Raw genomic sequence first — 110,209 nt, 5'->3', positions numbered from 1 at the left:
ACGATGGACAGGAGGGTTTGGTAAAGTGGGGGGGCATTGAGGAGGTGGGGAACAAATGGAAAAGAAGTTAGTTCCTGCCTAAGGACACAAGTATTCAAGGCCCGTGGCTAAAAGTAAACTCCAAGATTGGAGCCCAGTCAGGATGAGGAGTCTGGATGGAAAACGCCACAGAACTCTGTCACAGCTGTGGGCGAGGCCCAAGGTGGCCTCTCAGGAATCCAAGTCCAGTGGATGAAGTCCTCATCCTTACCAAGGGGGCCATGGTCCTCCACCCCCATCCCCAAACCCACACCAGCCTGGCAAACAGTGAGGCTACCGTGTGCTTGGCTTCCCAGACATGTAGTGGGGCATAAAAGGGCCAAAGCAAAGTGCTTTCAGGATAGCAGGGCGACACACAAATTGGTGAAGGACCAGGGGAAGCGACTGGGTCCAGAACAGGACACATCCTCAAATCGTGGTCAAATCCTTGGTAATACAGCGGGTCCAAGATGGTGGAGCAAAGCGGTGGAGATGTCCCTGCCCAAGGACTCTCTCGAAGCGGGAAAAGGACCCAAGCTTTGCCATCCAAGGGGCCTGGGTTGGAATGCCGGCACTGCCACTTCTTCACTACATGGAACCTTGAACGACTCATAGTCCCTCTCTGGAGCTCATTATCTTCATTTGTAATATGGGGCTGTTCCCCCTGCCCCAACTTCATTCATCATATAGGACTAGATAACGATAGAACCTATTTCTTGGGGATGTCAAATAAACCATCTTGGGGATGTCAAATACATTTGTTCAACAAGTGACAGCTGCTACTATAAAGATCATTATTCCCTTTTCAGGAATGTCGTGGGCAGTTAAGGTAGCTCTAAGATTGAGGGAGTCAGACAGGATGAGGCGAGGAGGAGAGCAGACTGTGGATTAGGCCAGGCGTTGAAGGCAGGTGTCCCAAGGCCATGGTCCTGCTTTGGCCCCATCCCTGACTGAGCTCAGAAGCCGGCGGCTGGCGCAGGGCAGAGACCCCCAGGCAGGAAAGAGAGGAGCCAAGGGATAGGGACACCCAGGGAGCAGTCAAGCAGTGGTAAAGCTATCCCTGGGCTCCAGTAGGAGAGGCTGGATTGAGGTCCCAACGAGGGTGAGAAGCAGGACTAGGAGAGGGAGGGCAGGTGAAAGAGGGTGGTCAGGAGTGGAGGGGGGCATGTCGGAGCTGTGGGAAGCTTAGGCAGTGGGGCCCAGCAGCTCCGCCTGTTAGGATGGAAGGTTTCCAGGACTCCTAGGCCCGTTCAGCTCACAGAGAGGCCGTGTCCAGATCCATCCTTGATGATGTCCTCAGACTCAGGCCTGAAGGGTTCTGGGAAGCTTGTGATTAAAGCAGACTCCCTTCTCAGCTCTTTCTCGACAGCCAGTGGTCAAGGAAGTCTTAGGGAGACCAGAGGTAGGGTTTAAAGTGGATCTTGGGTCAAGAAAGAGCCAGAGAACACAGGAAAATGAAGAGAAGGAAGTATACAGTTCTGAGCAACTGAGAGGAGCCGAGAAAGGCTGAGTGAGGAAGAGGCAGAGGGCAGGAGGGCAGACACAGAAGACCCCCGGAAAGAAGAAGGTGCTGAGGGACCAGAGGGCATCTGGGCAGAGGAGTCTAGCAGCTCCCTAGTAGAAGGAGAAAATGCTGAGCTTCAGGAGAAGGTGTCTGACTCAAGAAGGTCTAGGGGATGTGGGGGGGGGGGGGGGGGGGTGGCCTGGCCTGGCCCAGGCAATGACTTCATAGGCATCTCCCCCCATCCCTTCCTGAGCCGCCAGCCCTGCTGACCCCCTGCCCGCATCTCAAGGGTCCGGGCCAAGCAGGCGCTGACAGGGGAGAGAGGGGGCCCTTCTGGGCCAGGCCCCCAGGCCTGGCATCATGCCTGCTGAGGAGGAGGGACCTGGAGGCCCGGCCCTTGTCAGCATCCCGGCCGGCACTTCGGAGGCAATTAGCAGCCCAGCTGAGCTAATCCCCCGCCTGGCGAGGCCAACACAAACAGGCCCAGGCCGGGTGCACACTCGCCTCCCTGTTTGCTGAGGGGCCCGGTGGTCCGCCAAGAACAACACCAATAACCCGGGGCCTTCTCTAGGTTAAGAGGAGGACCGGGGCTTGCTGAAGAGCTGACAGTGCCCGACAGAGCATAGTCTGGCCAGGTGCCCCAGCTGCCCCAGAAAGGCAGCCACTGTTCCCAAGCCTTGGGCCAGCCAGGAAGAGGAAGCTGGACAGAAGGAGCCATATACTCTGATTCGGCGCCCACCCCCACCCCCACCCCCGCCACCTGTGAGGGAGGAGGGCCAACTCTCCCAGCCCAACCGAGGCCAGGAGGGCCTGGGCCCTCTGGTTGGGATGCAAGGATTACAGGCTCCACGCTGGACGTGGGCACCCAGAGGCAATTCACACCTGGACCCTGCCCTCAGGGAACTCCCCGTCTAGCGAGAGAACAGACTGCATGTGACCTTGGAGCAGAGCCAGTCTCCAGTCCCGTCGGCCTCCCCCAGACCGGAAAGGCCATGGCCAAACCCCACAACTGAAAAGGCAAATGGGGACCCGGAAGAAACCATCTGAGGCCCAGAGACTGATAGATGGGGTGATGGTGCCAAGAGAGGCAGGAGGGATCCAGAACAAGCTTTGGCACAGACTAGCCCTGGTTCCAGCCAGCAGCCACTGGGCAAGCCCGGAGACAAGGCCCTACTCCTGCAGACCCGCTGCTGCTTTCCAGCCCAGTTCCACCCTCAGCAGCCTGCAGCCTGGGAGCATCTCCTTTCTGAGGGAAACCCTCTATCCTCAGTTTGGTTCTGCATCCCCCAGGCACCCATGGACTCTGTAGCATCAGGAAAGCATGGCCTCCTCGGCGCTTGGGGAAGTGACACAGCTTCCCGCCTGGCCAGGCCCCTTGGGACGTTCGGCGTTATGACCAATACCCAACACCATCGGCACTGACTGCAGGGTCAGGCCCCCACTAACACAGCCTACCAGCGCACTCGTGTGTCATGGTCACAAGCGAGCAACGCGGCAGGAATGCTTCCTGTCGGACAGACCAGCTGGGAGGCAAGTGCAGGATTTATCCCCACTTTACAGACAAGGACCCTGAGGCCCACACAAGGGAAGACTTGCCCACAGCCAGAGCCCAGACTCCAGGCTCCCGGGCAGGAGATGGTATGTCAGCAGGCTCCTCCTCCAGTTCCGCCCGCAAGCCTCTTCATTTCTTCTCAGCCCATCGCTGGCCTAGATCCCCCTTTAGCGCTTTCCGTGCCAAAGAGCCTCAGTCTTGGGCTGACCCCGCCCCACAAAACAGCACTATCTGTGTCTAGCTGGGCTCAGCTAACTCTGTCCCTCTGCTGGGAACCTACACTGTGCTCTGGAGACAGCTTTCTCTGGGGCAGAGAACAAGGCAGGCGTCACTCTTAGGACAGAATGGTGTCACTCTGCTAGGGCTGACAAAGCCACAGCTGGCAACAGCAGCCTGGCCTACTACCCCCTGCCCTGGCTAGCCTGGCAGAAGACTTTAGGCCTGGCTCCAAGCCTGCCAGAGAGGCTGTCAGCATCCTGCCCACCACAAACAGCGCTAAACTCTCTGGGCTGCGCCAACACCTGGCTCTAGAGCTTCTAGCCTGGACCAAGGTATAGATGAATAGATGAGTCCTTTTCCCTTCAGCTCAGCCAAAAAGGGAAGTATTTTTCAAGAAGATCTTTTACTAGGAAACGGAAGGAAAACAAACAAATTACAAGTGCACAGAAACAAGCAGATTCCTAAACAGGACTTTTAACCAGCACCAAACCAGAGTCCTATGGATGCTGCTTCTCCCTTCCGGTCTGGTGAGGCCTCCTTCTAGACCCTGGGACACGGGGCTCCCATTCCAGCTCCACGGCCAGCTGCCTGTGGCATCTGAAGCAAGTTAGCAACCTCTCCTCCTCACTTGCAGCAGAGAGCAGGACTGAACTCACGGCCAACTACAAAGCCTCCTTCTTGTGTAGCCTCCCGCCCCCTGCCCCCACCACCGTGGCTCTGGGGAAGCACTGAGTGGGGAAGCGCTCTGTGAACTGGGAAGGGCAGCAAAGGACGCTGAGAGTCTTCCTCGGCCAGCACCCTGGCTGTTTCTTCAGGAATGAGGGAGGGCATTCGCTGGGGTGCAGGGATGGCATTGTGGGTTCCCGGTGCGATCAGGTTCGGATGACACAAGAATCCTCTGGGTGTCTCTTCTCCTGGGAGTCCCCCCATCCCTCCTCCTCCCGCCGTTCAGCACCTCCTGCAGCCCGGGCCTCCTCCCCTTCCTTCCTGGGACCGTGGCGGGAGCCACCTGGGAAGCCTCAGGAATAGCTGATGGCTCTCACAGCCAGGACAGGGCGCGCGGCTGCTCCCCTGATTCATCACGGAACTGGACTGGGTCCAGAGAAGTGACCAGGAGGACGCAGGGCTGCTGCGATGAGCTGAGGCTGCTTCAGTCCAGGAGGCGGGGGCAGAGCACTCATTCGAATCAGAAGGGGGTAAGAAGGGTGACTTCAGAATCATGCTTCGAGAGAACAGGCACCGCGTGGTGGAAGGGGCCTGAGCTGATCGTCTTCGAGCCCTCTCACTAGCTGGGCGGCCTCAGAGACATTAGCCCCCGAGTCTCAGCTTCCCCATCAGTGCCATCTCAGAGCCTACTGTGGGAACTGGACCGTGATGGAGGTGGGGGTCCAGTGAATGAGCTCTCTGCCACTCTCCCTTCACTGTGACCTGGGACGCTTGTTCTCCCCTTCCCATCTGGCCAGGTACCAAAGCCACATGGTTGATGGTGGCACCCCCCCGACACACACATCCCCCGGCCCTCTCCTCTCAGCACCAAGGGAAGCTCAATATGGAACACGATTCCTGGGCTCCGGGCTGCTGAGGCACCCGTCTGCAAGCCTGCCAGGGTTCACTTGATAGCAGGACCCCCGCGTGGCGAGGGAAAGGCAGGTGACTCCCCTCCAACTTGACCTCAAGGGTAAGAGCTCCGTCCAGTTCACCCAGCAGAGGGCTCGGCTCATTAGCAAGAAAGGGGTTCCCAACCTTTAACCTGTGCCCCCTGCCTTTGAGCAACAAAACACCCTTGCTTTGTTAGTTCTATCTGACATTTCAAAATAAATCTTGTGACTTAGATAAGCACTTCACATTACATACACCACTTGTCCCCTGGCTATTCTAATACTTCCTCTCCGGGGAAGTCTGATGGTCCAAAGCTCTGGAGTCAAATAAATCCCAGCCCTACCATGCCCCAGCTGCGTCCCTTGCGTAAGTCGTCTCACCTGTTTCCTCAGGTATCTGAGCTACTGTGACGGTGAAGCACGTAAAGCACTCAGTATGTTGCTTGCCACACAACACAGCGGGTGCTCAGCCAGCAGCCGTCACGACCGCTGTCAATGGCAGAGAATGCCCTCCAGGCGGAGACCTGCTGGGCCGGGTGCATCAGGGTGCACCCTCCAGACTTCAGCTGGCAGGGGACATGCTGCAGGAGAGAACGGGTGGGTGCCCCTTTTGCAGACCCACTGTGCCACACACGCTGCCACTTCTAATGCTCACGTTCTCCCCCTCGGACTGTGAGCTCCTGATTCAGGCCGAGATCTGGATGTTCTATTTTACGTGGCATGGGGCGGGAGGGTTCAGAAAGCACTGAATAAATGTCAAGTGACCCGAGGCATGCATTCCAGAAGAAAATGCAATACAGACATCTGCCAAGCCCTAAACGGCCACACGGTGGGCTGCCAGCCTGATAAAGGGCAGCAGAGCAGTGGGTTCGAACCCTTGGAAGCTCTGAAGAGCTACAGATTTATGGCTGTTCCTCTTGGTTCCTTCTCCAGCACAAAGGAGTCAAGAGAGTAGATTAAAGCATCTCCATCCACCACTACCCAGGACTGCAGGAGCCCACTCCCCTTTCAGGGCCCCCGAGAAAAGCCCCGGCCTGGCCCCCCAAGCCCTGATTCTTGCACAAGGCCTCCCGAAGGGCCAGCCCATGTGGCTGTGTTATAAATGATGCCCCGACGGCCATCTGACCCACCGTCTCCTAGTCTCCTCATCTCCAAGTTCCCGAAGCCTCAGCCAAACACAACAGTGAGGACTCTTTCTTCAGGGCCCAGAGTGCAAGGCTCCCCAGCACCTGGGAGCAGCTGGAAGCTGGAACTCAAGGACTCATCACTGCTGGTCTCCCTAGCCCGTGCCAAATGCATCTGTAAACAAGCCTTCTCAGTGGCTCCCTACAGCTGCTCCCCAGGGGTCAAAAGGGAGAAAAGCGGGCTAGAAACAGGGCGGCCCCGAGCTTACAAGTGAGGACTGAGCCAGGCAGGGCCTGGCCTGAAAGACTGTCCCTGGGTACGGCCAGGCCTGCACTGCTGGCCCTGTGCCCGGAGCCTTAGATGGGTTCACCGTTGCCCAGGACTGCTGCCCTGTACCAGGCTGCTGGGACCCCAAGAGGCATGGGGCCTGTGTCACACTGCTGTAGGTCCCACTGTTTTACAAGCTGGCGGAGAGAAAGAACTTGCTGGGGCGGAGATGCCTGGATGCTGGGCTGTTGTGCGTGATCTTGTTTGCTATAAAACAGCCAGACATTCCGAGAACCTGGAATCGCGCCGAGGCCATGCAGCTAGCCTTCCTGGCCATATATCTCCAGGCGGGGGACAGGCCTGAGACATCTGAGATAATAAAGACATGATTGTCTCAGCCCTGGGGCTTGTCTCCCCTTTGTCCCGGGGCCCAGCAGCCAGCAAGAAGTTTAAAGACGTCCTCCCCCTTCTCCTGGGAAAGTACAAACGCATCAGATTCTATAGCCCCTGGGGTGAGCTTCCCAAGAACCAGGCCTGGGATTCCTGCTCCCAGTGCCACAGAGCAGAAGACAACCCAGGATCCATCCCGGGGCAGCATGCAGGCCGTTCCCCGCGCCCCATCTCCGATCCTCCCCACCCTCTAACAGGGGAACTGGTCAATTTTAAGGAAGAGGAAACTGAAGCTGAGAGGGACCTAATGGGCTTGTCCAAAGTCACAGGTTTCAACAGCAGATGGTTTGAAACCTAGATCTGTTTTACTCCAACGCCTCCAGCCTCCATGTTAATTTTAAAACCACCCTGCAACATTTTAATGCTCCTTCTTTCCTAACGTCCAGTTTCCCAGTCTCAAAGCAAGGCTGTTTACCCTTTAACATCTGAAGGGAAAAAACTCATGAAGGAAGCAAAACCCAGACTGCTGAATCTGGAAGCCAAAACAGCAGTTGCCAGCCTGGTTTCCCCTGAGTCATTTCTACCTCAATCTGACCAAGTGACAACCACCACCTATCCCAGGGGAGGGCGGCTTCATGAGGGAAAAGGGACATGAGAGGTGCTGAGGATGAGCCCCACCCACTGTGTGCACTAGTGGGACGCCAGCCCTAGCTTTCTTGACCGCAGGAGCCACTGAGTGGAGAGGGGGCATCATCTACACGGACGTGGGGGCTTGAGGAGAGGGAGCACCGGACTCAGAGCCAGAAGACTCTGACTTGGTCTGTCAATCTCACAGAAGCTCAACCCTACGCCAGTTTTCTCATTTTGTAAAGTAAATACCTGGTCTGCTTGCCTCACAGGCTTTTCTGAAAATGAACATGAAAGTGTTTTACCAACAGCTTTACAAATAGATGATATTATGACCCTGTATGTGTTTCTTCCCCTGTTGGCTTCTTTTGCATTCCTGGCTCCCCTTCCTCTCCCTGCCTTTTTTCTGTTCAAACATCTGAACTCACTATGTGCTTGACACCACGCTGGATACAAGGAGAGGCTCACACACAAGTTAAGAAAAGGTGACAAAGACATAAGGTCAGACACTGAGAGAGCCAACTGGCTTCCAGTGAACGGAAGGGCCAGGCCTGCTGAGAAATGGCCAGGATCTGGTTAAGCTTCAGGCCTGCCCAAGACCCTCTCGCCCTGGCTGTAGGGGCCCCAGAACCAGAAGCTCAGCTTCCCTCTAATTCAGACACTCATAGGCCCATACTCAAGGATATGGATATAACCTTTCAAGACTACTTCCAGCCCCAGGATCCCACCAACCTGCCAGTAACTCCTTGATTTTTCCATCCTCTACTCAAGTGTTGCCAAAATGAAGAGCCTCAACTCAACTAGATATAAACTTCCCTCCTTGGGAGGAAAAGGTCACTAGGAGAAAACAAGCGGTAGGAAATCTTTCTGAATGCCCCAGGGCAAAGTTGAAAACTCCCATTACCCACCCATTCCACCCATCTAGGCTCAGAACCCTACGAGGATGTGGTTATCTCATCTAACAGTCTCAGTGCACAGCCTTAAGGAGTTCTCTGCTTACACATATTCCAACCAACCCCCAAAGGCCTGAAATAAACCAGTTCCCTCCAGCTCCCATGCCCCACACAGACGTTTCACTCCTCTCTGGCAGACCAAATCTGATACTGCTGCATGTATGGACAGAGCATGTCTACACAGAACATATCTGTCTGGAAGGTCCCCAAAGACAGAGCCTGCATGAAGGCTTCGTTCATGATCCAATTTTAAGGAAGAATAAAAAGGGGGGGAGGGTGTGGAGAAGACTGATGCTTGGCTGAAGGTTCACTGAAAGATACTCAGTTATTCTGAGATATGAGAAGCAAGATCATTGGCTCTGGAGGGCAGTAAGGCGTCTTAGAACTGAAGCACAGGCTGCAGGTATGGGTGACAAGACACTGCGGGCAGTGGGCTCTGTCCTCAGCGGCTCGAGCCTTTGTACTCTCTTCCCACTCACGACACCTTGCCAAGTCTCAGCTGCATCACCAACCAGACGTCTCTCGCTGTTTCTCTGCCATCTAGTGGCTGCTCAGGAGCACTGCAGGTCCACCTTGAGGCCCTTTTCCTCAGCCCCTCCAGTCATCTTCCCAAATATACCACTTAAGACACCCAGGAATTATGCTGACACTTTTTTATCTATACTGCTGTTCTTAACATGGCAAGGTGGGAACTGACTCTACTTTTCAAATAGGAAAACGCAGGCTTACAGAAGTCAAGTCACTTGTCCAGAGTTACACTGAGAGTCCGTGGAAAGTCACTTTACAGGTCACCTGAAGGGAGGAACAGAAGGCCCTAAAACTAACACTAATCTCAGTTCTTCCATAAATCCCTATATGCTCCAAGTTCCTCACAGTTAATTACCATCCTAGTCAGGTGGATGGTACTGCAGCCTCCTCCAGCCACAGGACACACTGGGCGAGCACTGGGAACGGAGCCAATCGCCCCACTCAGCCGCTGTCCGAAAACTGAGGCCACACAAAACATCTACACAAACAAACACTCACAAACCCATTATGTATAATAGCCAAAAGGTGGAAACAAGAGTCCACCAAGTGATGGATGAACTAGACAAAATGTGGTCATACAACGGAGTATTAGCCATCAAAGGGAATGAATTTCTGATATATGCTAAAATATGCATGAACCTTGGAAACATTATGTTAAGTTGATGAAACCAATCAAATAAGAGCACACAAAACTGTACGATTCCATTTCCATAAAACATCCAGGACAGGCAAATCTATAGGCAGAGGAAGCGGTATCAGTGGTTGCTTAGAAATGGAGGCACTGGGGGCAGGACAAGGGCTTAGGCGGGGACAGCAGGGGTTCAGGGTTTCTTTCTGAGGTGAAGAACACGTCCTAGGGACCTGCCTGGCAGTCCAGCGGCTAAGATTCCGCATTTCCACTGAAGGGGGTGTGGGTTTGATTCCCGATAAGGGAACTAAGATCCCACGTGCCAGGTAGCACAACCAAATAAAAAGGTCATAGTCGTACCATTGAAATTCTCAGTTGTAAGTACTAGGGATGTAATGTACAACGTAACAAATAAAACTAACATCGTATGTTATATATGAACATTAACAGAGTACATCCTGAGTTCTCATCACAAAGGAGAAAATTTTTTTCTATCTGTATGTGATGATGTTCACTAAACTTTACTGTGATCATTTCACATTGCGTGTAAGTCAGTCAATACACTGCACACCTATTTACACAGTGCCGTATGTCAATTATATCTCAAAATAAGGGGGAAAAAAACCCACTGAATTGTACATCGTAAATAAACTGTATAGTATGTGGATTCTCTCTCAATTGTTGCATTTACACACACACACACACAAAATGAGAGGGCTGGTCTAAATAATCTCTGAAGGCCCTTCCAGTTGTCATTTAGGGGACAGGGTCATCTATCACTATCAGACCAGCACTGATCACCTGACCTGAACAGATGCAACCTGATATTAAGACTGGTCGCATCAAAAGCCACCTGAAGAATTTTGCTCCACCCTCTGGAGCAGCCTCTGCCTCCAAATGGTAGATGCACTCTCTTCCTACACTGAGGAACCCACACGGTGGACATCTACACACCCACTCACTCTAGGGGTAAAAAAACAGGGCAATGCAGCCCACCTCGGGCTCTGGAACTTTCTCTTTTTACAGAGGTCCTCCAAAGGTGTGGCTCCAATTTGAGCTCAACCCTTCTGAGAATGTTCATTCTCACTTGAAGCGGGCAAGCACGTCTTGTAGGAAACACACTGGCTTTTGGAATCAGACAGCTCTGGAGCTGAAACATGGTTTCATTATTTTGAAGCTTCAGAATCTTGGGCAACTGACTTAGCCACTCTGAGCCTAAATTTCTAGTCAGATGAATAAGCTCCCACTTCTGGAGAAGGCAATGGCAACCCACTCCAGTACTCTTGCCTGGAAAATCCCATGGACAGAGGATCCTGGTAGGCTACGGTCCCCGGGGTCGCAGAGAGTCGGACACGACTGAGCCACTTCAGTTTCAGTTCAGCTTTCTGGTAAGGGAGTAGCATGTGTATCATTTGAGGGTACCATTCCATAAGCCACACACATTGCACTTCAGAAACCCCTCCCCGGTGAGCCCTGGCTCAAAAACTCTATCCTCTTGAGTCCTACATGACAGCTCCACCTCACCTCTCTCTCACTTTCAGTCTTCTAAGCCCTTAGGAGAATCTGATGGCCCACAACCTCTGGGGGAAAACCCCATGTCCTCAGCCTTCTTGTTTCCCTGTAATTTATTAACTATGTTTTGTTACTTTTCATTAATGATATGCTGTGGCTTGTTAGTGAAGCTTATACCCTCCCCTGCTCCATGTGTAAAATGAGGGACTAAAGATAATTTCCTATTTCTTCTAGGTATACGAGACCCTCCCCCAAACCTGTGCTTGCACCGAACAAACAAACAGCACGTTTGAATGAGGCAGAAAAGATGTCTATAACCAGAATGTAGAAATACGCTACTGGGGACAGATGAGCCACCTGCTAAATTTCGAGTTGTTATCACTGGTGCTACACTACCAGACTCTCCCTCCAACCTGTGCTCTAACTTTTCTCTTTCTACAGGACTGGACAGGAATTTTGTCGACCTAGTTTAAAAAACAAAAACAAATCTCCTGAGGAGGTAGGCATTATTATCCCCACAAGAAAACATCAAGTAACTTGCCCCAGATTATACAGCAGTAAACAGCAGAGGTGAGCTTCAAACCCAGGCAGGCTGGCCCTACAGAGCCGCTCTCCTGCAAAATGAACAATGTATAAACAAGTGTCCCTGAAGTGAATAAATGCCTAAACAAGAATAAATTACACTAGGTGCCTTACCATTTGAACCCACGAATAATGTAAAATTGGATGCTCTTCTATGAGAATACTTCTGTAACAGACCAATCTTTGTCCTTCTGTCTGACAAAACATTCATTGGGGGATGAAGATATATTATTCCTAATCTTTATGACAATTCTGCTAAAAAGTCAGCAGGTGTCACTGGCTCAACTTACAAACGTGTAAATCAATATTGAAAAACTGAAGTATTAGTTTGCTCTAACACTACTAGTTACTGACACAGTCGAACTCACACTTAGGTTCCCTCTACTCCAAAGTATATGTATTTTTCTTTTTATTCCATACTGTTTCTCTTTAAAATTGCTTGCTTAAATCACAGCAGCTCTATTCCCCATGATAAATTTCCTGTCTCTATAACAGGGCTCTATGAAAGATTTTATTTGGAATAAGAGGCCTACTTCTAAAAAGATACAAACCAAAAAGGAATTGAACACCATTTTATCTACACATGGAGAAACTGAGGCTCAAAAAAGGTATAGCAACTTGTCCAAGGAAATTCTGATGCCCCAGCTAGAACCTGCACCTCCAACTCCCAATCCAGAGCTTTTTCCAGTACAGGTATTACCTACCATGGGAGAAAGGGGTAAGGTATCGAAGGGGTAAGATAAAACACCATAATGCAAGCTAGAAGCAAAACATCATGTTTATCAGGGTTCAAGAATCTTACAGGATAAGGAAAGACTGGTCTTTAAAGAAATGAGCATTTAAGACAGAGGAATTTTACGCAGCAGATGAGACACCTACCGATGGCATCCGAGGGTGAAGTCATTCTCACATGAGGCGAGTGAGCTCACAGGTGCCTGCCCACCCCTCACAAGCTGCCAAGGGGTGCACCAAACTCCCTGACACCAATACAGCTGTGAAATACTAAAGCAATAGAGAAAAGGTGGCAGTTCTTAAATGAATGAGATTCAGAATCAAGCCAAACATCCCTCCCCTATTAGACCAGTGCAGATCTTATAAAGCTTTTACAAAGGAGGTCCAGGAAGCTGGTACTAAGGCTCCACTGTGGGTTGGCACTGTGGACAAATAGCCAGCCCTATCCCAGAGTAGGTTAGATGTGAGATGGGAGGGATAATATGATATACATTCAAGCTCCCTGCAAGTATTTCCTATTCCTGGCAATGGGGCTGAAACCCCCTCATTCACAGCAGCCCAAGACCCAGAAGCCAAGAGGGTTCCCTGGCCCTGGTTCAAAGTGAGCCAATGGTGATGATAGCTTCAATTCATCCCATTTACTCCTGAGCATCTACTACTTGCCCAGGACCATGCTAAGTGCTCCACATAGAGCATTTTATTTAACCCTCACATCTCTCAGGTAACATAATACTTTTATTTCACAGAGGAGCATGCAAAGCTCAGAAGGCTTATGTCACTTGTCTAAGGCCAAATAGCAAGTCAGGGACAGAGCCGAAGTTGTCTAACTTCAGTCTTGCCATGTGGCAAGTGATGTCATCTGTCCTCCCTCCCTTAGGGGGTCCTATTAAAGACCAAGTGAAAGCAGTAATACAAACATAAATCCAAGTCTATGAGTTTACTAGGTAAACTCAAGACAGAGTGAGGAACCCTGACCTCTGGAGAGATGCAGCCCCAGAATTCCAATTGCTTTTCCTTTATTTGGGTCAAGCTCATGAGAATTTTGTTATCTAGTAACAGAGTTCCTTTCTCCTGATCAGGCCCATGCTAGATATATGGAAAACAATGGTGTGATTCTAAAGGTCATTCTGTGAGTTGCTTTTACAAAAAAAAAAAAGAGCATGGGCTTCCCAGGTGGCACTAATGGTAAGAATCTCCCTGTCAATGCAGTTGTAAGAGAAGTGGGTTTGATTCCTGGGTCAGGAAGATCCCCTGAAGGAGGGCTCGGCAACCCACTCCAGTATCCTTGCCTGGAGAGTCCCATGGACAGAGGAGCCTGGTGGGTTATAGTCCACATGTTTGCAAAGTCAAACAGACTGAAGTGACTTAGCACAGCACCAGGTTTCATGGTACTCCCATTATCTTGCTGGCCTTGGTTACTCTCTAAGGTCCAGCTTTCTCATCAACAGACCCTGCTCTGCCAACCCACAGGGCTGCTATGACGAAAAAGGAGTATCTCTACAGTTGAGCAGGGACTGTAGGCAGACTATCCAAAATCAAAGGCACCTCAAGATCCTCTAAATCTATGCAAAGGAAAAGGGAATCATTCTCTCAGGCCAGAACTGTCCCTAAAGTCACCTTCCCCAGAAGGTCCTACCCAGTAACCTGCCATTACAGATAAAGCCTTTTATACTGCCATGCTTGCCCTCCACATTATGCAATGCTTGAACTACAGTTCTTCAGCTTTGTAATTGTTCGCATACATTTTATTTTCACAATATATGTATGGTTAAGTACACAGGTTCCAGAATCAGATAGACCTGATTTCTAATTCTGGTTGGAGATGTTAAGCAATTATGAAGTCTCAGAGTCCTTATCTGTAAGACAAAGTTGCATGTGTGCTCAGCCATAGACGCTAGTCCATCAGGTTCTTCTGTCCATTAAGTCTTCCAGGCAAAAATACTAGAGCGGGTTGCCATTTGTTATTCCAGGGGCTCTTCCTGACTCAGGGATTGAACCTACATGCCCTGTGTCTCCTGCTTGGCAGGTGGATTCTTTACCACTGAGCCACCTGAGAAGCCCCATAAAGCAGTTACTTGCAGCATAAATCTCACAGGAATATTCTGAGTATTAAATATGATAATACTGTGGGTTCAACACAGTGCAAGCACACAGTTTGTAGTCAGTAAACATCGCTATTCTTTTACCAAAGAGTATATTGTTTTTTTTTATGAACCCCAATAATTAAGAGCAGAGCCCTCCTGGAGTGGTTAATGCTCCCTCTTTAACACTCAGATGTTTGTGGGGGCTCCTAGGAGCTACCTCTCTTCATGCTACACCCACCCCTAAACTGGGCTCCGGTCTACTCCAACATGCCAGGTGCCTCTCTTCTTTGTTTCCTCTCCTTCCACCCAGAAATCCATACTCATCCACCTGACCCCTCCAGCCCTGTGTATCTCTGCATGTCCAAATCAGACCCATCTTTCACCTTTTTCAAGAAGCCTCTCCTGATTTGCTCTTGCCCTCGACCTTCCCCCTCCCCAGCACACACCCGCACAGCTCAGCGTGCTTTCCCTTCTTCCTGGAGGGTTCAGTTCCCCTCCCTGACTCTCATCCTTGCTAGAACCATCCTCATCCACCCCGCTATCTAACGGAGGGCCTCTTAGTACTAAAGGAACATGTAAAACTGACATCACAGAAAACAAAAGCATGGGGGAGATTTGAGTTCTTAATAATGTTTTCTGAATAGTTCTTATCCCTTGATATTCACAAACTGGCTTGCACCAGGAGGATCTTCATGCTTAGCTTCATGGCTTTGGCCAACCTGGGACAACAGTCCTGGTAATTCTGGGGCACGGGGGAAACTGCATGGCTGATCTGATCTTCAGAGGGGTTTTTTTTGGTGTGTTTCTGCCCCCCGAGTGTCCGAGAAGGAAAGCAACTTCAGAGACGAAGCATCTCCAGCTGTTGGGATACATGCCCTATAAATGTGAAGTATTTCTATGAAATTGAGAAGCTTGGGTCTTAGATTCTTCTTAAAGAAAGCTCTAAACTACCTGGAGCTCTACCACCTTAGCTCCATAAAGAGTGAATCTGTACTCCTATAATTACTCAAACACAAACTCTCCAATATACACCCAGTAGCAATGTCAAAATGGTGTTAGTAAGTACTCCATCACATAAACCTAAATTCTCCCCACTGCAAAGCAAATCTGGTCGTTGTCAATATTTGCATTGCATTTATGTGTTTACAGAACACAGTCACATATATGGTATCATTTCTCACACTCACTACCTGAGATGTAGAATTTATCATTATTCCTATTTACAGATTCACTGACAAAATCACGCAGCTAGTACAGTCTTACAATTCGGGGCAATTATTTCCCTACAGCACACACCACTTTGGATTTTTATATTCTGACTGGCTACAAATTCTGACTCCTAACTTCTCCTAGATAATTCAAGAACTTCCCTAGTCCACCAGGGAACTGGCTCAGTCACTATTCCTTTCTGCCTCACCACCTTCTCCACCCACATACAAGGATGTTGTTAGGCAGAGTCCACCTGGAGTCATTGTCAGTTTTAACTTAAATTCACCACTAGGCGGAGTTAATCTCAACAATCCAAGAAATTCATGGGCTACAGAACAGAGGGTCCAGAGTTAAAAATAGCTCAACAAATTGTTTAAAAGAGAGAGACAGCTGGATACTGGCACAAGTTTTCCCACTTACATGAGGCTATACCCCAAACAGCCAATGGCCCATTATCAGGGAGTTAAGAAAGAATTTTCAGTTCAGACTTTATGGCTCAAAAGCAATGAACATCTGCAAACCCACCCAGGTACTACTCCGCTCCAGCCGCTGCCTCTGAGAGGACTGGTCACGTGGGCGTTACATCAACTTACACCTAAACCACAAACCAAGAAACTAAGACCCTATACAATCAAATATTAATGTAGCAGAATAAGGCTAATACAAAGGAAACCATTACCTATTTAACCACTCCAAAAAAAAAAAAAAAAAAATCAACCCAACTATACTGACAAAGCCAAGTGACACTGGGCAGGTCTGACAAATAACCAGGGTGGGTGTGGGGTGTGTGGTTGGGTGAGGGTGGGGTGGAGGTGCATCAGAGGAACCAAGTGACCATGAGTTAAGGAGACTTCATCTCCTAGAAGTCCAATGTACTCCGTTGGAATAACTTCAATTTATACTCATTTCTAGCACTACCTTATACTTTTGAATCTGGACCTGTGTACTCTCTGCAGGTCAATTAGAATATTCCTGGAAGAGTGAAAAAGATGTCCATCTTCAATGAAATCTGTACAGTACACTTGTCTTCAAGTTATCAGGGAAATACAGTCTTCCTCCACATTCTAGCTTTAACTTAGAAAACCTTAGCTGAACTCTAAGCTCAAATACCTGCCCTCTTCTCAAACTGCTGCCTAAGTAACCTAACCGCTGAGATGACTGCCTAAACCATCTCAGTGCCAGTCCACCAGTAAGACTATGACTATGAACTCTGTAAACCTTCTTTCCGACTAAGGCTTACAAAGAACTGAAGGCCAGTTTGGGACCACAATTATGGAGAACCTCTTCCTCAAAGGAGAAAGAAACTGTAAAGACTATAGTCCAGAATTACTCTCAAACTCACATCAGATATAAATGAAACCTTAGAGAGACCATCTAGTGCCACACTTCTGAAACCTGGGGCATATTAAAATAGCAAATGAGCTTTAAAGACGTGATGTTCCTACAAAGAATAATTTGAAAAAAAATTGTGATGCCCAGACCCTATTTCCAGGGATTGCCTAAAACTGCTGCAGGCATTATTTTCCTTTTTCAAAATAAGCTCCAAAGGTGCCATTGACACAGTCAGAGTTAAGAACCACTGAGGTGCACACTGGTCCCCAAACGTGATGAATCAAAGTTCTATCTTGGGAATACCTGAAAACTAGATTGATTCCCAGGTCCCACCCCACACCACACTTGAAACCTCAATGATAATTAAGTACAGAGTTATTTTATATACAAAGGGGCCAGAAGATGAAGCTGCCCGCACACGGAGTCAGAGCTGTCATTCTCCAATGGCTCCAGAGCCTAGTACAGAACAAGCACTCTGACAAATGAATGTGTGTCTTGGGCATGCACATGCAGAGCCAAGTTTTACTCTCTCACATGGTTATTCAAAAGAAAGGCAGGTATCAAAACTGTAAAGGAGAGAAAATTCCAAGCAGAAGTCAGGAACTCACATCTGTTTTATTCTCTGCTAATATCCTCAAGAGCCTTATTAAGAAGGAAAGAAAGAAAACCATAATTTTGAATTACTAAGTCTGAGGGAAATGAACGTCTGAGTGGCAGGCTTTGAGCGTGGCTATGTGGAACCCTCTGGACAATGGAATGTGAGGGATTTTCAACGTGCTTGCTCCTGTACTCTGGCTCACCACCTGATGTCCTCTCTGGAAGGCTCCAGAACAAGAAACATGAAGCCAGCCTGGGCCCAATCTGAAGCCTGGAGGCAAAATCCAACTGACCCACAATCTAGAAAAATAAATGCTGTTGGATAAAGCCAGCTCAGAGTTAGGGTGGTTTGTAATGCACCATTATTGTAGGAATAGCTAATGAAATGGGGTTTTTTAATGGGGATGGGGCTCTTCAGAAAAAAATAAAAGTAATGTATAAACAAAGTATTTTAACAGTCCTGGAAAGAAGAAAATATTAAGGTGAGGTCTTCTGTTGAGGTTTGTAAGTTAAATCACCATGCTCTGAAGTTGGGGCAAACTGGGTAAGTCTTACAGAAAACAGTGAGAGCTAAGTCAGGAATGTGATTTAAAGACACTCCCCTCACAAATTATTCAGATACCCTAACCATGAAGAGCTCAGCCTTTCCTGAAAAATAATGGGAGTTGCTACTTGTTGGTGAAAAACCATCCAAATTTTCAAAGTATGTTAGCTGTACCCAGAGGAGACTAAGTTTCAAACCTCAAGAAGCAGGGTCCCTATACACCAGTTCCTTAGCAATTCCTCCAATAACCACTAACAACATTAAAATGGGAGGAGGAAAACAAGAGAATAGTCCAAATCTAACAAGGAAGAAAAAGTAATATTTTACCCATTCTGTGAAGATATTGTGAAGATAATTAGAAGACACCAATGATCTAAGGACAGCTTTCCAGGAAAAAAGCACCACTACACTAAATGTATAACACAAAATTTTAAGAGGTATTCTGATTATATTCAATACTATGAAAATAAGCCCTGCCTCAAAAAAGGAAAAGTACCATTTTAGAATAAAGGAAATATTGCAATGATTCCACGATCAACCTTCTATTGTCATAAAGCCCAACTCAAAGGGAACTCTCTGGGGGTCCAGTGGTCACAACCAGGTGCTTTCACTGCCGGGGGCCTGGGTTTGATCCCTGGTCAGGAACTAAGATCCTGCGAGCCACGTGGTGCAGCCAAAAAGAAAATCCAGCTCAAAGGATGCCAACTTTAACAAACTACAGAACCTATTTCTAAGACCTTCAGTAAAACATCGGTATTATAGAAATATAGTGATGTATTTATTCGGTGTTGTATTAGACTAAATGTTGTAAAGTCTGCCATAAGCTAAGTTTGCTAAGGACTTTTTTAAATAGCCCTTTTCCAATCTCTATTATCACACACGCTGGGCAGTTATCACTAAGCCAAAGATAACAGACAAGTTTGTTAAGTCAAATAGAAAAACAGTATTTAAACAGAAAACAACGTCAGTTTCATCCATTTGCTTCTGTTACGTGGAAATCAAATTTGAAAATGCTTAACTAGAAATCAGTGTTAGCTTCAATCACCACTGTTCTTCTGATGTGTGGAAAATGCAACAATACCACCATGTAACCTGCTCTATTTCATTTATTCATTCTTGAAACCATGTACCCATCCAATGACTATATTCATTCTTGAAACCATGTACCCATCCAATGACTATTTTCAGAGCTATCTCTTACATGTCAAACATTGCTCTAGACCAGGGATCCAGTGAGAATCAGGATGGACCCGTATGCCACTATACCAAGAACGAGGGATACGGAGTTTCTGCTCCCCAGAGTCTCATAACATGATCCATGTGTCTCTCCCAGGTAGAGCCAACACGGAAGAAGTAAGACCCATTGGTTAAAACAGTAAAGCCTAGATTTGCTTCTTCCTAATCTCTTCCCAACCAGCCCAGCTAAGTTCTAGCACAGAACAGAATCAAGTCAAACATGACTCCACATAGAAAACTATGAAAATGAGGCTACACACTATCAGCCTTACTAACTGAATAACAATCCTTAGTTTCTAAGATTCTCATACAGATCAGTATCATGCTCTTAAAAATAAATGAATCATTCTTGGCACCTACAGAAAATGTGTCCTATATTCAGATACAAGGCACAGAATCTATAATTTGGTAGAAGCAGTTTGTGGTTAACACCTTAGGAGCAGTGGTTCTCAAACTTGGCTGTGTAATGGAAGTACCTGGAAAGCTTCTAAATAATCCCCTGCTCAAGCTGCACTCTACAAAGCAGCAAAGTTTGAAAACCACTGATACAGAAAACTTGGGAGAAAAAATGACTGCTTTCCCACTAATCCTTGGATTGGAAGTATGCTGTCATTTCAACAACATGAGCAGTGAGCTGTCAGAGCACTTCTCTATGGAACCCACTTGATACTAAAGAAAAGGAGTTTGTAGGCTACCTGTCAAACTTAGCGGAAAAGGCAGAAACCTGAATATGAGGAGAGGAAAAAATATCTCAAACTGAATTCCAGAAAACAAAGTACATTAAATCTTTATGCTCTATATTTTTATCCTGAAATCTGTTAGAAATTGATGTCAATGAGAGTTAAGTTCCCACTCCTAAATGTCTAAAGATTAAGAGGCGAGGGAAAATAACAACCCCCAGGCTGACTTGTGAAGGGTTTTTTTGTTTGTTTGTTTAATACATCTGAAAAGAATGCATATACAAAGAATTGAGACATGAGAAAGCATTGGTTCAACACTAATGAAATCTACAAGAATTAGGATTTAGGGAAGGTGGGGAAGATAACCTAACATTTTTAAAACTTGAAAACTGCAACCAAAATAAGCTGATAAAATCCCTATTAACACTTATGAAGAGTCTTCATAAGACTCTCCCTAGGATTTTTACTGAACTAGAGAGCCTCACCTGGCTGCTCTAGGGTTCCTCATGCAAAACAGAAATAAGGGGATTCCCCTGACTGGTCCCCATGTTGTTAAAGGTTCTCCCCACCCCACCCCACCCCCAGCTTCTTAATGAAGCAGGTCTCCATCCTCACGACTTGAAAGAGGATGCGAATCATCCCACAGGCATCTGTCTTCTAGCACCACCCCTTGGATTTCCTCTATACACCAGGTCTTCAGCTGTGTTCTAGGAACACCATATCATACACTATTAAGCTGCATGTCTATGCTAAGCATATTAAGACAATGACTGACAGGGGGAAAAAAATGTTTTTTAATTATGTACTCAATCCATTTGGTGTATTTCAAAAGGTGCAATACTTTTCTTCATTTATCAGTGAAAGAAGTTAGAAATTAACTTCAAAAAAAAAAAAAATCAGCAAATGGCAAACAAATTTCCTTGAGAGTCACAGTCACATATATAGTGCATCCTAGAAAAGAGGAGGGGCAAGACAGGTTCCACCCACTTTCATGAGTTTCATCAAATACTGGACCTACTCAAGGGTGGAGAGAAAAGGCAACTTTCAAAAAGGAGTATATTATTAAATGAGGCGTTTACTATACTCCTTCCTAAGAGCACCAGGTGGGGAACATGTTCTCTAAACTAGATCTAGGAAGTGGAATGTGGAATCAATCCGTCCTCCTCCCCTAAGGGCTGTCCAATGGTTAATGAATTTTTTTAAAAAAATGACTAAATATAAACAAATCCCACACACACTCCCCAGCCCAAACAAAAAAAAAGAAAGAAAAAAAAAAAACACTAGATATCCCAGATTACTCGCCAGAGTGGAACCCGGGAACAGCTTCAACAGCCCAAATTAGTCTGTTACAGAGTCATCACAAGCATGCCTTGCTTTTAAACAAACGAAAAATAATAATAATAATTTTTTTTGAAACGACAAAACAAAAACTAGTACTGATCACTTTTCTGACAATACACAATTACTCAAAATTAACTAGTATTGAGAGGGGGAAGGGGGCCATACCTATGGGCCTTGTCTCACACAAGTGCATGTGGGTGGGTGCAGGGCATTTGTCATTATTGCAAAAACGAATTTTAATTTTTAATCTTTAGTTTGATTTAAACATTGCTTTTAGTATGATGCCGACACCAGCTGTGCAGAAAGGGCTCTGGAGAGACGTTCATAGCAGCACACACCTGCGGCTCTTCTTCGGTTCTGGAGGCTCCAGGGCAGCCAATATTGCTTCATCAAATACATTCTTTAGGCCTTTCTGAAAAGGGGTAGAAAGAAAAAAATTTGCAGTCTGATATTCAGTATAATAAAATTGAAGGTCAAATTTAAAACATGCAAACCCCCAAGAGTTGGCAAAGAACGAGTCATTGAAAAACCCTGAATCTCAACACAATTATCTCACTTCACCAAGTTCTGTCCAGGCAGGGCACTGGAAGGATCCACCAATTCAGGAGCAGAGGAGGAGATATTCATGAGTGAGACAGTGGTTCTTTGAGAAAGCTTTTTGCAGACCAATGTATGTCACAAGAAGCAAACAAGCACACGTGTCATTTGCTCATTCAATATGAGTTTTGTACAATGTGCTGCTGGAACATTTTCCATAACAACAACTAAGCAGCTCTGCATTCAAATGAAACAGCTGAACATGGAACAGGAGTGAGAGGTCGGGCACTGGGCAGTGGCATCCTTATTACATGGAAGGCGCAGGCAAAGATGGAGAGAGCGATTACAGTGGCTGCATCAAAGGTATTCACTCTGAACTCCCTTTATCCCACCAATTAAGAGCCAGGGGGATTCAAGGAAGCAGAAACGTGGGTACCTTATATACATGTGAAACTAGAGCCAGTCAGTGCAACCGGAATAAAAAGCTTCATCAGGCATTTATACAAACAACTGTATATTTTTAATTTCAAAATTTGAAGGTAACCACAATTGTATGTTTCCCCTCACAACAATAAAATCAGAAGCAGGAAAATATAAAGGTGGCAGCTTTACATCTCAACATTAACAAACCTTCAGTCAACTGTTAAAATGGATGCTATTCTTAAAAGAGAGTATAACAAATGATCTCATAAAGCAGTAGCAGGTACATCAATATCTTTCCCACCCAGACTGACAAACACTCCACTACAGCACAGACAGCCAAAGCAATAGCAACACAAAGTTTCACTGCACAAAGGAAAACCAGAAAAGAATCCTCCCTTCCCCATTACACTCTACTAGCAGGTCACCCTTTTCCCATAAATTTTGTCATGCAATTACAATTAACAATGGATCACAAGAGTAAAACGATGTTTGTGTTATTTTCTCCATCAAGAACTAAGATCTAGAAGTGTTAAAAACTCTTAATTTTCTCCAAGAGGACATTCTTAATGCCAAACCAAGTTCCCTTTTGCAATAGTAATCCAAACCAAAAAGCTCTGAGCATCAGGCAACTCAAGCAGCAGAAAGTTAAACAAGTCCAACTTGACTACTGATCACAAAAAATATTCTATAAGATATTGCATTCTTGATCAAAAACTAATACAGAGGTTGCTCTAAGGTGGTGAGTAAAAAGACGCAGAGGCTTTCAAACAGGATGGTTTTATTCCTTTGTTTTTAAACGATCTTTCTACAGTAGTGGGACAGGAAGCAGCAGCAAAGAGGGGAAGGAGAAAACAGTTTAGAATATACAGCACTTCCTTTTGGGTTGAGTTTCCGGAGGCTCGAGGGCAGCTAGGATAGCCTCATCAAACACATTCTTCAGACCTCTCTACAAGACAGAGGGGAGGAGAGAGAATAGCAGCCAGGTTAGAGGATTAGAAAGACTAGCAGATACAACAGCAGTCCGGATTAAATGGGTTGAATTCACAGAAGCAATGCACCTTTAGAAAAGTAACTGCCAGAAAGCTAGATCTTAAGTCCATTATCAAGAGAGTAAACAACTGAACAAATGTCTTACCTCAAAAAAGATTAACTGAGCAAGAAAACAACTTTTGTGACAATGCCATATGTTGATTTCTAGAACAATCACACTTTGACATCTAACATTACAACATATTAATGAAATGAGTGCCAGAGGAATAAAATGGATATGTAAACGTGAGATACATGCATTAAATAATTAGGATTAGTACTTGTAGAACCCCCAAGTACTTCTAATGACAAGAATGGCACACACATTTTGGAACTAAACCTGTAACAATTTCAGGCTTCTGTGAATTCATCCCCTGAATAACTGAAGGACACAAATAGCAGACTAACAAGCATGCTACATGTTTCTAGATTCAATGACATATCTAGATGGTATTAATCAAAATTTCAGATTAAACAAGTTTCCCAGAACAACAGGTTCAGGCATTTAGAAAAAGTGTTAATTGCTCAGCAGTACCAACTGGGAGAAGTTTAAAGAAAAGACTCTAGAAACAGCATACACTTCAGTTATTCAGTAATGTTATTAGAGCAAGTAACCACCACCCAATAGGAAAACAAAGAATGGGGTCCTAGAATGAGTTTTAGCAAGCAGATCAATGCTTTTAATGTCCGCGTGGGGTATCAGAGCATAAAGCATGGAGTGAAAACAAAGAATATTCTCAGCTCTGTAAGGATTAAGATGCAGAAATACACTTACACCTCAGCCAGAACTCCAGCGTGACAGTATGACTCAGTAGTACTGGTACCAGGTCTATAGACTCAACCTAAACTCAACCTAAATCTGAAGCCACAGATTTACCACCCAAAGAAGTTTCACATGTCCTTTAGGTCAGTTGTATCCCAAGTAAACATGCCCCCCAAGGCCCCAGAGCACAGCTCTGGTAGCAAATGTGCGAGCCCCAGACGCCCCCACTGCCCCCACTTCGCTCACCGCCCCCACACAGTATCTTAGAGGATTGGCACCCACAGTCCATTAGATACAAAATAAATGAGAAATAACAACAAGCGCTTGAAAAGAAACAAAGGTTTAAAAAGTTCTCCTCCTTCTGTGCCTTTCACAAACCAGAAATGCTAAACAAGTCAAAGGTTCCTCTGAAATTCTTTCTACACATCTACGAGCAAATTCTGGTTGTCATACATAAAAGAAAGGAGGGAAGCTATGAAGGAGAAATAAATTTTATAAGGGGGAAAAAAGAGGAGGAGAACAATTAGAAACTAGGGCATCTCTTAATAAGCAAATATGTTCCTGCTTATTGACAAAGATCAACTAATCCCCTACAAGACAAACCTAATCTTTGCTTTAATCACACTATCTGATTATATAAAGAGTTCAGTTTTAGAGGAACCAACAAATTCTGGAGTCCTAAAAACTTCCGGCTTCCAAACTGTACCAGGGACCCCATTTTCTGTCTTCTCTTTTGATTTCTCCAAACTTCAAAATCTGATAAGAAAAACATATTTGCTAAGATTTTTTCAAATTTCTGTTCTCTGAAAAGGGACGTCCCTAAATAAACCTATTCATAATGTAGAACACCTTATATGGAAGCATCCTATTCTCTAAAATAAGCTTCACTAGTGACCTAAAATTGGGTCCACATGGCCTACTTGCCTCCATTTCCCCCAAAAGCAACCCATATTCAGAGAATGGGGATATGCAAGTTATCTGATTCAAATGTTCCACACACATCCTTCTTCAGTACACACACAACATTTTTCTGGGAATGCTAGCAAAACACAGAAGTATTAGGCATTTTTTAAAATCTCAGTCAGCTGTACAATTAGGCATTTTTTAAAATCTCAGCTATACATGTATGAAAATGTAAAATCATCTCAACTTTTAAATATCTGCAATATCAATACAACAGAACTGAACTGCCAAGAAAAACTGGGCTTGTAACAATAAAACTAGGCCTCGAAGCTATCCTGTGAAATATCCAGCTTCAAACAAAACTTTTGTCTTTACATATCCAGCCCAGGGCTAAACTGGAGATTACTAAATTATGTCTACACCCTACATACTAAATACCTAGTACATGTATAATATTTAACTATATATGCCATTTACTTTAGTATACATATAATCAAGAATCTGACAGTGTTTTTTTAACTTAATTTAAAAAAAACCTACCTGAAAAAGCAGTGTGAGAAATATAAGTGAATTTCACATAACTCTAAGAAATCTCTATCCTTCAGTCCTGCCTTATTTTAATTAGGCATGTCTGCTCACTGTTCAAACGTCAAAAGACAGAATGAAAAAGTTGTGGGCTAATTATTTCCATAATCCTTCCTTCCACCCCCCAACAGAACAACTCTCAAATGGGGGAACAGGTTGGTGACACCATGAAGGTAGAGAAGATGAAACCACACAAGTCACTTGTAACTCTCACTCAAAGTACTTTTAACACTGCTTGCTGTCTTCAGAATCTGAAGTTTCCCATCAAACTATAGAAAGAGTTCCAACTATATCGTTCAGAAAAAGTGAACAGTATAAGGATGGAATGCCTCCCAAAATCTAGGAATAGAGACACTATATAAAGGCAAACTTGAGAAGTGGCCAAGGTAGCTTTCTCTGAAAGTCTCAATGATTACACAAGGTAGCTTTCTCTGAAAGTCTCAATGATTACAACCAATTCCCGATTTCCAATGAATCACCCCAGAAGACTATAGCATCAACTGTCAGTACTGACAAAAGATGAGATTTACTTAGATGAAAATTTAAGTTGGGGCAGGTGGAAGAGGGGAATCATTCACATACTCTTGTAAATTTGTGCTAATCTGGACCTTACCATTAATTTAAAAAAAAAAAAAAATCCCTGACCACTACAAATGATACATAAAACATGGGCGCTCACCAACACAAGAGCTTTATTTAGAGACGAATAATTTTCTTCATAAAAACGGAGACCTCGAACAAGACTTCTAACAGTCTTCCTGGGCAGCTTTCTTGAGCGCTGCAGACCACTGTCAGAAATAACCTGTGTCCTAAATGCTACTCAAACCGTTTCACTGTTAACAGACATGGGGCTCCACATAGTCCTCACCTGTGTGAGTGCAGAGCACTCAACATACTTGACAGCCTTCAGGTCACGGGCCAATTTTTCAGCAGTCTCTGGAGTGATAGGCTTCTGCTTATTCTTGGCAAGTTTCTCAATGGTAGAGGGGTCATCTCTGAGATCAATCTGGGTCCCAACAAGCAAGAAAGGAGTCTTTGGACAGTGGTGAGTTATCTCAGGCACCCACTAGAGAAAAGATATTTCAAAAAAAGAAAAAACACACCTGCATTAATCCACAAGCCTCCAAAGCTATTTACAAGTCAACAGAAGTTCTATGACAACCTTTTTTTCAGGGAGAGAATATCTAACTCACCTTTTCTTTCACATTTTCGAATGAGGATGGAGAGACCACTGAAAAGCAGACTAGAAATACATCTGTTTGTGGATAACTCAGCGGTCGTAATCTGTCATAATCCTCCTGCCCTAAGGGGAAGAAAATTAGACAAATCAACAAGTGAATCTTGGTGTCTAATAGCATTAAAATCACAAGCAGTCAACAAATTAAGCATGTAGTTAACAGCACACTTACTAAGGAGAAAGCAACTTATCTAATAAAATGTATGGCTTTGTAATAGAATATTTGACCAATACTCTCAACTCAGTTAATTCTAGTTAAGAGGTACAAGCTATCTGTTATAAAATAAGTAAGTCACAGGAATGTAATGCTCAGCACAGGGAATATTGTCAGTAATAGTTTAGTAACTTTGCATGACGTATATAAAAATATTAAATTACTATGTTGTACACCTAAAACTAATATAATATTGTGAGTCAACTATACATCAATAAAGAAAAAAAATGGGGAAACTGTTTTCATTGCTTCAGAACAGCAATGAATTTGTTATGTATTATTTGCCTTATTATCAATTTGCAGTTTTCAACAAACTGCTACTAGAAATGATTAAAAATCAGATCTACTCAGATCTAAGAAACAATGACAGTGAAACTGTGTAAGTCCCCAACCTCCAAGCCATGAACCAGAACCTCCTGTCAGATTAGCAGCAGCATTAGATTAGAAATGAAGTGCGCAATAAATGTAAGGCACTTGAATTATCCTGAAACCATCCCCCCTACCCCCAATCCATGGAAAAATCTTCCCTGGTGCCAAAAATGCTAGGGACCACTGACCTAAGCAAACAAAAACCTCAGTGAAACCCAGCTGACAAAATCCACTGCTCATGACTGCCAAATCAGGTTGACATGTTTAGTTAATGGGTACGTCTAACACACCAGTACTTGAAACTGAAAACACATAGAAAAAAAAGAATTCAACAAGAATTATTTTCATCCATTCAATGGATGCTACATTAATATGGAGGAAACTCTGGTGAAAAGGAGAATATCTGTATGGTCTTAAATATTACTTGTAAACCACAAGGGGAAAAACGTAACTACACTGTGAAGAAATGACATCACCTTGACTGAGTGACCAGTCACTGGTGATTACCATCACCAATGAGTGGCAGATGAGTATCATATGCCTCTACATTTATATCCTGAGGAAGACATCATTAAGGTAATATTCCAACCAAAATAGCATAATTTGTATCTAATCATGAGAAAAGAGACCAAACCCAAAATGAGGGGAGGAGGGTGAGGATTCCTAGGTCTGTAGTATATTAAAATGTCATGGAACACCAAAAAAGGGGCTGGGGGCAGAAGAATTGATCCAGATTACAAGAAACTAAAGAAACATAACAATTAAATGCAATACATGGTCCTGTACTAAAAGCAGAAAAAAACGACTTGGATCAATTGACAAAATTGGCATATAGATGTTAGAGTACAGTATCAATGCAAAATTCCCTGAAGTTGATTACCATTATACAAAACTATCTCTATCCTTAGGAAATTCATACTTATTCAAGGCTGTGTGTGTTAGTCGCTCAGTTGTGTCCAACTCTTTGAGACCCCATGGACTGTAGCCCACCAAGCTCTTCTGTCCATGGAGTTCTCCAGGCAAGAATACTGGAGAGGTAGTGATTCCTTTCTCCAGAGGATCTTCCCCACCCAGGGACTGATCCTGGGTCTCCTGCATAGCAGGCAGATTTTTTACCATCTGAGTCACCAGGAAAGCCCTAATTCAAGGCTAATGATGACTTACTCTCAAACAGTTCAGGGGGGAAAAAAAAAGTATGTACAAATATGTTGAAAGAGAAAAAAGCAAATAAAACATTAACAACTGGTAAATTTTGTTAAACGATATATGTAGTTTCCTGGCACTATTTTTGCAACTATTCTTTAAGCTTGAAATTATTTCCAGATAAAAAATGTCTTAAAATATCCAAACACATTTCCAAAACTGTGAAGGAAAGGGAAGAGTCACACAGGAAGGATTTAATAACCCAATTTCAAAACTGAACTACAACAATCCTATGTATTAACAAGAACAGTCCACAAACCAAAAACAAAAGGGAATTCCCTGGTGGTCCAGTTTGGGTCTCCACACTTTTACTGTGGAGGGAAAGGGTACAATCCCAGGGGAGGGGAGACTAGAATCCCACATATCATGCAGCCATGAAACAAACAAAAAAAAAGAATAGGAAAGTACTTAATGACACTGAACTGGATGCTAAAAATGGTAAATTTTATGTTATATGCATTTTACCACAATAAAAAATAAGGGAAAAAAGGAAAGTTAAATATTTTGCTCTGTTGTTGTTTGGTTGTTCAGTCATGTCCTACCACCTGGGAAACCCTAAATATTTTCTATGGCAGTGAATTTTTTTTTTTTGCCACCAATGAGAAAGAATATAAGAATTTAGGGTAGCTATCAAAACATGGTAATTAAAGATGTCAGGAAAGCCTGGTGTGCTGCAGTCCAGGGGTGGCAAAGTCGGACACGACTGAGCGACTGAACTAAACTGAGATAATACATAAGTAGGCAATAAAGGTACTGTCAGGAGAATACAGCAAGAAAATGAATAAGGTTTAAAGAAGTCAAAATAAAGATTACAAAACAACAATTACAAAACAATAAAATCACTCTCAGTACCTCTAGCAATTACTGAGGGTTAGAATCAAAGGAAGTCAAAGGTATGCACTAAAGTGTGTAACTTAATACTTACTTAAATACTACAGCAAGTTACTATGTAACTTAAACACTTACTACAGTAATCTGCTAGGATCAGAATCAAAACATTTCAAAGGTTTGCACTAAGGTGTGTAACTATAATGTACAATTGTAGACATAGAAGAGATTAAAAACCAAAGAATGGCAGAGAGGGGAATCAGCCAAACTCTTTAAATAAAAACTAAATTTAGAAAATAAGAGGATGATACAGTTAACCAAACTGTATAAAAAGTACAGATGTTCACACACCTTTTCTTAGCCCTAGTCCCTATTCAAATGGGATATATTTCATGAAAATTAAGGCTGGCATAGACCAGAAAAGGCTACATTTTTAGTTATCCAGCCCCTGCATCAAAAATGGACTCCTAAGTACCACCGGGGGCATCTAAATAAATGCCCAATGTTTTACATGCAACCAACCTTCAATTCAGATGAACTGGAGGCAGAAAACAAGTAAAAGTCATTTTTTTAACACAAGACCCAAAGAGGTATTGGTCCATCCATTTACTTGTAATAAACAAGCCCTCAAAGCTATAAATCTTTCTTTTCCTTTGCTAAGGAGAAAAAAAATTCAAAAGTAAAATTGTTCGATAAACAAAAAGTAGGCTACCTTACATCTACATTTGCTACAAGTGCTACATTTAAGGAAAGAGAGTGAGTATGATTCCTTAGATGAGCAAGTCTCTTCAATGTCGCATAATTTATCCAGCTAAAATCTATTTTCTGAGTTTGTCACAAGTAGCCACTATTCACTCAAGATAAAGGTAGCAGTATCATTTAACATCCTTTAAGGTATACAACATAATCAAAATTTCTCTATACTGTGTAAGACAGGTTTTTGACTACAAGTCTTCAATTATATTTAGCACACCAGCTCACCACTTAATTTTTAACACTTGACAAAAAGCAAGGGTACATCTCATAGGTTGCTGGTTTTGTTCCCTGCTCACAATCTCATATTCAAAATTTGAATTCAAGAGGAATTAAGTCAGCTGGAACGAGGACTCTGGTCCATATGAAAAATTTGAAATGTTCTCATGGTATGAAAAATAAGAATACAGCTAAAAAACAACAATTTTCAGAGAATTGCAGGAGGACATTACAAAGAGGACAAACATTTCATAGAATATACAACTACAAATTAAAACTTAAACATTTTTTCTACACACAATTTCTCAAAATTCAACAGCATTTAGTGATCCCTGCTCCATCTATGCTGTGGAGCGTGTGCGTGCGTGCGTGCGTGCATGTGTGTGTGTGTCCATCTATGCTGTGGAGCGTGTGTGTGTGTGTGTGTGTGTGAGCGCACAGTCGCTCAATCATGTCCGATTCTCTGCAACCCTACAGACTGGACCCCACCAGGCTCCTCTGTCCATGGAATTGTCCAGGCATGAATACTGGAGCAGGCTGCCATTTCCTCCTCTAGGGTATCTTCCCAATCCAGGAATCAAACCCACATCTCTTGCATTACATCTCTTTACCACTGTGCCATCTGGGAAGCCTGTTATGGAGGTTATTCCTAAATAATTTCGTAACTTTTACATCATGAGAAAAAAAAAATCCAAAAATAAACGGGGACACTGGAACCTAAGATTCCTACCAGCTTATATATAACATCTGTAAAAATCTCTACCATTGCATGTTAATGCAGAACTTACTGAAGACTCAAAGAAAGATTCTACAATAACACTAGAGACCAAAGTGGCTATAAGTATCTCTGTGGACAGCATTGCCATTCCTGACAAAGTAACTGATCAATAACTACAGAAGACAGCCAGATACTAGAAAACACCTCAATGAAAGTTTTTTTTTTAATTGGAATGTAATTGCTTCATAATGTTGTGTCAGCTTCTGCTGTACAACAACATGAATAAAAAACAGCAACTAAACCAGGTCAAAGTGCATCACTATGGCTCGTTCTGAACATTATTCTTCTGCTAAGGAAGAGAATATTAGCTGTGCACCAAACACATTCCAGTCATTGTGTTGGGTTTTTTTTTAACAGTAAAGTGAGTCATGTAGGGATGTGAGAGTTAAACCATAAAGAAGGCTGAGTGCAGAAGAACAGATGCTTTTGAATTGCAGTGCCAGAGAAGACTCTATAAAGTCCCTTGGACTACAAGGAGATCAAACCAATCCATCCTAAAAGAAATCAACCCTGAATATTCATTGGAAGTACTAATGTTGAAGCTGAAGCTCCAATACTTTGGCCACCTGATATGAAGAGCCAATTCATTGGAAAAGACCCTGATGCTGGGAAAGACTCAAGTCAGGAGGAGAAAGGGGCAACAGAGGCTGAGATGGCTGAACCACCCAAATCAGGCATAAACTTGAGCAAATTCCAGGAGACAGTGAAGTTACAGGAAAGCCTGGCGAGCCGCAGTCCCTAGGGTCACACAGAGCCGTACAGGACTCAGTGATAAACAACAGTGAACCATAAATACACAGCTCCTCAGTTTTCACATATGTATTCACTTCATTAAACTATCGCTGAATCTTCACAACACCTCTGAGGTAAATATTTTAAACATATTTTACACATCAAGGTAATTAAGCTCCACATAGTTAAGTAACTTGCCAACTATCTAGCTAACTGGTCTATCTAGCATTAAAGTCCAACCTTTCTTTTGTTTATTGCTATGGTAATGCCTGAAATGACTGATTACTAGAATTCAAAAATAAAGAGATCTTCTGAAAACTGAACCCAACAAGAGAATACATAAATAAATGAGAATGGGGGGAAACAAAGTTAATGTGAACATAAATGAACTGAACTGTCTTCCAAATAACACAGCCACACGGGGGCGAGGGGGGACAAAATCCAAGGAACTTTGTATGCTATTAGACCAAAGGAAAAAGGTACTGCAAACCAATCTTGAACTCTTATTACTTATTTGCTTTTCACAGTGGTATGGTATAAAATTCTTAAATTGTTTTATGTGTTGCAGAAGTGAAAATGAGAACAGTTTACTCGTCTTTTGGGGACTTAGCGTCTACCTATAGAAGACATGGAGATGAAAATATGGAATTGGAGAAGGCAAAGATGCCAGCTTGAATTGGACTGGATTTGGAGGTATCAACAAAAACTCACTGTCCAGATTAAACATGCTAATATTATTCTCCTCCCTAGCTGAAAGAATGATACTCAAGACAAGTCACTGTGGTTCAGGACAAGTCACTGTGGTGCAGGACAAGTTGCTACCGTGTTACAGCTGTTCTGCTGTCTTATCTGCGTCCAGAGCTCTATGACAATAAGCGCATCTAGGACTTAGATTCCCATTTTGCAACACTGTAGGAAAAACTGATTCAGGCAAAAATTGTCAGTGATTATTAAATCTACAGGGAGTGCTAAAGACAAGAGAATGTTTACACCATTTTAAAGTATCTCCTCAAAAAAAAAAATAAAGTATCTCCTCACAAAGTGACTATTAATTATAAAAGGAAATATTCTATATATACAGTAGGAAAGCTGGACAACACCATAATCAAGTGATCAAAATTACTTTTACCAAAAGGTAATACCCTGAGATGGACATACCCACCAATGTGGTATACTAACCAAATATGCTTATCTTGAATCTATTCATGAGGAAATGGACAAACTCAAACTGAGAAACATTCTATAAAATAAATGGCCAGTTTTCTTAAAAAAAAAAAAAAAGTGGCAATGGCATAAAAGGCTGAGACTCTATACTAAAAGATATTAACCAAAGAAAGTGACAACTACATGCAATGTCTGACCCTAGGTCAGAACTTGTATAAGAAAAATTGCTATAAGGAACAATATTAAGACAACTGACAAAATTAGAAAGCTGACTACAGGTCAAAGTTTAAAATGTTACACACACACACAATGCTAAATTTCCTACATTTGGTAAGTGCACTTGCTCTTCAGAACTGCATATTGAAACATTAAGAAACAAAGGGCATGAGGTATGCAACCCACTCTACTAAAGGCTTAGAAATAAAAGCAATATGCATACAGAGCTGGAGAATGTCAAAAGGTTCAGAACTGGTGAATCTGGTCAGGAGTTCTTCGTACCAGTAACTTATCTACAAACCTGAAGTTAAATCAGGATAAAAAGTGATAAAAGACAATGAGCATCCAAATGCTAAAGTGTTTCTATAAGAAAGATAAAACTACAAACAGACTCCTATGTTAACAAAAGAAGTTAAACTGTGGTGTGATCTGCCACACAACAGACTACTGTGTAACCATGAAGACTATGACAAAGTACAACCCTGAGAGATATCATCATACTTTTCTGCAAAGAGATGTAGGCAGGTACAGAGAAGGGGCGGGGGGAGAGAAAGAGTATCCTTTTCTTTTCCCTATGTATAAATACAATGAACGCACAGGAAGAGCTCTGCTTTGGACGTGCACTAAGATGTGATCGTCTCCAGATATAGATGGTTTTTCATATTCTCCTTTTGCTTATCTATATTGTTTTTCCTGTAATAAAGAAAAACCTGTATCTCTATAATAAAGAATAACATTTTAAATTCTGACACAGAAAGGAATTGGTGGTAAAATTGGAATTATTCAATATGGAAAACAGACCATGATAAAATATGTTAAGTGAAAAAAGCTAAATACAGAATTATAAACACAACAGTAAAAAGCATTAAAAAAAAAAAAGAAAGAACAAAACAACTGGAAGCTCATTAAACAAGAATGTGGTGTCGTGACCACCAAAGCAGATATAAAGCTCTGAGACAGAGGGAGAGCCCTACCTCTGGTCTTAAACAGAATTATTTTAAAATAAACAGCTGTAAGAGTTGTAGCCAAAGACAGGAACAGTATAAAAAGAATTCAAAACGACTATATTCAATACCTTGTAATAACTTAAAATGGAAAAGAATCTGAAAAAGGAAACATAGAACTGAATCACTGTGTGGTACACCTGGCACTAACACAGCATTAAAAATTAATTATACTTCAATTCTAAAAAGTTTTTCTTTAAAAAAAAGAATAAATGAATTAAAGAATTCAAAACAAAATAAGACAGTCGATAGGTTAAGAGTAACCAAATAAAGGAAATCAGAGGCTATCTGAGCATGGATGAAAGCTTTAGCAGAAAGAACACTGAGTTAATGACATGACTCCAACCAGGATTCTGAGATTAAGGCCTCTGGAAAAGAATACAGAGTCTCCTCAAGTCTATCAAAGACAGAAAGACAGGAGACTCAATCTAAATGCCTAATATCCCAGGCCTCCAGCACTCGTCAAAAAAGATCTTAGGCTTACAGTGACCTTAACCAGTTGAGGTGAAAACTCTGCAACTTGCCCGGTACAATAAAATAATTTCCTTAGTAAATGCCTTTCAACCCCTATAAAGATTCAGAATCTAATATAGAAATGAAATAAATCAAACATTATTATTGTTAATTTTCAATTACATTTAAGAATAACCTATTATTACTTAACACTGTCTATAATATTTAAAATAATCACCATGTTAAAGAACATGATAGATTAGTTTTCTGATTCCAATTTAAAATGTGTTACTGAGTAAGTGATCTTGAGTTTTCATTGAAAATGTTAAGAATTTTATGAAAGTTGTAAATAATACTGTTTAAGATAAATTAAAACAAATACAGAAAATCGTAAGTTATCAGGTTTATTCAAGTTATATACATAAACACTTGGGAGTGTTTCACTTCTGATGTCAAGCAAACTGAATCACTTAAAATAAAATCCGAGTATTTTACACAATCTAAAGTGCTAGAAGAAATTTAATGGTTGTAAATGAGGCTGACCAGGATTAAAGTCTGGCCAACCCAAGTTAAATAAACCAATATTAATCAAAGGACCCTGGGCAACTGGGAGAATGATTTGTTAAAATAGATGTTTTAATAAAAAGTAATAAGTTGTGCAACTATTAATAAACATAAAGGCTTACTCACTTCCAAACTGTGACTATACAAAGATATAAATATATAAATGGTCACAGCACCATTATCCATCATAGCTTAAAAACGGAACCCAAACCATCAACTTGTTGTTGGTGGATAAATGGATAAAACAAACTGTGCTATATTCATAAACTGAATACAAAAGAAACAAACTATTGATAAACATAACAGATGAATCTCAAAAAAATTATGCTAAGTGAAAGAAGTACAACACAAAAGGCTACAGATCATACAGTTCCAAAGATATTAAATTCCAGAAAAGTGAAACCACACTGAGAGAAAGCAGATCTGCAGCTGCCTGGGGCCAGGTCAAGGGAAGGGACTGACTGTAAAGGGCACAGGAAACGCCTTAGAATGATGTGTCTTGATCACTGTGGCAGTTACACAACTATACGGGCTTCCCAGGTGGCTCAGCAGTAAAGAATCCGCCTGCCAACGCAGGAGTCACAGGCGGGGCTAATCCTTGGGTCAGGAAACTCCTCTGGAGAAGGAAATGGCAACCCACTTCAGTATTCTTGCCTGGAAAAATCTGATGGGCAGAGGAACCTGGCAGGCTACAGTCCATAGGGCTGCAAGAGAGTCAGGCAAGACTGAGCGAAAATAACACCACCACAACTATATAGTCAGCAAAAATAATCAAACTGAACACTTGAAATGAGTGAATTCTATTGTGCTATACTTCAAAAAAGATTTAAAAAAATTCTGATTAAGACATAAAGGTTTATTAAAAAATAAGTCCTGAAATTTGAAAATAAAGTTTAAAATTAATTTTCCACCTCAAATAGCCATAAATTGTCTTTTCTCTGTATAAAGATTGCCTCCGAAGGCACACAAAAACACAAAAAAATCCTTCACCAACCAAGAGATGTAGGTCATTATCTTACTCTGTCCACCTTCCAAGTTTCCTCTAATATACCATTATTCTTACAATTTTTAATTCATAAAAAATTTCAAGGTCTAACAAACCATTAGAAAGCCTCTAAACTATTTACTACTGTCTCTCCATTTCACCCTCCCAATTAAATCTAGACAGTTCCTCAAAGTGGGCAGTATGATATACTCCATAAGAGCAATATATCATCTGGCAGACAGTGAGATGATAACTCATAAAAAGCAAAGAGGTTAGAATTCCTACATACCAAAGCAAATTTCTGAATGTTTCTTTTGCCTAACTGAACTGATAACAGAAATAATAGAAGTCAGAGACTAAGATGTGCAGTTACTGTTAAAATAAGGAAAAAACACTGAGAAATTGTAAATAAAGCAGAAATTTGTTCCTTAAATTTGAAAAGCTGACTGCAAATATCAATACTGTGAGCTAGACACTGGTTTGCCCTAAAAAATTTTTCAAATGTAATATAAAATAACAAGCTATGATAGTATAGAAGCTACCTGTATATATAATATACAGACACATATACTAAAGACTAAATACGTCTTCAAATATGAGCGTGATAGTAGAGCCTGTCTAATGTACCCTGCTCTCATCCTACTTGGTCTCCTCCCACACCATGCAGTCAGGGTGCTCCAAACACCTCTTTGCCATTCCAGGTCTGGGACTGCTGCTTGGTCAAGCATCAACCATCACAATATTCAATCCTGCTATTAACAAAAGGAACTGGTTTGCTAATACTCTAGTTTCCCAAAATGTCCCAAAAAAGACCACCAGCAAGTATTACAGTTACAGACAAAAACATTATAAAAGACATCAAGTTTTCACCTGCAGTATCAAAAAGTCCAAGAGTATATGGCTCTCCACCAATCATAACTGTGACAGCATAGTTGTCAAAAACCTAAAACAGAAAAATATGACATTGTTAGTGTGCAAGGGGATGGTCAAAACAGGACAGGACAACTCTTAAGCTAAAACAAAGTTTCCTTCCCAAGACTCAATCCTCTCTCAGTCCATGTTTCTTCTATGACCAACCACGCCATCTAAGCCCTTTCATGACCTAACAGTTCTTCAAAAAAAAAAAAAACATGACAGAAGATGCATTCTGGTATGTCTGCTCTACCCCAGTCGCCCAGATAAAACGCCACAGAAGGGTTAGTGGTATCGCAGGAGTGGAGTCCCCTAGCTATACAAAATGATACAATTCAAATTTGAAACTTTCCAGACAGTAATTTCAAGTTTACCTAAATTTGCAATCTAATTTCTAAGAAATTATTCTTCACAGACCATTTCCTTTTAATATAGAATTAAAATCTCCTAGATCCATGATAATCTTTTTCCTTTCAGGGTTCAAGACAAGAACAGCCTTGCTGCAAACATGGCCCATTAGAGAAAAACATACGTTCCCTCAAGTTACTCAAGGAAAGTGTCCAAAATAGGCTGGCAGATCTTCTGTTGGGACTTTATGAATAAAACTCATGTTACTGGGTACAAACCACATGACCTGAGATACCTTCTTTGAACTGAGTATACTTAAGGATAATATATAGGGGTGTGTGTGTGTAACTTAAGGATACTGAATAGGGTATACTACTTGTAAATAGACTGCAAAACCCCTAACAAACAAACTGAGTATATACTAATATATATCATATATATATATATATAGCTTGTACTAAGCAATTTGTAAAAATGGGAGGTAACTAAATGAAATGAAAATGAATGAAATCAAAGTGCCAACAAATGAAAAATGAAAAAATGAATGAAATGAAAAAAGACCCAACACTAATTCATGGACTCCTCTGAATTATTAATAATTTACAATTGAAAAGCAAGGTTTTCCAGCCAAGAGAAGGATGGTACATTTTAATATCAGCTCTGCTTAACCCTAACTCTCTGATTCATGTTTTAGTGGATTGGATTGTTGGGAGCTTGTTTAAATATTAAAAAAAAAAAAAAAAAAAGAGTAGACTAGAAGAAAGGGCTTGGGAGAGGTGGTAGTTAAAAAGAAACTCAGTTCTTAAGAACAAGAACAAGGAAGTAAAAAGAATATAGTTAAGCTCCTATTTAGGTTATTTTCTTAAGTCATACCTAACCGTTTTCCAGAGATCCACACACAAACACATACATAAAACACCCACAAGCTCTCCTTAAACACCTAGACTCAGAAATCATGTTTGTATGAAAATAACTTTAAATGGAAACTGAAACACAGACATTCTGATAGCCTTCACTCAAGATCCACAAAACTGATCTATCCCTAAAGATCCCCTAAAAGTCCCTTTCAACCTCAGAACTTCTTTCACTTCCAAATATCTCCAAATGGGCCAACTCAAAAATATTCATGTTTATAAATATGATTTCTCCCCCTCTAAGAAACCCTAGTTTTTCCTCCTATAGCCTGGGCCTACCTCAATCACTATCTGCCCTGGGACATTACAGACTTCTAATTACAATCAAACATAATTACCAAACCTTTAACCTGTCACCACCCTCTTAAAAATACTCTCATCTCTGAAAATTAATCTGAAGTAATCATAGATTTTCTTCCTTTTCACTTCCAAACAATACTAATCCCATATTAATCATACACAGGTGCTCTGTAACCTCTAAACTAGCTCACTTAACAGAGGTGGCTACTGCCAGGCCAAGCCAACACTAGCTCCTCTCTCACCACAGAATGGACATCTATCTTTAACATAATTACACCACTGGATTGGTCAACTGACCTGGGACAAACACTGGATCCCCAAACACATTCACAATGAGTGTTACTCTAAATAACTCTCTCTCCATGTCAAGATCTTTGTTATCCCCATTTTCCTTCTACTCTTCTAAGGAGCTGATAAAAAGCATTATGTGCAAGAGAACTCCATAGGCTTCTGTTGATGTTCTCATAAGAAAAACAGGTCTTCTCTACCTCTAAAAGCCAGTCTGGAGCTCCATTACTGCGAGGACAACAGCTCCATAAGCTTTTCTTCTATTCCCTAAGGAGAATACATAGACACATACTACCTTCCCTGAAGTTACAAGGCCCCCCCAAATTCATCCCAAAGAACTCCAAGCACTGATTAATCATTGGCCAAGATATCAAAAAAAAAGTCACCTCATTCCAAGATGTAGTGCATACTTCTCCAAACTGAGACCACCACTCTTTAGAAGCTTGTCTATTGGAGTTTTGCCTCCCAGCACTTCTTGCAAACCCTTCTGTCACCCCTTCTGACTTTCCACTGATTTTTCAGCTGTTTAATTTTAAAGTGTACATAATTTACCCATGAGAAGTCAAGATCTTTAAAAACAGGAAACAAAGGCAGACAACAGAAAAATTTCAGTACACACAGAGAAAGTTTTCAAAAGGATATCAAATTATAATACATTTCACTAACAGATGGAAGCTTTATACTTACAGTCGGTACATACTCAGATGGAAATTTGTTTGTTGTGTAGGATATCAGGAGACACGTTTTACCAACGGCACCATCACCCACAACAACGCACTTAATTGTCTGCATCGCTGAAACAGTTTTGTATCCACTTTAAATATTTCAAATTTGATGATGACCTACAAAAAGATTAAAAATACTTCTCTTAATTATTTGTACTTATACATATATTGTTTTTCTTCAATTAGCAACAGACTCACACATTCAGAGCAATAACAGAAGCAGCACCTCAACTACCAGAGCTAGGAGAACCAAAAAAGAGAAACAGTGATTTGCAAATAAGAGTCAATTTTCTTAAGTTTCTGATCCTTGGTTGTTTTTGACTTAAGTATTTTTCTTAAAAAATCAAGAGGAACATAAACAGCAGCACAGTTCTTTTTACAATGAAAGAGAAGAGGCTATTTCAGAATGAATCCCAGTTAGTATGTCAAGTGTTATTTTGTGCAACGTTTCCTTCAGTTGTATGTGCCCCCACATGCGTGTATACACATATGTGTACTAGACTGCAAAAAAAGGCCACTGCTTCAAAGAATGCTCCCTTTACCCCAGCTAAAATGGTTACTCAGGCCATAACCAACAAGCAGCAGAGCACAATCACCTCCCCCACCTAATAGATGAGCATGAAGAACTGGACAAAGATCAGGGTGATCCCTGGTCTCAGTGGCTGTTTCCGCACCAAGCTGTCAAGCTACTAATTCAATATTTATGGCATGAAGAGATCAAAATCTAGACTTTTAAAATGAAAATGATCACTCTAAAGCATTCTAACTTATAAACAGATGCAATTGCTTTAGCTTCTTTTACTATAGTCCTCCATTCTAAGATGCTATTGATTACAAATACACCAAAGATTTATTAATTTTATCAATTCTGAGATGCTTGTTTTTATACTTAAGCATTTCTAAAATCAGAACATATCTTTACCAAAGGTTCCTTACACTTGTTATCAGCTATTTTACCCCAATATGTTGACACCTATGAAACTGGGATGTACGACATCTTAGTGTCAGTGGAAAATCTTAAGTTTTTCTGAAAGAATAAAAAACACCACTACCTATATATCTATTTTTAAGATTAAATTCTTTTTCTTATAATTCTGAAGGGATTACAATTTCTTGTTAGCTAGAGATGCCACCTTATTAACATAAAAATGTCAACAGAATTAGATGCCAGGTCTATATGCTCCTATAGTAACCTCCACAACTCTTAACTTAGGCCTGTTAACATCTCTGTATATATATGAGGAATGGGTAACACACAGGAAATATACCTTCTTCCGTTCTTCATCAAAATCATCTTGACTGCATTTCTCTTTATTTAACCTCCTTCTATCTTTCTCTTTTCCCTGTAATGCACTAGAGAACAATGCACTAGCATACTCATACTAAAGGATCTTGACCCCTAAACTAAATCAAATTATTTATCAAAATAATCACACTACACCAAGTACTAAATTAATTCTAGAGAATTATTTGAGAAGAATGTCTTCTACTGATTAATAAAAGCAAAGCAAGAAGAGAAAACAGGAATAGCTGTCTTCTCCTGGTTCCTCAATCCACCTCTGAAAAACAGGATGTGCTGTGCTTAGTCGCTCAGTCGTGCCTGACTCTTTCACAACCCCATCGACTGTAGCCCACCAGGCTCCTCTGTGCATGGGGATTCTCCAGGCAAGAACACTGGAGTGAGTTGCCATGTTCTCCTCCAGGGGATCTTCCCAACCCAGGGATCAAACCGGGATCTACCTGCATGGCAAGCAGATTCTTTACCAGCTGAGCTACCAGGGACTGCTAAAAAACAAGGTCTTCTGTAAAATTTATTTCCAATTCAGAGTGAAGAAAAAAAGGGTAAGCAGAGACTTGTGATCATCCTACAGAATTATCTTCCTAAAAATAAATTATGCCTAAAAATAAATGTCAAGTTCAGTTCTTGCATCTTCCATGTCTCATGACCATTATGGGTAATTTCATTTTACATAGAGTTTAATCATAAACACTGGCCAGAAAGTAAGGTTTGAGCAGAGTAGCAGAGACTACTAGCAATTGCTCCTCTCTTCTTTAGTAAAAGAATTTTACTGGCACATATGGCTCCCAGTAAAGACATTTTCTAAATTCTTGTGCAGTTAGATGTGACCAAGTTCAAGCAAATGGGGATGGAAACAAAGCATGTAATTTTCAAGACAAGCCTTAAAAACAAGGGAAAGAGTTTCTCCTGTCCCACCTGGCCTGTAGGCTAGAATACATCATAACAGATGTGAAAGCAGTCACAGTGAACCAAAGACAGAAATTATAGCTAAGGATGAGTAACACAATAGGAGAGGCCAGCCCTGCATTACCTTCCAGGACTTTTACAGGAGAAAGAAACTTTGCCTTCATTAAGTCCCTAGTATTTTGGACTTCTCAGTTATAGCAGCAGAACTGAAATCCTAATCTCTGTATTTCACAGACTCTAAGACAACGATTTTTAAAATACATCCTAAATTTAGAGGTGTTAAGTGTAGAAGATATAGTCCTACAATTAATAAAATTATAGTAATATTTGGATTTATCGAGTAACTTTATAGTAAACTTGACGACTTTTGAACTTTGTCTTAAAAACACCTAAGATAAATACTATTGTTAATATAAATGCTACTGTTAAATTTTAACTGTGGTTAAAACTGTCATCCTTAAATATGATGATCCTAATCTTCAGTCTACCTATGGTATTCACTTTTAAGACTTAATACTCATACAACCTAGCAAATACAAAATCATCAGGCCATTTCTAAACTTGAACCTTCTCGTAAAGGAAGAGATAACATTTCTTAAAATTTTCACTAAAATTCTCTAGGAAATAAAGAAGTTTAAAACAAAAAGTTTCCATGACTAAAGACACAAATACCACTGCCATACAGCTAAGTCACAAACTGTAACAAGCTATGATGGAGAATGTTAAAGCTGGCCTACAACATCCCAATGAAAAGAGAAGCTATCATTAATAAATGTATTAAAAGAGAAACATTTAAATCTAATTCAAGTTGAACTCCTTTTTTTTAATTATAGGTATATTAGGAAATTTATCAAAATTAACTGTCTTCAGGACAGACATTTCACAAATAACAGATTTAGGATACTGGTTCTTTATATACTGCATGCACGCTAAGTCACTTCAGTCATGTCTGACTCTTTACAACCCTATGGACTGTAGCCCGCCAGGCTCCTCTGTCCATGGGATTCTTCAGGCAAGGATACTGGTGAGGGTTGCCACTTCCTACTCCAGGGGATCTTCCCAACCCAGGGATCGAACCAATGTCTCTTATGTCTCCTGCACTGGCAGGCAGCTTCTTTACCACTAGCACCATCTGGGAAGCCCTCTTTGTATGGTGAAAACCTATATTGTGGTACCTCTGTCTCTGATACCATTAAGTGTAAGAAAATGCTAAAAATGCCCACCAGGAAACATAACTGTTGAGCAAAACATACAACACAAGTTGTATTAGAGTAAGTCTACAATGTAAGTTTAGAAACAAGGTAACAATATTTCAAATTGGCTAAGTAGGCTTCTCCTCTGAATATAATTTTTAAAAATACCTCTGCATTGTTAAGAACAAAATCACTATCTGAGGAAGATCTTTAAGCTTTTCCGTTGAAAGATAATGGAGACTGGAACTCATGTGAGAGAAATGGGATCACAAACAGTTTGGCCAGATCACTAAACATTACTACTTTGAGAACTTGTAGAAGTCTGGATCTTTTTTGAGCAGGAAAAACAGCCCCCAAACCAATCAGGCCCTTCTTTTGTGTCTTGCTTAGTAAGCTGGAAAGAATTTCCAAGCTACATAAACTTAATACATAACATGATAATAATTTTCCTAACTCTGAAATCAGGAAAACCTTTGGTTTTAATCTCTGCTCAGCACTTACTAGTGACCTGGGCAAGTTTCTTAAATCTTTTTTTGTCTCAATTTTCTCATTTAAAAACAGAACTAATTTAAACCAACACCTTGCAAAGTTATAAAGATTAAGTAATATTAAATAACCTGGCTCCTAGCACATACTCAATATATGTGAATTCCTCTACCAAGTATGCCAGTTAAATCAATCCCATCACACCTGTTTTCATCCAAAGGCGCAAAACTAGCACTGCCCTTTCTTCTCTCTTTAGTAGACTGTTACCTAATCAAAACTTTTCACACTTTACCCAAAACAGGCATATCAAAAACAGGCTAAAATAAACTGATTATATTTGCTATTATTTATTAATAGCGAATGACACACAAAAAAACAAGAAATCTACCCAAATATTTCTTCTTCTCCTGAAGACTCCCATATTATTTCTTTCTGTATTTCCTGCACTTTTCTCTATTTACAGAGCAGTCCTTAAAACCAAGTTACTTAACAGGTGTTAACAATATATTTTAGGGGACTTCCTTGGTGATCCAGTGGCTAACATTCCATACTTCAAGTGCAGGGGGCCTGGGTTTGATCCCTGGTCAAGGAACTAGATCCTACATGCCACAACAAAAGAGCAAACAATCCCACATGCCACAGGCAAGGCCTGGTACAGTCAAATAAATAAATCTAATTTTTTTAAATGCAGCTTTAAAACAAAACAATATAATTTTGGTATGGGATCAGACCTAGTCAGGTTTCCCTGCTGGCTCAGATGGTGAAGAATCTGCCTGCAATGCAGCAGACCTGGGTTCCACTCCTGGGTTGGGAAGATCCCCTGGGATTACAAATCATCACTGCCCACATGCAAACTGATGAAAATCTGACAACTGTTAATCTAAAACAATAAAACAGCCAGTTATTTTATCTTCTCCCTGCTGGAGATACAAAAGTAATTTCCAGGTGGACAATTAAAATCTAGTGGTAAGGTGTGAGAGCTCCCCCTTCTGGTCACCTGTTGTTGTGCTCAGTTCAGTTGTTGTGCTCAGTTCAGTTGTTGTGCTCAGTTCAGTTCAGTCGCTCAGATTCTGTGACCTCACGGACTGCAGCAAGCCAGGCCTCCTTGTCCATCACCAACTCCCAGAGTTTACTCAAACTCATGTTGATTGAGTCAGTGATGCCATTCAACCATCTCATCCTCTGTCATCCCCTCCTCCTCCTGCCTACACTCTTTCCCAGCATCAAGGTCTTTTCAAATGAGTCAGCTCTTCCCATCAGGTGGCCAAACTACTGGAGTTTCAGCTTCAGCATCAGTCCTTCCAATAAATATTCAGGACTGATTTCCTTTAGGATGGACTGGTTGGATCTCCTCGCAGTACGTGCTGTCATGTTCAACTCTTTGCGACCCCATGGACTGTAGCCTGAGACCCCACAGACTGTATCCCGCCAGGCTCCTCTGCCCATGGAATTGTCCAGGCAAGCATACCGGAGTAGACTGCCACTTCCTACTCCAGGGAATCTTCCTGACCCAGGGCTCGAACTTGTGTCTCTTGCATCTCCTGCACTGGCAGGTGGATTCTTTATCACTAGTGCCCTATTCCCTGATAGCTCAGCTGGTAAAGAATCCCCCCTGCAATGCAGGAGACCTGGGTTTGATTCCTGGGTCGGAAAGATCCCCTGGAGAAGGGAAAGGCTACCCACTCCAGTATTCTGGCCTGGAGAATTCCACGGACTGTATAGTCCATGGGGTCACAAAGAGGTGACTTTCACTTCAACTCAGCGCCACCTGTGAAGCCTGACTCCAGCTTAAATGAGGTTTCTGTTTAACAATGTTCACACTGTTAATACCTTTTATAATCTCTTTTTCCTGTTATACTTGAATTCAGCCTCTAAATCAGCAATTCCAAAACTATTACCTCAAGCAATCACTGTCAGGATTACCCGAAATGAGTTTGTTATCAATTCAGATTCCTGGACCCTCACCCCAAATCTAATAAACCAGATCTCAATACTCCCTATGTAATTCTCATGTACAGAGAAGTCTGAGAACCACAACCACATATGATAACTAGACAAAAAATACCAGTTACAAAAGAATGCAAACTAAAATAAACACTACAGGCATTTAAATCTCCCAAGAAGTGAGTTTCTTAAAAGTAGAATCCAAATTATCATTGTAAATTATCTCTATCAACCAGGTATTTAGTAACACAAAACTCATGTTGGGTACTAAAAGATCACGAACCAAGATTCTTCAGAGGTGCTTTAATACTGGTTCAACCTAAGTGTTCTCAAATAACAGTGCCAGTGCCAGTAAGTATATAGCACTTACTCTGTGTCACATACTGTTCTAAACATATTACACATATTTGTACATGCCATCCTCTCAACAACTCTGAGGTATGTACTATACATCCCTGTTTCACAGGTAAGAAAAGGAGGGTTCAGTGAAGTTAAGTAACTAAACCAAGATGACTGAGCCAGTAAATGGCAGAACTGGAATTTAAGCCCAAGCAGTCTGTCAAGGTTCTGCTCTAAAACTCTATACACTATACCACTTTCTCCTGAGAAGTGACATTAATAAAAACAAACATGTACTTTTTCACTACAAATGAAGTGGCACATAGATGACAGCTGCCAGCATTAGACAGAGGAAGCCAGAGGAGGAGCGAGGAAGAGGGTTAAGTTCATTTCCTATTTCTTCACCCTGCAGACAACCACTCAGTCTTTATTGGGGAGAAGGGAAGCGAGAATTTGTTGAGAGAGAGAGTTCACTCTTCCCCTTTCTATCTCTATACTCACAAATCTTCCATTTCTTAGGCTTTCTAACCTGACAGTTCAGCAATCTATCAGAAATCAGTTGTGGAACCTGAGCTAAGAGCACTGGTTCAGAAGTCAGACTGGCTCTACCACTCTAGCTTATGTGACCTTAGGCAAGCTACTTAACTGCTGTTTTCACTTGTCTCAAAAATGAAAATAATAATACCATTCTCATAAAGTTGACTGAAGAAGATAATATATGTAAAGAAGTAAAAGTGCCTGGCCTCCAATAAATGCTTAGTAAATGTTTACACCTACTCTTAAATGAGTAAAGTCTTTACTACAAATGTAGTCAAATTTAGAGTTATCATTACAAAGGTGGTCATTTCAGAGTCAAGTTCCAATTTAATTAGGACTATTCTGCAAAGCATTTGACATGTAATATTAATAATTTCATGTATTAAAATGTCACCAGATGACCCACAGATGGGAAGGAAGTAGGGACAAGGGAAGAGACTATTTTTGCAACATACATAATGGCAGCTTCAACAATATGGAGCAAACTAGGCCAGACATGTTTGAAATTTTATGTTAACTCTGTCAAATTTAAACCATGTCAAATCACTGTTACAGCAAAGAGCCTACGTGGTACCAATTTACCATTCTGCTATCCAGAGTGGCTAGAAAAGTCATTCTGCACCAACAGCTAAATACTATTTCTTTTTAATAATGAAGTTCATTTGTACCATAACTTGGAATTGGTTGGTGTTGAGCAACTTTAGGCACAAGAAATGACTGCCAATAATAAGGAAGAAAAATTGTGAAATAAGGTGATCTTCTACATTCCTTCCCAGTATCTATCATTCTTCCTGACAGCCACACCAAAACCCTTCTCTTAGGTTCTTAAATGCTTTGGAGGTTCAAACTACCCTTCAAGAATCTCTAAACTAAAGTCCCTTTAGTTTTCTGGGATCCCTGAGCTCTATCTAGATTTAAAGAGACTATGGGGGACTTCCCTGGTGGTCCAGTGGCTAAGACTCTGAGCTCCCAGCACAGGATCCTGGGTTTGATCCCTGGTCAGGGAACTACATCCCACATACTGCAACTAAGACCCAGCCCAGCCAAATAAATAAATATTTAAATAAAAATAAAGAGACTTTGGAACTCTCTCTTTAGCATCATTATTAGCTAGATGCCAACTAAACTCCACCAGACAATGCAATCCCTGAGGAAAAGAAGGCACATGGGGGAAGGAAACAAAGCTCCCAGCCACCGCTGCCTTGTCTGCCCATGGACCATCGTCCATTCTAGGCATGAGGCACAAAGAGCATATGAAAAGACTTGGGGCTTAAGCATTTGCTAATAAGCATGTTTTGCAAAAAAAAAAAAAAAATGTATTCTCAATCAGATTATTATATCCCTTATAAAACCATGTGAAATATTAACAGTAAACAGTGTGAATAAAACCCACGTCTAATTTTTGCTATTCACTGTGGTAAAAATAACTAGGTCTTTGTGCAGGATTCCTGTCACAGAACTCCTAAACCCTTGAAGTTCCCCTAAATGATAGCAGTATCTTTTGTCATTCATAATGAGCCCCTTCCTAATAGTGACTAGGAAGGGGCCCCTGGATACCCTTGGGATGGGACTGCTCATCAGAAAGGCCAAGCGATGAGAAGGTTAGAATTTTCAGCCCCACCTGTCAACCTCAGCAATAGGGGATGGGGAGGAGGGCACTGGAAACTGAGCTCTGTGAAAACTGTTGAACAAGAAGATTTAAGAGAGCTTCCAAATTAGTCACCACATTGTGCTGGAGAGTGCCTACCTGGAGAGGACCTGTATTCCATACCCCAAATCTGCCATCAGCCAGGCAGCAGGGTGGATAGTCTCGGTACCCCACTGAAGCTGCTTGCCTGAAGCTGAGGCAGTCTTGTGGGGCTGAGCCCTTAAGCTGTGGGGTCTACGCTAATTCTGAGAGTTAGTGTCAGAATGGAATTGACAGAAGTGATATCAGTAAAAGATACTACATTCACACTAACACAAAATACACCCAAAGTAATACTCTTTTCATCTGAAATACAGTTCCCCCTGAAGCAACCCATTTTCATACTTAAGATACAGGAAAGAGACATCAAGAATCAAGAGAATAAGAACTCTGAATAACAATCCTTCCTTACGTATCTGATGAAACAGCTGCTCTGGTTACAGGATTAGACAGAATAAATAAAATTGGTACCACTTGTCTCTCCTATCAAATCCAGTCACTTTTAGAGAACATGGTATATATAACCTTTTGCAGTTCTACCCAAAAATTCTATTACACCTCCACCTTAGATGCCTTTCTCCCCCAAAACAAGCAATATACAGTAAAAACCTAGAAAGGAACATTTAGTTTCAAACTAAATTTAAGACTTCATCCAGTATCACTTAAAAGAACCCAAATAATATGATTTTTCTTCAAAATTGGAATATTCCTTAATGAACTGAATCTCCCATCATTTTGCAGATATTCTGGCCTAAACGCAAAGGACTTGCCCCACTGCCAGACAGTTAACACCCATGTATCCTGATAGTCTTTCCCAACTCTTCAGAATTCAGGCAAATACATAACAAGTCACGTAAATACAGTTCTTTTTGAACTTGATAATCTGTTTTCAGAGTCCTAAGTAAACAGGAAATCATTTTAGAAAACTTTGGTGCTCATTCAAAAGGTCAAAACGATTCAACTACTGCTCAAACTTATCTGCTCTAACAAAATCCAAAGAAGCTTAATATGATCACATGGTTTGCCTCAGTTTTCAATAATAAATGTGTGCATTTCAATTTGAACAATAAATTAAAACCAGAATTCTACAAAGTAACTTTCTGCTAGTAAAAAGCAGACAACCCTGTGTTGGGGGAGACAGTCCTCAGGGGTCTCTTGTGGTCCTAAGCATCTTCTAGGTATGCTACGTATGCAAGGCCCTGATCACTCCATCCAGATCATGTCACAAGGCTATGTTTGCAGCAAACCACCTTGAAGGGTACAGTAAAGTCTCCCTCTGGGACAAACAGCAAAGCTGCCTTCCGCATGCTACTAAATAGTAGGTTCCCTAACCTTGGTGTTCCTCAGCTATAACACAAACCCACTGCATCTCCCATCTAGAAGTCTTAGTGTAAGCGACATAGCACACAACACTCTCATCTCCTGCTGCTGGCTATGGTTTAATTAAATTCATTGTCTCTGACCCATGTTTTCTGCCAACATCCATAAAACAATACAAGGCTAACATATTAGCTTTTAAGGGGAGTAAAATAAAATCCCCAACCCTGTTTACTTAATTGACTGAGCTCTAGGAGAATGATTTTGTTGTGCACTTAAGTTGTGCAAGTAAATGTCAGAGCAATTAGATGATTTCCTAGAATAATTAACAGAGTAGAGGCTATGTTACCAGGTCTCATATCTTATGCAGTATCCAAAAGTTTTCTTTACAGAAAACCCTCCTGAAATAGTAAACATTTTTTACACCTTGATCTCCTTACTCAAGCCAGTACATGTTCCCTAAGAGCTGACTGGTTGCTTCAATTGTTTATGTTCCATCTTCCAGGTGTCTGTTCTAATAGGAAGAAATGAGTGAAGGCCACAATCCTCTATCAAGAAAGGTGGTAAAAAAAAAAAAAAAAAAAGAAAGGTGGTAAAATAAAAATAAGAACGCATTTGTTTTGCTTTAAATAAAGGTAATAAATCTGCTATTTTAGCAAAAACCAAACCTTATTTTGTTCTCCTATCCTTAAATAGCTGTGAAAGTCAAAGTATTAGTCACTCAGTCATGCCGGACTCTGTGCAACCCCACGGACTGTAGTCCGCCAGGCTCCTCTGTCTATGGAATTCTCCAGGCAAGAATACTGGAGTGGGTTGCCATTCCCTTCTCCAGAAGATCTGCCGACCCACGGATCGAACCCAGGTATCCTGCATTGAAGGCAGATTCTTTACAGTCTGAACCACCAAGGAAGCCCCTAAATAGCTGTGAGTATGCTTCTTTTCCCCCAAAATTCTACTTATTCACTTCTAAAATTAAGTCATTATATAAAGGAGGAAGTCTCCTGGTACATGTCTGAGAGCCCTGTTGTTGCTTTTTTCCTCTTGATTTTTTTAACATGAGACTGGCAAATATATGTAAAATTCGCACCAAAATTAGTCAAAGAAATCAGGGAAACAGACTTGGGCAGAATGTGGTAACACTACAAAAGCCTTTGATTGCTGGAAAAGATAATGGGTTTTTCTCCCCTCTCCTAAATGTACTTTCCAGATGTTACACAAAAGAAAAGTATCTTTGGGCAAAAACATCTCAAATTCTTCATGTATCTCTCCCCCACAAAATGTCTGCAAAATTTCTAATATCTCCAGCTGACAATTAGATGCATTAACATATGCAAAGTGTTGAAAGGCAAACATTAGGCACTCATTAAAGCAATTACTCAATTCTTCCATTCTCTGCCACCTGTGAAAGAAATTGATATATATTGTGAAACCACAACCTACATGAGACAGTAGAGAAGCGGGTGCCAAATTAAGGTTCTCTGGGTCCTTGAGACAACAAAAAAATGAAGCAACTGTCAGAGAAAAAGTGCTGACAGTAGCACTCATAAAATGAAAGATTATGATCCTATGTGGTAAAAAGATGTTTTCAGCAGAGCTCAAAGTTTGCTGTGTCAGCTTCATTTTTGAAAATGACTTCATTCAGACATGTCTGATCCAGTAAGAACGGGAGTCCTTATTTTTAGAACCTTGCTGAGTTTTCCTTCCTCAAACTAGCAAAAATTAAGGGATGCTAGCCGAAGTAATCATTTTTTATTGTCTTTGTGGCTCAAAAAAAAAAAAATTAGTTCAATTAGTAAGTATCTACTAAGCTATATAATTTCTGAGTGTAATATATTTCAAAACAATTTGGAAAAATGAAGATGCAAAAATGTATAAGAGTACTAAGAATCTGATTAGAAAAGAAGGGAAATTACAATAAGATTTTCCTTCAAAATATTCAAGACTTATAGATTTATTCATTCAACAAACACTTAATATGTGCCAAGCACTGTCCTATACAGAGCCATTACCCCCTATGCCTGGAACAAAGTTCATGTCCCCTTGGGGCAATAATCCTAAGTGGTATATACAGACAATAAGAAAATAAGTATCACCCCTGCACAATCTTCCTTCATAATATTAATACGGACACCCTTAAATGCAGTTTTCCTGTTCTGGTCTCTTAAAGGCAACATAATTCTGTTCTCTTAATTAAGAAAGGGCAAGGAGATATTAAAACACACTCAAATCTCCCCTCAGTTTCCTGCAAAAGATCAGATAACAAAAGACAGAGCATTTCACAGATCCCAAATCTCAAGTCTAAATTTGCTACAGCTCTGAGGTCTGACAACCTAGGCAAAAACAGGACTGAAACTGCTCAACTAAGTGTGCATCTTACTCGGTCCATCTAATCAATTGCCAATTGCCTGATATTATTTAAATTATCTAATACAGTTTGGTGCTTATTTGAATGTCTGTGCTTTTATCCATAAAATCTCTCCAAATCTTGGATGTCTAGCCTTACAACTCATCCTATTTCTATCCTAACTTCCCACCCCAAAATCCCACCTTATCTGAAACACATTCCCTAACTACTGCAGCTATCAGAAACCACCCAAATTCTCTGACCTTTCATGGCAAGGCCCTTCTTAGCTCTTAAATTTCCTATTTCATACTCTATCCCTTTCACTCTTCATGCTCTAGCTATACATGTTTCACTATATTCCTCAAACATGCCAAGTCCTGTCCTGCTTACAAGTCGTTACACTTGCCAAATAGTTGTGAACCCCTGTTCACAACACCCTTTGACTTCTCATCCTTCAGATCTCAGCTTAAATCATCTCTTCAGAAAATTCTCCCCTAAACACACTATGTAGAGTGTACTATCCAGCTCCCTCCCTCCTTACTTCCATCGTATTATCCTGCTTATTTCCATTATAGTACAGTCATAATCTATAATTATCTTGTTTATGTTATAGTGCAGTAAAGGAAGACAGGGAAAAAATAAGGAAATCTCTGCGAAGGCAGGGACTCTGCTGTATTCCCAGAATATAGATCAATACTGGACACAGTAGGTACTCACTGAACAAATGTAAAACACAACTGAGCACTTAATTATGTTGTTTTTAGTCACATAAGTTTGTGTTTATTCTAAAAGAGTTTAAGCTCTCCGAGAGGGGAAACTAGGCTTATATTTTTTTATCTCCTTCCCAAGGCACCTAATACAGTACAAGAATTGAAAATTTTAATGTATGTAATCCCAGCAAGTTACTTCACTTCCCTACAATAACATCTAACTCACAAAACTGCCACAACGAGAAACAAAGCAATGTGTATAAAACTATTGATTATCACCTGGTAGAGAGTAAACAACTAATCTGGCACCTTACTTTTATCCCCAATTATAATCTGCAAAAACCAAAATGGCCCTATGAAAAAGATCGTAACCACTGTTGTGAAATGAAAGTATCTAAATATTATATATAAGAAAAATCCTTGCTTCTACTTGACTAGGTTAGGGTTGGTTTCCTTTCTGAAATCCCCTCACTCTGATCTCAAAGAACAGCTTAAACTAAATGCCACATTTGTAGTTTAAATTCCAATGTCACATTTGTAGCAAGAGCTTTTGAATGTTACAGAAAGGGTTGCAATCCACCTTTACTTAAAGAAGAGACAAAGTAACAATTAATCATGCAACAATTATTTAGCAAGTCTCTAATACACCCAAGAAAACAATACAGAGGAGTCAGCCACAAAATCTTTCAAGTCAAGTAGCCCATTAGGGATTTGGGGGGCTTCCCTGCAATGCAGGGAAGAAACTGCCTGCAATGCAGGAGACCTGGGTGCCATATCTGGGTCAGGAAGATTCCCCGAGAGAAGGGAATGGCAACCCACTTCAGTATCCTTACCTTGGGAACTCCATGGACAGAGGAGTCTGGTAGACTACAATACAGTCATGGAGTCGCAAAGAGTGGACACGACTGAGTGACTAACACTCACTTTCAGCCCGAATTTTACATTTCCATTCCTGTGTGACTTTGGGCAAGCTTAACCTCTTTTCAAGACCTTGTTTCTCCATTAAAAACAGAAATAGTACTAACATCACAGGTTGTAATAATTAACTGAGTTACTCCTCTGTACAGCACTTAACACTCAAATATGAATGCTTTTTATCACTGTGAAGTGGCCTAGTGTGCTGTGTGCAAAAGTCGCTTCAGTGGTGTCTAACTCTTTGTGACCCCATGGGCTGTAGCCCACCAGGCTCCTCTGTCCATGGGATTCTCCAGGCAAGAATACTGGAGCGGGTTGCCATGCCCTCCTCCAGGGGATCTTCCCAACCCAAGGATCGACCGCATCTCTTGCATCTCCTACATTGGCAGGCAAGTTCTTTACTATTAGCACCACCTGGGAAGCCCCAAAATGACCCAGATAAGCAGTTAATTCAGAATCTAATTAAGCAGTCTTCTACAGGGGGTTGTGTTTATACCCCATCAAAATGCAAAGTGAAAGTCCATGATATACCCTTGAAAATAAAATGTGGATTTTACATTAGGACAGGATACACAAAGCAAATTTTTGCTTCCAAAAAGTATCAGAAACAATAAGGAACAAGCTCCCACGTGTAGGCCAGTACCTAACAAAATTTAATATATACATTCTTTGATCTGGCAGTTCCATTTCTAAGACGTTCTCCAAGTATGCAAAGAGGGAGGCACAAACATATTTACCACAGCCCTGTTTGCAGGAGCAAAATGCACACCAACAGGGGTACAGTAAAATAGGTTATATTATGAAGGAATATCATGCAACTATTTTTTGTGCCCACCCCACAAACTGATATGCTGAAGTCATAAACATCAGTAACTCAGAATATAACTGTCAACAACATGAAAGACAACCCTCAGAATGGGAGAAAATATCTGCAAATGAAGCAACTGACAAAGGATTAATCTCCAAAATATACAAGCAGCTCACACAACTCAACATCAAAAAACAAATAATCCAATCAAAAAATTTGTGGAAGACCTAAACAGACATTTTTCCAAAGAATACATACAGATAGCCAAGAGGCACATGAAAAGATGCTCAACATCACTCATTATTAGAAAAATACAAATCAAAACTACAGTGAGGCATCACCTCACACTGGTCAGAAAGGCCATCATCAAAAAATGTACAAACAATAAATGCTGCACCGGACATGGAGACAAGGGAACTCTCTCTTGCACTGTTGGTGGGAATGTAAATTGACACAATCACTCTGGAGAACAGTATGGAGGTTCCTTAAAAAAACTAAAACTGAAAATAAATAAAAATATGATCCAGCAATCCCACTACTGGGCATATACCCTGAGAAAATCATAATGCAAAGACACATGTACTCCAATGTTCACTGTAGCACTATTTACAACAGCAAGGATATGGAAGCAACCTAAACATCCATTGACAGATGAATGAATAAAAGATGTGATACATATTTTGGATCATCGAAAAAGCAAGAGAGTTTCAGAAAAACATCTATTTCTGCTTTATTGACTATGCCAAAGCCTTTGACTGTGTGGATCACAATAAACTGTGGAAAATTCTGAAAGAGATGGGAATACCAGACCACCTGATCTGCCTCTTGAGAAACCTGTATGTAGGTCAGGAAGCAACAGTTAGAACCGGACATGGAAAAACAGACTGGTTCCAAATAGGAAAAGGAGTACGCCAAGGCTGTATATTGTCACCCTGCTTATTTAACTTATATGCACAGTACATCATGAGAAATGCTGGGCTGGAGGAAGCACAAGCTGGAATCAAGATTGCCGGGAGAAATATCAATAACCTCAGATATGCAGATGACACCACCCTTACGGCAGAAAGTGAAGAATTAAAGAGCCTCTTGATGAAAGTGAAAGAGGAGAGTGAAAAAGTTGGCTTAAAGCTCAACATTCAGAAAACTAAGATCATGGCATCTGCTCCGATCACTTCACGGCAAATAGATGGGGATACAGTGGCTGACTTTATTTTTTTGAACTCCAATATCACCGCAGATGGTGACTGCGGCCATGAAATTAAAAGACACTTACTCCTTGGAAGGAAAGTTATGACCAACCTAGACAGCATATTAAAAAGCAGAAACATTACTTTGTCACCAGAGGTCAAGGCTACTAGTCAAGGCTATGGTTTTTCCAGTAGTCATGTATGGATGTGAGAGTTGGACTGTAAAGAAAGCTGAGCACTGAAAAATTGATGCTTTTGAACTATGGTGTTGAAGAAGACTCTTGAGAGTCCCTTGGACTGCAAGAAGATCCAACCAGTCCATCATAAAGGAGATCAGTCCTGGGTGTTCATTGGAAGGACTGATGTTGAAGCTGAAACTCCAATACTTTGGCCACCTGATATGAAGAGCTCACTCATTGGAAAAGACCCTGATGCTGGGAAAGACTGAGGGCAGGAGGAGAAGGGGATGACAAAGGATGAAATGGTAGGATGGCATCACCAACTCAATGGACATGAGTTTGGGTAAACTCCGGGAGTTGGTAATGAACAGGGAGGCCCGGAGTGCTGCGGTTCATAGGGTCGCAGAGTTGGACACAACTAAGCGACTGAACTGAACGGAACTGAACATAAGTGGAGTATGACTCAGCCATAAAAAGGAACCCAATCGGGTCATTTGTTGATGTGGATGGACCTAGAGTCTGTCATACAGAGTGAAGTAAGTCAGAAAAAGAAAAAGAAATATTGCATATTAATGCATATATATGGGATCTAGAAAACTGGTACTGATGAACCTATGCGTAGGGCAAGAATAGAGACAGATGTAGAGCACGGAATTCTGGACACGAGGGGAAGCGGGAGTGAACTGAGAGAGCAGCACTGACACATATACACCACTTGTAAAACAGGACAGCTGGTGGGAAGCTGCGGTATAGCACAGGGAGCTCTGCTCGGTGCTCTGTGACGACCTGGAGAGGTGGGGTGGAGGGGGCTGGGAGGAAGGCTCAAGAGGGACGGGCTATATGCATACAACACATGTAGCTGATTTACACTGTTGTACAGCAGAAACTGACACAACATTGTAAAGCAATTATACCCCAATTAAAAATTTAAATTCAAAAAATTTTTAAATAATACAACTATATTTAGAGATATAGCTTTTATGGAAATAATATATAGAAATAATGAAAGTAAAATGAGATCATATTGGTGGGCCCTAATCTAACTTGGTGTCCTTATAACAAGACTGGGACACTCAGAGGGAAGACCAAGTGAAGACACTAGAAGTCGGCCATCTATAAACTAAGAAGAGAGGCCCTCAGAAGAAACTAACCCTGCCCAAACCCTGATTTTAAACTCCCAGTATTCAGGACTGTAAGGAAATAAACTGCTGCTTAAATCTCCCAGACTATGGTACTTTGTTACGATAACCCTAACAAAACAGTACCAATACAGTGCAAGTGTGGAAGATCTCCAAAATGTATTGTTGTTGAAAAGAAAAGTGCAAAGAGTGTGCATAATATAGCAATTGATGCATGTGAATTTTTTAATGGAGAGGAGATACATATATACTGACAGGTCCAGAGACTCTCTACAAAAATACATCTGCTGGACAACTGACTGCTTCTGGGTAGAGGATATGGGTGTGTCTGCGATGAGTAGACATATTTTTCATCATATTCTCTTTTGTACTGAAGCTCTCACCATGTGCATGTAGTATTTTAATTTTAAAAACAAAGCTATCTATTAAAATGAAAAGACTCCAAAAGACATTCAACAAGTAAGGAAAACATTATGAGCAAACCTGGTCTACAAGGTATCAAGTACCAATAAACCAAACCCATAAAAATCTGTGATCTACTTCATGAGCATAGGCTTTTTTTTTAACATATTGTATTGTATTCCAAGAGTCATAAAATATTCACTCATTTGCCTCAATAATCCCCTTCATCCACTTAGTACTAAAATGTACCAATGTATTTCAACAATTAAAACTTTTATTCTTGTTTTTTAAAAAATAATTCCACTTCAGATAATTTATCCAAAAAAGAAAATACTTTATTAAGAAACAATGAAATACCATAATGTTACAGCAGAAAAAAACGATTAAGTAACAAAACACCAGAGAATGACATGCAATACATATTAAAAATAGTTATGAAGAATACCAACAGAGCAAACAATGAAGAAAATAACAGCTATGCTAGAGTGAGTGAGTGTGTGTGTATATCAATTAATGAACAAGAACCAAGTGCCTAACAGATCTTTTTTAATCTTCACTGCATCGGGACACAAGTTAGAATCTAGAACATGTTACACTTCTGTTCTTCCAAGAAACGACTCTACATACTGTACACGTCAGCAAGATATTTAAGTGTCTATTATAGCACTACATTGGGTAAGGCAGAAACCCTAATTTCAAAACAAATTTAGTAATTTCCTCAATGCCTACTCTGTGTAAAACACTATGCTAGATAGCTTGACATACATCACCTTGTATACTTTACTAGTTACAAGCAGAAGAGAATAACACAATTGTAATAGTCTGCTACAACTTCCAAAGATTTTCAAAAGTAATAAAACATGGGAGTGGCCAAGAATGAGAATAGATTTCAGGAGAAAGGGCACAAGCAGTGCTAGCCTATCAAGTGAAAGAAACACACACACAGGATGAGTTCATGTCATACAGACTCTGAAAGCGAAGGACAGGAACTTTCATTTAACGTGGATGGGGAATAAGAGGCTACCATTTCTTTCTGATCCATGAACCAGTTTTTCTTTTTAGGCGTATCAATCTTGTATCTGTACTCCAAGGTGAACTGTCAAAGGTAACCAGATAAAATACAGGAACTCAGCTAAGAAACTACTTTAATAATCCAAGGGCCTGAGCTAGGGAAGTGGCTGTATGCCAGTAAAGGAACAGCTGACCAGTCTGTGGGTGCAGGATGGGTTTATTTAAGGAGGTGGTCAATTATGAGGAAGCTTTTTTAGTTCGGGAAATTACAGGAGAGATGTGTAACACAGACAAATAGAGAAGTTGGAAAAGAAATCTTAAGGTCAAGCTATTATGTTCTTTTGTAAAAAAACACACAGAAGAATAGCCTTTTCAGAATCAGAACACAATAATTTGGTCCTAAGTCCATCAAGGATGAAATCATGTGCCAGTCTGTATCAGAAGTCCCACATACAAGCATACATTTGCAGCAAAAAAGTGTGAAGCAAAAAAAAAAAAAAAAGTTACTCTGTAACCTAGACAACACACACACCATAAAATGAGTGACAAACTGAGAACCTTTCTCTAAACAGGTTATCAGATGAGAGGCCACCACGGTTACAAAACTAACCATGGTCATTTAAATTTTGTTATATCTAATGAGGCAGAGGCAGCTACATTCAGATACTCAACAATATATTTCATAAACTACAAGATTTTTTTTTAAAAATAAGATTACCAACATTCTGAATCAAAGCAGTCTACCAATTTTGATGTAAAATTAACAGGGTGAACTTCTACAGAAGCACTCAGCTATGCACTTGAAGAAATAATTGAACAAAGAATAAAGACGTTCTAACACTTGCACTAAATTCTATGTCAAGGCAGTACAGCTGGCATGACTGCAGATGTTTCAGCCTGGCGCACAGGGTAACAGGATAGTTCTATCCACTAAAAGAGATCAAGAAAAACAAAACAACAGAGAAGAGCTGCAAAGACTGGAAAACAACCAGTATGTGCTGGCAACAAATATGCCGTTTAGAGCACACTTTGCAACCAAAGATAACATCATCAAAGCAGAAACTTCTACTTTGACTATGAATTCCTTCTATGGAAATTATATACACATACCATATTTTGAGAAGCTAAGCTCCTATAATGGTATTCAAGATGCATTAATAATACATTTCTTTTAAATAATACACTTGTTTATAATAGCCAGGACATGGAAGCAACCTAGATGCCCATCAGCAGACAAATGGACAAGGAAGCTGTGGTACATATACACTGTGGAATATTACTCAGCCACTAAAAAGAATTCATTTGAATCAGTTCTATCCAACTAATAAAAATAAATGGAAATAAATAAATAATACACTTCTTTTAAAGCAATTATCCTTCTTTTAAAAAATAAATTTTTAAATAAAGAAAAAAATTAATTTATCTATTTTTAAAGACTTCATATAAAATTAGGCAGAACAGATGCCCACCAGCAGACGAATGGATAAGGAAGCTGTGGTACATATGCACCATGGAATATTTCTCAGCCATTAAAAAGAATTCATTTGAGTCAGTTCTAATGAGACGGATGAAACTGGAGCCCATTATATGGAGTGAAGTAAGCCAGAAAGATAAAGACCAATACAGTATACTAACACATATATATGAAATTTAGAAAGATGGTAACGATAACCCTATATGCAAAACAGAAAAAGACACACATGTACAGGACAGACTTTTGGACTCTGTGGGAGAAGGCGAAGGTGGGATGTTCAGAGAGAACAGCATCGAAACATGTCTATTATCTAGGATGAAACAGATCACCAGCCCAGGTTGGATGCATGAGACAAGTGCTCTGGGCTGGTTCACTGAGAAGACCCAGAGGGATCAGGTGGAGAGGGAGGTGGGAGGGGGGATCAGGACGGGGAATACATGTAAATCCATGGCTGATTCATGTCAATGTATGGCAAAAACCACTACAATATTGTAAAGCAATTAGCCTCCAACTAATAAAAATAAATGAAAAAAAAAAAAAATTAGGCGGAACAGCACTAGTCACTGATTCAAGACTTACTACAGTAGTTCCCTCTACTTAGATGGCTCTGGCCTGGATGACTCCTTCAGTCCTATCTCCTACAGGTCTTTGCTCAAATGTCATTCTGGAGTGAGAACTCCTCTGATTACCTTATCTTAAACTGTACCCCAAGTTCTACAAACCCTGAAACACTCCACTGTACCCTGCCTCCCCTTCTTCATTTTTAGCCACTTATCTCCAACCCACACACTAGTGTGTCAATTTCATGGGGCCAGAGATCTGCTTTGGTCTATTGCATTCACTGCTATCGCCAACACCTAGAACTGTCATTTCCAGAGAGCACACAAAGGGTTGCTGAAATCACTAAAAAAAACAGTATGGGTTAGAGATGAAGCAAGTAAAAAAATAAACAAAACAAAAACTTGTTCTTTGAACTCAGAATATACCCATTAGTCAATCCTCTAAGCTCCTAAACCCTCATCTATTACTATCTGGAGAAAGGGAGGGAGGGAGGAAGGAAAAAAAAATTTTTTTAACTCCCTCTGAAAGACAAGAATCCTATTCCTAAAGTTTAAGTCAAGGCCACAGCCCAAACTAGCTAAAGTAATTAACATCAAAGTGTTTAAAAGCCACCCAATATCATTTTGGGGAATAAATACCCTGAATCATCATGAGCAACTGTAGTCTGGGAATGCACAATTCTACTTTTTTTCTTTTTTGTGGCATGTGGCACGGGGGATCTTAATTCCCTGGCCAGGGATCCCCCCCACCTTATATTAGAAGCCCAGTCTTAACCACTGGACCACCAGGGAAACTACTGAGTTTTAAACTAGCAAAAAAAGATACTTTTCTATAAAAAGCAAGATCCCTATAAAGAATGTGTACCACATGATGTTTCCAACTGTATCACAGTGAAATAGTTAATGTAGCCAATCTTACACTCAGTAGCTTTATAATTAAAATGTGCTTCTAATTTTGGAACAATTCACTCAGATTTACATCAATTAAAATAGTATACTTAACAAAACACAGAACTGCCAAAAAAATTATTTCCAGAAACTAGGTTTTCACAAAAATCTTTGCTATTGATTAGCTCTATTTTAAAAGCTGTTTCTAAGTCTTACGTTTCTTTGAGTGTGTGTGTTAATATTTGCAAAGAATCACCTCATCTTCCTATTGGGAAAAAAGACAGAGCATGGGAGATCTATGTTTTATAACAGCAGAAATGATACCAATGTCTCTAACTTAAAGTAGCAGAGGTAAAGAATCTGATGTCAACAGAAAACACACTTTTGTTATCTTCAACATATATCACATCCAAGACATGAATTGTGATCCTAAAGAAAAATTACCCCACTACCAAAAAATAGTAATTTTTAAAAAAGAAGAACTAAAACAGCCCAACCTAAGTCCTTAACCCTAATCCTGACCCCACAAAATCATCTTTCCCCATTCTCCCACCTCTCTTGGTCAACCATCCAACAGTAAGTAAAATGATTTTTTCTATTCCTGGCTCTGAACTAGAACCAAGGACAATTTTTTAGGAGAACACATCTTCATTTCCATGTAATATATAAAACTAAGGGGAAAAAGATCAACATAAAAGATGGTATCTGGGCCAGGTTTTTGTTTTTGTGAGGAGGGAGAATTGGATTGGGCAGTATGTATGACAAGAAAAAGCAAAAGAAAGATGTCAAACTATAAAATACAAAGAATTTACAGATTACTGCCACAAAGTCCTAAAACACTTGTGTAAGTCAACAATCATTTTTTAAACATAAAACTTCTTTGGATCTCAAATAAAGTAATTTTAAGAATTACATGACTAAAAAAAAAAATTACATGACTTTCAGAGCTTTTAAAAAATGGCTTTGAAATTACTGCAAGCTTTTCAGAATATTGGAAAATAATAAATACTCAAACTAGGATCACTGATCCAAGAACAAAGAAAACTGAAGACAGAGACCCCATTTCAGAGATTTCCTTTGCAGTCACTACACAATCACTTTCTCAGTCCCTAATAATGGTCTGCAACCCTTCCAATACCTTGCCTGATTTTTAAATTGAGATGGAGCTACACCCCCACGTTGTTACTGTTAAGCTACTAAGTTGTGTCCAACTCTTTGCAACCCCAGACTGCAACACACCAGGTTCCTCTGTCCACCAATATCTCCCGGAGTTTGCTCAAACTCACATCCATTGAGTGAGTGATGCTATCTAACTATCTCATCCTCTGCTGCCCCCTTCTCCTTTTGCCTTCAACCTTTCCCAGCATTAAGGTCTTTTCCAATGAGTCGACTCGTCACATCAGATGGCCAAAATATTGGAGCTTCAGCATCAGTCCTTCCAATAAATACTTAATTCCCCCATCAATACCCCAAAGATGTGTTTTATACATAAAATGCTAAGTTCCATCCTAAGGAAGTGCATATTAGCAATTTCTGTACAAAGATTTTGAGTGGGGTTTAGGCTACAGCATGAATAGATAATCTATGGCCTCTGCTGAAGTCTCTACCTTTCACTTGCCTCAGGAACTTAAGGAAATTTTTTCCACTTTTCTACCCATAGCAAAGACACACCAACAGCCCCTGAACCTAATGGAGATTAACAAGCCACCAAACACCACTATCTCTCAGTCCACTTTCTCAAAAGTGGAACTGGGTGTTCCATGGGTTGGGGAGGTGGGGCCATCACCAAACAAGTTTAAAAAACAATGAGTTAAACAGATTCTGACAATCTGTGATCAAACGTAAAAAACTTCTATGAACCCTTAACAAACTTACAGTCATAAATTGCCAAAATGGGGATATATGCAGTAGGGGTTCCAACCCATCCCCACAGAAACCTCTTCCAGGTATTCTGAAACAAACACACTAGAGAATTAACACAGGTATTACTCTTAAATTTTTTTTACTTTATTTATTGGCTACCCAGCATGACATGTGGGATCTTAGCTCCCGAACCAAGGATTGAACCCATGCCCACAGCATTGGAAAGGCAGAGTTCTAACCACTGGACCACCAGAAAAATCCCCACTCTTAAAATTCTAAAGTATCCCTTATCCCCATCTCCACTGATTTATAAATGCTTAGGATGAAAAACATTTCCTCTGGCCCTTTAAACAAATAAATTATACAACCTAAAATAATTCAAACATTTTCATAGCTTATATGTTATACTATGTATACTATTTATACACTATTATACACTTTCTGAAACAAATTAGAGTATTAGATACTGACTTAAAACCCTAGCACTCACATTTAAAGCCCCAGTATTCAATATTCACAGAACTATCTATTCATCCCTAGTTATCTGAAAAATGAAATTTTAATTTTAAAATCTAAGTTTACTTTTAAGTTGTACTGTTATTCTTAAACCTCACAATAAAAATATGGTTTTCTGGCAAAGTAATAAATAATATAGATGGTTTAATTCCACTTCAAAAGATTCTAAAATTGAGCTCCTCTCAAATAGCCTTCAGCTGTTTTACAAACACTAGAAGCTACAGCAAAGCTGTATTAGGATGGAAATCCTTGGAACCACATGTAACAAAAGTATCTTTCTTAAGAAACACCTCTTTCACATACTACTCCTCTTCATCTGCTTTTAGACAGATTTAAAGTAAACCCAAAGAAAACAAAAAATTACAAATATCCTTAAATTGCCTACCAACAAAGTAAACGGATTGTAGCTGAAATCTTGCTTATGCTTTCTTCTACAAAATGTGTCATCTCACACTCTTTAACACCAATTACAGGTTTCTTTAATTCCACCTCCATTTCTCCCCCTGATTTCATCTGCTCCTCAATTGACCTGTTATTCTCAATCTCTCCTGTTTACACAAGGAGTAACAAAAAGCAATAATCTTTTTAGGTGAAATTGATGGCCATGGCTTAATATCCAACAGCAGATGGCTTCAAAGTGCCCCTTGGGACACACAGAACGGACACAGGTGTGCCTGAGACATTGATTCCCAGCTATCCTGGGACCTCCAGCCAGCCAAGAGTAGTCTTATCCTTTTACTCCAAGGTGGCATACCATATTTTTTTAATGTCTCCCTTGATTTGAAAAATGTCATGCAACACTGCTCTGGAGCACACACTGCACAGGGATATTACTGGTGAATCTCTTCTACATCAATCAGTATTAAGAAAAATTAGAGAAAATTTAATTAAGTCCTTTAAAAATAGCAATAATTTTTTCAGGATGGTAGCTAAGTAAGACTAGGTTTTAGTTATTAACATTTTCCCTTGAGACTGGAGACATGGTTTATTTTAGTACCAAAAAAGCAGAAAACATTTTTTACATTTGATCAGCTAAATGCCAACTTTGTATTTAACCTGTTTTCATAACCAACAATTATGTGAATGATCCTAATCATATGCTCTTCATAACAGTAATTAGTTTTCCATAAAAAGTCACTGAGTTCAAACGCGTAACTGAACTCAAGTTCAAGCAGTTCTAAAACTAGAATTTAAGATTAGTTATTACTAAGTGGGTAATGACTCTTTGGAAACTAAACACATTAGTTCCTGATGATGAACACAGACATGAGGCGATTCTACACAATAGGCAGGAAACTATAACTCAGAGGGTGCTTCAAACTTCAAAGTGCATGAATATCACTTGGAGATTGCATTAAAATGCAGATTCTGATTTAGTAGGACTGGAATGGAGCCTGAGATATCTAAGAAGCTCCAAGGTGAGGCTTATGCTGTTAGTCCACAGGACCACATAGTGCACACTTGAAAAACTGACACCCTTAGCTCTATGACACTACTTAAGATAATGAATACAAGCTTAAAGCAGACACCAATTCCCACTTCATTTAATTTTTACGGTTTCATGAGATTAAACTGGGGGAGGGATGGTTACTAAACTGTTGATGTTTGAGAGAAATGCATATAACTTCTCAAAAATGGGGGCATTAAGCAAGGCTGTAATGATAGCAAGAGCAAACACCTACAAAGCACTTGCTGTGCCCCAGTTAATTGCTTTAAGTACTTCATTTAGAATACTCCTAACAACATTGTGGGGCTTCCCTAATGGCTCCGCAGTGAAGAATCCACCAGCAATGCCCAGGACACGGGTTCAATTCCTGGGTCCTGAATTGGGAAGATTCCCTGGAGAAGGAAATAGCAACCCACTCCAGTATTTCTGCCTAGGAAATCCCATGGACAGAGGAGCCTACCACAGGGTCGCAAGAGTCGGACGTGCCTTAGCGACCAACCACCACCACCGTGAGGTACAGACTATTGCTAGTCCTTTCCTATGGAAGGTTAATACAGTCACAAAGACGTTACTCAGGCTGCATGGAGCTAATAAATGCCAAAGCCAGGATTTGAATCCAAGCAGTCTGATTCCAGAGTCTACACTAGTAATCACTATACTCGCAGTGTCTCTCTCAAAGCACAGCAATAGCAAATCAAGATGGCTTACTCTTACAGAAAATGATGCAAGTGTAAAGTGTGAAAGAACAGAGTGAACAACAGAGGTTCTCTTCAGCTGACTGACCACTGACACTTGGTAAACACCGTAACTTAATATGTAGATTTCTGCTCAGTTAGAAACTGTTCTGGATTTCAGCATAATAGCTAAATATTTAAGAAAAAAATGTTTCTAACTTTCTTTAACAGGACACCATTTTGGTAGCAATACTGGGGTTTCACTTCATGGAATGAGCAACTTGAGACCAATGTCCCACAGGCAACTAGTAAAGAAGAGTTTTGACATCCAGGACTTATAACAGGAGCAAAGGCCGAAACAAGTGATGAAAATTGATTTGCTGTAGCAAAAATATTTTGGACTGAAGGGATGAGTAACTAAAAGTAGAAACGTAAGGGACAAAACATAACATGACCAAGAATTTTATACCATTAAATTGAGGAAAAGAGGTCGCATAATTAAGCTATTTCAAAAAAGAAATTGGGGAAGGAAACACATTAAAGTCTAAATAATGTTTAGGAGAATAAAAACCGGTCATCAGAAAAGATTTTCTAAGCAACTGCTAATTGTTCAGATAGCACACATGCAGAAAATATAGGAATAAACATATGGATATGGTCAAGCAAAAGATTACTAATCATCACTTCAATGAGCCCAAATATGGATATGGCTGACCAAGCACAGAAGTCGTCTCAGGAAACAAAGTACACAGGCCTGTAGAATATGTAGAAAGACAAAATGTTAACCCTCAGACATCACACTCATTCATTTGACAAACATTTCTTGAGATACATCATGGTTTGGTACTACTCTAAGTGTCAGGGATCAGGCTGACCATACCAGGTCAAAAGTCCTGCCTTCATAGACTTACATTCTAGTGGGTGAGATTAATAGACTTGGAAGAGACTACCGAATACTGAAAACCTAGAATGCAACCTTTAATAGGAAATATATAGGTCTATTTATGGGACAGAAGTTAACAAAATATTAACCCCCTCCCCCAGCAGAGGAAGCTCTGTGGCCTTAAGTGTTCCTCATTAAGCATTCCTTGTCCTCTCAAAAATAGACCCTAAAACGATAAATGCATTTAAAATAAAAAGTACAATTTGACTTTTACTTCCAAGAATGGCTATAAATACTAATCCCAGACAGGCACAGTAAACTGTACTTTGAAGTTTTCCAAGTGCAACACATCTTGAATCAAAACATTTTATTAGTGAGCCATTTTTAAAGTAACTAGAAATGCTTCTCTAATAAACCATAAAATTAAAAGTGGAAAATGTATCCGAATAAAAAAAATCTTGAAGTTACAAGAAAGTCAAGATGTGGGTTTGGTGGGCTCTAAAAGAATCTCACTGATGTTTGATTTCAGCCCCTGCCTACCTTAGGAGACAGGGGAGGACAGGGGAGCCTGGTCATGGGGTTACAAAGAGTCCGACACGACTTAGAAACTGAATCACCACCACCCTAGGCTGTAATACTTGCCTTGGGTGCCCAAAAAGTTAAGTTTCAACTGAGTACAGGTGTTGACTATTATATACAAACATTTTAAGAGGTTGTGATACCTTTGGGGTCTTGAAAAAATTACTGGGAAAGAGCCCATTTTTAATACTCAATTACCAATCTCCTTGCCTCAGTATAAAAGCTGTAAATCCAAACTATTCTGCCATACGTTTAAAAGGGAAGAAGACAATTGATATATGCGTATTTAAAGCTCTTAAGTACAGAAGAGTCGAGAAATATAGCAGATAAGTACTTCAATTTTCTATTCTTAAAAAGAGATACATTATGGCAAACAAATATATTTCAGAAGATCCAAGCTCCACACCTATATAATCATCTACCAACACCTACAAACTACCAAAAGCTGCTTTAAATCGACCACTTCTATTAAGTGTTTAACAAGCAATCTGTTCTCTCTACAGAAACGAGAAACAATAAGAAAGTACTTGTTTCAACATGAACTATCCTTATAACAATGCATTACACAATTGGATCTCATTTGCTTCACAATGCTAATATTTTTCTGGGCTACAGTACCCTGTAGTCAGCGAAGGATACACAATTCAAGATGTGCCTAACATTCTGCAGAATGAATATTGTGGTCTCCAAAGTCTGAAAATGTTATTCACTTAAAGGTTTGTTTTGGTTGTTGTTGTTAAAATTCCAAAACTCATTTTAATTACAAAACTAAAGAGACCAGCAAGCAAAGAACAGGTGTAAAATGAACTGATTCTCTTTTCACCACACCTTTGCCACAGAAGTGCACGCGAGTCGACTTAGGTACGTACTCTAAATCAATAACACACACTTACTAAAGTTAAATAATCTGGGAATGTTATTTTTAACAAAGAAAGGCTTCCACAAATAAATTAACTTCATTCCAGTACAGTCACAGGGATCTTTAAAGTTACTGCCCACGCCAAGTGGCTAAAGAAAAGTGTTGTCTTACGTTTTATTCCCCTGGCATTAAGATCATCTTGAGATCTTAAACCTCCCTGGCTTTCAGACGCATATGAGACGGCCAGGATTTCAAAAGATCATCTCTGAATACCAGGAGTTGGGAAACAGGCAGGATATGCCACTGGGTGGACCCAATAGAGGCTACCAAATGCTGTCTTAATTTAGCGAGCCCCTGACTTGCAGGAGTTAAAAACTCTCACCCCTTATATTGCAATGACGTAATCTTCCCCACTGCATTTCTCTAGGACTTAAAGGGAAAAGGGGGGTGGGGGGTGGGAAGCAAACGAACAAAGAAAAATTTCTCCCTAAAGAGAGGAATCAGGCAAAAGGCAGAACGACAGTTTCGGGAGGTGGTTAGGTTAACTCCCAGCAAGGGAAGCTTCAGCTGAAGAGGCGGGGAGGGAGAAGAGTTGGGAGAAGCCAAACGGAAATGGTATGGGGAGGAACTCGACCTAAAGCAGGAATCAAGGAGACGGGAGAAGCGGCAACCGAGCCGCCCCCACCCCCTCCACCCTCCTGGCGCGGGACGAGGCGTCGGGCGGCAGCGCCGCAGAGAGGAGGAGGCGCGCGGCAGGGCCGAGCCACCCCGGGCCGCCCGCTTCCCCGACCGCGCTCGCGATCCGCTCCCCTCCCCCCAACGCCGGCCGCAAAATGTCCGCGGCGAAGCAGGAAGTCGAAGCCGGGGCGCGCGCTGGGGGCCGGCCGGCCGGCCGGGCAGTCCCGGCCCCGCCAGCCCGCAGGCGCCTGAGAAAGGGTCTGCGGCCCTCGCCGCCCCGGCCCGGCCGTCCGCCCCGGAGAATGGGGGAGTGGGCGTCCGCGGGGCCGCGAGGGAGGGCAGCCGGGCGGCCGGGATGGGTGTGACCCTTTCCTTCCGCCGCTGCCCGGTGACAGCCCGGCCGCGCCCTCGACCCGGCACCTCACGCCCTGGCCGCGCGCTCCGGGGCGGACCCGCGCCCCCCGCCGCCGCCGCCAGGGCCTCCGCGACCCCCTCCCCTCAGTCCCCCTGACAGAACCCGGACCCGCGCCGCGCGAACCCGGCACCCCTCCCCCCGCGGCGCCCCGCGCCCGCCCCCCGGGGGTCCCAGAGCGGAAGGTCCCCGCGGACGGGAAGACGCCAGGGGCGGCGCGGCGAGGGGACGGGGACGGTGTGAGGGGGCAGCCGCTCCCGCGGGGCAACCTCGGGCCCCACACTCACCTCAGCTCCTCCGCCGGGGCGTTGGCAGCACTGCGCGGGGTCTCCTCGGCTGCCGGACAGGGGCACGCGCCTGACGTCAGCACGCAGGCGACGCACGGTTGGGTTATCCGCGGAAATGGGAGGGGCCGGGAGGAGAAAAGAGGCCGAGCGGTTCCGGGCGGGGCCTGAACTCCTCCCCCTCTCCCCCCAGGCCCCTGGCTCGGGCCGCCTAACGCGCACGCGCCAGCCACCGCGGTCGCTAGGTCGTGGCTGCTCTCTGGACTTCTTTCTTCAGTTCTTCTCCTGGATTTCTAATTTATGCTACAAACGATCGCTTGCAAAGCGCTGCCCCTCACATGTCATTTGATCCTTGCATCTTTACAAAGTGTTAGCATCCCGATTTTGCAGAGAGAAGACAGTGGCTACTCAAATGGGCAGTGACTTGTCCGAGACCAGGCTACAAGTGGGACGGCCTCCTGACTCGCCCTGGCCTGTATTCAGTTCGCCTTCGCTTAAGCTGAGCGCCGAAGAATTGATGCTTTTGAACTGTGGTGTTGGAGCAGACTCTTGAGAGTCCCTCGGACTGCAAGGAGATCCAACCAGTCCATCCTAAAGGAAATCAGTCCTGAATATTCTTTGGAAGGACTGATGCTGAAGCTGAAACTCCAATACTTTGGCCACCTGATGCGAAAAACTGACTCACTGGAAAAGACCATAGTGCTGGGAAAGATTCAAGGCGGGAGAAGGGGGCAACAGAGGATGAGATGGTTGGATGGCATCACCAACTCAATGGACATGAGTTTGAGTAAACTCTGGGAGTTGGTGAGGGACAGGGAGGCCTGGCGTGCTGCAGTCCATGCGGTCGCAAAAAGTCGGACACGACTGAGCGACTGAACTGAACTGGCTTAAGAGCTGAGGTCACTTCTTATCTCTGTTTAGACCCTTCTGTCCCTCGCTCCAACCACATCTCTTGGTTTAGAGACTGCCTCCCCACCACAAGACACCCGCGGTCACTGCCTCCTCTTGAGCCCTTCCACTGGTTCTCAGCCTTTCAATGTCACGGACTTCCTGATCTTGCTATCCTCACAGCATCCGTTGATCATCTGTCTTCCCGGCTAGGGTATAAACTTCATGCGAGTAGGAACCTTTTCTGTCTTATTCAGATGTTTCCCAGTGTTACAGGAAAATAGCTTATCTTAGTATTAGCTCCTTTGTTAATGACCACCACAGTTAAACTTGGCCAAGAAAAACATTTGTTTCCAATATATTTAATAGTTAAGAGTTTCTTTTGGACTTTTTAATTACACAAGAAAAATACATTTTTGAGTGTTTACTATAGGTTGGTGCTAACAGGTTTGCATGTAATAGTAGCTAATGTAAAATTTACAACCACCCTAGAAGTTAAGAACCACTACCCCCACTTTTTTTTTTTTTCAATTAGCCATAATCAGGTCTGGGATAAACTTCATAGGCTAGGATACTGCCACCGCACAAAGTTTACCCACACTTATTGATGCATGAACGGAGGCTCAGATGTGTTAAGGGACTTACCCAAGCTCACCAAGCCAGGCAATGGCAGAGCTAGGACTCAAACCCAAGAGGCCAGTTGACCTACATACTACCTAGGTAGTTGTAGTTGTAGGTAGTATGTTGGTAGTAGGTTGGTAGTAGGTAGTATATAGGTAACTACATACTACAGCATGTAGTAACTACCTACATACTACCTAGCAAGTTTATTAAAATGAAATCAGAAGATAAGCTTTAGCTGTTAGTCCTACCCCTAGTGATACCAACTTTTAACATTTTGGTGTACACCTTTCCAGATATTCATAGGTATGTGTATACACATTTATTGATAAAAACAGATTGTACTCTGCATTTCTCTCTCAATACTACATTGTGAACATCTTTCCATGTCAAGTAAAGCATCGTATACCAAAAAATATAAAGTGATTTTTTTTTTAACGTGGACCGTTTTTAAAGCCTTTATTGAGTTTGTTACCACGTTGCTTCTGTTTTATGTTTCGTTTTGTTTTGTTTTTGCCTCAAGGCATGTAGGATCTTAACTCCCCAACCAGGGGTCAAATCCACACCCCCTGCACTGGAAGGCGGAGGTGAAGTCTAAACAACCACGGAAGTCCCCACGCATCATTTTTAAAGGCTGCATTTCATTATTCAGGCATTTCTATATTTATCCAATCAATCTCCTACTGTTGGAATTTAGGTTATTTTTGGTACTGTAAATTTTTGACTGTTGGAAAAATGCACGAGCTTAGTTTCTTAAACTGGAAGGGTTACTGGTTGTTTTCTCCCTCCGAAAGACCAGTTGGCAGTGACCTTTCCTCCATCCCATCTCACAGTTCCCATCAATGTCCCCAGACCATGTCTGCCCTTTCCATCTGCAACAATAGCCTGATGGGGTGTCACCCAGCCCACTTGGTTTTTCCTGCCTTTATCCTGAGGACAAGGACTCACTTAGCACTTTGTCTTTTCCATTGTTGGGGTTTGTCAGAACCTTCCCCAACATTTACAGAGCCCCGAAGGCAGCAGTGTTACTCTGACCCAGCCTAGCCCTTCCCTGGCTGTCAGCCCAGGCCTCCACCTCCTGGGGGCCCCTCCCCACTGCCCCACCGGCAGTAGCTGCTTCACGTTTGCAGGAGGGCCAGCCTGTGGGTTTCCAGTTCTCTTTCCCCTATGATTACCAGCCCGGTGTCCATTCCTTCTTCCTCTGATAACAGCATTTTCATTTCCCCTGGGCAGCTCTTCCCCCAGTTCTCAACCCCTGTGGCTCAAGAGGAGATGGGTCTCCCCCAAGTTGCAGGGCTAGACACGTGACCCATGCCTGGCCTATCAGAATATTTTAGAGGACTCTCTGGCCACAGCATCCCAGCAGTGGGCACATGACCCAACGAGAACCATGAGATCCGATTCTGGGCCTTTGGTCAGAACTGTCCAGTTGAATGAACCCCCCTTCTGAGAGCAGCATGTAATCACGGCGCTGCTGGCAGCCACATTCCCACGGTCAGGAGAGCGATGGCCTGAGAATGAGACCAAGACAGAGCGGAGAACAGAGCGGAGAGACAGGACAGTGAAACCAAGTCTCAGCAGTGTGATTGAGCCCTTGGATCCAGTCTTGCTTCAATTTGCAATCACATTAGCCAATAAATTCCCTCTACTGCCTGGGTCAGGTGGAGTAGGTTTCTGTTACTTGCAAGTTCAAGGCTCTTGATGCATCATCACTCCACCACTCCTGCCCCCAGTGTCTGCCCCTTGCGGTACTTGCCACCACCCTCTACATAGATGACTCCCAAATCTCTACCCTCTCTAACCCCTACTCACCCCCTTTTCCAAATTTTCAGCTACTCATAAATCTCATCAGCACCACAGAAATCATCTTCTAGTTCCCACGTACTTCAGGTTCTGCAGTGCCTAGATCTGCTTTGGATCCCTAAACCTTCATACATCCAGGGTTCCCAAATTTTTTGCATCGTAGAGCCTATGCCCACAAATTAATACCCAACTTCTAGAGGTTTCCTTTAAGAATCTCTCTTTTAGAACTTCCCTGATGGTTCAGTGGTTAAGATTCTGTGCTTCCACTGCAAAGGGTGCTGGATCAATCCCTGGTCAGGAAACTAAGACCCACATGCCATGTGGTGCAGCTCAAAAATCTTAAAAAGCAGCTGTGTTTGAATTTTTATACAGCAGAGCTTTCATCTTCCCAGATGTCACTTCTTATTAAGACACTGCCCAGTTCAGAAAATCCCAGTGCTTTCTCCTTTGTCTTCAAAATAAAATTCTAAGTCCTTTAGCCAGGTATTCTCTGTCCCCGATGATCAGGCACCAGCTTGCCTTTCCAAAGTTATTTCCCCTTCCCTTCTGTATTAGTTCTCCAGAGGGACAGAACCAATAGGAGATTCGATAGATGGATGGATAGATCTACCTCTATTTATTAATATATTTATATTTATCTATATTTCCAATTAGATCTCTATCTACCTAAAGAGATTTATTATAAGGAATTGATTCACATGATTACAGAGTCTGGTAAGTCCCAAGATCTGCAAGATGAGTGGGCAAGATAGAGATGCAGGAACTGGTACAGTTCCCATCCAAGTCTGATGGCCTGAGAACCAGAAGAGCCAATGTTTCTCCTGCAGTCCAATAGCCAGCCACTCAAGACCCAAGAAAAGTCAACATTTCAGTTTGAGTCCAAAGCCAAGACTTACTTCTTCCTTACTCAAGGGAGGGTTAGCCTTTTTGTTCAGACCTTCAGCTGGTTGGATGAGGCCCACCACATCAGGGAGTGCAGTCTGCTTTACTCAAATGTTAATATCATCCAGAAACCCTCACAGACACATCCAAAATAATGTTTGACCAAATATCTCAGCATCGCACAGCCCAGTCAAGTTGACATATAAAATTAACCATCACAACTTTCATCCCACCCCCTTTATGCTGCAGTTAGACTAAGTTACTTAGTATTGTGCATGCAGGTACCATGATTTCTGGTCTCTATGTCCTGCTAATGCTGTTCCCCTTGCCAACAACACCCTTCCTGTCCATCTATCCTACCTCTCAAGTCCCACTCTCCTTCCCATCATGAACTGCTCCTTTTGCCAACGTTGACCTTGTGTCCTTTCCCACTTCTGTAACTAGGCAGATTCAGTGGTTCCCTTCTTTGTCTGCCAAACTCTTGTTCTTTTCTTCAAGAACTAGCCTAGATCTCAGCTGTGAAAACTTCCCAGACAACTCCACGCAACCAATTATTCCTATTATGCTCTATTTAAAGCATGCCATATTTGTATCTGCTAAAATGTCATTCGGCCATGAGCAGGCAGGGACCTTAACTTATTCATTTTTGTTTCCTTTTACCTAATTTCCTGGCACTCTGCCGACCTTCAGAAACGTTTGCTAAATAATGCACGAATGACCGTCATCCACCTCTTCCATAAAGCTTGCTCTGCTTCCTGCCGCCAAAAGTGGTCCCTGCCTCTTCTAAATTCCCAGAGCACTTATCTGAGGATTTCCGCACGCCTCACCCTGTTCTGTCATGTTTATCAGCACTTTCCCTGCCTGACTGTAAGCTCCCAGGGGCAGGCTCGGGTTGGGGGGCATCTTTATGCCCCTGAGAGTGCTCTTCAGGAGCTTTAAACAGAGCGAGCACTCAAACACTGGTTGAATGAGAGAAGCCTCAACAACACTTTCTCTGACAAATACCAAAGCCTCAAATCCACTACCATCTCCCCAGAGCCTGCCAAGATTCACTGGAGAAGGATCTGTATTAAAGAGGCTGTCCTTTGTGGCCCTCAGTCTTAGGATTTACATAAGAAAATCCTAATTTAAGACTCTCTGTGATGAACATTGGTGCAGCACTATTTATAATAGCCAGGACATGGAAACAACCTAGATGTCCATCAGCAGATGAATGGATAAGAAAGCTGTGGTACATATACACTATGGAATATTACTCGGCCATTAAAAAGAATTCATTTGAATCAGTTCTAATGAGATGGATGAAACTGGAGCCCATTATACAGAGTGAAGTAAACCAGAAAGAAAAACACCAATACAGTATACTAACGCATATATATGGAATTTAGAAAGATGGTAACGATAACCCTGTATGCGAGATAGCAAGAGAGACACAGATGTATTGAACAGTCTTTTGGACTCTGTGGGAGAGGGCGAGGGTTGAACGATATGGGAGAATGGCATTGAAACATGTAAATTATCATATGTAAAATGAATCGCCAGTCCAGGTTTGATGCATGAGACAGGGTGCTCAGGGCTGGTGCACTAGGATGACCCAGAGGGATGGGATTGGGGAGGGAGGTGGGAGGGGGGTTCAGAATGGGGAACACATGTACACCCATGGCGGATTCAACTCAATGTATGGCAAAACCAATACAATGTTGTAAAGTAAAATAAATTAATTTTTAAAAAAAGACTCTCTGTGTGATTCATAGGTGATAAAACTATTAAGAAAATCAAGGAAGTGATTATTATAAAATCCAGCTACTGGTTGCCTCTAACTGAGATAGTAATCTGGAAAGGATCGGGGTGTGCTGGGCTTGGGGGATGATGTTGACAATGTTCTGTTTCATGACCTGGGTGATGATTACTTGGATGTTTGCTTTGTAAGTATTCATTGTACTGTATACTTGTTTTCTGTGCTTTTTCTCACGTGTAATTGTGAAATATTTTTCATAAAAATTAAAATTAGAAATAATTAAATAAAACCAACTCTCACTGTTGTTACTAGAAGGTTGATGTCCTTCCTATTCCTGAAGGATTTCCCCAGTGATCCAGTGGCTAAGACTCTGCACTTCCAATGCAGGAGGCAAAGGTTCGATCCCTGGGCGGGGAACTAGGTCCCACATGACACAACGAGAGCCCGCATGCTGCAGGGAAGTCCTGGTGCAGCCAAATAAATAAATAAATTCCTATCACTGAGACTCTGGCCTTCCCTTCCATTCTGATTTACTGACTGGTCTTTCCCTCCCCAGGCTGGTCACGGCCCCAGGCCCTGCGAGCAGCCCCATTTTTCTGCTAGGACTGCCACACCTTAAGGGGCTAGCGCTGCTGCAGCGGCAGGCGCCTCCAAGGGTCACCGCCCCACCTCCTCCCCTTTATGCAGTCCCCCGCTGGCTGCTCGCTCTCTCTTGCCCAGGGGACCTGGACCCTTCTTGGAGTCAGGGGAAGGGGAGAAACTGACCGGACCTGTTTCCTACCTGCCTTTTCTCTAACTGGCCCGGGCTTGCCGCCTTCATCTCTGTTACACATCTCTGGTGGAGATAATCTGGGTCACTGAAGAAGAGAGGATGAGATGGGGTAGGGAAGAGAAGAAGCTAGAAACACCTGAGCAACTCCTTCCCCATCCGGTCGATTTTGGTAAGAGCTCAGAAGCGTACGGCACAAAGATGAAATTTTAACTTGAAAATGATCCAAGAATTGCTTCTGTGGCTTAACTGGTCATGGGCACATTGCTACCAGTATTCAGCAAGTAGTCGGTGTCCATTATGTACTAGGTACCTTGGCGGCAAAGGTGAACAGGATCCCCCCACTTAACTTCAGTAGCTTCTCCTGGCTCCCGCCCATCCTCTGGCCTCCTCCGGACCGTGCATTCACTCACTGGGCTCCAGCTTTGTTGCCTTCTCTGTTGCTCCTCAGACACATCTGAGCTTCCTGTGAAACCCTCTGAAGCTTGCACTTGCTATTCTCACTCCTGCTCTGCAAGTACCTGCTCCGTTCCGCCTCCAGGTCTTTGCTCAAATATCGCCTCTTCAAGAAGACCTCCTCCCTTCCCCCCACCCCTGCAGCTTCAGTGGCACCTCACACCCACTCTCACACCACATGGTTTTACTTCCTTCCTAGAGCTGATCACTATCCAGAATGATCTCACCTCTTTATTTTTCTTATAATCCGTCTCTTCCCATTAAAAAGTAAATGCAAGGATTTCCTTCACCACTGTACCCTCAGTGCTAGAATATAGGGCATACGCATAAATGTCTGTTGCAAAAAATACCATGAATGAAGATACAATTCCTACTTAAAGAATTAAGGTTACATAGTGGAACAAACAATAATCAAGGCAAGTGTTAAGATGGGCGGTGTACAAGAATCTGCAGATCTAAGAAGAGTATTCACAATAGTTATATGTAATATTTACTATTTCCTAAGTTCCAGCTATTGTTCTAAGTATTTCATATGTATTACCTCATTTGAAATTCATAAGAACTCTAGAAACCATGATCTTCAACAAAAATGAGGAGTGAAGAGGTCAGCAACCCATGGCCAAAATCATACAGCTGGTAGATGGAAGCTCTGGGATTCAAATCCAGAGCTGACCAAAGACGACTTCCCAAAGGAGCGAGATTTGGTCTGAGTCTAGAGGACTTGCACAGACTGGTCAGGCCAGGATAGGGCGTGTTCACAGAACAGAAGCTTCCTGGTAGAAAGAACAGGCGTGTCCAGGTTCACAGACACAGAAAAGCAGGATGCTCAGGGGACAGACAAATTATAGAAACATGATGTTGAATGTAAGAAACGAGTCACAAAAGAGTATACACTGTCTTTGTCCACTAGCTTCAGCAACACTGCCCTAGGGCAATAGAAAGCATAACAGTTACCTTTCAGGGGGTTGATAACTAGGAAACGGCATGAGGGAGACTTCTAGGGGAGCTGGTTAAATCCTGTGTCTTCATCTGGAAGGTGGTTAGAGGAGTATGCCCACTTTGGATAAATTCATTGAGTCATGCAGTTAAGAGCTGTGTATTTTACAGGATGCCTGTTATATCTAAATCTTAAAAATTAAAGGTCACGACACACTAGCATTGGCCTATAAACTAAAACACTTGGTTGTTGTTGTTTTTTAAGAAATGTAGGCTTTTTTTCAATGCTGGGGTTTAATGCTTGGGGATGAGATAAGAAATGAGGAGAGGGATGGGGAGGAGTGAGAAGATAAAAACAGGATTTTACGTGGAGAAATGAGGAATGAGAAGATGGAGCTGTTTGAGAGACGGGCTCAGGAGGAAGGAAAAGATCAAAGAGACAGCTGAGAAGGATCACTCGATGAACCTTCCCTTTACCAGGCAGATTCAGCTACGATACAGACCATTTAGCATACAGCACAGCATATACAGAATGTCTCTGTGCTGAGCTAGGGTGACCCGAGGTGGGAATATGAAACAAGACAGGTGTGGGAACCGGAGCTCAGAGAGGTGACAAGACTTGTCTGAGATCACACACCTTGAAAGTGCGGGAGTTACCTTTACTAGGAACATCCCATTTGTGCTAAGACACGGCTCCAAAACACTTAGTTCTGGCCCCAAGTGAAGGCGGAGCTTTGGCCCAGAGGAAGTGAAGGCGAGGCCCTGGCTGTTTTGGTGGTGGTGGTGGCTTCCTGCCCAGAAGACACACCCAGCTTCAAAATCACTATTCTGGGCAGTCAGCTTGTTGCTAGGCACCCAGGGGGCCCTGGAGCTTTCAAACAGAGCCAGCCAAGGGCTGTTTTAACCTCACCTCACTGCAACATCAGGTGCAAAACGGAGAGGGAAGCCAGCCACCCCAGTGAAGACTGAGTGGAACCTTCCTCTTTTCTTCGGGGGTTTATTTTCACCATCATCTCCATTTTAAACAGGGATAATAAAAATCTCCAATTAAACAGGAATTAATAATCTCACTCGTTTCCCATGAATTCCAGTCATTTGTGTTCACTAAGAAGGAAGCACCTTAAATTAGGACGCAACCATGAGTCTTCTACAAAATAAACTATTTCTAGAGGATGTCATGTGCAGGTCGTGTGTTAGAGGCCAAGAATAGATTCCCTCTAGGTGGGGCTCACAATCTGCTGGGGATACAAACTAGACACTGCATGTGATCCTTAGCACGGGCCTTGGCATACTGGGTACACAATGCATATTGGCTGAATGAGCGGGCATTTAGAGCTAGAGGGAAGGTGTTATAGGAGCTCACAAGAGGGATTCAAATGCTGACTCAAGGCAGAAATCAAAGGCGGCTTCGTGAAGGTGACCATGGCTATCCGCCTCATAAACAATGAATAGGAGTAGGCTGGCAAAGATGGGGGAGGCAGAGGGGTGGGACATTTCAGGCCAAGGGAAATGGCCAATAAATGCATGGTGGTGGGTGGAAAATGCTTAGCAAAATAGTCAACTCATTGTCGAGAGCGCTGTAGTGAGCCGTAGTGAGAGCGCCACAAGCTGCCTCTTGCAGTGAGCGGCACGTGTGCTGCTCTTAGGAAGGCCAGCTACACTCGAATCCTGCAGTCACCACCACCACGAGGGGGGACTCTGCCCCCCACCCAGCCTCTGGAGTTGGCCCCCTTTCCAGCAACCAGGGCCTGGCACCCACTCACTGCTCAGGGTGCAGCTGTCCAACAGATGACACATTTTTCCATGGCTCCAGCCAGTTGCTAGGAGTCTCGTGTTACCTTGTGGTCTGTACACTGGTTTTCACCAGCAGCCATCTGGCAGGAGCACTTTTCAGTGACTAGGTGAAACGGTGGAACTGGAGTCAAAATAATCACAGAGGGCAAGTCAGGCACAGGAGACTTTTAGAAATTCTCCCCTCCAGCTCCTCTACATCGTCCTCCTCTTGCTCCATCACTCACAGAATTGAAAGTGTTCTTGGACTCCCCTGGTGGTCCGGTGGTTAAGAATCCGCCTACCAATGCAGGGGACACTGGTCTGATCCCTGACCTGGGAAGAGTCTACATTCTCTCGGAGCAACTAAGCCTGTGTGCCACAACTACTGAGCCTGTGCGCCTAGAGCCTGTGCTCTGCAAAGGGAGGCCACCGCGACGAGAAGCCCATGCACCGTGATGAAGAGTAACCCCTGCTTGCTGCAAACAGAGAAAGGCCACAGGCAGCAACAAAGACCCAGTGCAACCAAAAAATAAGTATTAGAAAGAAACAGCGTTCTTTAGAATTGGTATCTAGATTGACTCCAGAAATGACAGTGACTGTCAGCGGTGAGAAGTACTCTACGGGGTGGAGAAAGCACCGGAACCACCTCTGGAGGAGCGGCACTAGAGTTAGGGACTGACTGTCCCCGCACGTCTCCACTGGGCCCTTGAAACACTTGGTTTACTCTTTAGTACCCAGGCAGCGTGACCTCGTGGCAAGGGCATGGGACTAGGGCCAGATGGAATGGAGATGGACTCCAGCCTCTCCTCTTCCTGGGTTTGTTTGGGGTTAAGGATCTGCATCTACAAGTTCATGTCCATGAGAAAGTGTTGGTACTAACAGGTTGCTGGGAGATAGTGCTGGGCATTTTACCAGTTCTGGTTTGAGTTCTGGCTCTCTAACTTACCTCTGTAAGCCTCACTTGTGCTTTGGAGGTTCACCTCCATACCTAAACCCCCTATCTTGCATTTTTTTTTAATGAAAAGTATAAGGCTAGGTATTAGCCATACAGAATACTATGCAACTGCTAAAAAAATTTTTTTTAATAAATCTTTGTAGGTTGATAGCAAAAGACTGCTAAGGCTTACTAGGCAAGAAAAACATATATATATATATATATATAAATTTACATATATATATTTTTTACTTTCTATTCTTGTTACATCAGCTCCACCTCAGATTGTCAGGCATTAGATCCTGAAGGCTGGGAACCCTTGGGTAGAGGACAAGGCAAGATGCCAACACTGCTATCACAGAGCTTACAATCTGCTGGGAGGACAGAAAGAGGAAAGGAGACTGGCAGGCAGCACGGGGAGCATTAAAAAATGTCAACAGGAGTTACTTAGGAAGTGAATTATGGACCATGCTTGTTTTTTTCATACTTTTTGTGTCAAATGAATCTAAGACATGTTATTTTAGACTGGGCGTCCTGTGTGGCTCAGCTGGTAAAGAATCCGCCTGCAGTGCAGGAGACCTGGGTTCAATCCCTGGGTTGGGAAGATCCCCTGGAGAAGGGAAAGGCTACCCACTCCAGTATTATGGCCTGGACAATTCCATGGACTGTATAGTCCACGGGGTCGCAAAGAGTGGGACACAACTGAGCGACTTTCACTTTCAAGATAAAGATGAAAAAAGCCAGAGAAATACCTCACACATAGGAGAGTGCTTTACAATTATCCTCCAACAGAAAATTTGAAGGAAAAAAAAGGAACCATAAAGCCGAGTTTACACAAGTCTTCCAACGGCTTCTCAATCCAACGTTAAGCTTAAGAGACCGTGGACCAAAGTCTAATCTGGGACATGTCTGGATGAAGTCTCCTACCAAAAGTCAGTGGTTTTCAACCAGGGGCAAAGGAGACATTTTGGGTTGTCACACCTAGCGGGTATTACTCGAATCTAGTGAGCAGAAGATAAAGATGCTTTTAAATACCCTAGAATCCACAGGACAAGCCCCCACAAAAAGGAATTACCTGGCCCCAAATTGCCAAGGCTGAAAAATCTGTGCTAAGGGATTCAGGAAACCTCAGCTATTTTAAAATCCCACAGGTGAAAACATTTAGGTCCACTTGGTAACTCTGGTCTTTTACTTGCATCCCAAATTCTAGGCCATCAAAGCATCTGAGAAACTGGAGGTCAGGAAATTAATACCAGGAGTTCCTAATCCCTGCAGATTAAAGGAAATACCTTCAGAATGTCTGGAACAAATGGAAGTACTGAAGATACTATGACACTATCACTGCTACTCCATCGCCAATGTGAAATTTTACTTAGAGAGCTTAACCCAGTCAATGAGAGTTATTCCCCAAACACTGTACGCCCTCCCGTTCCCATGCCTTTACAAAAGGTGTGCCTTCTGTTCAGTGATCTCTGACTCCTTCTAAAGTTCAATAAAAATGCCACTTCCCTGACTCGGCTATTTCCTCTTTAACTTAAAAAAACCAAACCAAACCAAACCCACAAAATGTGTTTTCTTAGTGCTGTCTCAAAATCAGATGCCAAAAAAGACTAGCTTTACTCCAGCATTTCTAACGATGCATTTTGATGGCTTCTTCCTCTCCTTAGAAGCAATACATTTCCTTAAAGTTGGGCTTTACATTTAAATTTTTTATTTATGGCTGCACTGGGTCTTCACTGCTTTGTGAGGGCCTTCTCTAGTCGCGGCAAGTGAGGGCTCCTCTTCGTTGCTGTGCAGATTTCTGGGCAGTGGCTTCTCGTGTTGCAGAGCACAGGCTCTAGAGCACATAGGTTTCAGTAGTTGCAGCACAGGCTCAGCAGTTAGGGCACAAGGGCTTAGTTGCTCCCAGGTATGTAAGGGATCGAACCTGTCTCCTGCGCTGGCAGGCAGATTCCTATTCACTGTGCCCAGCCAAGTCCCTGAAATTGGGTTTTGTATTTGTGTGTGCTCAGTCATTTCTGACTCTTTGCAACCCTATGGACTGTAGCCTGCCAGGCCCCTCAGCCCATGGGATTCTCCAGGGGATCTTCCCCACCCAGGGACTGAACCCGTCTCCTGCACTGGCAGGCAGATTCTTGACTGCTGTGCCACTTGGGATTCTAGCATCGAGAAGAGTCCCAGAGGCCCAGGAAGTACTCAGCAAACATCAGCAGAATCGAACTTGAGTCCCAGCATGGAGCTAAGCAGCCCCTATCCCAAAAGCCAGGCTGCAGAGGCAGAAAGGTTCCTCAAGACTGGGTCATGCTGGGGAAGAAGCTGCTGTTTCCTCTCTGCCTGTCACAATCACAGCTACTGCTGTTTCAGCTGCAAAGCAAAGTACAGAACTCTACACACAAAGCCAGGATGACCGCTGCTCCAGGAAGAACAGAACTTCAGATGGTTTAGGGCGAGTTCTCTTGCAGGAAGATGAGCTGCGGAAGATAAGGAAATGGACAAAGAGCAAATCAAACAGCCCAGCCTGAGAGTTACTTACCTCTTCTGACCCCTTTCCCTTCTCGGTTTTGCCCAATTTTAGATGCTGACTTTGAAAACAAAAGCCAGGCCTGTTTCTATTCGCCAGCTCAGCAAATGCCACGTAGTTCTTATCTCCAGCTCATATCTACTCCTGATAATTATCCCACCTTTCTCAAATGCTGACAACTAAGAGCCAGACTGGTAAATCACCACAGGACATTTTTATTAAGAATCAAACTTTAATACTTCAAGGACACCCCAAATGAGTTACTGGTGGGGTTACAGAAGCTTCCATTCAAGCCACCACAGCAAGAATCAAGAATATTAAAGTTGAAGCAATCATCTCTTTGGATACATAAAAACTCTATATTAAAGCGTGTCACAAAGTGCAAAAGGGGAGGCATTCAGCAGAGCAAAAACAAGCAGCAGACTGATTGTCCTTACAATAGGGCAGGGAAACTCATTTTGGAGTTCACACTGCCAGGAAAGAGCGCTGCTTCAGGCAAAAAAAAGAAAAAAAGGTTTTCATTGATTCTTATTACAGCTAGCAAAGGCAAGCTCAAAGAAAATCAAGGTTCAGATTTCTCATGACTGCAGTTGGATTTGCAACAAAGAGAGCCTTTGGTCACTTCTCATATGTAGGCTGAAAAAGCAGCAGTGAGATTTTAGCCAGTGATTCTGACCCCAGGCTGACACCTCAGTGCCCAAGCTCTGAGCTCCTCAGGGAGGACAGCCTGGAATTGCTCCTGCACCAGCATTTCCACAATCTGCTCCTTCGTGTGAATATCAGGTCGCAGCCACTGTCCGGCAAGCTCCTGGAGATGTCTCAGGACATCCCTGGGCCCAGCTGCATCTTCATAGCGGAACTCCCGGAACCTCTGCCTGGAGGCTGCAGGGTTGAGAGGCCTCCTTAGGGGCACGGTCTCCAGGTCGTCTTCAGAGTCTTCATCCGGGCTCTCTGCTGGGACCTGGACCTGGGGCGGCGCTACCAGGATGCCTTCTGGCTCCTCAGCCATATCATTTGGTGGTGACCTTATTTCATCATTCTGGACTTCTCCATCTCTTTGCATCTCTGGATACCCTTCAGTCTCCATCCTAGACCTCTGCAAAAGGATTTTTCAGACTCCTAGGCACAAAGAGAAAAGTCAGGCTCAACAAAAACAAACCTTAAAGGATGTTAAAACCTCCCTGATCTCAAGGATCTGGTCCATCAACTAGGAGAGGCCTAGGTTCCAACAGCTTTTCAATATTAATAAAGTTATAAGAAATTCCACTTTTGTTCTCTCTTGTTGGATCAATGGACACAGTTGAGAAAGTGTGTCAACAGCTTACCAAAATGTAAGATGTAGATTCTCAAAGCAGAAAGAGTCAAGAATGCTGGCCTTGCCAGCTGGAGAAATCTTTCATCCAGTATCCCCCCAATACAAACACATATGCACATGACTTGTAGGGGGAAAAGTTTAAAATCATGGTTAAAGATTTCATGAAAGGTTAAAAAATAAATAAATAAAATAAAATCATGGTTTGCTTCCTCCAAACCACTTTTACGGAGTATTTGCTATGCTTAAAAGCAAATTATGAAGAAACGCTAACACAGAGGGAAAAAAGCCTGTTCATTTTCATACACTCTGTCGTCTTTTTTGTCTCCTCCCATCTTTTATGATGATGAAAGAATAGCAAGTGTTAAAAAAAAAAAAAAAAGTACTTTAGGAGCTACCATCAGGGTGGAGTCTATGGCAATTTAAAACAAAGGAAAAAAGCTTTTATGTTAAGATAAAGATCCTAAGCTGCCTCAAAGTATGAGGAATTGAACTTGTAAGAATCCTTGCAACATGGATTTCTGACTCGTTAGATGTTTGGGAGCTCCAGGATTAGCAAACCAGCTGTAGTGGGAAGAAGGGAGATGGGGGTTCTGATGGGTAAACCAAACACCTGTGAAAGGCTGGGGAAGAAAAGGTTTTGCTTCATTTAAGTCAGGGCCCAGTCCAAAGAGGAATTATTTACAGGAAAACCACATTCTATGTTAATTTACAAGAAAAAAAAGAGACTTAAGATGACAGTATAGAAATGACTATGTTGTCACAGCAGGGATATCCAAAGATTATAATCCTTATGAAGTCAGTTTACAAAGATCACCTTTTTTTCATTATTACCACCTCCCCCAAGGATCAGCCCTTTCTTACTGTATCAACACTACATAAGTGTTGAGATTTAAAATCCTTCCTACACCAGAGTCTCAAATCTGTTCCCTGGGCAACAACTTATAGAAGCCGACAATCCTAACACTGACCAGCTGCCTTGAATTAAATGGTTTGTGGCTCCTAATCACCTGGTCTCTAAACATTCACTGATCCATTTTCTAAGAACTTTTTTAATATTTATTTTATTTATTTGGCTGCACCAGGTCTTACTTGAGGCATGTAGGATCCTTAGCTGCAGCATGGGAACTCTTAAGTTATGGCAAGTAGAACCCAGTTCCCTGACTAGGGATTGAACCCAGGCCTCCTGCACTGGAAGTAGAGTCCACCACCAGCTAAGTCCCTCTAGGAGCTCTGAACTGATTCTAGACCTGGTAGGAGGTATTTTTGGAATATGTCACTTCCTTTATCTGGGTTTCTGTTCAATCAACAGGGTGTGCTCATTCCCCAAAATAAGTTAACTATACCACGGGGATGAGAAAGAAAAAAGCAGAATATCCCCCAAACTAAGGGGTGCCTTGAATAAAAGGGAAAGAGTCAAGGAAAGGTTGGACGAAACTGTATAAAAGCAAAACCTTGGGAACAACTTAAGCCAGCAACAGGAATGTGGTTAAGATGTTGTTTAGTCGCTAAGTTGTGTCCGCCTCTTTCAAGACCCCATGGATTGCAGCCCACCAGGCTACTCTGTCCATGAGATTTCCCAGGCAAGATACTGGAGTGGGTTGCCATTTCTTTCTCCATGGGATTTTCCCCACCCAGAGAATGAATCTGTGTCTCTTGTGTTCCCTGCATTGCAGGCAGATTCTTTACCACTGAGCCACAGGGAAGCCCTTATCAACAAGGAAATGATTAAAGCACTGTCAGCCACTCAGCAGAATACTATGCAGCTCTGGAAGAAATGAAAGAGGCCTATGAGAGCCGATATTTAAAGTTTTCCATAATATAGCACTCCTCCCCCAGGTGCAGATCAATATGTATATTATAATCTCATCTGGGGAAATTAAAAACACATACACATAAGCACATACGACCTGATGTATATATAAACAGTACCGGGGAGGTTATCAAAGAAATTCTTTTTACCTCTGAGGAAAACAGTAAAAGTGGGAAACATTTTTCTTATACCTTTCTATACTGTCTTCTTTTTAACTACATCTACGCTACTTTCACTCCAGTACTCTTTCCTGGAAAATCCCATGGACAGAAGAGCCTGGTAGGCTGCAGTCCATGGTATCGCTAAGAGTAGGACACGACTGCGTGACTTCGCTTTCATGCACTGGAGAAGGAAATGGCAACCCACTCCAGTATTCTTGCCTGGAGAATTCCAGGGAAGGAGGGGCCTGGTGGGCTGCCGTCTATGGGGTCGCACAGTCGGACACGACTGAAGTGACTTAGCAGCAGCAGCATGCTACTTTCATGACAACTCAAGAGGGAGAAAACATTTCAGGTTTTCCCCTCCAGCTCAAAACTGTTCTGAGAAAACCCCTAATCCCTTTAGAAAAACACCCTTTTACTAATTTTTCTCGTTCCCAAACCCGACTTCTAGAAGTCTCAACTATCAACAGGCCGGTTTTCAAAGCTGGCTTTGGAACATGGTGATTAGCTCCACTATTTACCCAGCTTCCAAACCCAATCAGTTTGAGAAGGCCAACTGCCATACAGAATGCTTATCCTCACCAGTCAATAACTCTAGCTTAGGAAACCCTCATCTCCTATCTGATACTGTGCGTTTCACATTCTCTACGCGATTCTCTTAGCCACTCAGGTTAAACTCTCGATAAGACTCTCTACCGCCCCAGTTTTCTCCATTTTAACAAGCAGCTTCCACCGCTCCATTTGTTGAATTTTACGGGCCACACGGTCCTCAGTAGCTTTCCGTCATCGAGTGCTGCCCGAGAACCCAGTAGGGCCGTTACTGTCATTTCCATTTCACAGATAAACAAACTGAGGTTCGGGGAAAGGGGACTTGCCCAAGGTCACAAGGATAGGAAGTGGCGGGACCACCCAGCCCAGTACAAAATCCCCGGCGTCTCGGCAGGGACCTGGGTCTGACTCCTCCCACCACCTGGGTGCGGTTCAGACGGTCGAGATCCGGCCGGAAAAGGCGCATCTGGGGAATCCAGAACTGGTCATCCTCCTGTTTGGGACATTTAGCGGGGCCCCAAGGCCACGCCAGGCCGACCAGTCGGCACACCCCACAGGCAAGGGCCTCCCCACTCCCAGGGCCGCCGCCCCGGCCGCCCGCTCCCACCCTGCGGTGCGCGGCGGAGGAGGGAGGTGCAGGGGGCGGGAAGGGGCGTTCACCTGCGCAGGTGCCCCTCGGAAGGCCGGGTGAACGGGGGAAGGAGAGGAGCGAGAGGCCAAGCCCCGCCACCAGCTCCGGGAAAGGGAAGCCAGCTGCTCGGCGCCGAGCTTTGTAGCCCACCGCCGGAACCGGAAGTCACGCCCCGCCCGAAATCTGGAAGCGGAAGGGGAAACCGGGTTCCAAGGCAGGGGGAGGCGGGGTCTCTCTAGGCCTTGGCGGTTCCCTGTAGCTCCATGGTCTTAACCCCTGCTGGTCTCTTGGCCTCCCTCGGTCCCCAGTGCTCCCGACTGAGCGAAGAGGTGCGTCCGGCCTAGGAGCTCTTCCAGTGCAGGGAAGACCTTTGCCTTTCTCACCCGCAGTTATTTGCCCAACAGAATGGAAAGAGGATGCAGCAGGAATTGAGACACTCCTGGAGCCTGCCCGCAGCTGAGTCAGCGCCCCGCCCTGAGGTTACACCCTTGATCCTTTGCACCACCCAGAGCAAAGAAACCAAATTAGAGGGCTGGCTGGCTGCTGTTGGGAGACAGTGATCGGTATGGCTTCCCGTGGAGTCACTTCAGATGGACAGAGGGCACAGTCTATTAAGTGTCTTCGTGTACCCACGTAGACCCACCCAGATAGTGGGGCATGTGCCCGTGGGGCTTTGGCAGTCCCTCCTGGGGGAGACCCCTTGTGCGTAGGAGGCTAAATCTTAGTCCTGTGTCTCTCTTCCTCAAGACCTTCCCAATTGCAGTGGTCCAGTTCAGTCACTCAGTCGTGTCTGACTCTTTGCGACCCCACAGACTGCAGCACGCCAGGCCTCCCTGTCCATCACCAACTCCTGGAGTTTACTCAAACTCATGTCCCTTGAGTCCGTGATGCCTTAGGAACTGAAATTTCGAATTTTTACTATGCCGGTTTAAGTCTGGGCACACAGGTTAAATAGCACAGCTTGTAAGAGGAAGTGCGGAGATGCTAACCAAGGCAGCCTTCCCAGTTCGCTCTTAATCCTTAAGGGAAAGAACTTGGCCTTTGCATTCTCCTATCTAAATGGGATGGGCTAGGAAACTAAGAGGGGCATCTCAGTGCCTCCTGCTGGGTTATCACCCCAGACCCAGTGTCCCTGGGGAAGGGAAGATATGACTTTTGTCTTCTGTAAACTCCTAGATGGCTAGGTACTCAAGTAGGTGGTTGGAGAACCAGGGCTCCTTGCCATGGCCCTACCCCTACCTCCCCTAGTGGCTGTGGGTCCTTCCCCCACTCACTCCTACAGTGCAGTTTCCACATTTACCTCCTCTTTGACTTGGTTTTCCCATCTGTAAAATGAGGGGGTTGAACTAGTTTAGGAACTTCCGATTGTCATTCCCCCCTTCAATTCTTAGGTTCTTTGGGAATGTTTCAAAAAACTGCTCAGGTGAGAGGGATGGGGGAAGGGGAACAGCCCTTTGGGTCCCAGAGCAGCTCCAGTTCTACAGGTTTATAAGGAAAGTATGTACATTGTGGTTCTGCATACGATTACTATGTCATTGAGAGAAAAGTTTAAACTCTGTATTTTGCCCTATTCCCTCATCTCTCCCGACCCTCCCGTTCACTCCATCAGCTGACACACTAATGTTCAGTCGCCAAGTCGTGTCCAAGTCTTCGTGACCCATGGACGGCAACATGCCAGGCTTCCCTGTTCCTCACCATCTCCCGGAGTCTGCCCAAGTTCATGTCCATTAAATCGGTGATGCCAGCCAACCATCTCATCCTCTATTGCCCTCTTCTCCCTTCTGCCTTCAGTCATTCCCAGCAGCAGGATCATTTCAAATGAGTCTGCTGTTCACATCAGGTGGCCAAACTATTCAAGCTTCAAATTCAGCATCAGTCTTTCCAATGAGTATTCAGGATTGATTTCCTTTAAGATTGACTGGTTTGATCTCCTTGCTGTCCAAGGGATTCTCAAGAGTCTTCTCCAGCACCGCAATTCAAAAACATCAATTTTTTGGCACTCTGCCTTCTTTATGGTCCAGCTCCCACATCCATACATGACTACTGGAAAGACCATGGCCTTGACTATATGGACCTTTGTTGGCAAAATGATGTCTTTGCTTTTTAACACACTGTCTAGGTCTGTCATAGCTTTCCTGCCAAGAAGCAGTCATCTTCTAACTTCAGGGCTGCAGTCACCATCTGCAGTGATTTTAGAGCCCAAGAAGCGGAAATCTGTCACTGCTTCCTCCTTTTCCCCTTCTATTTGTCATGAAGTGATGGGACCAGTTGCCATGATCTTAGTTTTTTTAATATTGAGTTTTAAACCAGCTTTTTTCACTCTCCTCATTCACCCTCATCAAGAGGTTCTTTAGTTCCTCTTTGCTTTCTGCCATTAGAATGGTATCATCTGCATATCTGAGGTTGTTGATATTTCTCCCAGCAATCTTGACTTCAGCTTGTTAACTCATACAGCCCGGCATTTTGTATGATATGGTCTGTGTATAAGTTAAACAAGCAGGGTGCAATAAACAGCCTTGTATTCCTTTCTCAATCTTGAACCAGTCAGTTGTTCAATACAAGGTTCTAGCTATTCCTTCTTGACCTGCATACAGGTTTCTCAGGAGACAGGTAAGATGGTCTGGTATTCCCATCTCTTTAAAGAATTTTTCACAATTTGTTATGATCCACACAGTCAAAGGCATTAGCCTAGTTAATGAAACAGAGGTAGGTGTTTTTCTGGAATTCTCTTGCTTTGTGATCCAGTGGATGTTGGCAATTCAATCTCTGGTTCTGCCTTTTCTAAACCCAGATTGAACATCTGGACGTTCTCGGTTTACATAATGCTGAAGCCTAGCTTGAAGGATTTAGAGCATAACCTTACTAGCATGGGAGATGAGTGCAATTGTCTGGTGGTTTAAACAGTCCTTAGTACTCCCCTTCTTGGGAGCTGGGATGAGGATTGACCTTTTCCAGCCTTGTGGCCACTGCTGAGTTTTCTAAATTTGCTGACATATTGAGTGCAGCACTTTAATGCATCATCTTTTAGAATATTACATAGCTCTGCTGGAATTTCATCACCTCCACTAGTTTTATTGTCAGCAGTGCTTCCTGAGGCTCTCACTTGACTTCATACTCCAGAATGTCTGTCTCTGCATGAGTGACCACAGCCTCATGGTTATCTGAGTCATTAAGATCTTTTTTGTACAGTTCTGTGTATTCTTGCTCTCTCTTCTTGATCTCTTCTGCTTCTGTTACCCCTTCATGGATCATTGCCTTGTCGTGGCGAAGGGGCTTGCATAACTCAGTGAAGCTATGAGCCATGCCATGCAGGGCCGTCGAAGATGGACGGGTCATAGTGGAGAGTTCTGACAAAACGTGATCCACTGGAGGAGGGAATGACAAATCACTCCAGTGTACTTGCCGTGAGAACCCCGTGAACTGTATAAAAGGATAAAAAGATGGGACACACTGACCTTCTTGTTATTCTGTGCCCCTGACAATCTCATCGTCACACAAGCTCATCTTCACCTCTTTTGCTGATCTCTGCTTGTAGTGCTTTTTTTGGAGATCTGCTCACCCACATTCTAGCTCAAACGTAGCCTCTCTAAAGCAGCCTTCACTGCCCTGCCCTTCTTCTTCCTCTTATTTTTTTTTTTCTTAATGTGTGGGGTCTAAGTTCCCCAACCAGAGGTCAAACCCATGCCCCATGCAGTGGAAGGGTGGAGCCCTAACCACTGGACTGCCAGGAATTCCCTGCCCTTCCAAAGGCACCCATCCAGTTCCTTTATAGCCTGATACTCCTTTTTTATTGTTGTTGTTGTTTTGGTTTTGTTGTTTTTTTATTGATTTATAGCTAGGTCTTCATTGCTGTTCTCTGGCTTCTCTTCAGTTGCAGTGAGCGGGCTTCTCACTGCAGAGCTCCTCTTGTTTTTTTTTTTTTTTGTAGTGCTCCTCTTGTGGAGTGCATACTCTAGAGTGCAGGCTCTGTCGTTCTGGAACTCTGGCTTAGTTGCCCCAATGCATATGGAATCTTCCCAGACCAGGGATCAAACCCATGTCCCCTGCATTGGCAGGCGGATTCTTAACCACTGGACCACCAGGGAAGCCCTGTTCCCCTGTTTTTATTACCTGTTCACTTTTCTATCTCTTCCAGTAGAAGTAGGGTCCGCAAGGCCAAGGACCTTGACTGTCCTCTCACCATGCCTCCAGCACGTACCTCTGAACATAGGCTGGGTAAACATTGACTGAATGAATCAGTGGGTAAGTGACTGTACAGAGAAGGCTTAGATTTTACGATCAAGCTAATCTGATAAAGACCAGTGGGAACATTTAGCAAAATTAGGTTGGTTTATTAACCTGATGCAGCTAAGGAGACAATACCCAGAGGAGCCAAACAAAGGAAGAAACTGGGTTATCATAGGATTAGGGAGAAGAGTGGAATTTCAGTGAAAATGAACTGAAGCCCCATTGACAGACTCAGAGCAAACCTCATTGTGTGGAGAAGGGTTAACATTTGACTTGGGCTGAGAAGCAAATCCCTGGTCTTGTTTCCTTGGACTGCACAAAGTTGAGATCGATATAGACTATTGCGTCCAGAAACCCCTTATCTGAAGCTCTGTACTGGGGTTGGTAATCCCGGCTGCTTCTCTCTGAAAAATCCGGCTTCAACCCTCCAGGCCAGAGAGGGATGCTCTGTTCTCAAAGTTTCTGACCATCTCTGCTTTTAGAAAATAAGGTTTCTCAGCACCGTCACTGGTGATAATTGGCAACAGAAGACTTGACAGCTTCATGTTTGGTAGGAATGCCTTGATGCCTCATCACTTGGATCTGAGAGCCGTCAAGCACTCCAAACTTCCCCCTGCAGTGTGACCCCAGCTCCCGGGGCCCTGCACCCCTCTGGGCCTCCATTAAAATACCAAGCCAAGCCTCCACCCCGGCTTCCCGACCAGACTGTGGGCTTGAGAGGGCTGGACCCAAGTTAGGTTCATTCTCCTCTGCCCATGCCTGGCACAGAATACCAGTAGGCACTCAGTCCATGTCCATCAAATCTAACTATTGATAAGTTTTCTAAATGGGAAGAAAAAGGAAATGGATGAGGGGGGGAAAACGTGGAGGAAAGCATATCAAAATGATGGAAGCAGTTGTGGAAGAGAGATGGGGCTGTAGGTGATTTTTACAAATCTTTCCCAAAGTGGAAGTTTCTAAACCTGAGCCAATATGAATGTTCTGAAAAAGGAAACAATAATGGAATTGTTGACTCTTAAGATTTAAAAAGTGAATTTTTTAAGCTGACTGTTTTTTTTTTTTCTTTTCGAATTAACAAAAACATTTTAGTTCGGTACGGTTGAAAGGTATAGTTAGCAGGATGTCCTAACTACCTGTTGGTCACATACCTGAGAAGGCTGTCATAGCCCTCAGCCTCCTCCTGAAGCTGGGTGGAGGGCCCTTGAGGGCCCATTGCCCAGCCACGGGATGGAATTTTACACGTTTGACTGCTTTTTGTCCTAAAGCTATTTTTGGAAAATTGTCTGAGGGCCTTCCCTGACCCACTGGGAAGAAGTAGATACTACAATGGCCTGGTTACACTTGACAGTGGCGTACATCATCCGGCATTGTCTGCAGTTGCATATGTCATCCAGCGTTGTCTCCATACAAATGATTATCATATCCTGGACCCAGAGTTTCTCCCGTCCTCCCCCACTCCCGTGTTGCAGAGGTCTTTGAGTCCAAGGAAGGACTCAGCTCCTTCCTTGCCCTCACTCTGGCCTTGCCAGACCAGTTCCTGAGCTTTCATAGGAGATGGAGTGGGGATAGCAACTGGAGGAAAGCGTTTTAGGGGGAATGGTTGAGATTCCAAGGGGTGGTTTTAGGAGAAAAATGTGGGGCAGTCGTAACATGTGGAGCCAGTGGATGGGAAAAGAAAAATGAGAGTATTAAGAGATACTATGGATGCAATCTCTTTGGAGAGCAATTTGATGGATAGGAAAGCCTGGTGTGCTGCAGTCCATGGGGTCACAAAGAGTTGGACATGACTGAGCAACTGAACTGAACTGAACTGAAAAGCTGGAAATGAGCACATGCTCCCACTTAGCCATCCCACTTCTTGGAATATGCCTTAGAACCACTCTCGTGTGTGCGCCTGGAGATATGTCCAAGGATGTTCACTGAAGCGTTGTTTGAAATTAGGAGAAACTGGCCCTGTTCTAAGCGTCCATTAGGAGGGGGGAAGGATAAATACCTGCTGTTATTGGGCAATAGCACACTCTACAAAACTTGCAGCAACGAACTGGAGAGAGAGAAACTAGCATCGATTAGACCTCAAAACCACTGGGTGAAAATATTTAGTGAAGGAAGCAAGTTACGGAAAATCAATATGGCAAGATGCCATGCATGTATTTTTTTGTGTGTATTTTTTTTTAAAACTAAATAAAGTAATATATGGTTTATGGATAGTTATACTTATGATCTAAATATAACAACAAGGAGCAGAAGGATAAGCACCAAACTCCATTTATCAGTCAGGAGAGGGGATAGGTTAGGTCCATGTCACTGTAACAAACACCCAATATCTCAAGCAGCTTATAATATATACTTAGAACAAGAGTATATTTCTTTTTTCTTTCTTTCTTTCTTTATTTTGTGAGGGGCCACACAGCTTGGCATGTAGAATCTTAGTTCCCCCACCAGGGATCTAACTCCATGCCCCCTGCAGTAGAAACTGGGAGACTTGACCACTGGTCTACCAGGGAAGTCCCAAGAGTAAATTTCTTGCATTGGATTTCCCTGGTGGCTCAGATGGTAAAGAGTCTGCCTGCAATGCAGAAAACCTGGGTTCGATCCCTGGTTCCGGACGACCCCCTGGAGAAGGAAATGGCAACCCACTCCAGTGTTCTTGCCTGGAGAATTCCATGGAGAGAGGAGCCTGGCGGTCACAGAGCTGGACACGACTGAGTGGCTAACACTTACGACATGTCCATTGGGGGCAGCGCAGAGCCTCTCCTCCACACAGCTCTGCTAGCCCCAAGGGAAAAACAGTGATACTGGGTGGGCCACCCCACAAGCGTGAAGATGAAGACCCTTGGGTAGAGTACAAAAGGGCCTCCACCTGAGCTATAGTTATTATCTTAGAAAATATGAAGCAAAAACGTGAAATTTGTTTATTGTGGAGAGAAGCTATGTGGGTGTTTTATATATTATTCATCGGGAAGATCCCCTGGAGAAGGAAATGGCAACCCACTCAAGTATTCTTGCCTGGAAAATTCCATGGACTGAGGAGCCTGGTAGGCTCCAGTCCATGGAGTCGCAAAGAGTCGGACACGACTGAGCGACTTCACCTTCGTCATGTTGTGTCTTTTACTTTTTCAACACTAGAAGTGCAATTTTTTTGGTTTGTTTGATTTTTTTTTATCTTTAGAAGTGTAATTTTTTTTAAGTGAAGGGGCGATGGAACAATGTTAATATTGAAAGTTATATTTGTGTCCTTGTGGGAACCGTGTTTCAAGGTATTCAGGAGAAATAGGAGTGAAAGAATTCAGTTGTCTTTGTGTCCTTTGGATGTCAGCGGTGGCTCTCTGGGCCCTGACCTCGGCTTCCACCTTGCATGTCCGCCCCCGCTGCGCCAGAGCTCTCCCTGAGCGTGTCCGGCTCACCTCTGTTCTCTCAGCCCTGAACTTTCAACAGAGAAGCTGCCCAGTAAATGTTTAATGAATGACTCTGATATGCTATGCTCATTTCTATCTAAATATTGAGCCATTTCCAGGCAGGGACCATGCTGTCTTCTCCCTGTGGGCATCCTCAGGTTGAAGGAATGAATGCTTGTTGAAGGAATGAATGACTGCAGTCCTCCTTCCCCAGCCCATCAGTGGAAGCAGAAAATACACAGCCCGTGCCCTCTCTACCATGAGCTTCCCAAAGGGCTGGTGAGGACGGTACTTCTGCAGACTCTACGCTGCCTTTAGGCCTGCACTGAAAAGCCAATCGCTGTGCATGTGGTTCTGCAAGTGTCCAACTTCCCAGAACTCACTCCATTTGTTTTGGTTTGTTTTTCTGCCACACCTCCTGGCACGCAAGATCTTAGTTCCCTGACCAGGGATTGAACCCTGGTCCCTGCCATGGAAGCACGAAGTCTTAACCACTGGACCACCAGGGAAGTCCTTCACCTGGTTTTAACCACAAAAAGTCCTGTCCTATCCCCTCACTCCCAGGCAAACTGGGATGTGTGGTCACTTGACAACTCCCTTCTATCTGAGCCTCATTTTTCTCTCATTCTAATATGAGAGGATTGAGTTTCATGTCTACATATAACATCTAAGATTCTAGAAATGGGCTGGAAAGAGAGGTGAGTCAAAGAAGAAAGAAAGACTCAAGTTGGAATTTTCTGAGAGATCTTTTATTTTTCCCAAAGAGTATGGATGGGCACTGCCACCTTGGCCTTGGTTCTAGTTGCTTGCAATTGTCTGAAAAAAACAGAGGGGGTAAAACCAGAAAGGTCTAGTCAGGAGCACAGCTTCTAATGCCATATGGAACTGAGTTCAACTCCCAGCCATGTCACTCATTAACTGCATGACCCTGGGAGAGTGACTTGACCTCTCTAGCCTCAATTTTCTCATCTGTATAATGGGAGTGATCATACTTACTTCATGCGGGTTTTAAATTAAACAAACAAGGTGTCATCATGGTGGCTGGCATACATTTAAGAGTCCGTAGGTGGTGACTAATACTCTTGTCATGAACACTATTAATCCTCCCTGATCGCTGATTCTCGGGTGAAGCTGGTGCTCTCACTGGGGCCTGAGCCTCACCTATCAGTTTCCATCCCATTCCATCACTTTGCTCATTTAGTCATCTGTTTCCCACGAGCCGCACATCACTCTATCCTCCATGACAAGAAAAGACCTGGACCAGAGGAGGCATTTCCTAAACACTTGTTGAAATAAGGAAGTTCAGTAGTGTTCAGAACTCTACCCAGAAGCCCTTGAGGCTGCAAGAAACATCCTCAAGCCCCTCTGGAAGGTCCCCCACCCGCACCGCCAACTACTGATCTCCTGATCTGCTGTTCCCACCCATCCCCCTAGCACCTCTCAGACAACCCGGCCCCCGGAGCCCTCCCCGCTCACCTCGTCAATCCAGTCAATGAAGGCCGAGACTCGCGTGAACACCGTGGGCTTCTTGATGGTGTTGCAGCCAAAGGCAGAAACGAAGCTGGTCACACCATGGACCTGCCAGGAGCCATCTGCTGCCGGGCAGTTGAGGGGTCCTCCAGAGTCACCCTGGAACAGGCAGACAGCAGTGGGGGACTGAGACTCATCTGAGCTCCAAAGAATTGGTTCTGGCTTTGGGGAGCTCGGGAAATCCTTGTATGAGCTGACTTCTCCAGGCCTCGGCTTGCTCCTTTGTGATGCGTGCTAAGTTGCTTCAGTCATGGCCAGTTCTTTGTGACGCTGCGGACTGTAGCCCACCAGGCTCCTCTGTCCAGGGATTCTCCAGGCAAGAATACCGGAGTGGGTTGCAATTTCCTTCTCCAGGGGATCTTCCTGACCCAGGGATCCAGCCCGCCTCTCTTTATGTCTCCTGCATTGGTAGGCAGGTTCTTTACCACTAGCACCGCCTGGGAAGCCCTTTGTGATGGGGAATGATACCTACTATGCCTATCTTATAAGATCTTGTGAGAGTTAAATGAGATGATAAGCCTATAGTCTTAGCGCAATGCCTGGTAGAGAGGAAGCAATCTAACAGTAGTTCTGATTATTATTCCCACAGTTAGTTATTATTATTCATATTCACTTATAGTACAAAAGGGCTTCCCTGGTAGCTCAGATGGTAAAGCGTCTGCTTACAATGCAGGAGACCCGGGTTCGATCCCTGGGTCGGGAAGATCCCCTGGAGAAGGAAATGGCAACCCACTCCAGTATTCTTGCTTGGAAAATCCTATGGACTGAGGATCCTGGTAGGCTACAGTCCATGGGGTTGCAAAGAGTTGGACACGACTGAGCAACTTCACTTTTTTATAGTACAATGAGAGTATTGCTTAATTGTGACTTCAGGACCCCAGAGTTGAAGGTGACTTTAGAGATCACGATGTCGATTTTCCTCAGTGTGAAGTGAAGTGAAAGTCGCTCAGTGGTGTTGGACTCTTTGCGACCCCATGGACTATACAGTCCGTGGAATTCTCCAGGCCAGAATACTGGAGTGGGTAGCCTTTCCCTTCTCCAGGGGAATCTTCCCAACCCAGCGATTGAACCCAGGTTTCCTGCATTGCAGGCAGATTCTTTACCAACTGGGCCATCAGGGAAGCCCCGTTCCTTGGCCTACTGAAGGGGACTCCCGAGGACCAGGAAGGGGCAGTGATCTGCTCCAGATCAAGTCAGTGCGCCGGCCGGGACCCGAGTCCAGAAACCAGGGGTCTGTGTCTGGGCTGCGCTGACTTCCTCCAAGTCCTGCCTGGCCTGGAGGCTGAATGAGCAAGATTCCTCCTCGCCTTCCAGGCAGATGGCAGAGGGGCCCCAGGCCCCGCACACCCAGCAGAGGGGCTGTAGCCCCGCCCCACCGCGGGCCGGCGAGAGCGGACTCACGTTGCACCCGGAGCGGGTGTCCCCGCCGGCGCACACCATGGTGGTCTTCACAGTGATGCCCCACCAGTCCCACCGGGAGCAGTGCTCATGGTCCACCACGGGAAGCAGCGCCTCCTGCAGCTTGTCCGGGAGCGGCCCGCCAGCTGCGCAGAGAGAGCAGTGAGCGGGGCCGTGGGGGTGCCGAGCCCGGGCCGGGGTCCGAGTCAGAGCTGGGAGCCCCAGCACGATGTGGGGGCTACGAGGAAAGCCTGCTCCCCCGGCGGGAGGGGAAGTCTCCTCCCACCAGGTCGCGTGGTCCTGCCTGCTTAATCCATCAGAACATCCCGGCATCGGGCACAAAGGAGACACTAGAAACTGTCCCGCTGCACACATTCGTGTTTGGGAGGGTGAGGGGAGAAGCCGCCGCTGGAGGAGGAATGTAAGAAAAGTGCACGGATGCCCCCGGGGGTTGCCCTCAGCCCTCGCCCCAGGCTCCGTCTTTCCAGCCCACCGTCCCTACGGCCAGTTGGAGGACTCAGCACGCACTGTAGAGGCGGCCCCAGCCGCTGATGTAGCAGGGGGCTTCGTTGGGCAGGATGTCACCGGCGGGAGGGAGGCTGGCGAGCTTGACCTTGTCTCCCAGCTGGGCGCTGCGCGAGAGCTTGACGAGGGCGATGTCGTTGCTGGGGAGGAGGGAAGAGTTACGGGGAGGAGCCTGGTCCTCCAGCCAGACTAAGCCCCACCTGCAGCTTGGCTCAGGATATTTCACCTCTGGGATGCCCCTGACGCTCCCCTCTGGATCCCATGCATTCTTACTGCTCAGCAACTTCCGGAAGGCCCCCTGGTCCCTTCAGCCCGCAGTGACCCTTGGCCTCGGTAACGGTGCTCCGCTTTTACACCAGGGGTTCGCACACGTCATCCGTGTCAGAATCACAGGAGTGCTTGTTAATACACAGGTTGCCAGAGCCCCTTCCAGAGTTTCTGATGCAGTGGGTCTGGGAGGCCCCGAGGATTCGCCTTCCTAGAGAGTTGCCAGGTGCTGTTGCTGGCCTGGGGGCCACATTTGGAGAACGAGTGCTGTCTCTTCATCTGCCTGTTTGTCACTCAGGTCATCGCATCTGGGTCTGACTTTCTCTCCGCTTACCCCAGGAGCCCCGTGAACATGAGTCCAGGACTTAATCATCACAGTTCCTCACTCTTGCACTCGCAGGGGTTCTGCACCCTCCTTTGATCCTCTCCCCAGAAAAATGCTGAGCTAAGCCTCCCAGACATACAATTATGCATACACTTGAGAGGCTTAAGAAGCCTACCCCGTGTTCTCACCCAGTGATGGCCTCCTTGACCCTCATAACCACCCAGGAAGCCCAGAAGGTCACCCTTGACACGTGGTCAAACTCAGGCCCAGAGAAAGTCGATGACTTGCCCAAGCCACACAGCGACTTAGTGCTGGAGCCTGACTCTCAGTCCAGTGCTCCCTTGGCCCACAGTGCCGGGAGCCCAGGAGGCTCTGGAGGAGTGTCCATTGAATGGAGGAAACTTTGGCTTTGGGGTTCCTAAGGCACTCCTCAGGGGGGGCCTGAGGAGTTCTGGTTCTGAAGCGAAGGAACCGAGCGGCCTCAGGGGAGGGCCTGCCCCTGCCTGGGCCCTGCTGTCCCCTCTGCAGGGAGAGAGGTTTGGGGTGGGTGATCCCCAGAGGCTCTCCTGGCTCCGACCTTCAGGTCCACTGCCCCTGGGGGTCTTCTCCGAATCAGTGTCGGCTCCTAGAGGGGCCCGCAGAGGAGCCCCTGTCTGCCTGGCCTGAGAGCTCACTCACCCGCAGGCCACGCAGTTGGAGTTCCAGAGAGGGTGCACGAAGAGGTCCCCGGCGTTGATGGGGATCACCTGTTCGGGGCCCTCCAGCTCAGAGCGGTCATACTCGCCCAGCACCACCTGGTAGGTCCGGGAGGTCCTGCCGGCGGAGGTGACGTCAGCCCAGGCCTGAGCGGCCTTCCCCCATCCCCTCCCGCCATCCTCCACGGCCCCAGCCCACCTGGGTCTCATGCAGGGACGGGGGCAAGCGAGAGAACTCACGAGATGCAGTGGCCGGCGGTTACGACCCAGTCAGGGGCAATGAGGCTGCCGCCGCAGGTGTGATGGAAGGCTCCATCCTTTTCATACTGCAAGGAGACCTGGCAGCAGGGAGCGGGGTTCTGAGTGGTCTGGGCCCCGCAAGGGGGGTTGCTATCCCTGGCTGTATAGGTTGTGCCCTGCACAACTCCAGAGGGCAGGAGTCACACAGAATGGCATTCTCTGGAAAGGGGCAGTGCCCATCCCACACACAACTGTAACTTCCTTGGCTGCTTTCGAGCTACAACGGTGGAATTAAGTCACTGCAATGGAAACCACAGGGCTGACAGAGGCTAAAACATTTCCTCTCTCAGCCTTTGCAGAACAAGTCTGAGGACACCTGATATAGGCCAATGACATCCCACAGAACTTTCTGTGAGGATGGAAATGTTTGGTAGGACTCAGCGTGGTAGCCGCTGGCCACGTGTGGTTATTGAGAATTTAAACTGTGGTTAGCAGACTTTCCTGGTGTGCAGTGAATAAGAATCCGCCTGCCAGTGCAGGGGACACAGGCTCGATCCCTGGTCCGGGAAGATTCCACATGCCTTGGAGCAACTAAAGCCATACAGCTACTAAGACTGCGCTCTGGGGCTCTTGGGCCCCAACTACTGAGCCTCCGTGCTGCAGCAAACCTGGGCACCCTAGAGCTTGTGCTCTGCAACAAAAGACGCCACCGCAGTGAGAAGCCCATGCATAGCAGTGAAGATAGCCCTTACTAGCCGCAACTCAAGAAAGCCTGCATGCAGCAACAAAGACCAGTGCAATCAATCAAACAATCAATAAAATGTGGTCACACTGAGCAACTGAATTTCTGATCTGACTTAATTTTAATGAATTTACATTTAGGCCTATACAGGAAAAGAGTCTATAAAAAAGAGTGGACATGTTTATGTATAACTGATTCACTCTTTGTATACCTGAAACTAACACCACTTTGTGCATCAACTACTCTCCAATAAAAATTAAAATAAATACATAAATTTAAATAGCCACGTGTGACAAGTGGCTCCTGCGTTAGCGCCATGAGTCTAGTCCTCTCTGCCTCCCTCCACTGACCTCCATAAAAGCCTTTCATCCCTTTATTGCTCTCAGACTTTATAGCCCTGTTGTATAATGTGTATCAGGGAAAAAATGTATAATTAGCTCATCAAATCCATGACTTCTTGACCAATATTGCTAAAATGAGGCTGGAGTAGGCATTTGAGTTTTTAAAAGTGAATCAATTCAAAGAAAATGGTGGCGGGCCTTCCTTGGCAGTCCAGGGGTTAAGACTCTGTGCTTCCAATGCAGGGAGCTAGGATTCGGTCCCTGGTCTGGGAAATAAGATTTCTCGTCCGTCCTTAAACATAGTGCTGAACTTCCACCATTAATGCACTGACCCTTGGGTTAAACATTCTCTCTCCCTGGAGTCTACTGTTAACTTGCAAACAGCCCAGTGAGAGTTACAGATTAAATGGGCAAAACTCCTGTATGAAGGCGATTATCCAAGGGTTTCCTGGCCTTTGGGAAACTGAAGTGGATACCGGAAGCAATGCAATGGGGTCCAGACTGGATGCCCTGCAATCAGAGCATGGGGCGCAGAGCCCGTGGTGGGCAATAGTGCAGCTGGTATTGCTCTTACCTGCCAGGGCCAGCTGTAGGGGACCGCGTCCTCGCCGTTGACAACTCTGGAGGAGAGGCGGGAGAAAGGCTGGCTGAAGCCTGAGGCTAGAGGGGACAGAAGAAGTGGCAATCAGGCCCAAGGTTCTCCAAAGCAAAAAGGAGGTCTGGGCCCCAGACAGGCTGTGATATCCCACACAACTCCTTCCCCTCTCTGACCCCAGTAGCTGCGTATCAACAGTGAGCATTTGGACAAGAGCAGGGATTTCTGGAGTCCTGGGAGTCTGGGATGGAGATGAACACGTGGCTTCCTTTCACGGCGGGAGTAAACCTGATGCACTTAGAACAGCGCCTGATACCCAAAGGGGGCTTGAGGAACGATAGCTATTGTCATGAAGAGGGGCAGCTTTGGAGTAAGGCTGTCTGGATTCAAAGTGCAGCTCTGCCCCTGGTTCTAGGATGGGCCACTTTACTTCTCTGAGGGTCAGTTTCTCTATCTGCAAAATGGGAATAATAATGGTACAGACCTCATGGGGTCTGTACAATGGGGTCTGACCTCTTATAATTCTTATAAGAAAAAAAAATCCCGAGCATTCTGCCTGGTGTATAGTAAGCATTCAGTAAACAGGACCTGTTACCATTCATTACTGCCAGTCAAGGGAGGCTGTTGGGAGAAGGTGGCCCTGAGCTGTACTGTAATATGGCAGAGGTAGGAGGAAAAGGCTAGATCATAGGATATGGAGTGCAGTGAGGGGAGTGAGAGAGGAGAGTTGGAGGGTTAAGCAGAGGAACAGAAATTCCAAACCCAAGCAGTCTAACCACAGAGCCCAGACTCTTTACTATCAGACTTTTGTTTACCACTGGTTCTGTCAAGGACCCCCACCCAGGGATTTGGGTTCCCCAGTCCTCCTCCTGAGCTGGTCCATCACTCACAGCTTCCCTCAATTCTCCTGTTCCAGCACCAAAGTGAAAACCTCCACCGCCATGCCTCAGCTACAAGCTGAACCCTCTCCTATGGAACCAGGCGTTGAGTTCCAGAGACTCAGGGTGGGTGGTAGATCTCAAGGGATCCTGGCCCAGGGCAGCACAGGCTGGGGTCTTACCAAGGGCCACAAATAGGAGAAAACTCAGCAGCTGGATCATCATGAGTTTTGAGACGATAAGAAAGGGATCCATAGCCCAAGGCTTTAATATAGGGCAGAAGACAGGTGGGGGGGCCCTACTGGGCCCCATTCCCGGAACAGGTGGTGGAACACCAGGTCTCCCATGGTCCAAGGCCACATCCCCACAGACCGCAGATGGGGCGGTGACAGCCGACAAGAGGATCCAGGGTGTGCTCGCCAAAGTGTGGCTGCACAGGTGGCCCTGAATGGCAAGCTGATAACAGGGGAAGGGGAAGGAAAGTTCACATCAGAATAAGACAGCCTCTTCCAGGAGCAAACACGGGCTCTGGGACAGCTCACACCTGGATTCAAATCCTGGCTCTGCCCCTCCCAATCTCTGTATCCTTGGGCACATGGCTTACCCTCTCTGGGCTTCAGGCTTCTCATCTCTAATATGGGATTGATATTGCTCTCCACCTCAACTGAAAATTTTTTTGTTGTTGTTGAGCACTCTGTCTATATCAGGATGTTCTTGGGGATGTAGCCATGAACAAGAATGGTCCCAGCTTTCTTGGGGCTTTAGTCTACTAGGGGATTTGGAGGACGTTAGTTGCTCAGTCGTGTCCAACTCTGCGACATGTAGCCTGCCAGGCTCCTCTGTCCATGGAATTCTCCAGGCAAGTCTGCTTACTAGGGAAGACAATGAGAAATCAGCAAAAATAAAGAAAGGCTATTTCTGTTTGCGCTGGAAGATGCTATGAAAAGAATAAGATGTAGGGGACTGAAGTGGGGATGGGAGTGACTCATTTAGATGAGGGGCCAGAGAGAGTGGGCCAGAGAGGGGGGCTGAAGAGGTAATGTTCGATTTGAGTCCTAAAGGGCAAGTAAACCAGCCATGGGAAGCCCTGAAGGAAAAGCTCTCCAAGGTGGGAAGGATGACAAGTGCAGAGGTCTGGAGGCTTGTCCGAGGACAGGAGGTCAGTGAGGCTGAAGCATTGAAGTCAAAGTGGAGAGTGATAGAGGATGAGATCAAAGAAGAGGTGACGCCTAAAGCTGCTTTCACACCTGATCCAGCAAATCCACTGCTCAGGACCCTCAAAAAAATCACGCACATGTGCCCCAGGAGGCATGCCCCAAGAATGTTCCTGGTGTCCCTGTCCTCTCTCCTCAATAATGAAAGCCCAGGAACAACAGAAATGTCCATGAAGGCAAGTGGCTCAATGTGTGTAGTCTATGTATACAATGGAGTATTAAGCAGCAGTCAAAAAGAATGAATCACCTTGACATGCCACACTGTAGATAATCCCTAGGAATATAAAGCAAGAAGGAAAAGAAGGCCCCAGAAGATGAAATATTGTTTAATACTCTTTTTGGAGAATTAAAAACTACTGACATTTAAAAATATACCTTTTAAAAAATATAAATATTTGAATAAAATTGCATAAAAAGGCAAGCAAAGGCCCAGTGAACCTAGGGTTCGGGATTACGCTCATTTCAAGTCTGGGGTGAAGGCGAAGAGGATAGGTCAGATGTTTTGAGAGCTTCTAGCATTGTTTTGATAGTTTGGTGTTTTAGATTTTTTTTTTTAAGGTTAATTTGCATACAATAAAATTCACCAGTTTTAATTGTAAAATGTAATTTCTGACACACACACAGGCAGGTAACCACCGCCACCATCACGACATGGAACATTTTCATTACCGAACTAGAGAGCCCACGCACCCAACGAAAGATCTTGCATGACACATCGAAGATGGTGTGTTCTGCCACTAAGAAAGAAAGAAAGTGAAGTCACTCAGTTGTGTCTGGCTGTTTATGACCCCATGGACTGTAGCCCGCCAGACTCCTCTCTCCATGGAATTTTCCAGGCAACGATACTGGAGTGAGTTGCCATTTCCTTCTCCAGGGGATTTTCCCGACCCAGTGATCGAACCTGGGTCTCCCGCACTGCAGGCAGCCTCTTAACTGTCTAAGCCACCAGGGAAGCCCTAGGCAAAAAAATAAATACGCACACAAACAAAAAGAAACTTTCCTCCTACCTAGTCACTTTCTACCCCCTGCCCCTACCCTCCCACCCCCTGGAAACCTGTGATCTGCTTTCTTTCTCTTTGGCCTGGCCTTTTCTAGAACTTTTACGTATAAATGAAAGCATATAGTATATATCTTATGTGTCTGGGCATCTTTCACTTAGCATAATGCTTTTGTGAGTCATATGTGTCATTATGTCAGATGTGGTTTTGCAAGCAGCAACTATATTATTTAAAACAACTATATGTCTAATAAATAAAAGTGGCCCATGAGTGGACTAATGCTATTTGATTAACCTAATTCTGTTACCTGAAATCCAGATTTAGAGAGAGAGAAAAAGAGAAAGAGAGAGAAAGAGGTGAGTGAAGGCCAGGCCCCATGAGGTCTCTTTGCAGGTCAGGCTGATAAGGAGCTGGGTCTTTAATTCCAAGCATAAGGAGAAAGCCATGGGGTCAGGAGTGGTGGTTAAGTAGAAGAACCTGGGATCTCACTTACACCTTTGAAAAATCTCTTTCCTGGGTACTGTGTGAAGGGTTGTGGGGTGAGATTGAGGGGAACCAGCTGGAGCTACTTCAGCTGCTTGGGCAAAGTAGGGGTATGGGAGGTGGGGGTGGGGCTTGGCCTGGGGTGGTAGAGACGGAGATGGAGAGATTTGGGTGGGATCAGAAGGTATTTTGGAGACAGAGCAATATCTGAGACCATTTCAGTGAAGTGTGAAGCACAGAAAGTGAAAGTGAGTCACTCAGTCGTGTCTGACTCTTTGTGACCCCATGGATCGTAGCCCGCCAGGCTCCTCTGCCCATGGGATTCTCTAGGCAAGAAGACTGGAGTGGGTGGCCATGCCCTTTTCCAAGGGATCTTCCTGACCCAGGGATTGGGCCTGGGTCTCCTGCACTGCAGGCAGATTCTTTACCATCTGAGCCACCAGGGAAGCCTGTGAAGCAGAGTCTGGCAGTAAATCTGTGAACTCAGTTCACATTATTCTAATTTAGAGAAGACTCGGCACATCCTTGGCTGCTGGAAGCGGCCTCCCAGGCCAGGGCCGACATTTTGCAGGGTCTCGATGAAAGTTTGCGGAATGAGGCAACGGGGCTCTGCAGACTTGACTGAGCCATACTTGCCTCTCCTCCACTGCCAGCGCTCTGGAGACGGCCAGATTCCTTCCTGCCGGTGTCATGGATCCTGCAGAGCCATCCTTTGGGGGCTGCTGCATTTCGGATGCATGGGAGGAGGGCGACGCTTAGCTGCTTTCAACGGATCCCTCGTGATGGAATGCCAGGCGTCAACAGGCAGGGTTTCTTTCAAGGGTGCAGCCCCTCCGAGCACCCCCTACAGTGATGTCTGCGACGCCAACAGACTGAGCCTGTGGCCAGTGTGTGGACAACAACAGAAACAGCTGTGAAAATCCTTCAAAGCGTGATAAAAATAGCCGTGCCCTCCCTTACCCCTGTTCCCTGTGGGCCTGGACATGTTTGTTTGCTCAGCTTTGAAGCTCAGAGCCATTTCCCAGACCCCGAGCAGAGGAAGAAAGGGGGAGAAACTGAAGACGTGGCCGGGGAGGAAGAGGGGCAGGTCAGAGCTTCCCGGATCCCACTGTAGACGGTCTGAAACAGACACAGCCTCAATGACCTAATCCATCTCTTCTGACAGATGGGAAATGAAGACCCCCGGGAATAGCGAGGACTGGCTCAGGACCCCCCCCCCCCCACACACACCAAGTTTATCACTGCCTGCTCCCTGCAGGGTCACACGATAAGCCACCCCAGCCTTTATCCGGGTGGCCTTGAGCAGGTCCCAGCCTCTCTGCTGGCTCTGCAGATGGGTGTGTGGCCACCCTGGCCCCCTGCTCTGTCCCAGGGGAGCGGGACCCTCCAGGCCCGCCCCATCACTAACCCTATCAGGTCACCTTAGCCTCAAGGCCTAGCGGACACACTGCCAGGATGCTGCTGATTAGTCCTCTGGGGTTTTCCGGCCTGGGAGCAGCTGGAGCTTTTCCCCTGGGAAGAGGGAGCTGGCAGGGAGGCTGCAGGGGCCAGGTCCCCAGCAGGGCTCAGCCTAAAGCCGAGCTAGCAGCGTCCTAAGCGGGAGGCGCAGAGCGAACAGAGAATTTGGAGGTGCGTCTGGAGAGGGTACCAGGGAGCTGGGGAGCCTTTTCTTAGCAGGGGGGTGCATTTTCATTATTTCTAGTTTCCCACCAGGTGGGAAGCTTTAGGAGGGCAAAACTTGGTGGTTTATCTTTGAATTCCTAGTGCCAGGAGGAGCCTGGCACGTGTACTCAACGAAGTGCACAATACGTTGAAAGAGGCAACGAATGAATGAATGAAGCTGAAGGCACCTCAACGCCTGCCAACTCTTCCTCCCCTGACTCTCAGGAAGGGCACCGCCGGAGGCCAGCCCCTCTGAGCGTGGTCCCTTGAACGGTGGTTCTGGAGGGCAGTGTTCGGAGGGTGCTCATCCATGTCCTGTGGCAAATGAGCTAAGAGAATGAAGCCCCTGCTGTGTTCTCTGCTGCGGGCTCAGCTCCCACCCAGAACCCCGTGGACACGCAGTAAAGAATCAGAGGGTCAGTGGGACTGGGAAATGGGAGATTAAACAAAGTTCACATGGATCTTTCCTGTAGGACTTGTTAGAGTCTGGAAGGTGCCTGTGTTCATCAAGAGTCAGACACAGGTGATCTTAAATCCCGGACTCTCTGACGCCTCGTTGCCCAGCCACCAACCCCGTCCCTCTCGGGTGGGATGGCTCAGCCTCTGAGATCAGGCAGGGGCCCTATCGGCCCTGCGACGGCACCAGGAAGCCGCCGAGGGGACCCAGGGCTGGGCCGCCATGCAGACGGCTCTTGCCCCGAGGAAGGAAGAGGAAGGAAGTCGAGGAAGTCGCTGTCTCAGCTGGGACCCCGGGAGGCTGCTGGACAGCGGCACTGGGGAGGGGAGCGCGCCGGGGCCTGTCTTCCTGGGGCCGAGCCAGTGGGCGGGAGCGGCACCCCTTGCTGCCGCAGTGCTGGGGGACGGTGCTGACCGAGGGGCTGGAGGTAGGCAGCCCCCCTCCCTCCCCGCTCTCATTCCACTGCCCTCCTGGCACGTACACATCCACAAATATTTGTCGAACACCTACTAGATTCCAAGCACTGACCCGTCACCAGGGATGCTCCTGTGAAGACAGAGCCCGCAGCCAGCAGGCGGAGTGCGGCAGTAAGAACCGGGTGTGAGTGGTACTTCTGGACCATCTCTGCTCCTCACCTGGCTCCATCCTGCCCCTCTGGCCAGCCTGCTGGAAGCATCCATGGGCTCCCTGGTCCTCTGGGTTTGGTTCAGTCAGTGGAAAGTGCCAGCAGGAACCTGGAGGACCGGAAGATGGAGCGGTCGGGGTGTCTATTCCAGGGCCTGCGTCCCTCCATCAAAGGCCTTGGCGCCTATCAGGGGACCTTCTCCTTTCCCCACAGCTCCTTCCTCAGGGTTCCATTAACTGCCTTCTCCCTCTGCCCCTTCAGGCCTGGGGGTGGTGTCAGTTCCCACTGTTGCAAGCCTTGAAATGCCCCCACCATTCCTTGCTAGTTTCTCCAACCCCACCTGCACTTTTATTAAATATCCCTCAGTTACCTCCTGGGCTTGACGCCTGTTCCCTTCCCGGACCCTGACCTGTGATACACTTTTGTTTGAATATAGCAGAGAACCCAAATAATGGTGCATGAATAAGAGAGAAACATATTTTCCTCTAACCTCAAAGTCTGGGCTTCCCAGGTGGCTCCGTGGTAAAAAAAACCTGCCTGCCAAAGCAGAAGACATGGGTTCGATCCCTGGGTCAAGAGGACCCCGTGGAGGAGGAAATGGCAACACATTCCAATATTCTTACCTGGGAAACACCAGGGACAGAGGGGCCTGGCGGGCTATACAGCTCACGGGGTCGCAAAGAATCGGATACGACCTTGCAGCTCAGCACGTGAACGTGCAGCTTCAGAGTCCAGGCTGGCGTTGCGGTGTTGCTCTGGGAAGTCATCTGCTCTTTCTATTTCTCAGTTCCTCCATCGCTAGGAATGTGCCCTCATCCTCAAGGCATGGGTTCTGTTGTGTTTTTCCCCCTCCGAATTCCCTGGTAACTCAGAAAGTAACCTTATATGGGCATAGGGTCACTGCAGATGTAATTAGTTAAGATGAGGTCATTTGGGTGGGCCCTAATCTAATATGACTTGGATCTTTATAAAAAGCTGAAATTTAGACACAGAGAGACACACGCGCAGAAGGAAGACAGCCCCCTACAAGCCAAGGAGAAGGGCCTGGAACAACCCTCAGAAGGAACTTACCTCCCTGACCCCTTGATTTTAGACTTCTAGCCTCTAGACCCTTGAGAGAATATATTTCTGGTGTTTAAATGACCCAGTTTGTGGCCCCAGGGAACTAACACAGCCTGCAATGGCCTCTACACCACACCACACCACATTCCAGACGGAGAAAAAGGAAGGGGCAAGCTGACACATTATCTTTAAGCACCCAACCTGGCATTTGTGTCCATCTCCTCTGACTATGCTCGAAAACCAGCCTGTGGCCCCCCACCGGCTGCCTGGGAGACTGGGAAACGTCCTGGCACAGGGAAAATGCCTCTTACCGGGGCAGAAAGGGAGATGAGATATGGGGGGCAGCTGCAGGTTCCTGGCACCAAGAACCATGAATGCTTTCCGATGGCGGCCGCAGGAAACCCTGCCTAAGGTAAACAGTTAGGAACTCTACCATCTCTCAGGACTTGACTTCAAGTCTGCGAGGGGGAGCGCGGGGGAGGCCCACCCAGGTTTGGGGTCCATGCTCCGCTGTTCCCAGGGCTCCGCCCTACACAGGCACTGGTTTCCTCCTCTGGCAGGAAAGTCAGACGGCTGCCCCTGCCCGTGTCAGTTCAGTCCGGGTCAAACCAGAAAACGGGAATCTCAAGTATTTGACGCGACGGGAACTGGTTCTGCAGGTGAGGGGAGTGCCAAGAAGACAACAGGGCTTAGAGCGTGGTCACGACTACCTTCCAGGGTGGGGGACGGAGGAGTGAGCTGAGCTGGGCTTGCTCAGCAGAAGTGGGGCCCGGCCCAGGCCTGTCCAGTGGGAGCCGTGGAGCATGTGCCGTGGAGAAAGACCCTGGTTCCTCTCCTCTTCCCGGCCTCCCATCTCCACCAGCGCCTCCCACTGGCTGAACCCAGGTGGAAACCAGCTGTCACGGGTGCCTGGGAAGCCAAGCCTGCAGGAGTCAGTCCCCCAGTCCCTGGCCCAACCATGATACAGGGAGGAATCAATCTGAGTCTGGAGCCTTTGTGGGAGGGGATGGGAAGGGAAGGGAGAGATGGGACTGGAGCCCCCTGCCGGCCAGGTGCCCCAGAGCCTTGGGGCCCTTTGAAGGATCTGTAATAGGAGAACAACATGGGAGTCCCCCGCGTCCAGTGGTCAGCACTTGGCTCTCTCACTGCTGGGGCCTGGGTTTGATCCCTGGTCGGGGGAATTAAGATTCTGTGAGCCATGTGGAGCACCCAAAAAAACTCCCAAGGGAACAACACGATCCAACATGTATTTAGACTCTCTCTGACTGCTGAGTAAAGAGGAGCAAGAATACCGTCGGGGAGATAGCTGGGGTTCCATAGAGGTTGTCCGGGTAGCCAGGGTGAGGGCAGAGAGAAGCAGGTGGGCAGAGGACAAAGGTGAACTCTCAAGAAAGACAAAGCCTGGAACTGACAAGGGGACCACAGGGACGGGCACAGACGTGCCAGGCCAACCCAACTCTGCATCCCAGGCACACGGCCACCCACAGGGCCTGCACACAGCAGGCACTCACTCTGTGCCCCTCGTGTGCGTACACACA

The 110,209-nt window shown here is 44.2% G+C and overlaps 3 protein-coding genes across 6 annotated transcripts; all 3 read right to left on the bottom strand.

Annotated features, from left to right (window-relative positions):
• Positions 1 to 20,140: 20,140 nt before the first annotated feature.
• CDC42 (cell division cycle 42) lies at positions 20,141 to 69,353 on the bottom strand. 2 transcript variants are annotated; one of them, XM_043445982.1, is made up of 6 exons: positions 69,229 to 69,351; positions 39,667 to 39,821; positions 37,088 to 37,160; positions 26,692 to 26,801; positions 26,367 to 26,564; positions 20,141 to 21,670 (listed from the first exon to the last, which is right to left on the bottom strand). In XM_043445982.1, exons 2-6 carry the CDS (start codon positions 39,769 to 39,771, stop codon positions 21,581 to 21,583), a joined length of 576 nt encoding a protein of 191 aa, XP_043301917.1. In that variant the 5' UTR covers positions 39,772 to 39,821; positions 69,229 to 69,351; the 3' UTR covers positions 20,141 to 21,580. The 2 variants fall into 2 exon arrangements, with proteins under 2 accessions (XP_043301917.1, XP_043301918.1); XM_043445983.1 differs by lacking the exon at positions 20,141 to 21,670 and adding an exon at positions 22,297 to 23,164 and having other exon boundaries at positions 69,229 to 69,353.
• A 13,405-nt stretch (positions 69,354 to 82,758) lies between these two features.
• Positions 82,759 to 87,201, bottom strand: LOC122426550 (SCAN domain-containing protein 1-like). The gene is made up of 2 exons (XM_043445552.1): positions 87,042 to 87,201; positions 82,759 to 83,665 (listed from the first exon to the last, which is right to left on the bottom strand). The coding sequence occupies exon 2, from the start codon at positions 83,631 to 83,633 to the stop codon at positions 83,205 to 83,207; it is 429 nt and encodes a 142-aa protein (XP_043301487.1). The 5' UTR covers positions 83,634 to 83,665; positions 87,042 to 87,201; the 3' UTR covers positions 82,759 to 83,204.
• Positions 87,202 to 95,361: 8,160 nt separating this feature from the next.
• Positions 95,362 to 108,424, bottom strand: LOC122426799 (proproteinase E). 3 transcript variants are annotated; one of them, XM_043445965.1, is made up of 11 exons: positions 108,233 to 108,424; positions 107,495 to 107,718; positions 105,502 to 105,743; positions 104,075 to 104,121; positions 101,272 to 101,357; positions 99,615 to 99,712; positions 99,358 to 99,492; positions 98,091 to 98,227; positions 97,566 to 97,708; positions 96,111 to 96,263; positions 95,362 to 95,450 (listed from the first exon to the last, which is right to left on the bottom strand). In XM_043445965.1, the coding sequence occupies exons 3-11, from the start codon at positions 105,591 to 105,593 to the stop codon at positions 95,433 to 95,435; spliced, it is 909 nt and encodes a 302-aa protein (XP_043301900.1). In that variant the 5' UTR covers positions 105,594 to 105,743; positions 107,495 to 107,718; positions 108,233 to 108,424; the 3' UTR covers positions 95,362 to 95,432. The 3 variants fall into 3 exon arrangements, with proteins under 3 accessions (XP_043301900.1, XP_043301899.1, XP_043301901.1); XM_043445964.1 differs by having other exon boundaries at positions 107,620 to 107,718; XM_043445966.1 differs by lacking the exons at positions 104,075 to 104,121; positions 105,502 to 105,743; positions 107,495 to 107,718; positions 108,233 to 108,424 and adding an exon at positions 102,775 to 102,849.
• Between the last annotated feature and the right edge of the window lie 1,785 nt (positions 108,425 to 110,209).

Source organism: Cervus canadensis, chromosome 24, assembly GCF_019320065.1.
Source record: "Cervus canadensis isolate Bull #8, Minnesota chromosome 24, ASM1932006v1, whole genome shotgun sequence".
NCBI classification, from domain to species: domain Eukaryota; kingdom Metazoa; phylum Chordata; class Mammalia; order Artiodactyla; family Cervidae; genus Cervus; species Cervus canadensis.
The sequence above is the reverse complement of the archived record's forward strand: the minus strand, read 5'-3'. Positions and strand labels throughout refer to the sequence as shown.

What these genes read in the sequence shown, in the direction of transcription:
- LOC122426550 (XM_043445552.1), bottom strand. Translation starts at nt 83,633, where the DNA reads ATGGAGACTGAAGGGTATCCAGAGATGCAAAGAGATGGAGAAGTCCAG.
- LOC122426799 (XM_043445965.1), bottom strand. Translation starts at nt 105,593, where the DNA reads ATGCAGCAGCCCCCAAAGGATGGCTCTGCAGGATCCATGACACCGGCA. An exon ending in GCGCTGGCAGTGGAGGAGAG is followed by an intron (nt 104,122 to 105,501) that starts GCAAGTATGGCT and finishes TTTCTTTCTTAG; the next exon opens with TGGCAGAACACACCATCTTC. An exon ending in ACCGCCGGCCACTGCATCTC is followed by an intron (nt 99,493 to 99,614) that starts GTGAGTTCTCTC and finishes CTCCGCCGGCAG; the next exon opens with GACCTCCCGGACCTACCAGG.
- CDC42 (XM_043445983.1), bottom strand. Translation starts at nt 39,771, where the DNA reads ATGCAGACAATTAAGTGCGTTGTTGTGGGTGATGGTGCCGTTGGTAAA. An exon ending in CATCTGAGTATGTACCGACT is followed by an intron (nt 37,161 to 39,666) that starts GTAAGTATAAAG and finishes TTTCTGTTTTAG; the next exon opens with GTTTTTGACAACTATGCTGT. An exon ending in TCGAAAATGTGAAAGAAAAG is followed by an intron (nt 26,565 to 26,691) that starts GTGAGTTAGATA and finishes TCTTTTCTCTAG; the next exon opens with TGGGTGCCTGAGATAACTCA.